Raw genomic sequence first — 144,179 nt, 5'->3', positions numbered from 1 at the left:
AGTTAGATAACTTGCCCCTCTATTTTAGGTTAGCATGAGGTCGTATGAACGTATGACTAATTATCTTATGTTTTTTCTTACTTGTAGTGAGCCTCCACGAGTGCGATGTCGGACCTCTGCCACCACATCTACATGTGCAGCGATGGCTTCTAGGGAGCACTCGGGCTCCCAGGTGTCTCTCACCCTACTAGAGAGCCCTAAAGCACATCAGCCCCACCGTTCAAGACCTACACCACTGAGTTAGGTGTCACTTGCGACATCAATGCTACGAATGTCTTTTCCATCAATGTATTGGATCGATGCTGGGGACCTACATGCATCGAGTGCATATTCTATGGGCATATGTACCTTTGACTTGCTTTAATGATTCAAAATATCTTGGTTTAATTATTATTTGTTGCAATACAGGGATCAGCTAGAGTTCAACAAAAAGTTTGTATTCAATCACCTAGAGCATGATTTTGGTACTAGATGGAGCCATAAGAGGGTGTTGTGTGACATGGCTGGACTGCTAAGACATTGGCGAGACAATGCACAGTTAGTACCTCTAACTATATATATATATATATATGAAATGAAATGTTATGAGAAAATATGTTTGGAAAGAGAGAGAGGCTAGATGTCCTGCCTCAGTGCTAGGGTACTGATGCATCTTCAAAACATGTTCAAACACACAAGATCGAGTCTGTGTGGAATCGAACCCCAACTCTACCCATAGATGGTATCATCCACAAGACTCCCCAACCTACCCATTGTTAGTAAGATTCAAAGCGAACAATGAAAGAATGAATATGTTCATGGGGTCCGTTGATACCAATTTGATTTTCCTACAATCATTAAGAAAGTGGTCGAAATGATCAAGAGAAAAAACATGATATAATACCTTGGCTTTTACGATTCAAGAGTGGTTTGGAAAGACATCAATGATCAAGTCAATCTCTTCATTGTCTTGCATTTTCTCTTGAAGCTCCTCATTCATGAGTTGTACGTTAAGAGGGAGAGTGGACAACAAAGCTATCGATGGTTTAGGGTCTACAGGAGGCTCAAAGTCCAACTCCAAGGCAGGATCCTCCATCTCATCATTTGTTGCATCACTTCACTCACTTCCTCTTCCTGGTGCTCTTCTTGTGCTAATATTGTGAGTGAATGGAGCTCTATACTAGAAGTTGATTCATCCTCTTGTAGACTCTCTTGGTCCGCCTCCCTATAGGAGGTGTCAAACACCCATTTTCCTAGAAGTGCGATACACACAACTTGCCTCCATGGACTATGAGAATGTGGGGGAGCATAGAAGAAAGCTTCCTCACAGTGTGCTAGTAATATGTATGGTTCCTGTGTTGTCCCTAATGCCTTTGAAAAGTCAACTCACCCAAACCCATAGGGCTGTTGTCTCATTGTGGCTCCAACCCCTTTATACTCAACACATGGAACCAGTCAACCTTCAACACAACATGTTAATATACAATATTTGCAACATTTTAGAAGGAAGTCTAAAGTAAAAATTGTCAACGTATTATTGTTGTCAAAAATTATCCTCTTGTAAATATAGTAGCGGAGCACATAAATACCAACTATGGCTCCCACATAGCCAACCTCCTGTTCAATAGGATTCGTGTCTCGTGCGTGTGCATGTGATTGTTGGCTCAAAGAAGAGATAATGCAAGAATCTTGGGTCTAACATAGTTGATCAATTCTGTTGACTTGCAAATGTTGACCATATGCTCACATATTGTACCCTTGTACCTAAAGTGTAAGAATGAAATATGTAAACTTTAAGTTACATCATTAAGATTCCATACAACTCAATACAAGTACATGAAATAAAGAGATGTTACCTCTCTATCACAACCAAATCCAATCTCTCTTTGCTCATCATTGATGTCTTCCCATTCCATGATTCCATCTCTAATATGGTGGGATAACCATGAAAGAGTTGAGGGAGGTTCTATCTTACTAGATTTGCGACCTTCTTGTCTTCTTTTTGCATTGCAAATTACTTCAGGATACTCTTCAACAAATTTTTCGATACACTATGAGTTGCGAATAACAAATGTGGGCAAGTTTGTACATTCCACATTTGAGCCCTTGAAAGGAAGACCCTTACCACATGATACCTCATCTAATAGTGTACTAGGCTCATCCACTATCCATTTGCAAAAGGGAGCATCCTCATCAACATGCTCAAAGTACTCAACAAGTTAGTACGTGCACTCTCTGAGCAACCATCCCTCCGACATTGAGCCCCTGCATGACTTCCATGAACCTCTTTACCTGAAACATCCAACGAGTGCTAACAACACCTGCAATCTCTATCTCATCCACCAAATGGATTAGTAGGTGGACTTGAATGTCAAAAAAATAAGTTGGTAGGTTCTTCTCCATCGAGCAAAGAAGCTCAATGTATTCCCTTTTCATTTGCATTATTGAGAACACATGTATCTCCTTAGATGTGATCCATCTGGAAAAATAGATGAACATTAAGAGAAATCCCATTCCAAGCACAGATATAGGCATGTGCAAAGTGTAGATGTACCTTGAGAGCTTCCCTAAGTGGTAGATAACGTTGTGAACACCACTTGTCAGAAAACCATCGATGACAAGAGGGAGGACATTTTGCATACGTTTATTTTACAATACAGTCAGACAACTTGTCACAACAACAACGAGCTGTGGACCAAAAAAAGTCAGAGTTACCTTGATCAAATTATGCCAATAATGTGTTTTGAAGTTAGAAAGACTCACCTCATCCACAATAAATATGTTTTGCAATGATGCACCATATCCTGTGGGTGTTTGAATAGACTGTATTGACTGATTGATCGTTGTAATCTCCACCATCAAATGAAGTTGCATATTCCTTCATGTGTAATGTGATGATTACTAATATGTACCTTTAACAAAAATGAAACCAATGTAAAGAAGATGTAAAGAACATTAACCATAGGCTGATGTCATTGTGCTGGCGCTAGTGCATGAACAAAAACACCATATTTTGACTCATGGGAACGACACTAATGTCGGAACCTCTGATACGAGCCTCAACATCTATCACACCAACATAAAATTCACTCCTCCTCATAATAAGATGAATATTGTGATTCATGTGAAGGAGCACTCTCTAGAATTACAAATGCCACATGACCACCACCACTATAATGCAGAGGTGATGGTGTGTACAAGAGGAATCTAAATTTGCATAAATAGATATAAAATAGATTAAATTGGGTGTTTATCTATTTTATTCATTGACTCAAAAATAGATCGTGCGTGCTAGTGTGAGAAATATAAAATCAAAATAGTATATTGACACTCTTTTTTAAAATACAACCAAGGGGTATGCACATGATCCCAGCAATAAGAGGCCTGCTATATTTCTCGAGGAGTTGTGGATGTACTTCCATCGAGGAGTACCATTCACAAGTGACATTTCCACAACAGAGAGTATGCTTTTTTATCGCTTTATTGAAGTATTTTGACTTCAAAATTCCTATAGAGTTAAAATTGTATAATATAATTTGTCCTTTGATTTCAATAAACTGATATAGAAGGCAGCAGTGGCCAGAGTCTTGACCAGACATACATCTCACCTGGGTCGCATGGGGAGAGATTGTTTTGTTGCTACTTTTATAAGTATATGCCATATGTTTTTATTTTTTAAGTAATTAGAAGCATAGAAGAAATGAAAATAACCAAAATAATCTAACGTTGGGTTTGTTTTTAAATAGATCAAAGATTTTGGTTGTACCCTGATGGCAATGAAGATTCATACATCGACTTTTGAGGGGTACATAGCCATTCAGAGGAGGCTTCCTTTGGAACGCCCTTTTGTAAGTATCCATTCTATTACTTTTAGCTATTTTTTCAAGTATTTTTTTAATAGTTCCATTTTTTAATTGTGTCAACACTTGATCTTTAGTGATGGAGGAGATTCATGGTGAGACAAATATGGATGTTGTCGCTCGAGAGGAGGCCAAGGCAGGAGGATAGATGAGGAGCGGACCCAATGAGCTACTGCAGCGTGAGTACCTCTGGAGCCAACAAAGCCCCATGAAGATGCAGAGAGCACATCGGATAGCGCATTGAATCACTAGCTCCCCTCTCCCACTCTTTCCCAAATACTTGATTGGAATCCTATAACACATTCCATGACATACCCATGACATTGTATATCTATTGATTTATATATATCCGATTAGTTTTGGTCTTGTGAATCATTTCATGTTTAATAAAGTGTTTTTTTAAGCTTTGTGAATTGTCTCATGTTTGATAAAATATTTTTTAAAAAATCCTTGATTAGTAGAGAAAAAAGAAAGTACATACCGTGATCCATATTGTGTCTTGCGTAAATGATTGATGTATGTGTCATTCTATATGAGAGCAGGTCTGTTTTATACTCAACATTGTGTATATAAGAGAAAGAGAGACCAAATATGTGTGTGCGAGTGAGAGAGAGAAAGTAGGTTTGTGTATGAGTGAGAGGAAGTGAGAAGTGTCGTGCAAATTTTAAAAAGCGTTCGAGCATCACTTTAACAATGCCTTTTTTTTAGTCCCTTAAGCGACCCTTGCTATTGCATATGTGATGCATAAGATGTCATATAAGTGATGAAAAAATATCACTTATTGTGTCCTCAAGTGCATCGCAATACAATTCATAGAGAGACATTTGGCCATTGCGTATGCAATGCCCATCAACGTTGCTAAACCTGCCCTCCCCCCCTTATAGTACATCAAGCCATACTTTTCTTGCTCTTCCTCCTTGAATGGGAGCTTGCCACCTTTATCTTGCCCTACCATTTTAGGTTGTTGTTATATATCATAGCTCACCATTAATTTTCTTGAGTAAACTTCTAGAAGGAGGTAGATAAACATACATGAGAGCTCTTAAGAATGTGAAATACTTAAGTATAGAGTAAAATTTCCACTTCAAGAAATCCACATGATTCAAAAATATCCATGATAATTTTTTTCACATTTTGAGTCTTGACATTTAAACATTGATTGACGTTTAAGGCATATTTGTTTTATTATTTTCTAGATTTCTTTTTATGCTTGTTTCCTTTCCAACTTACCCCCTCCCTCCCTAGAGAATGATTTGAATCCTTCCTAGGATTGGAGAGTGAAGGGTTAAGGGCATTAAGTACACATGGGCGGGACATTACCTTGCAAAAGCTAGGCATAGAATTGTGGGTTATGTTCCAATTGAGCATGGTCGTCCATATCATGAGGTCTAATGCCAATGCATGTGATATAGGTGAGGACATCAGTGAAAAGATAACTAGAGTTGATACTACTAGCAATGTGTAGCTCTTCTTCAGTAAGGACTTGATCTAGGTAAGGGTGGTTCATGACACGATCTTCCAATGATTGATTGCAAGTGATGGCCAATACCCTAAAAGAGGTTGGAGGTACGTAAGTGGGATCATACTTAGATGTCTTAATGGTGCATCGCTGCTCAGCATTGGTCATGATTTGGCAGCCTTCTTATTTCTAGGAGAGTCAGAGAGCATACCACTAGTGTAGAAAGGATGAGTCATTATTAGCTAGGTTGCAAAGTGGAACTCTTGGCTCATGGCAGTGTCTTTGCTCTTGCTATAGGAGGTGATCACTCATTGTTTAAGGGCTTGGTCTTGAGATATCTCGGCATAGGCAATCAATTCCTCCACAACCATGTGGGTTTTTACCATCACAAATTCATATTTCTCCTAAGTGCATGGCAAGGGAATGAACATCTAACTCTAAGGATACATCAAGTAGACCTAGGTCTAAGAGCTCATAACTCTTAGCCAGTAGGGTGAAAGTGGCATCTAAGTGCTTGATACTATAGGTGACTAGGTCATCTCGTGTGTTTTTAGCCAGGTCTTTAGCTCACGTGTGGATTGATCATTGTCATTTGTAGGATGGATTGACCTATTGGTGCGTAGGGCCCATTTGAGCTAGATAAGGGAGCTTCTAGTGGTGAATCCTCAGGTGGGTCCTTAGGAGTAATGGGCGTCCTTAGGGACCATGGGTTGGGCTTGCATCTTAGAGGATGTGCTACACTCAACTTGTGAAGTAGCTAGTGGGTCACTAGGCTCCTTGGGGGTTTTTGAGCCAATGGGAGTCAGTTGCATTTTTTTTCAATGGACTTATTGTAGTGCCAGTGGCTTAGTGATGTTGGGCTCTATGGGTTTAGTAGCTATGGCTTTGTAGGTTTGAGTATGAGGGTCTCTTTGGGCCCTACTTCCTTAACTACTCTTCAATCTTGCGTAGATGGGTTTGAGGGTGGCACTTGAGTAGTGCCCTTGTAATAGTTTTTTCTTTAGGCATCCATATCCAAGCATTGCACCTGTAATAGCCTTATGCTTGTAACAGGAATTTTGGGAACCTATCACAGCTTGATCGTCTTCACATGTATCACCTATTCTATGGCCTCCTAGCTCTTAGGTGTGATTTGTTAGCGTTATGAGGTCGTGTGTGCCTACTTCTACAAGGTGGGCCTTTGTGCTTAGGCACCATTTCAGCTATGGTACATGGGCCTTAGCTTTGATTTGAGTGGTTTGTTGGCTTTGCAGTTGGGTAGGTTGTGACTAGTCACGACCCCCTCCTTAGGCTTTGTGGTGTGTTTCTCTACTGGTGGATTTCTAGGCTTTGATGGAGCAGCACAACCCCTGCTAAAAGCCATGATTATACATATGTTGCTGATGGCTAGATCAATGCACTGTCAACATTACAAAGTGTTTACTTTTTAAACATTCATCCTAACAATGATTTTGTACGCGCATCCTTCATATTTGGCAACACATAAAAGATCATGGGTAGGCTTTCAGAATCGATAGAGACAACAACCTTGCACTTTCCCAAAAGTGCATATGATCGACCCCCAAATGGGCTAAGTTTGGCATTCATGGGTAGGAGTAACTTTGGTTTTCCGATTTGAATCTAATGATCATGAGTCAAGATATTAAAATCACCACCCTAATTGATCAATGCATCAAATGTATATGTTTTCTTGGTAGTGATACACATGCGCAGGTGAGCCGAAGCCAAAGTTTCCTCATCTTCATCTTCGATTTCCATGGTACTAGCCACTCATACACTGACAAGGTTAGGTTGTCTATGCAAGCTCCTAGCCATCATGTAGAATGGTACTTAGGGCGTGTCACTAGGTTTACAACTACCTTAGTAGCTTGCTCATACTCCTCATTATCTGAGAACAATTGGTCAATTGTGGCTAGCACATGCATCCAATCTCACTCATCCTCAAGACAAGGTATATACTTGTTGAGCAGCCCATACGATTTTCTAACTTGTGCGTCACCTTTCAACATGGTTGAGATGGCATCTAATTCGACCAACATAATCCTCCAAGTATCCATCTCTACCCTTAGTACTTCCATTTGATTGCCTAGGAAGATCAGACCGTTGGCCTAGTCCTCTATGACTTGCGTATTTCTCATCGAGGTTTTGGCCTGGTAGGATGTTGTAGTTCACTCCCTTCATGGCAATGAACTTCATAGAAAACTAGACACATATGATCTTCAATGGACAGTTCTTAAACACTCTGGATAGCCTAACCCTCATTCCATTGTGCAATATAACATTAAACCTAGCATTCTTGATAGGTGGGTTATCTTAGGCGTGGAGTACCACATGGCTAAGCACATATACTCCTACCCTCGTATACATGATTCATTTTTGTGTGGCATCTCCTAATGCTAGGACTAGTAGGAGTGCATGCATCTTTATGCCTTCCCAAAAAGCATTCACTTGTAATGACTTGAGCACTGAGTGCAGCGTTAGACTAGGTATCTCAGTTACTATGTCATGTTCATGTATGTTATCTAGCCCTTGCTCAATTGGTCCTTCAACCCACTACTTCACCTGCTTGCCAAAATGTTTGGTGTTGCCTAAGCAGATCCCCCAAAGCCAAAGTCACAGGGGTTGTCACTAGCATAGTGAGGAGGTTATCAGCTACATGTGTCTCTCCTAATTTAGCACTCATTGGTCATTGGTGATAGCTAGTTTGTTGGCCTGTAGCATCTAAGCTTCCTCTTTGCAGTATCGCCTGTGGTGCCAATATGTCTCTTGATTTTGGTTGTGGAGGCAAAGTTTGTTTTCTTACGCTTGAGAGATCATCAATCTCATCCTCCAATATAGGCTCATTATCCTTAAGTTGCTCCTGGGCTTCCTTCATTGCCTATGGGATTTATCTCCATCCTAGGAATGGTTGGTTTCATGTCATTAGGTGCCAAGAGAGTCAATAGGGCTCCCCTCCCAAAGAAATTTGGCAGCCTCTTCCCTAGGTAAGGTTGGTTGTAAGATTGCAAGTATGGGAGTCATCTCGGTAGTCTGTAATGCATGGCATCATGAGCGAACCTACTATAATATTTTCAAGGTCGGGACCTAGGGTCCTGACACTCAAGTGGCAGGTGGTCTTTGCCACAATACACACACTAGATGTGTGGGGGTATCGGTCTTGTCACCATTTCTTTGTAGCCTTTCTATATCCATCTTAACAACATTTTGTCCCTCTCAAGGTTGCAATGCGAAATCATTGAGTAATAAGCCTATTGCTTTGTGCTTCCTCTTTTTGTGTAGTGGCCTATTGAATGAGGATGACAAGCTACATTTGGAAATCTGAGACATCTCTGATAGTAAGTCCCTTCTTTCAGAGACAAGCTAGCTTTGTGCAATGTCTTCTTTTGCTTGGTTTTGTTTGTCTTGGTTCTCAAGAATAGTTTTTCAAGCTTAGCTTTGCATCCTTGGATATTGACATGATCGTTGGTCGGTATGGTGATAAGCTCATGATCACCCAAATTTTCAACAAAGAGAAATCCTTGTGCCCACAAATATTGGAAAATATGTCAAATAATTCTCAAAAGCCTAGTTTGTATGCACATCTAGGTAATAGCCTTTTCTTATACCTCTTATATTGGCTTCGATGTAAGCAATGGTAGCTCACCAATGGTCAAGCAAGTAGAAAGAATGTAGTGGATAATCCTAGCTCTCTATTTAGCTGGTGCTCATCCATGAAAATTTTACTAGAGTTTCACTTAGCGATTTGGCTGTATAAAAGGAATGTGTAACAGGGGGTAGAGAAAATGGAAATGAGGTAGAGGAGGGGTATTTTCCTCCTTCAAGGCTCAAGCTACAATGGAGAAGAGAAGTACAGAAGTTTTTCCATCATGAGGAGGTCTTCCTTATTGCTTTCTTTGTGAATGAGAGGGCGTGTATTTATAGCCATGAGGGGGAGCATACAGTTGACTCATTCCTTTGGCTACTTGTCAAGAGATAAGTAAGCTTTATAAAAAATGCATTTTGATTGCCTATCTATTGGATGGTGGCATGGGGATGATTTTAAAATATTTGCTCTTCCTCTAGGCATTAAGAATGTCATGATTTTTTGCCTATTTTTTCAGAAACTTCTTTTTTCTTCAAAACAACTTCATCTGGTGGTTTTTGGCCAAGTTACCTCATAACTTATCTAGTTTATAAATTCATGCCACACTCTTTGATACTTAACTTACTCAATATCATATTCGGTCTTACGCGTTCTTTGTCTACCGATAAAGGCTTTTATGATTTGTCTTGCGGTTATGAAATCAATACAATCTTTGATGCATTAAATGGAATCACGATTGTTAAATCAAATATAATGCGAAAAATTTTATGATCAAACCATCGTAATATTATTTACAAGGTGTCTTTGCTTTTTTTTGGCTGGGAACATTGAGGGCGCGTCTTCTCGTGTTGGATTGTAGAATTGATTTAATGCGAGACTCAATATCAAGAAAATTACATGCGGTCACTTATGTGATAGTTCGACGAGTGAATTTTTAAAACCTCTCAAGCCCAAATTTAAATTTTTAATATGAAGTGCTATGGCGGGAATATTACATCCTCTCCTCCTTAGAGGAATCAAGATATCCTCATCTCGAAAAGAATTTGGAAAATTTGTCTCTTCTATTGATGTAGCATCCTCCTCAGGACAGTCTTTGCACTGGATAAGATACTCTCTACTGGTTCTATTTCTTAGAGGTTTCTCATTTACTTCTAGAATCTTATTAGGTTGGAGTTTAAGGGTTCCTTGACTATGCATTACAATTTGCTAATCATCAAAAATATGATCTTGATTTGCCACATAAGCTTTCAGAAGACTAATGTGAAATACATTGTGGACTTTCATGTGATTAGGAAGTTGCGGTTTGTAGGCATTAGCTCCTAGGAATTTGAGAACCTTGTATAGTCCACAATACCTTCGACTCAACTTTTTGAACTTTCCCAATGACAGAGAACTCTTCTTTGGGTGTACACCGATGAAAACCATGTCTCCCTCTTGGAAGATACATTCTTGCCGCCCTGGATCAGCATAAGCTTTCTGGCGGTCTTTGGTAGCTTGGATGTCTTGTGTGATAGTTTTAACCTAATCATCCATGTCTTCTAGCATTTTCTTAGAAGCCTCAACCTTTAGGGTTGGATCAATGAAATTCAGTGGTGTCAAACAATCGTGCCCATACAATGCTTGAAATGGAGTCATTTGAACACTTTGGTGATATGATGCATTGTAGGGAAATTCTACTAAGGGGAAATACAGTATCCACATTGTTGGTTCTCTAGAATAGTAAGCTCTTAGTATATCTTCAATGATATGATTAACCCACTCTATTTGACCATTAGTTTGGGGATGGTAAGTTGTGCTAAAGCAAAGTTTGATTCAAATTTCTTCAAAATAGGCTTCTCTAGAAATTTTACATAAAGAGAGTCACGATCACTAATGATCCGTTTAGAAACTCCATGAAGCCTAAAGACTTATTTCACAAATAATCGTGCAATATCTGAAGCTTTGTAGTTGGTATTGATTGGGATAAGATGAGTGACCTTAGTCAGCATATCCACAATCACCATGATTGGATTATACCCTCCTTGAACAAAAGGTAAGCCAACTATAAAACCCATACTGATGAACTCCCATTTCATCTATGGAATGTCAAGTGGCTGAAGCTTGCATGGCATTTTGACACGCTCACCTTTCAACCACTGGCAACTTAGGCATTCAGTAACATATCTGAGTACATCATGCTTCAATCTTTCCCCAATATGAACTTTTCTTGACTACATTAAGATTTTTTGCATAGTCAAGGTGTCTTGAGAATGGGGAGTCATGGGCTTCCCATAATATCTTCTTTTTCAACACTTGATTGAGGGGAATGCAGAGCATTGTCCTAAAATAGACAAGTCCATCATCCACAGTGAAATTTTGGTGTTTGACTGTGAGCTTCAAATCAATGTCATTAACTAGGATTTCTCTAAGCATTAGCTGATACTTAGGATGCTTGTCTACCTCTTCCTTTTCAAGCTCAATGATTGGATTGCTAGGCATCGATATCATGGTAGCTAAAGTCTCTCCTTTAGATGGCTCTTCCATGATAAGTGCATTCAGAAAAAGCTTTACGACTTAATGCATCAGCAATCACATTCTCTTTTCCAAGTCTGAACTTATTTCAAAATCAAATTCTTGCAAGACCAATCCACTGGCGCTGCCTCATATTAAGGTTTGGTTGAGTAAAGATCCATTTGAAAATTTTGTGGTCAGTGTGACCAAAGTAAACTTGCTTCCAAGCAAATAGTGTCATCACAATTTGAGAGCATGGATAATAGCTAACAACCCAAGCTCATCGGTGGCATAATTCCTCTCATGGATTTTCAGTTTCCTTGATAGATATGCTATTGGATGACCTTGCTGCATAAGCACACAACCTAGTGTTAGAGAACTTGCATCTATTACTACCTCAAACTCTTGACTTAGGTTAGGTAGCTTAAAAATGGGTGTTTTTTCCAAATTTTCCTTTAGCTTGCTCAATGGACATCCACACAATAGCAGTTTGCTTTTTCAGCAAATCAGTGAGAGGTGTAGCTATTAGGGCATAATTTTTTATGAAAATTCTATACCATCCAATTATCCCTAAGAAATTTCTCACTTCCTTAACAATCATCATTGGAGGTTGCCACTCTTGAATATCTCTAACTTTGGATGGATCTATAGATATTCCTTTTGCAAATACTATGAATCTAAGATATTCCATTTGCCTTTTGAAAAAGACATACTTCTTTTTCTTTTCATAGAGCTTGTGTATCCTCATTGTATCCAACACAATGCGCAATTGCAACTCATGGTCTTTGTCTCTCTTGGAGTATATTAGGATGTCATCAAAGAAGACTAGGAAAAACTCATCAAGACAAGGTCAATAAATGTCCTACATTAGTCTATTAAATGTAGTAGGGGCATTAGTTAGACCCAAAGATATTACAAGAAATCCAAAATGGCCATATCTAGTATTAAAGGCACTTTTGGGGATATCTTCTTCCTTGATTTATATTTGGTAATAACCAGATGAAAGATCAATCTTGGAAAAGTTTCTTGCCCCTTGCAATCTTTCAAGTAGCTCATCTATTCTTGGGATTTGATAATTATTCTTGATTGTTACCTGGTCTAGACCTTGGTAATCAATGCAAAGACAGAGAGTTTTGTCCTTTTTCTTTTGAAACAGTACTGAAGCTCCCCACGGAGAATTATTGGGTCTGATGTATCCTTGATCCAGTAACTGCTTAAGTTGCTCTTTTAGTTCAATTACTTCAGGCATAGACATTTTATATGGACTCTTAGTGATTGGAGCTACTCTGCTCTTGGTTCAAGTCTGATCTTGTAGTCGACTTCTCATCGAGGTGGTAATTAAGTGAGATCTTTCGGGAAGATTTCATCATATTCCTTCAGCCAATATGGCTCTCCCTCTTCTTGTTTATTTTGCTCAACCTTGTTTAATTTTATGAGATGCATAAGTAATCATTTTCTTAACACTTTTATTGTGCAAGATGATTTGGCTAGTTGAACCTTGGGTTTTCCTACCTCACCTTGGGTCATCACTTTTCCCCCTTGAGGTTTTGAAAAGTCACCTGGCCTTTTCTGCATTGAATATATGCATCATTGGGGATTAGCCAATCCATACCTAATAGACATTCATAGGCCCCTAAATTCATGATTCTAAATCCCATTTCAGAGAGATTGCTTCCCAAGCTAAATGTCACTTTGCAAGTTTGCAGAGTAGACATGATTTGTTTTCCAGTGGCAAGTTCCTCAAGCAACCTAGATGTAGGTATTGTATCTATACCTAATTTCTTGGCACACTTTGGTGATATGAATGAGAGTGTGCTTCCACAGTCAATTAGAATTTTACTGGTATGAATGCGAGGACTTTGGTGATATGAATGCGAGGACTTACCTTGATATTTTACTGGTGTTTGAATCACCGAAAACTGGCAATTTGGGCCTTTCTTATGGAGGGTGGCATGAACTAATGCCCTTTCCATATCGACTTCCATAGTTGGGTTTCCCTCTTCTTCAATCTCTTTAAGAATTACAATAGATGCTTTTCCTTTTGCAATTGAGGCTTTGTTCTGACCTCTGCACTGTCCTTGGCAAGGAATTCGGTCAAGCTTTGGGCACTGGCTTTTAAAGTGGCCTGGCTCATTACAGTGAAAACACCTAGGTACTCCTGAATTACTTCCCGTAGGTATGAAGTTCCTGAGTGTTTTTTTTTTGCCCTCTTTCCTTGACTAAGCAGACGCTGACCTTGGGCTTGCTTAATATAGCCCCATGGAGTCCCATTGTTTTGATTCTAGATCCTATTATTCCTTGGCTTTGACTAGTCTCCTGAACAAGAGGTGTTGCGCAAATCAAAGCATCTTGCAGATTAGTTGGGCACATAGATTCAAGGCGTGTGTTTAGAGGAGCATTCAATCCATGACAAAAATTAGACACCTATTGAGCAATAGTCATGGAAGGTGCATATTTAAGCAGTGAGATAAATTTTCAGTAATATGGCTCTAGGCTCATTCCTAGCTATCTTAAGTTAAATAACTCATTCATTTTTAGTGTGCGATAAGTTGGTGGCAAATATCAACCACGCACACCTTCTTTTAACTTTTCCCAGGTAATAGATGTCTTAGTGAGTCCCTGATCTTTACACCATTGTTTCCACCACAGCCATGCCTCACCCATCAATTTCAAATTGGCGATCATAGCCTGATTAGCATGGGTAGTTTCCACGCAAGTAAAGTAGTCCTCCATGGTCGCACTCCTAATCTTTGCCTCAGCTTCAACGTCTTTGCCCTTGCCATAAAATTCCAGTGGCTTAACCTGCTTAAGGAGATACTTCTTCTCTTGAATTTTAGTCAAACTAGTGATAATTGTATTACCCAAATTTATCATAAGTCTCACGAGTTAGTTTAGTTCTTAAACTTTTTAGCTTCGTTTGCACATTAACATATCTTACTAGTTTTGTAAAACAATGATGGGTCAAAGAGAACAATGTTTTTACCAAATCTAATCAGTGTTATCTTTTATTATCAATAGCCATAAGCTATGATTTTTACAAGTAAGGGATATTTACAAATGGCATATGTTTACAAGTAGAGATACATTAGTATCGATAGGATAGGCTAGATGTTATGTACAATTTTCAAAACAGGATATCATTATATCTTTCTTTTTTCCGGATGGATATAAGTTACATTCATGTAGAAAAAAGTAGGCCAATTGTTGTCTATATCCTGAAACCTATACTATGGAAATGGAAGATCTAAAAAACCATGGATACAGTAAACTTGATACTTGCGACGTCCTTGGATTATAATCCTATCGGCTAGGATTACCTTCAATATCTTGTCATAGACATAACATTCTAGACGTATGTGCCGTCCACTGGTAATCATAAGTGGATTCCTTCTGGATGAACCAAAGATAAAGGCCTCAACTAATTTTAAATTTTCCATCCATTCGAGGTGTTTTAGATTAGTCTACATGTTGAAGAATCGATTGGCCTTGATGTAATAATAACGCTCAATAACCATCTTCTTTCGTGATTCACAAGGGATGGATATATATATGATCAAGTATCCTCATCATTTCTCTTTTCCACTCTTCATCCGTGGAGTTCAACGCAGATGTGTACATTTCTCAAAAAGCAAGGAGCTGGTTCCAGGCTTCATTATTCAGCCAAAGTTTATCCCTTAACAACTAGCAGCACGATTATTACTTAGAACAGCTGGTTTTAAAAACCATAGATATTTTTAATTTCAATTATGCTCTGATACCACCTATCATGTGCCTAGCTAACAATTCCTTGGCAGCACGTTTTAGTGGTCTATCGAGGAACTATCCTTGACAACTTTGCTTGGCACTTGCGGGAATGCATGGGGTCTATTTTGTAGGTTTCCTAGAATCCACCTCGTAACGGAAGGTACTCGCCATCCCCACAAGGATCAACTTGCAAGCTTGGACTCCTAATTTGACAATTGAGATTTCGATGCATCAACTAGCTCCATCAGAGGTGTCGCACAAGGGTTTCTTGTTCGACCAGAGCAATCGTAGTTACCCTTGGTTCATGGAGTGCAACACTTTTTTCCATGTGGTTAGGATTTAGGGAACCATAACGAATTTCTGGCATAGCCGCTGCACCTTTTCCCTAGGATAATTACTGATCAAGATTTTAAGACATGACCCTAAGTAAGTCAACTCTTAGCTCTACCCATCTATTCAATCTCTTGAGAGAAGCTCCCAGCTTACTAGGGACCACCCATTCGTAGGACGGATCCATCAGGGATCTCGCCCACCCCCTTCCCACAAATTATTTTCTTTAGTTTTCGAGTTACATATCACATTAAGTTATGATATATAAAAGCAACTTTGTTAATTAACCTATTATTACAGGTTCCTTTGTATAATTTTATGGCACAACACAAAGACAGAGAAAACTGTCTTTTGGTAAACCATATTTCGTGAAGCTATTTATAATGCTTTTCCCCTTCTGCCTATGTAGAAGATAAAGCTTCGTTCACCAAAAAATCCCTTCTATTTGTGCAGAACAAAACAAACCCTTCAATATTTCCATCCCTTCACTGGTACTGGGGACTCCATGATCCCATCCTCATTCGCGTGAGGATCAAGCAATTCCTAGGAGCAATTGAGAGATTGATGGTCATAGCCCCCCTCGCACTCCCACCTCCTCCTACCTAATAAATTCCTCACCGATTGACCTCTCACCATTAAGGCCAGTCCAAAGCTTCTCACGGTGGTACAAAACAATCCCTCTTGGATCGCGGGGGGTCCACTAGGGTTTACCATATGGTACCACGTGAGTATAAGGGAGGGGGGTTATATAAGGGAAGAAATGTACATTTTATAAGGTAAGGTCTCTTAAATAGGGGGTAGATAAGGGGAATTTTCAAATATTTCTTACACACAGGTGACATCTCCTTATTACTACTAGTGAATCTCTAGTGCCTTGGAGCAAGGTTCTGCGTGTGGCTATGGGGGAGGCATAGCGCGATCTTTTTTCTTATTATCCTAATTATATATTTACAATAAGATCTAACTCCTGCAAGCATAATCAATACTTCCTATGCAACCATCAATGCATGCATAAATAAAAAAGAAACAGCAAAAAATGTTTCTAGTATAGGAAGAAGCCCCACCCAAATCTATCAGGGTTTCACTTTTAAGGTCCCACCTTATTCTTAGGGTTTTACTTTCCACTTGCAACTCTTTCTTCGGGATCCACAATTTATTTTGCGAATTTGAAGTCTATTTTATCTATATGGAAAATTTCATATTTTTTCCCTAAAAGATAATATGGGAATTTATACGTATGGCATGCAATTCATGCACTGTCCTCTACCCTAATTCGCACTTAGTAGGATTTCAAATGCTTCTCCAAGTCAGTTTAGACTTTAGAATTTGTATTAACAAATTCTTATCAATGTCCAACAAGTCCTACAAACTTCCCATATTTATTTAATTTCCTGATACTAATAGTTTCAAGATTGTGCAGTATTTCATAGATATTTTTGCTTCAACATTCTTGATATTTTAGGTAGGGTTTTATCGTTGACTCATACATGGGTCAACTCATAATATTGACGCTCTTACTAATATAATAATTATTATTAACATTGAATGTGTTTTTAATAAGAAAAAAAATTATTTTATTCTACTCATAGTCTATGGTTTAATCAATGATGTTCAACCATCTGTCAAACTTTACACGTCATCTAGAAAGATCAATTTTCATTTAGTTATGTCCTAAATGCAATACTAATTTTTTTCTAAAAACTTTTTTCAAGGCAATGCAAAAGTCATAAGTGTTATTTTTCTTTCATCTTTCATACATGGAATCATATTTTCACTCACCTAATTTATAGGCCTCTAATATATATTTTTGTATGCAATTTTTCTATTGATTTAATGCATTGATTATTTCATGATATTATCTAATTTTTTTTCTATAAATTATTATAAAACTCATATACATACATTTATCATTAGAAAAATAAAATATAGATAGTCACTTTCATGAAAAAATTTATAAAATATTCCCTTCACTAATAGCGTCTACCTTTTTTAAAATATTATGATGATATGCATCATTAATGAATTAACAATAAATATCACAAAATAAACCATAATTAAGATATTTTCTTAATGATAGGCATATAATCCTTTTCCAAGTGAAAGATTCTTTTCATTGAATAGCTAATTGTTATATTGCTTTGGCTATTTTCCTAAGCGACAATTCATTTGTATTTTCTTTAAAATGCGTTTATAATCATTTAAGGCCAAATATAGCGATAAGCTTATAAAACATGATTTTTTTCCAAACTCACAAGATGTTACATCTCTGACATTTGTTGTAACAGGGGTTTCGAGAATTCCTACCGTACCATTTTCTCCATCGGCCGTGTTTCTTGCTTCCCTTGCTTTAAATGGGTTTTTAGATTTCTAGGATCTGGTGGAGCCATGGATGTTAGGCAAAATTGACGTGGTAGTTCAGGGAGAGTTAGTGGTTGTCTAGAAAAATTTCACCAGAGTTTTGCTTAGCGATCTAGCTGTATAAAAGGAATGTGTAACAAGGGGTAGGGAAAATGGAAATGATGTAGAACAGGGGTATTTTCCTCCTTCAAGGCTCAAGCTACAATGAAAAAGAGAAGTAGAGAAATTTTCCCATCATGAGGAGGTCTTGCTTCTTGCTTTCTTTGTGAATGTGAGGGTGTGTATTTATAGCCATGAGGGGGAGCAATGTTGTAATGTGTCCACCTGTTCCCTTCCAGACACGTCTTAGTAGTCCATCGGAAAAGAGGTCTAAAAAGCTCCACCTGGCACTCCCATGGAATGTCACGGGGTTTGCGATCTAGGACTTTCCGCATCTGCCACATAGCGGAAGTATTCTGGCCTTTCCCACTTAGGACTAACCTGAATCAGGGTTTTCTCTAATGGTCATTTCCTAAATGGCAACTAGCGTCGAACCCCGAGCGAACTACTTTACGTAGAGACGCTAGGGCCGAAACGGATTCACGCTGCACTTCGTTCAAGGAGAATGGGAAACGAGAGGGATGCAAAGCTCGACCTCTCTGCCATAAGGCATAGCCCCATTCCGTTCCCCTAAAAAAACGTAAACTGGGATTATTATAACCTAGAGTCTAGGTCAGCGCCCTTGCTATTCATTTGCTTTGAAACGATCTTCTTGCTATCCATCATGATTGAGAAAAGTTCCCGGCCAATCAGGACCACCCATCCGTAGGATGGACCCATGGCCACATCCAGCCCACTTTCCTCACGTTGTTTTAGTTGTTTAATTACCTACCACATTTTTAATTTGACATGCATCAAACAGCTTCCTTAATTAGCCCGTTAGGAACCGGTTCCTTCACATAATCATAGCACTTGACATAGAAAAACAATGTCAAACAAGTTCCTTTTCAATAGCTTATCATATTTATCTTTGGAATACATTTATAAAGTCCAGCCCGTAGGCTTATCCATAATCCGCCCGAAGGCTATCCAACAATCCACAACGATTACTAATCCAAGATTCCGCCCGTAGACTAGTATGCGGGCCTCGAGATCCAATCCTGAGTCACATTGGCCTCTTATGCAGGGCCCGAAAGGCAAGGGATTTGTAGCGAGAGCCCTCCCAGGCACCCAAGCATCCTCCTGCTCCAAGTAGCGCTCAGCGGAGAGACCTGATGTGGTGGGTTCGGTCCACCTTCCCTGCACGGTTAACAACTCCCTTGGTTAGGGTCAGGCAGACAGTCGGGGGTAACTGAGGATGCCTCTCCCTTTAGGCCTTCAACCTAAAGCATTAGATATCTTTTCATCCTTTAATTTCTTGAGAAAACAAAGCAAACCGTGCTCTTTAAACTGTTACAAGCACAATCATTTCCATTGGTCGTTATTTGGCCAACTACTAAGGAGTGAATCCTTCTCTCCGAATGCATCCAGCATTTGATCCGAGATCAATTGCGATTTAGCAAGATCCCTAAGGGTTTGTTTGTTAACCCTTATGTCCTTGGGTTAGGGCCGTATCCTATTAACCCAACTTAACCAATACCTTAAGTTCTATTAACATTAAATATATTACTCCAAACTATTGATTGGTCCTTTACTTCCAAGCAAATATCTAATCCCCTTATCTTGGTCACTTTTCCCAAGAAAGGTGCTATAACAAGATGACTACTTATCTTCTTGCAAGATAAACTTGCGCAAGAATCTGCCAATCTCATTTCGAGGAATTGGCCATTCTCTTGTGATCAAACCACAAGATCAAATGACATTGCAACTTGTTGCACAGGTGTCGCATCTAATCCATGGGACTATTTCACCCATCAAACAGTGTCTTCTAATCACGGAATCATGATTGGATAAGAACAGGGTTTAGGGTGTCTTCATATCCAATTCATTTCTGATTGCACTAGGCCAAATTTTTTGGTCCTAGAGTTCCAACTCAATCCAAGTTTCATCTTTTTAATTGAACGATCCTTATGGTAGAACCTAGATCGTTTCTGGCAAGTATGTCCTATTGTCCCTACATTCCGTGAATGTGGACAGGTTTTTAGGGTATGAGAGTTGTTAGAAACTGCGAGGAAGAGGAGAGACGAAAGAAAGAGAGGAGAGGAGAGAGATATGAGACACCGGAAGTGGAACCCCAGAAGTGTGTCGACTGAGCACACATGATAGGAATATATAGAGGGGACCTGGGGCGCTATATATAGGCAGACTATATATAGCTAACACCCCCGCTCAAATAAAGGTCCCTTAGATGAAAAAACCCTTGGGGGCTCAAGGGAAAAACCCACAGCTCTATATCGGCCTACTGTTATATTAATATTCAAATTATAAAATTACAAAGTTGTACTTACAAGAGCCTATTCATAGGCATCAAAGGAGCTACATCACTCGTGAATTACAACATCAACGGAGAAGGAGCTACATCACTCCTGAATTACAACAGCCTATTCAGAGGCATCAAAAGAGCTTTATAACTCCTAAATAAGCGACATCACTGCAAAATATAAAATCTCCAAGAAATTCCTTCAACTGAACTTGGGATGTAAGTAGTATATCTGTCACATCAAAACTTAAAGAAAAATGTTACAGTGACATTAGAACAACACAAGGTCTATAGAGACGGTTCGCGACGCCACTCTATAGACAACATAACACATGTGGGGCCCCATGAACAGAATATAAATAAAAGAATTTGTCATTAGCTGGAATATAGACTCTCATTAGCTGGAAAGAATATAAATGAAACAATGTATCATCATCTAGAATATAGACGCTCATAAATGGAATAATGAGTGAGGATGATCATCATGAAGCATGGCAATATCAACATCCAAAAGTAATGTTGATGTTGAAATGTAGAGAGACAGAGAGAGAAAGAGAGAGAGAGAGAGAGAGAGAGAGAGAGAGAGAGAGAGGAAGCTTATCTGCTAAGTGGCTCTTGTAAGCTACCACGTTTCTAAACAACCTCTCTTTATTATCTCCCACTGTTATTTTGGGCAAATACAGAATGGCCTTCTTAGCATCAAAACTGACTGAGTTCATGTAACCTAGTGCTATAGGTTGGAGGACATCTGATAAAATTGGAATTTGATACCACAATTGTGAAGATCAACTGTAGATGGGAAGTGGGTTGGCTTCTTCACAAGCTTTTGAGTTTGGGAGTCTTGAGTGGCAATGCCATACAGGCAATCCAGCAAGTCGGAAGTTGACGACAACGTGGAAGCTTTCCTCAGAGCTGAAATAAAATGGAAGAACCTCACAGGCTACTTTGGTGACCAGTGATGGAGGGAGTGCTACAATTGTCCAGTCGTGCTAGTAATAAAAACTCATCGGTTACTACATAAACCACATGTCAGAGACTACGCTCAGTACCAACAATAGCAAGGCATGATGCACCATTCCTGACCTTGAGCCAATAATTGACAACTCCACTCCCACGGTCATGGGAGATAAACTGCTCCTCCCAATCCACAAATCTCCTAGAGGGCGAAGCTATTGCTTCCTAGAAACTATGCATGTGCATTAGATCCACAATAGAGCAGACACTCTGAGAAGGAGAAATATAGACAAGCAGTCAAAAAATCTCTCTCTGGTCTGCCACAAGGCTTGTGATCTGAAAAGCAAACTGGTGGGTAGAGATCTATAGTCACCCTGCTGCAGATGTGCACTGCACATAGAGCTACCGCTACACAGAGAACTTTTGCCACAAACACAAGATTATCACTCCAAAATCCATCCAAACTTGTCCTTATGACCAATCATAGACAAAATTGTGCTTTGTCTGGTATTGCTTTATCATATTTATACACCCCTCCACAAGATTCCCTGAATCCCGTGAGGAGAGTTACTTGACATCAACGCATCCCTTGCCACTCTAGTCTCGGGCAGATTCTGAGTCACAAAAATCTGGAAATCTACAAGATTTGGCACGTCCTTGAGAATGTTGAGCTTATAAGAGTCCCTGTCCAAGGGAGCATGGAGGAAAACATCCACCTTGTAGTGATGAGTGGCGTGCAGCAAAACGTATTTTCTCAGTGAAGGCTCTGTCAATTCGAAAGCATGAGCACCACGAATGAGGCAGATAGCCACTCGAGGCTTCGCAGATTCTATTGTGGTGTGATTCGATGCATTGGCAGGGACCGGAGGGGCTGGATTTGTTTGTGACAGCAGTGGCGGAGGTAGCAATGCTGAAGGACGTGGTGGCGTTGATGCTGAATGAGGTAATGGAGGTGGCTGCCATGTTGAGCGAGGCATCAGAGGCGGCGATGGAAAGGTACCGAAGTGCCACAGGTAGCGCGAGACCTGCGATTGCCAATACCTCACATGCGGCGGCAGGAATTGAGGCACGAGAACCAATTGGAAGAGTAACAAGAACAAGAGCAAGAAGCAGAAGAGGAGGTACGGGGAGAGGCGGGTGCAAAACAAGAAAGCGACGAGGAGAAGAAGACGAACAGCAATGAGGTGAGGAGGAATCCGCCATAGCCAAGATTCAATTGATACGATGAAACATGACTGGCGATGGCCTTTTGGTTTGTCGTTCTCTGCTTGAATCACGGCCCACACAAGCAGGCATCGAGCATGCCCTTGATGGAGAGCACCCATTCCTTCTCCTCCATCTCAGGCATATTTATGCGCTCTGATACCATGTTAGAAACTACGAGGAAGACGAGAGATGAAAGGAAGAGAGGAGAGATATGAGATATGAGACACCGGAGGTGGAACCCCAGAAGTGTGTCAACTGAGCACACATGATAGGAATATATAGAGGGGACCTGGGGCGCTATATATAGACAAACTATATATAGCTAACAGGGGCGCTATATATAGATAGACTATATATAGCTAACAAGAGTTTCATCTTGGCAGTAAGTGCGACTAGGTCACGTCCGCAACGTGCTAAATCCTAGTTAGAACTTGGGATATGTTGCATCGATTTAACCATTCCTAAGTGAGTCCTTTATAGTTCAGGTGTTTAGGGTAAAACTAAATACTTGTCTATTTATAAAGATATCGTCTTGATCAACGAGAATAAAAACTAGTTTCATTACGATACCATACACAATTCATTGCCTACATATGATTAGATTTACAAACCCTAACTTTTCTAGTTAAGATCAAAGCATATGCTAAGTTACGACATAATTTCTATTGATCCTTCTAGAACATGCATTCAAGATTCAAGCTACTAAGCTTTAGGGTTTTATGTTTGAACCATGTAGCATTTTCTAACAACTATGCAGTTGAACAATGCCAATTGCCTAGAGCTTAATCTACTTCATACAGCCCTAGAATCATTTCCATGTCTTGCAAATTTCTACGGTTGTTAGCAATCTTCTTTAATGAATCCTTGCGAGGAAAGAGATGTCTAATAATGCAACATGCCATTTTATCTTTCCATGCATAATCGAAGTGTACAACAATAAATTTGACTTTTTAAAGATGATCATTAGTTGATCTAAATTCGTTACTTTGCAATGCATAAAAACCACTTGCTAAGAATTCATAGAGATCTTATGCTCTTTTTTTGTTCGTTTCATTGAAAAATACAAGTGACCGAATTCTTCAATCGTGAGCTATTTCTTTAAATTAGCCAATGTATTTCAAGTGCAAAAGTGCCTCTTATCAAACTAGGTGGATTTGACAAGCATAAATGCAACCTAATTCCATGAATTAACCATGCATGTTTGTAATACTTCGACATGAATCAAGAAATAGGAAGCTGGACTTCTGGATTCGATGAAATGTCCACATGAATGTTAGGAGATGATCCTCTTGCGGTTGCGCCTTGTGCCTTTTTAGGGGCCATCATAAATTCAACCTCCTTGCCTTGGCCGCAGACTTATAATCTTGGCCCGTCTCCCTCGCACACGCAATTCCCTTTGAGAATCAGCTTCCTTGACCGATGCTCCGTCTTGTGGAATTGAGCTTTGGAAGACCTTATAGGCTTCCTCCTCGAAGCTTGGAGGAAAGAGAAGTTATCTTTGGGAGTGTTCAATGGGAAAGCCCTTAAACCTGGCAAGGAGATTTGGCCTTGTGACGAACGTAGTGAAGAAGGCTTTTAAACTCTGGATTACAATGGACTTACTAGGGACTTCACGGTAAGGACTTTATAACGGGCAAATTGACTTTTGGGGAATGTAAGGGAAAGGGGACTTGGAAAATCCGGATATATAGGGCCTTCACGAAAAGGGATACAATGGATTTAAAAGACTTGTGTGGAAAGGTTGTTTTTTTTTTAAAGGAAACCATGGGTAAATGGATCCTTGGGGGATGCAAAGGGAAGTGCTCAATTCACGAGGATGCAAGGGGAAAGGCCTTAATTCCGGGGGTTGTAAAGACCGTAAAAGAAGGCCGAATGGAAAAGTGTTTTTAATAAACCCGGGAGTAATAGGAACTTGAGTGGGGATTTCCACGGGAAGGGTCTTTAAAACCCAGCCTAAGGTGTGTTTTGGGGAGGGGGGCAAGGGGGAAAAGGGGGCTTAAATTCTAGGGGAAAGGGGGTGTAAAGATTGCTTGGGAAGGGGTTTTATGAAAGCCCCCTTAGAAGCTTCCTAGAGGAGCTTCTAAGAAGCTTCAACACTTGGCGTGGATTTGAAGACGGTGGCCAAATGAAGCAGGCCGTGGCTTTCTAGCAGCCACTGGTGCAGCGGAGCACAGCCTCGACCACTCTCTTCTTACGTTGCAGCGAGTCGGCAGTTTCTTCCTCCTCCATGCCTGGATTCCACAGTCATCCTTCCTCCCTCTTCTCACGACTATAAGCCTCACGACTATCAGCCTTTCCACACTCCTCTCAGCTTCCCCTCTCACCCCATAGAGGAGGGTATTTATAGGAAGGGGGGTAAGGCCTCCCTCCCACACATGGTGCCTCGCATGCAGTCTCCTCTTCCACCTCACGACTTCCCATTATAGCCCCATCCTCTTCCATCAGCCATGATTCGGTTGGGTGGAAGAGGATTTAAAAAAATTTGCAATAAATATACATTATCCTCTTGATCTCCTCCCAAAAGGAGGTTTACATGAAGATATGCAGGTTTCATAGTCCTTAGTCTTGATTGGCCAGTGGAGAGTGTACCATTTAAAGACCGCACTGTCCATATCTTCAATGCCGGCATTGTCATTGCATGAGACTCATGCATGCTTGTAATATTTTTCAGCAGAAATATTACATTAGCCCCATCCTCTTGACCTCCTCCCAAGATGAGGTTTACGTGAAGATATGCGGGTTTCATAGTCCTTAGTCTCAATTGGCCAGTGGAGAGTGTACCATTTAAAGACCACACCGTCCATATCTTTAATGCCGGCATTGTCATTGCATGAGATTCACGCGTGCTCGTAATATTTTTCAGCAGAAATATTACATTCTCTCCCCCTTGGAGGAATCAAGATGTCCTCATCTCGAGATAAACTAGGGATATTGATGGTTGAGAGTGCTTTCATCTATCCAAGTGGCATCCTCCTCAGGATAATCTCTCCATTGGACAAGGCATTCTCTCAAGGTTCTAGATCTCAGTTGTCTCTCCCTAACATCTAAGATCTTGTCAGGCCGCCGTTGCTCAAGGACTCCTTGGCTAGGCATTACAACTTGTTGGTCATCAAGTACATGGCTAGGATTAGGTACATACTTCTTCAATAGGCTGATATGGAATACATTATGAACCTTTAGGTTCTCAGGGAATTGCAATCTATAAGCATTAGGTCCTAGGCACTTAAGGATTTTGTATGGTCCACAATACCTTGGACTTAGCTTCTTGCAATCTCCTAAGGATAGGGAACTCTTCTTTGGGCATACGTGAATGAAGACCATGTCTCCTTCCTCGAAGATTCTATCTTGACGCTTCAAATCTGCGTATGCCTTCTGTCTATCCTTGGCGGCTTGGATGTCCTGTCTTATTAACTTTAATTGGTCATCCATCTCTTCCAACATCTGCCTTGAAGCTTCAATCCTCAAGGTTGGATCTAAAAAGTTTAGGGGACTTCGACAGTCATGACCATACAATGCTTGAAAAGGGGTCAACTGAATGCTTTGTTGGTAAGAAGCATTGTAGGCAAATTCAACCAAAGGCAAATATTGAATCCACCTTTTTGGTTCACGACAGCAGTGTGCCTTAGCATATCCTCAATGACTTGGTTGAGTCGCTCCGTTTGGCTATCGGTTTGGGGATGGTAAGCTGTACTAAAACAGAGTTGAGTCCCAATGGCTTTGAAGATAGCTCTCTAGAAGTGTGATGTGAAGAGAGAATCACGATCACTAATGATTCTTCTAGGTAGCCCATGTAGCTTGAATATCACCTTGATAAATAACCTTGCAATGTATGAGGCTTTATAGTTTGTCTTAACTGGAATAAGGTGTGCAACCTTAGTAAGCATGTCAACCACAACCATGATGGAGTTGTATCCTTCCTAAACTTGGGGTAGGCCAACAACAAAGTCCATACTGATGAATTCCCATTTCATTTGGGGAATGTTAAGTGGTTGCAACTTTTGTGGCATTTTGACATGTTCGTCTTTGATACGTTGACAAGACAAACACTCAGTGACATATTTGAGAAAGTCACCTTTAAGCCTCTCCCAATGGTAGCTCTTCCTAACTGCATTGAGAGTCTTGGCATAGCCAGGATGTCCTGAGAAAGGGGAATCATGAGCTTCCCACAATATCTTTTGCTTAAGTGATTGGCTTGCTAGTATACATAATCTCGTTCTATAGTAGATAAGTCCACTATTGATAGAGAATTCATGATACTTAGCTTGTAGCTTTTGGTACTGGTCCTTGTTAGGGATCTCCCTTAGCATCTTTTGATAGGCTGGATCATAGCATGCTTCCTCTCTAGCTAGCTCAAGTATTGGGTTATTTGGCATGGACACCTTTGAGGCTAGAGATCTAGCTGTTGATGGGTTTTGCAAGATTAGAGAATTAAGGAATGCCTTGCGACTGAGTGCATTGGCAACTACATTCTCCTTTCTCGGTCGGTATTTGATTTCAAAATCATACTCCTCCAGCACTTCAATCCACCAAGGTTGCCTCATGTTAATCTCGTTCTGGGTAAAGATCCACTTGAGACTTCTATGATCAGTTACTAGCAAAAACTTGTTACCCAACAGGTAGTGTTTCCAAAGCTTTAGAGCATGGATAACAACTAATAGTTCTAGATCATGGGTAGCATAATTCTTCTCATGGCTCTTCACTTTCTTTGAAGAGTATGCTACAGGATGACCTTCCTGCATGAGCACACATCCTAAGGCAAGCGTGCTAGCATCAATTACTACCTCGAACTCCTTACTGAGGTCTGGAAGTTTTAGGATAGGTGTTGATACCAAACTTTGCTTCAAATTTATCAAAGCTGGTTTGTTCGGCAGTTGACCATGCAATGGATGTTGTCTTCTTCAGTAAGTCCATCAGAGGTGCTGCAATCAAAGCATAGTTTTTGATGAAGACCCTGTACCATCCTGTCAATCCACGAAAACTGTGTATTTATTTGATAGTTGTTGGTACTAGCCATTCTAGAACATCCCTGACTTTGGCTGGGTCCACTGAGATTCCTTCTGCTAATACGATGAATCCCATATATTCAATCTGACATTTGAAGAATGCACATTTCTTCATCTTAGCATATAGCTTATGTGCTCTCATTGTCTCAAGGACAATCCGAAGTTGGGGTTCATGATCTTGTTCTTGTTTGGAATAGACTAAGGTGTCGTCGAAGAAGACGAGTACGAAGTCATCAAGATATGGCCTAAAGATATCCTGCATTAACCTATTGAAGGTGTCAGGCGCATTCGTAAGCCCAAATGACACAACTAGAAACTCAAAGTGCCCATATCTTGTGTTGAAGGCCATCTTTGGGATATCTTATTCCGTGATCCTTATTTGATAGTAGCCAGACCTGAGATCAATCTTGGAGAAGATCTTCGCACCCTGAAGACGATCAAGAAGCTAATCTATTCTAGGAATAGGGTACTTGTTCTTGACAATTGATTGATTCAACCCTCTGTAATCAATACACAATCGAAGCATGGTGAACTGTTAGGACGGATGTAGCCCTGATCTAGTAGTTGCTTGAGTTGTTCCTTCAGCTCAATTGCTTCCGGGATGGACATTCTATAAGGTCTCTTTGCAATTGGCATAGCTCCTAGCACTAGCTTGATCTCATGATCCACTTCTCTTTGAGGCGCTTAACTCTTTAGGAAATACGTCCGCGTATTCCTTTAGTCATGATGGTTCTTCACTAGACTCCTGCTTCTGATCTAACTTATTGAGCTTAATTAAGTAGACAAGTAGTCCCTTTCTGACCCTTTATAATCCGAGATGCTTTGGCCAATTGATCTTTTGGATTTCTTGCCTCACCTTGAGTTGTGACCAATTCCCCTTTAGAGTTCCGAAAGGAAATTTGGCCCTTTCCACAATGAATGTGGGCATCATTAGGTTTCAGCCAATCAATTCCGAGTAAACACTCATGGATACCTAGGTTCATGACTCTGAATTTGACCAAAGTCATCTTTTCTCCCAAAAAGAATTCCTTTTTTAGCAGTTTGCATGGTACAAGTGACCTCATGACCATTTGCTAATTCCACAAGCAAGGTAGGTGCTTCTATTGTGGCTATTCCTAATCTTCTTGCACAAGCTAGTGTGATAAAGGAATGTGTACTACCACAATCAATCCAGGTCTTGAAACCTTTACCTTGATAGTCGGACGGTGTCTGAATCACCGAGAACTGGTGATTTAGGCCTTCCTTGTGTAGAGCGGCATGGACTGTCACCCTTTCAAACTCTGCTTCCATGGTCGGATCTTCTTCTTTGCACATTTCCCTATTGGCAATGCAGACGGTTCTTCCTCTGCCTTGGGTAGCAGCTCCCTGGCCACAGCCAGTTCCTTGGAAAGGTGCATGGCGATGTCCTCCTCCAACCTTGGGACATTGCCTCTTGAAATGACCGGGCTCGTTGCAATGGAAACATCGAAGGTTTCGGCCATTGCTTTGAGTAGGGACAAAGTTGTTGACATTATTAGTCCTTGCTTTCTTTCTTTGTCCCCGATTCTGACCTTGAACTCTCTTCATTTGAGGCCTATATGCTCCTCTATTTGGGTCAATATAAGACCAAGTTTTGTTAGCTCTTGGCCTATCCTGCACCTCCTGAATTATAGGTGCAGCTGGAATGAGTGCGTCCTGTAGATCTGATAGGCGCATAGATTTGAGACATGTATTCATTGGTGGGATTAAACCAACACAAAATTTTGGCACATGCTGTGTCATGTCCATCTGTGGCATATACTTAAGAAGTGAGACGAATTTAGAGTAGTATGCGTCAAGAGTGAGTCCCGACTATTTCAGCTCATAGAACTCATTCATTTTCTGCGTGCGATACGCAGGTGATAAGTATCTTCCTTGCACGGCTTTCTTCAGTTTATCCCATGGAACGGATCCTTCCGCGATCCCTTGATCTCTGCACCATTGCTTCCACCAAAGTCTGGCTTCACCGGTGAGCTTCAGCTTGGTGAGCATAGCCTTGTTGGCGGGTGCAATACCGGCTGCTTCAAAGTAATCCTCCATAGACTCTATCCAAATTTCAGCATCCGCTTGGAAAGTTCTACCTTTCCCGTCAAATTCAAGTGGCTTAATCTGCTTGAGAAGAAACTTCTTCTCCTGGATTACGGCAGTACTTGATGTAGGAGGTGAACTGGGAATCTGTTCCTAGGGATGTGCCTCGTAAAGGATTCTTAACGTTATAACTCACCAATTGTTATGATTTATATGTCATACCCAATTCAGCTATCAACCAAGAATCCTAACCACTTAACTTTTTATCAATTCTCATGGAAAAAATAGACATTGATAAAAAGAAGTCTTATTGCATTTATATGGGTCTAGCCCTTTCCGAGTATAATATTTCTGTCTTAGACTATCTGATGACCGACAAATCAGTGCAAATATAGGCACAAAAATGTGCTCACATGGAAACAACTCTTTGTAAAATGACTCATTGCAATTGAACCCCTTTGTCAAAAATCAAATATGAAGCAATGTAAAATGTGTAGTCCAAAAGAGACACACTATAAAATGTTGAAAGGAAAAGGAAAGGTCAAACCCTTTTGTCTCATTCCAAAAATTGAAGGGTCTTTAGACCTTAGCCAATGTATGCAAATTTGAATTTCATAATTCATGAAAGGAAAAGGAGGTGGTTACAGCCGTGGGATTTGGGGAGGTGGGAGGTTGAGGTGGTTACACCCTCTCTTCCTTTATCTTCTTCTCTCACGGTTCATTTCTCTCTCTCTCATTTGGCACAACACTTACTTTCTTGTTCTTGCTTCCCTCTCTTGTGCTTCATGCTCATTTCTAATGGAGAGTGAGGAAGAGGAAGAGGGTGAGGATGGAAGAATTGTTCAATTTCTTGTGTGCCTTCCTCTTGTGTGTTTGGAGAGCATGGTTCTTGGTGAGAAGAAGGAGAGTTTTCTTGCAGGTTTTGTGGCCAGCAAATGTATTTGCAGCCTCTCTTGGCCGGTTCGTGGTTCTCATGGTGCCGTGGCAGGGTGCTCTTCATTTGGTGCACTGGCCGGGAACTAAGAGGTGGTTATGAAGCTTGCAAGAGAAAGAGTTTGTAGCTACAGTTTGGCCATGGGAAGCTATCTTTCTTGGCTACATTTTGAGGAAAGAAGTTCCATTGTGGAAGGTTTCATGTTGGATTTTCAAGATTGGAGAAGATGGGAACCAAGGTTTGATTCCATTGTAAGCATATGGAGAACAAGAAGAGGGTGAAGTTCTTGGAATGTTGAGCCTCTGTCAGATCTGACGTAAATACCTTATTCTTTTTCATTACATAGCCCTCACGCCCACTATTCTCCCCTTCTAGTACCTTCTTTCTCTATCTTGGCCATTCCCTTACCTTCAGCTCTGCCTTTGAGACATTGGGCCGACCAAGATGAAGAACATTAATCATAAATTGCTTGCGGGAGAGAAGGCGATTCATCATGAACTTGCACGTGCACACGGTGCAGGACTTGAGGTCTGCCATTACGCGATGACGCCTGGTGGGGGAGACACGGCAGCTCGCACCAGGCAGAAGGGAAGAAGCCTCATTGTCCTCAAGGGCTAGTGCTATACGAAAATCTCCTCTACTACTCCCTTCTATGCCTCCATGTGCCTACTAGTTGACCCATGCCCCAGATGTGCCGCTGTGCTGCTTTCTTGGCGGACTGAGCTTCATGCCTCCTTCATCAACTCGTCAACAGCCCCGAGCAGCCGCTGTCGCAACTTCAATGATTTCTGCTATGGTCAAAATGGCTCTAGACTGCCGCTAATTCTACAAGCTCTCCTCCAATTGATTCACACGGTACTACCTGCAATAGTGCCATCATATTGATCAGGACCAATGCTCCTACACCTCGTGTTCAAGCGACAGTCCATGGCCAATCGTTGGCTATCTAATCTTGGCACCTTCGGCTATTCTTCTGCGCTTCCAATTATTTGTGTCGTCTCGTCACCACAAGCAACTTTCTTATCTTCATGTAACTAAGAAACATTTTAAAAAATCAACAAAAGAAACCTTAATTATTAACCTTTATAACAATTTTCTCATGGGTGGTTTATATGTAATGCAACCTTTTATTTTCACCAAGACCATTCTCCAATGCTCACAAGCCTTAATTTAGGTTTTCCTTCTTGTTGTTTTCTTTTTCAATTTTAATACAACTTATCTCTCCTTTCCTTTTCAAAAACAACTGGGTGGAATACATCATGGTCATATCTTTTGTGAGGGTATGCAGTACAATTATATATTTTTCGGGTTTTCCTTATGAGATTTTGATGTGGTTGTTTTTTCTTTCTATGTTAAGTGTGAAGTTGTTCTTGTATGCAAAATTGTTGAAGAGCCCTATCTTTTTGGGTTTTGCTTGTGGTTTTATTTTATGTGCTTGTGACCTAGGCTTTAACGTCCTAGTTGTGATTCTATTTTGTGTGTTATTTCCCTCCCTATCCAATGACAATTCAAAGATGATGAAGAAAAAAATGAAGACCGAAGATTGAAGATGAAGTTTTCCAAAGATCTGATCGTGGTTCTTCTTCAAGTTTGTTCGCGGGGACGCTTCACACTTAAGCATGGGAGAAATGATGACCGACAAATCAGTGCAAATATAGGCACAAAAATGTGCTCACATGGAAACAACTCTTTGTAAAATGACTCATTGCAATTGAACCCCTTTGTCAAAAATCAAATATTAAGCAATGTAAAATGTGTAGTCCAAAAGAGACACACTATAAAATGTTGAAAGGAAAAGGAAAGGTCAAACCCTTTTGTCTCATTCCAAAAATTGAAGGGTCTTTAGACCTTAGCCAATGTATGCAAATTTGAATTTCATAATTCAAGAAAGGAAAAGGAGGTGGTTACAGCCGTGGGATTTGGGGAGGTGGGAGGTTGAGGTGGTTACACCCTCTCTTCCTTTATCTTCTTCTCTCACGGTTCATTTCTCTCTCTCTCATTTGGCACAACACTTACTTTCTTGTTCTTGCGTCCCTCTCTTGTGCTTCATGCTCATTTCTAATGGAGAGTGAGGAAGAGGAAGAGGGTGAGGATGGAAGAATTGTTCAATTTCTTGTGTGCCTTCCTCTTGTGTGTTTGGAGAGCATGGTTCTTGGTGAGAAGAAGGAGAGTTTTCTTGCAGGTTTTGTGGCCAGCAAATGTATTTGCAGCCTCTCTTGGCCGGTTCGTGGTTCTCATGGTGCCGTGGCAGGGTGCTCTTCACTATCATTAGTCATCCTAAGAAGTGTGGAGCCATCTTTTTGGATCTCTAGACCTAACCTCTCCATCAAATCTGAACTCATGATATTGACAAAGGATCTAGTGTCAACGATAGCATGCTCGACTAATATTCCATCCACATATGCTGGAATCTAGGGCAATGCTTTTCAGTATGATCAAACCAATATTCTCCCACTCTAGCTATGCTCAAAGGTTCTACAATATACCTTATAAGCAAGATTTTCTTGAATTCCTTGCGTACTCCTAGAGAAAGTTTAATCAATTGTAGGAGATTTATGTTTGGTTTAACTTCGCAAAGAGAAATTGCTAGGTCAAAGTTGTGGTAGTTAGCCAAAACTCTCTTCTCGCGCCAAACCATTCTCTCCTTTGGTCTTTCAATTGACTTTGGTGCCTCTTTTTTAGCCTTTACCTTCTTTCTTGGTAGTCCTTTATCCTTCTCAGGATCAACTTCACTACCAATAGGTCTTAAAGGTCCAGCTTCCATATCAAGATTTAGGACTTGCTTTTCCCTAGCATCTTGCTTAGGGCTTCCCTCGACAGGTTTTACAATTCCTTTGTCACCCTCTTTGATCTTTTGACCTCTTATTATGGCTCGTAGATTGGAATTTTCAGCATCATTAACATGTACAGCCTCAATAAGGGTGACTCCACTGCCATGAGTTAACTCCTCTATAGTAGCCTTTCCTCGTTATAGTATTTGTATTGGTCTCTCATCTTGCTAGAGATTATTCCCTTGTGCACGATGGTTAACTGGACCTCGTTTTGTACTGCCTTGTTGGAGAGAATTAATCTTACTCCAACAGGTAGCAGCTAAGTGGCCAGACTCTCCACAAATGTCACATTTAACATTCGAGCAATTCCTAGGGAAATGTTGGCCACCACACCACTTACAATTGAATCTTCAGGGGACACCCTCTTCAAGGTGTTGACTCCCTATCAAATTCTGTTACTTCTTAAGAAAATTAATGTCCACAGCTATTTGTATGTATTGTTTAGAAATCATATGAGAATGGTGCTTCATCATGTCCTTAACTTTGCCAAGGACATTAGAGGCACTCGATTCATAGCCGCGATCATCTATCTGTCGTCCCATCAGCATAACTACTTGATTAGGAATTGTTCGCTGACCTAATGGGACAACATTAGGATTCATTGTTTGGCTTCCACCACTTAGTGGGGCTGCCTGATTAGCCATGGGCATTGTCATACTAGGAGGACCTGGTAATATAGGAAAATTTGGCATGATACTCCCTCTCCTGTTCACATTTGACATGGGGTCCCCTTGACTCCCATTGGTCAATGCCAAATTATTACCATTCCAATTTATCCTTGCTACATAAGCCACTTGCAAGCGCGACTCCAATCCTTCCACTTGGGCAATAGCAGTGTCAATGTCGGCCAAAGCGACACTACTAAGCTGCACTTGGTTTACTGAAATACAATCCATGTAGGAAACATTGCAACTGTGCAGCCGCTTGAATGGGGATATAAGTATTAAGTTTTTGAAAAACTTGCTTTAGTTTCTTGGCATGGGCCTAGACATTCTAATTTGGCTCTTGGCGTGTTACATTCAAGACATGCAACCAATACTGTCCACCCTTCTCAGGAGCAAACTCTTTACAAAAGGCCGTACATTCTAGACCGTGATACCACACTACCGCTCTTCCTTTTAACGTCATGTTGAAGAACATCATTAGGTGTCATTTGTCTTGGATTCGATAGTTGAACATGAGCGTTTGAAACTCCTTAATATGGAGCTCTCCATCTTCTTCTGCTAACCCATGGAAATGGGAAACCGTGCTCCTAATGTCGACAAATCTAGTGTACCTACTAGAATTGCGATGGGTTGTGCCATGGCTACAACGAGAGTTTGTGTAGGTGCAACTAAACCCCCACTTGTTGTGGGTTGATTAACTGGAAGAAGGGAAGTACCAACACTTCCACTTGTACTCAAAGAGCTACTCATAACACTTAGGTTACTAGAACCACTATTGCTCATGCGTAATAGAGTACTTCTTTGACGAGAATAGTGTCTTGCAATCTCCAACTACTGTCTAGCCCTCTCAGCACGTTCTGATTTTTGTATTTTGACTAACGGTCCTTGTTAGAGGACATAAACTAAATATTTGGTCCCTAAAAACCCTTAATTCTAGAACCACCACTTGTTGGTGGCTCCCGGCAAACGCACCACTGATGGGACCTAAAATGGGCTGGCCGTCAGGAGTGTCTACAGGACACGTTGCCCTACCATCGTACATACATTTTGCGTTTGTATTGTGTTTATAGTCCAACCCTTAACCTTCTCAGACTCCTCAGAGGGAGACCCTACACATTTTGGTGTAATTCACCACGTAAAACAACATAGGAGGCACCCCTTTGCTGATTGTCGCGGCCCCACTCCGACCCTCCTACTGTTGAGATATCGAGCTCCACTCGTGATACGCCAGGGTGACCGTTGTGTATTTATGTCACCGACTTGTCAGTTGCAGATGCGGTTGGTACACCGCCCATGAATAATAGCTAGATGATAGCTATCCTTATCTACTCTAGTTCGTGGCTCAGTTAGTATGTCACCTTAGTTAGTTGAGTTTGGTTTGAGACCCATATATAGGGTTCTTCTATTTCTATGTATGAGAGTTCTTTTTGGCTTACACAACTAAGAAGAGGAAAACTCTTTTCAGCCTCCATCTCTGTGTGTATTCCCCCCATTGTGCAAGCAAGAAAGTTTCAAGTGAGACTCCTTCCTTCTCTCCCACAATCGTGACATGGTATCAGAGCCTTGTTCGTGGTAAGGAGCTCAAGAAAGCAAGCCAAGCTCACGGTGTTCTGGTAAGAGGAGCAGTGTTGCTTTCATTTTCTGTTTTGGGAGCAGATCTCTGCAGGCAGCACAGCCGGAAATTGCAAGAGTGCATTGTCTCAGGTTGAGACGCCCTTGGTGGTGAAGCAAGAGGGCAGTATGTGCTGCGGGAAAGGGCTTTAGCCCTTGGCGACCCTGTTTTTTTTATTTGAGGCCATTTCGGGGCCTGTTTTGGAGGCGGAAGTTTTCTGCACGCACTCAAGAAAAAGCCATATTTTATGCTGTGCGACCACTGTTCTATAGGTCGGTGAAAAGTTACCACAGATATTGCATCGTATGCTTGTGTGCAGAGACATTGGGAGTTACAGAATCATCCTTGGTTCCTGTATATGCAAAATTGTCACTAGGAAGTGACTGTGTGGTCAAATACCACTTTCGCCAGTTTTGCAGATTTGCCCTTGTGAGGCTGAAGCTGTGTTCTTTGCAGTGACAGAATTTTTTGTAGTGTTCTGTAATGGCGTCTGATTCTGTTTCACAGATTGTCACTGAAAAGCTTGACAAGAACAACTTCCAAGCATGGAAGTTTAGAATGACAAATTTCCTTATGGAAAAAGGATATTGGGAATTTGTTGTAGAAAATGAAGAAGAACCAGTTCTTCTTGATGTTCCCAATCAACAGCAAATGCAACCATTTAAAGCATGGCATGAGAGAGCCAGGAAAGTTATGTACTGACTGTCTATCAGCATTTCAGACTCTATGATTGTGCATATTCAAGATGCAAGTACGCCAAAGGAGGCATGGGATACTTTGTCAAAAATGTATAGCATAAATACGCAAGCCAGGAAAATGCAGCTCAAGCAAGAGTTGCACAATGTGCAAAGAGAAAATATGAGCATCAACGACTACCACATGAAGGTGAAGAAGATTGTAGATAAACTTGCTTCCATTGGGTCGCCAGTGGAAGATGATGATTTAGTTTTTGTGACCTTGAATGGTCTAGGAAAGGATTATGCACAGTTCTGAACATCCATTTCTCTCCGTGAAAGATTTCCTGATTTTGAGGAGTTGATTGCTCTTCTAATTTCTGAGGAGCAGAGAAATGGTGGTGCATCTTCTTCAGGAGGAACTTCAAAAGAAGCTGTCTTCTACTCAAATGCTGGAAGAGGTAGAGGCAGAGGTAGAGGAGGCCGATTTGGAGGCCGTGGTAGAAATCAGAATATGCAGCAAACTCAAGAAAACCAGTCCTATGGAGGAGGACGTGGTAACTCTAGAGGCAGGGGGAGCCAAAGAGGTCGTGGTGGATGGCAAAGAGGCCAAAACGCAAACAACAATGTTGAATGCTACTACTGTGGTAAAATGGGTCATATGGCTAAAGATTGCTATAAAAAGCAGAATGACATCATGAATGGGAAATTGCAACAAGGGAATTATGCATCTTCTAGTAGACAGGGTGATGACAGAAATGAGCATTTGTTTATGGTGCAGTACATGAACAATTATGTGACAAGTGCAGAAGAAAGCAACGATGTATGGTATGTTGACTCAGGTGCATCAAACCACATGACATATCATGCAGAATGGATGGAGGATGCAAGGAAAATGGAAAAACCAGGATTTGTGGAGACTGGTGATGATACTGCACATCCTATTGTGCAGATTGGAAAAATTCCTTTGTCTATGCAAGATGGGAAAAAGAAATACCTGTCCGATGTATTTCGTGTCCCGAATATCACCAAGAATCTGGTTTCTGTTGGTCAAATGGTTGAGCAGGGCTTGCAGGTCAGATTTAATCCTCATGGATGCTTTGTTGAGGATATGAAAAATAAAGGTCACTTGATAGCAAAAGGAAAGAAGAAGGGCAGAATGTTTACGTTGGATGCAGACATGCCTGAATTGAGTGCAACAATGTTTGCACTTGGGACCAGTGTAGTTGCAGATATTGATATCTGGTATAAACGCATTGGTCATGTTAATGTACAGTGACTTAAATCAATGCAAGCCCAAAATATTGTTGCAGGATTACCTAAATTCAAGGTTGCAGAAATGCACAAGGTATGTGAAGCCTGTGAATTTGGAATACAGGCAAGGAAACCATTTCCTAGACATGTTCAAGAGAGTGAGAAGCCATTGGAATTAATCCACTCTGATGTGTGGACTACTAAAGCTGCATCTCTTGGAGGCTGTCATTATTTTCTCACTTTTATTGATGACTATAGCATAAAAGTTTGGGTGTATTTTATGAAAAAGAAAAGTAAAGTTTTTGGGCATTTCAAAACTCTTAAAGCTATGGCTGAAAAAGAAACAGGTCTGCAAATAAAATGCCTAAGGTCAGATGGAGGGGGAGAGTATCTCTTAAATGAGTTTGCAAGGTTCCTACAGGAGCATGGCATAAAGCAGCAATATTCATGCAGTCATAACCCACAACAAAATGGAATTGCAGAAAGGAAAAACAGGCATATTGGAGAGGTATCTCATGCCATGCTCAATGAAAAAGACCTGCCAGATTTTTATTGGGTTGAAGCAGTTGCTACAACAGTCTACATAATAAACAGGACTCCCACTGTAGCAATACATGGGATGACTCCACAGGAGAGGTATATTGGTAGGAAACCAGATATTTCTCATTTGAAAATTTTTTGTTGCATTGCCTATGTACATGTGCCAGATGAGTTGAGACCCAAGTTGGATCCAAAAGCTGAGAAGTGCATCTTTATTGGTTACTCTCTGCAGCAAAAAGGGTATAGATGCTATAACCCTTCTACTCGTAAGTTTACAGTGAGCAGAGATGTTGTTTTTGATGAGATGAGTAGCTGGTATAAACCAATAAATGTGATTGATGATGTAGATACACAAAATGGTAATGCTGCACAGAATTCACAGCAGCAGTCACAAAATATTAGTGGACCTGGAGCGTCCTCTAGTAGTGGTTCACATTCTTCACCATGGAAAAGCAGATTGAGATCAGGAGAATCTTCCCAAAGCAATGCAGATAGTGGTATGCAGGTATCACGAAAAGGAAAAGAGAAGGTTGATCAGCCCATGTTTGATGTGAATGCAGGTCACTCTTATGTGGATGGTGAATCCAGTGGCTCAGAACAGAGCATCGATGATGAGTTGGGTATTCCTTCTATTGTTACACCTAGAGTAAGGAAGACCAAGATGTTTTGAGAGCACCTGGGAGTGAACCTATTTTGCACAGGTCTGCGAGAGCTAGGTATCCAGTGGATAGGCTGAAATATGATGGATTTACAGCCATTCACTATGCATATATGGTCAAAGTGATACATGAACCAGAACCCACTTCTTTTGAGCAAGCCATGGGAAAAGAAAAATGGGAGAAAGCCATGGATGAAGAAATGAATGCCTTGGAAGCAAATGCTACATGGGAATTGATACCTTTGCCTAAAGATAAGAATGCAATTGGTTGTAAGTGGGTTTATAAGGTGAAGCACAATGCTGATGGTTCCATCTGTATCCTCATCATCCAATAAAATACCTATCTCCTTGAAAACGTTTCTCCTCTTTTGCTTGCACTATCTAGGAGTCTTCAACATGATTGAAACCCTCTCATAAGAGTGCAAAATCTTTGCATACAACTCAATAAAACTAGAAGCAATTTTACCACTATTAGGAGGCAAGAACTAAGCCCACCTTGTATCCCTATCATCCCTTGAGACAAGGGGACCTAAAGAAAATCCATGTCTCGCACTAGTAATGGAGCATCTTGCAAAGAGTTCCTATTCCTTGGATGGTTGACACAGTATCATAAATTTAATTGCTCTCATCCCAACTCTGCTAGAAACTCGCACATGGGTAGAGCGATCATCCACCACCTTCATCTCCATGCAGGTCACTATATTGAATGGCTATTCGAATATGACTTCATACAAACAAGTGTCCTCTACAAAAAAAATGAAACTCCTCCTACACATTACCTATGGATACTCAAATATTTGGGCATCTTGCATACAAATTTCCTATTGTGTTGCTGCATGCACTCGTGCAACAATAATGATCCATATCCACTAGCCATCTCTCCCTCATAAACCTTGCATACAATCACATTAATCTCAGATCCATGGTGATCTAGCAAAGCAATACATGGTATAGCCCTTTCATCAATTGACCATAGTCTCTATAGTAGCTTGTCCTACCACATAGGAATTTGTGATGAATCGTGGTTTTTTGGATCTTCTATACTTGCAAGGAGAGACTTATGTACAGTCACTTCTTAGGTAGAGTATTGGTCTTATATTTTTGTGCATATGAATTATATGGTTGTTTTGGGAGGTGGGTAGAACTCCATGCTTGACTAGAGTATTCTTCCACACTTGATCCAAACTATGAATATATTATAGCACAAATATTATGTTAGAGCATATGCATACATCTTTAAGGGTCAGACCAAAAGGTATAGCTGGTTGTCTCGCCATAGCTAAGGGTTCCTTGGCTACAATTTCAGCCTCCTGGTGAGCACTAGTAGGTGTGGTGCCTGTACCGCATCTTATTTTCATCCGCTCTCTCGTTACCAACATATGCACTGCTTTAGTTACATTAGCCCAATCTGATTTCAGTCCTATTTCAGAAGAGACATCTTCTAAATGATCAATCAGCTTCTCCAGCAAGACAAGATCTACAGCCTTTAGAAACAAATCAATTTTCTAGCTCTCCAATGATTGCTTCTCATCGACATCCAACTGCATATACTGACTTTCAAATTCATGGAGCAAAGCTGTTGCACCCAACCCTTTATTGGGATTTTCAATCCAATTTGTAAATGTCTTTTTAGTTACCAATCGTGTATCTTCCACGAAAAACTCTTCTCTCAAAGCTTTTTTAAAAACTTTCCAATCAGCATCTCTTCTATGTAACTCATCAATCCGATCATATAATGCATGCATGGACAAACGAGAGAAATACTGACACCATGCATACTGCGGTACCCCAAAAAACAACATCTTTTCTTCATACAACCAGATGAAGACCAAAACATTTTGACCTTTAAATTGCTTCAATTCTTGTCTCACTACCTGCAATGCATTCACAACTAAGGAATCAATTCTTTTTGCTTCCTGTCGAGTTTGCATCTGTTGTTGTAACAACATTTGTTGCTGTTGTTGTTGCTACAACAAAGCAATCATCTGTTGTAAAGCATCACCACCACTTGATCCAACATACTCCCCCATCTTTACACACCTCTCCTACCGACTTTCACGTCGAGATCACCATTGTCAGAGCGTTTGGGGTCAAAAGTCTACTGCAGGGGAAGGAGAAAATACGGTGAAGGGAGATTCAAGGAGAGGAGTAAACGAAAGAGAAGGGGTTGAAGGAAATAGAAGATGTAGATAAGAATACTCATAGAGTTGAAGCCTGTTAGTTTACTTCTGCATTATGAGAAGACAAATCTCTTGTAGACAAAAACGTACATAAAACAATACCTTCCTCTAGGCTGCTCAGATCACCAATCTGATGCTTCTATTGGCTCCAAAAGGGGGTAAAATACTAAGACACCTGACTAGAATTCTAACACATCACTCGATCTCACACTTTGGAGTGATGTTCATTGCTTGAAAACAACGATTACGCATTGCACGATTTTACCAATCCTTCTTTTTACATAAAATCCTCTCCAAATGGCTGAAAGCTACATGCTTTCTTTTATATTTCATCCTGTTCTAGAAGTTATCTATAGTTCTTGGATTTTTTAAAAAGAGATAATATCTAAAATATCAAAAATTGACTAAACTTGTCCAAAAATCTAATATTTTTGAACCATCCACACTATGGCAACTAATGTTAATGTCTAAAATGGCATTGGATCTCTAGATCAATAAGAAAGCTGCATTCTAGAGTTTTTCACATGGTGTGTGTGTAGCAGCACAACATCGGATTCGACAATTTCAAGTGGTCATGAAAAATGGAAATTCAAATAACTGCAAAAGTCAGACTTCGTAGTGGTTGCAAATTTTTCATAATTATTCTAGGTGTTGGATCGAGGTGGAACAAGTTCCAAGCTGTTCGAAACTTCAAGAAGGACATGCAAAAAATTTTCGAATGGGAATTGGACATCGGACATGAAAGAAGCCAAAGATTTGGCACCCACAATCTTAACAAACTTGGAAGATAAGTGGTCCAAAACTTGACTAATTGGGGGGGGGGGGGGGTATATTTTACACAGGTGATGTAGAATGGAGGCACCATCTTTCATGTTGCGATGTTTTGGAGCTAATCAATCTGATCATACAAGCCTACTCCAAAAATCTTTTTCTCTACATTTCCTAGTTAGTGAACATCTTTGCCTTTGTCTATTTTTCTCTCTCTCTCTCATCTTGTGGCATATGCATCACACACAACTTTGTAACATATTCTCATTGTGGTCAACTAAGCTACCTCAACCTCCAACTACATAAATATAAATATTTCATACTACATCTCCAAAGAATGCAATAAGACATTAATAGAACAATCTAGCTCTCTAGTTTTTAGCATGGTCGCAATTTCCACAATTGTATGTACACAAGACAAGACATCAAACAGGCCATTTGTATCCTCATCACCCTATAAAATACCTATCTCCCTCAATATGTTTCTCCTCTTTCGTATGTACTACCTAGGAGTCTTCAACATGATTGAAACCCTCTAATAAGAGTGTGAACTATTTGCATAATGCCCAATGAAACTAGAAGAAATTTTTCCACTACTAGGAGGCGAGAACAAAGCTCACCTTATATCCCTATTGTCCCCCATGGCAAGGGTACCTAAAGAAGATCCATGTTTGGCACTAGTAAAGGAACATCCTGCAAAGAGTTCCTATTCCTTGGATGATTGACACATACTATCCAATGAGAGTGTGAACTATTTGCATAATGCCCAATGAAACTAGAAGAAAATTTACCACTACTAAGAGGCGAGAATGAAGCTCACCTTATATCCCTATTGTCCCCCATGGCAAGGGTACCTAAAGAAGATCCATTTTTGGCACTAGTAAAGGAACATCCTGCAAAGAGTTCCTATTCCTTGGATGATTGACACATACTATCCAATGAGAGTGTGAACTATTTGCATAATGCCCAATGAAACTAGAAGAAAATTTACCACTACTAGGAGGCGAGAACGAAGCTCACCTTATATCCCTATTGTCCCCCATGGCAAGGGTACCTAAAGAAGATCCATGTTTGGCACTAGTAAAGGAACATCCTGCAAAGAGTTCCTATTCCTTGGATGATTGACACATACTATCCAAAATTGAACTGCTCTCATCCCACCTATGCTACAAACTCACACAGAGATAGAGCCATCATCCATCACCTTCGTCTTCATGTAGGTCTCTATACTAAATCACAATTCGATTATGACTTCATATGAATAAGTGTCCTCTACAAGAGAATGAAACTCCTACACATTACATATGAGTACTTAAATATTTGGAAATTTTGCATAAAAATGTGCTAATGTGTTTTTGGTTGCTCTCATGTGCCAAAAATGATCCACATCCACTAGCCATCTCTCACTCTCATTAACCTTGCATACAATCACATTAATCTCAGATCCATGGCTCAAGAAAAGCAATACATGGGATAGCCCTTTCACAAATTTTGACCATAGCCTCTGTAGTAGCTTGTCCTACCACATAGGAATTGGTGACAATTCATGGTTCTTTTGGATCTTCTAAACTTGCAAGGAGAACCTTATGTACATTCACTTGTTAAGTGGAGTACCAATCTTATATTTTGGTGCATATGAATTATATTGTTAGTTTTGGAGGTGGATAGAACTCCAAACAAGACTAGAGTATTCTTCCACACTTGATCCAAACTGTGTATACATTATAGCACAAGTATTATGCTAGAACATATGCATACCTAGGAACTATTTAGCTAGAAGACTACTACATTGATTCTTCTTGCTCATAAAGATAATGAAGAAAGGAAACTTGGTGGATAAATATGGAAATAATTATCAAGGGTCCTAAAGAAGTTTATAGGGAGACAATAATAATATATTGGACAAAGATTGTTAGGATAAGCCAATTAATTTATGAAGAATAGGGTCTCCAATGGCTCAACTGCACATCATAGTGGAATTACAAAGTTATCTTTGTAAGTGTCTATCTCAGGGGGGTCACTCATTAATATATGTATATATAACGTGAGTTAAAAATAAGGGGTTTTTAAAATACCATTTTTATACATTTTTTACATACAGAAGGATGTCATATAAAGGGGTTACTTACAGATTGAATAGAAAAGGGTTGTGTTTTATTCAAGAAAAATTCACAGTTTAGGATATTTATAAATAAGCCATGAACGCACGTTATATAGAGAATATATATATAGTGAAACCCCGGAGGTGTCTATTCCATCTTGCTTTCATAGTTACTAAATGGTACTTGAGTGAACAAGAAGTAGAGAGGAAACAACAATTGACCCATGTAGACATCTCTAGTTGAGAGCATAATTTAAAACACAGGAGAAATGTGAAAGAAGTTCCAAATGATGAGATGTTAAGGTGGAAATCGAAGCTTGAAACAAGCAGACGACATGGATCCCGACCATTTTAAGTGGCCGTCAAAGACAAGAATTCAAATTACTTCAAAATTTGGGCATCCTAGAGTTTGCAGGATTTTCACAGATTTTCTAAGCATGGGATGGAGGTGGAACAAGTTCCAGGAAATTCGACACTTCAAGGAGGATATGCAAAAGTTTTCAAAACTGGAATTAGGCATCAGACATGGAAGAAGCTAAAGATTGGGCACCCATAGTATAAAGGGACTTGGAAGATTTGAAAGGACATGGCTCTTGGGACCCTTAGTGGCCCAAAATTAGACAAATGCATGATGCAAAACGGAGGCACCATCTTCTTTGGCCATGTTTTGGAGATGAGGAGGGTTGTGGAGCTTAAAGCATCCAATCAATCATATCATAGGCAATCGTATGCTCATTCTGGTCGACTAAGATACCTCTTCCTCCAACGACATAAATATACATATTTCGCACTACCTCTAGATCAACACACCTAGTCTCCTCAAGAGAGAAATCAAGCACCCTACCATGCCTTTCAAACATATCCACAAAGCACTACCTCTCTATAAGAACCAAAACCCTAGCATTTCCAAGTTTCAATTCTACTAAAGTCTATACTAAGCATATGTGCCTAATCTGCCTAAGATCTTGCAAACTAGGTTGCCCTACACTCCTCCTCATCTAATCCTCACTATCTAAGGGTCGAGAACCTACCATTGGCTTAACTTTCTTGTCCACAATCTTCTACTTAGTGAATACCTTGGCCTATGTCTATTTTCTACTCTCTCATCATGTGGCATATGCATCCCACACAACTTTGTGGACTAAACATAGGTATCCATATACTCATTGTGGTCGACTGAGCTACCTTAGCCTCCAACTACATAAATATAGAAATTTCACACTACATCTCCAAAGAATGCATTAAGACATCAATAGAGCAATCCACATCTCTAGTTTTGAGCATGGTCTCAAGTTCCAGAACTGTATTTACACATGATAAGACAATAAACAAGCCATCTCTATCCTCATCATCCTATCAAAGACATATCTCCCTAAATACTTTTCTCCTCTTTTGCATGTACTACTGGGAGTCTTCAACATGATTGAAACCCTTGAAACCCTCTAATAAGAGTGTGAACTATTTTCATAAAACTCAATAAAATTAGAAGCAAATTTACCACTACGGTAAGTCAAGAACTAAGCCCATCTTGTATCCCTATCGTCCCATGAGACAAGGGGACCTAAAGAAAATCCATGTCTGGCACTAGGAAAAGGGAATCCTAAAAAGAGTTCCTATTCCTTGGATGATTGAGACATAGTATCATAAATTTAACTACTCTCATCCCAACTCTACTAAAAACTGGCACATAGGTAGAGCCATCATCCATCAGTTTTGTCTCCATGTAGGTCTCTATATTGAATGGCTATTTGAATATGGCTTCATACAAACAAGTGTTATCTAAAAAAGAAATGAAACTCCTCCTACACATTACCTATGGATACTCAAATATTTGGACATGCTGCATACAAATGTCCGATTGTGTTGTTGCATGCTCTCATGCAACAACAATGATCCACATCCACTAGCCATCTCTCACTCTCATACACCTTGCATACAATCACATTAATATAAGATCCATGGTGGTCCAACAGCAAAGCAATACATGGGATAGACCTTTCACCAATTTTGACCATAGTCTTTGTAGTAGCCTGTCCTACCACATAGGAATTGGTGACGATTCATGGTTTTTTGGATCTTCTATACTTGCAAAGAGAACCTTATGTGCATTCACTTCTTAGGCAGAGTATTGGTCTTATATCTTGGTTCATCTGAATTATATTGTTAGTTCGAGAGGTAGGTAGAACTCAAAGTGAGACTAGAGTATTCTCCGACACTTGATCCAAAATATTTATATATTATATCATAAAATTTATGTCAGAACATATGCATACCTAGGCATTACTTAGCTATAATACTATTGCATTTCTTCTTCCTGGTGATAAAGTTAATGAAGAAAGGAAACTTGGTGGGTGAATATGGAAAGAATTATCAATGCTAAGAAAATGGATGCCTAAAGAAGTTTATAGGGAGACACTAATAATATATTGGACAAAGGCTATTAGGATAAGCCAAGTAATCTATGAAGGACAGGGTCTCCAATGGATCAATTGCACATGACAATGGAATTAATAAGATCCTTCTCTAAGTTTCTATTCCACCTTGCCTTCATAGTTACTAAGTGGGACTCAAGTGAATAAGAAGTAGAGAGGAAAAAACAATTGACCCACAGAAACATCTCTAACTAAGAGGGGAATTTAAAACACAAGGATAATGCTAGAGAAGTGCAAAATGAGGGGAATCTAAGGTAGAATTCAAAGCTTGAAAGAAGCGGAGGACATGGATCCAACAATTTGAAGTGGTCATGAAAGATGGGTATTCAATAAACTGCAAAAGTCAACCTTCGCAGAGGCTGCAAATTTTTCAAAATTTCTCCACGTGCCGAATCAAGGTTGAGAAAGTTCCAAGTAGTTCTAGACTTTAAGAAGGACACACAAAAAATTTCTCAATGGGAATTTGGCACTAGACATGAAAGAAGCCAAAGATTTGGCACGCTCAATGTAAAGGGAGTTTGAAGATTCGAAAGGGCATGTCCCTTGGGGCCCTTAGTGGCCCAAAACATGATGAATTGGGGGGGGGGGGATTTTTTTCCCCAGGTGATGCAAAATGGAGGCACAATCTTCCATGACGTTGTTTTGGAGATGAGGGGGGTTGTGGAGCTAAAAGCACCCAATCATTGTGATCATACAAGCTTGCTCCACAAATCTTTTGCTCTACATTGCCTACTTAGTGAACACCTTGGCCTTTGTCTATTTTTTTTCTCTCTCATCCTATTGCATATGCATTAAACACAACGTCGTGGATTGAACATATGCAGTCGTATGCTCATTGTGGTCGATTAAGCTACCTTAGCCTACAACTACATAAGTATAAAAATTTCACACTACATCTCCAAAGAATTCAATAAGACATCAATAGAATAGTCTAGGTCTCTAGTTGTGAGCATGGTCTCAAGTTCCATAATTGTATCTACACAAGATAAGACATCAAAAAAGCCATCTATATCCTCACCATCCTATAAGATACCTATCTCCCTGAATACTTTTCTCCTCTTTCACATGTACTACTTGGGAATCTTCACCATGATTGAAACCCTCTGATAAGAGTGTGAGCTATTTGGTGCATATGAATTATATTGTTAGTTTGGGAGGTGGATAGAGCTCCAAGCGAGACTAGAGTATTCTTCCACACTTGATCCAAAATATGTATATATGATAGCACAAGTATTATGTTAGAACATATGCATACCTAGGAATTACTTAGCATAAGTATTATGCTAGAACATATGCATAGAGACCTAGCAAGAGCCTTAGAGCCAGTGTTTGGACCCAGTTTTGTGGTCGTGATAGTAACTAAGGTGTATTGACGTCCCTAGATATGACTTGCCCTATATATGACTTGAGTGAATATAGGGAAATTTAAAGAAGGGCCTCAGGGTTAGAGGTAGAGCCAACCAACCAAGGCAACCTAACATACCCAACTTGAAGACCCCTATGTGTTGTGTATTTTTTTGGGTGCATATTTTTTTTCCTCTCTTTGCCTTCTTTTTCTCCTGAATAATATACATGCACCGTAAAATGAGGCTTCTATTTTTATATAAGGAAATCAAAATATTAGAGATTCAAATCTTGATTGGTAATGAGTAATCTTTGACCTAAAAAATGGATCTATGCCATGAACATAGGGCTATAATTATGAAGATTAATCCTTGAGGTTGAAGCAAATATTGTTGATGAAGCATTGTGATTTTCATTAAATATTTGTGTTACTAGTGGAGTGACTTGCATACATAAAGTGTGTACATTGTGTGCAGGCCACCTTTCTTTGGAATATTTGAGACTACCATGGATATGCAATAATTGGAGATGTTTTTGCCTCAAGATAACATATAGCAAAGCCACTCAAAAGCTCCATGGTCAAAACTTTTCCTACCCACAATACAACATAGGTATTAGCTACCCAAAGGCAACCCCCACTTGGACAAGCACTAGCACGTGTAGCTCCCCTATACCCTTTAGTAAGCAGTGATCAATCCTTCAAGGATACCTAGATCCCTAATCATCACACATCTAGCTAGTGATACTCCAATCCACTTCAAAGAGAAACCCATAAAAGAAGAAGAATACACAAATATCCTTGTCTATTATGATGAAGAAAGGCATTCAAACCCTCATGGATTACTGACTAGTTTCCATCATGATGTTAGGATGATGCCATAGGGGAGGGATACCCTCCACCAAAGTTCTTACTGCATGCTAAACTTGTGAAAAACCGAGGCATATGTCATCACGATGTCCACAAAGACAAAGGCAAGGGGACCAGCACTGCCTAGAATGTGAAATCACACATATGTATTTTAATTTTCCACAACATTGTCAACTATTTTTTTTTTAAACTGAAAACCCCTAGTTAAATTGTAGTTAGGTTTGATATTTGCTAGCTTAGTTGTTTGCGTGAGTGTTTGTTTTGTTGTTTTGTAATTGGATTTGTCTGGCTTAGGATTTGTTTCTATCATTTTGCTTGATTTGTTGAGTGTGAAACTTGATAGGCTTGGTCGAACTTGGTATTTTTTTGGACAAGATGAAGCTTGTGTTTGCTAATAGCTATCGAACATTGTGGAGCAAGGTATGTTTTCTTGTCGAGACTCTTGCACATCAGAGGGATTATGGGTTTAGGAGCACTTCACATTGCACTTCTTGATGCACTACACTCGGGGGTCGTCTCCTGATTTTCTCAAATATTTCCATGCCATGGGATGGGATTAAACACGTTTTGCACCATCGCACTAGCACGGCGTGAGGTCCGCTGTAGCTATATGTAGTAAATCTTAGATGCATGCACACATGAGAGAGCACCTCTCATTGAGCAAGCACATTTTTGCATGCACGATATTTGGGATGCTCATCACAAAGTTAGGAACCTTTGGTTGAGAGTGTAAGGTGGTTGGGTGAGTTCGAGGGTAGTGAAGGACATTGCCAATTGTGACATGGGTTGTTCATATCTAGTCAACATCTTGAGGACCATCCTTTCTTGAGTGATTGTGAGATTATGGGTAGGAGGAGCAGAGTATGTTATATCTTTTGAAGAGCGTTGAGAGGTGAGGATAAGGATCTAAATAATCAAGGAACTATGTTTGCATTATGCATGATGCATTGGCACATTTAGATAGGTTAGGCACAAATTTTTCAAGTGCATCCATTATTATCTTGTGAGCATTGTTTGAATGGTAGCATGTCATGGATTCGATCAATTGCATGTTTTCTCAAATCATGTATGGTTGAGCATGAAGTACTATTTCATAGCATATTCCTGCTAGGGCACACTGCATTTAAAAAAATAGGTACATATCTAGAGAATATTTATTTTGAAGACTCTAGGATCAAAGGAAAAGGTTGTATGTTTTACATTGTCAGCAAGTATTTCTTGAAGAAAAAGAGGACATGTGTGCTGAAAGTATGTACAATTACAAGAACATTAGACCAAGGAAATGAATAAGTCGTCCAAGATAAAAGATGGAGAAAAATGATGCGATTTATGAGAATTAATATTTTGTCCCATTTTTCATGGATTTTTTTAATTCTGCCCGTCGACCATATGTGTTCTGATTGTTTTAAGTACCCAAACAACTATATTCAAAGTTCAAATGACAAAGTTATGATCCAAACAAGTTGCAAATAGGCATATGGCAGAAACAACGAAAATAGTGAAAAGTAGTAGAAAAGCAAAAGCCAAAAACTAAAAGCAAAAAGCCTAATGTACATGAGTGTGGATAGAAAACCATATAAGGAGAGGAGATTGAAGAGTTAGGGGCTTCCCCCTTGCTTACAATTGTAGTATGTGAGAGAGGAGAGTGGAGAGTCACATGCTAGAGTAAGCTGTTGTCATGTCAACTTGGAAGTTGAAGAATTTGGATTTGTGGCATCGAGTGTCGGCTCAAGGTTGTTAAGGTACGAGAATATATTTCACTTTGTTTTTTTTCAAATTGTTGGTTTTTTTGTTGTGTTGTGGTTGTGTGATGCTCTACTCGAATTTGGGTTTGAATTATCTTGAGCTACAAGAGGCGTTGTTTATCGTTTTGTTTTTCGTGTGTGGTTCATGTGGTGTCTGCCAAAATATTTAAATTTTTGTGTTGTGTTGTGCATCCGACAAAGTCAATTACCCCAACTGGCACTCCTTATCATCTCGTTATCGGGTTGTGAGTGAGGCTTGCTCTCGATCACCGCTCACGTAACAACATAAGGAGAACTAAGGCCATTGTTCCCTCTAAGCGTATTCACTGTAGAGATGATCACATACAATGGAACTATTCCCATTATTGTGCATGCCATTACTCGTGCTCAAAGCAAATCTGAAGGAATTATTCTTCAGGGGTAGTAAATGGATTGGTCATTGGTAGGAAAAAAGCCTAGAAAAAAAGAAGGAGGGTTGAACTCAAATTGAAAAGCAAAGGCCTCTCCTCAATACCACCTACTATCAATGTCTCTAGTGCTAAAAGTGCCACTACTACTCTACCTACATAAAAAGAGGCACTAGTGAAAGACCATGCTTATCCAGACCCAATCTAGCAGTTAGCTGCTTTTGAGAAAGTTAAGAAATGGATAAAACATATCCAAGATTAACTAAAGGAAGCACAAGATGATGAGATGATTAATCTCACTAGCTTGTCTCATATATCAAATACATCCATCCAAGCGTAGATATAGCATCTTAAGGAGCTCACAGTAGCACCATTTAGAGAGCTACCACCTTTGGAACAACAGGTCTCTCTTTCCCCTAATGCAAGTCAATCAAAAAATCTCTATGAGCACATTGAGCCTATGATAATTGTTGTAGTTGCATCAACACACCTTAAGATTCCACTTGAAACTCTATAAAAAGTTAGTCCAATGAACTAGCAAGGATTGAAGGTTTGGGTAATAGGTCTTTATCCTAGTGGATGTCACCATACTCTGAATACCAACCATAACACATACCCAACCTTGAGTGTTTTAGGGGTCATCACATTCTAGGAGAGTGCTAAACAACATGCAGTACTTCCTCTAGAAACCCATGAAAACACCATACATCATAGAATAGTAGATATCGGGGCTAGTGTAAGCGTACTTAACCATAGTGTTCTCCAAGCTTGGGGTAATGCACCCATTGAGATAGTACATTTCAATCTTGCTCTTGTAGATGGATTGAAAGTTTGCCCCTTGGTAGTCCTAGGAGACTGACAACTAAAAATTTCTAGACTCCTCTTTATCATGTGCAAGGAGTAGACTATGACTTATTGCTCAGTCGCCTATGGATATGTAATGCATGACTCATTGAAGATTGGGGCAATGATGTGGTTTTCCTAGAAATTTGAAAAGAGACAATCCATACTGAGATAGAGTCTTGGAATAAAACTAGGTTGACCTTGATATTGTGTTGACATTGTTGAAAGGAGATTGCACAAACCCCCAATCGATATATCTTTGTCTAGATACCATTTTTCCCTTTAGGATGAGAAGATTCGATGCACATCTCACCACATTAGAATCATCAATCATAGAGGAAGTGTAATATCGTTCAACCTACAAGCACATGAGTCAAAAAGATGCACTTGAAGCTACAATTCTTACCCTCGAACCATCCTTAGAACCCCCTTTAGTGCCTCTTTTTATGAGGGTGTCAAAGTGCTTTTGGTTCAAGCCACAAATTCTTGGAGGATCAAGAGCATAGTAAGATTTAAAAGCTCACTATAACAGAATCCAAATCAAACCTCTGAATTAATATTTGAAGTAAAAGTCCTTTGATTCTAGTATAGAGAGATAATAGTTTTATCACATCATTATGGAAAGGAAGATCTTGGACTTGTTGGTGTTGATGATGCTCAAGAGTAAGCTTATAAAAGAATCAATTAAGGGAGTATGGGAAACAATGCTTCAATTAGGAAATTAGAGTTGGTGGATGAAGGGCACTCTTGAATGGAGCCACTTGAAGGCTTAAGAGGGAGGTATGGAGGCTCAAGAAGTCTATTTTTACTATCACATGTGATGCTAACTTCACACCTCATTAAACTTGTACTCCCACACTTTTGTAGTAGCTATCACTACATCATCAACATAATTTGTTTTGAAGATACATCATCTTCATGAGTAGTTGCAATCAATATTATGCATTGTTGCATAATCTTTACATTGCGGCTCCTAGTGTGTCAGCACTAGTAAAGAAGATGTGATCATTAGCCTATTCAGTTTCCTTCTTCCCTTTTTTCTATTTGATTAGCCATAGGGTGACACAATTTTTCTTTCAATTTCAATGTTCTTAATGGTGTTGGAGACATTGCACAAAGTTGTTGATCAAGACAAGCATAGAACTCAAGCTATAAGCCAATCATTTAAGACTGTGTTGCTCTAAAGATGGTGACATCTTAGTAGCTAAGAAGTCCCATTGGTTGATGAACCTACTTTTGCTAATCTTTAAAACTTGGCATGATTGAGACTTCAAGAAACTAAACAACCTCTAGCTATGGCATATCAAATCCTTGGACTATGTTGTTGACGATAATGGTGAGCATCAATCTGCCTCTAGTTACCTTCTCTTCTCGCACAACCAATTCCCCTTCACAATGTTGTTGATGATGATGATATTCTTCAATCTAGAGGTTGAATAAAGTTTGTTTTGTTCCATGACCTCCCTATTGTGCAATCCCTATATGAAGTCCTCACCTCCTTTATCTTCCAATCAGTCATCTTCTTCCACTCTTTGCCCTATAGAGTCCTCTAGTTCTTGGGCATGGACTACCAGCCAAAATCATGCATCCACCCATACTAACCATATCTCACTCTTATAAACCTTGCATGCAATCACATTAAACTCAGATCCATGGTGGTCTAACAAAAGAATACATGGGATACCCCTTTCATAAATTTTGACCATAGTCTGTGTATAGTAGCCTCTCCTACCACATAGGAATTGGTGATGATTCATGGTTCTTTGCATCTTCTATACGTGCAAGGACAACCTTATGTACAATCACTTCTTACGCTGAGTATCAGTCTTATATTTTTGTGCATATGAATTATATGGTTAGTTTGGAGGTGGGTAGAACTCCAAGTGAGACTAGAGTATTCTTCCACACTTGATCCAAACTATGAATATATTATAGCACAACTATTATGTTAGAACATATGCATATCTAGCCATTACTTAGCTACAAGACTATTGCATTGATTCTTCTTGCTATTAAAGTTAATGAAGAAAGGAAACTTGGGGGATGAATATGGAAAGAACTGTCAATGCCAAGAAAAAGGGTGCCTAAAGAAGTTTATAAGGAGACACTAATAATAGATTGGACAAAGATTGCTAGGATAAGCCAAGTAATTTATGAAGGAAAGTGTCTCCAATGGATCAATTGCACATTAGAGTGGAATTAATAAGTTACTTCTTAAGTTTCTATTCCACCTTACCTTCATAGTTACTAAATGGGGCTCGAGTGAACAAGAAGTAGAGAGGAAATAGCAACTAACCCACATAGACACCTCTAAGTGAGAGGAGAATTTAAAACACAAGGGAAATGCTAGATAAGTGAAAATGTCAGCAATTTAAGGAAAAATTCAAAGCTTGAAAGAAGTGGAAGATGCGAATCTGACAATTTCAAGTGGTCAGGAAAGACGGGAATTCAAATAACTACAAAAGTAGGACTTCAGAAAGGTTGCACATTTCTCATAATTTTTCTAGGTGCCGGATGGAGTTGGAACAAGTTCCAAGAAATTTGAGACTTCTAGAAGGACATGCAAAAAAATTTGGAATGGGAATTGGGAACCAAACACGAAAGAAGCCAAAGATTTGGCACCGATGGTGTAAAGGGAGTTGGAAGATTTGAAAGTGGCCCAAAACTTGACAAATTGGGGGAAGGGGGAAGTTTCTTGCCCAGGTGATGCACAATGGAGGCACCATCTTCCATGGCAATGTTTTGGAGATGAGGGGGGTTGTGGAGTTAAAAGCACCCAATCAATGTAATCATACAAGCTTGCTCCACAAATATTTTGTTCTACATTCCCTACCTACTAAACACCTTGTCCTTTGTCTATTTTTTGCTCTCTCATTCCGTGGCATATGCATCCCACACAATTTTGTGGATTGAACATAGGAGTCATATGCTCATTGCCGTGGACTTAGCTACCTCAGCCTCCAACTACATAAATATAAAAAAAACTCACTACATCTCCAAAGAATGCAATAAGACATCAATAGAACAATCTAGGTCTCTAGTTTTGAGCATGGTCTGAAGTTCCACAACTCTATGTACACAAGACAAGACATCAAACAAGCCATTTGTATCCTCATCATCCTATAAAATACCTATCTCTGTGCATGCTCTTCTTGTCATTCGCATGTACTATTTGGGAGTCTTCTACATGATTCAAACCTTCTAATAAGAGTGTGAACTATTTGCATAAAACCCAATAAAAGTAGAAAAAATTTTACCACTATTGTATGTCAAGAACTATACCCACCATGTATCCCTATCATTCCCCAAGACAACGTTACCTAAAGAAAATCCATGTCTGGCACCAGTAAAGGAGCATCATGTAAAGATTTCCTATTCCTTGGATAATTGACACATACTATCATAAATTGAACTGCTCTCATCCCAACTCTACTAGAAACTTGCACATTGATGCCAGGAGGCATATTTCACGGTGGATTCTGTGCCACGGTGGATTCCGTGAGGTTTTACGGTGGATTCCGTAAACTTTGATGACCGGGGCTCATACACAAAGTGGATTCTTTGTGCGAGAAGTTGATGGGGATGCATGTCCTTTTCGGGCGTTTCATTAATTTAGTGTGTACGTGGGTGATTCCATAGCAAGTGATTCCGCAAAATGCATATTAAATTAATAAAAGTTTATGAGTTTAGAGTGCGCACTCGTAATAAATTAAGGTTAGGATTTATTTCTAACTAGTTGATTTATTTATGTAGCTGAAGACTGCTAGGTATTCACTTTTGTGGGTTTAATTGTATTATTTTACTAACGATTGTGAATGCTTCAGTTGATGTGTAGAGATAGCAGCAGTAGCGGAGGAAAGCATTGGAGTCTAGCGAGTATTCGATCTATGGATTATATTTTGATAGGCGCCACGCCTATATTTTGTCATGTCTATTGAGGCATCGATTATTTATTATTATTTTGTATGCACCTATGCGCACGGATATGTTATTTCTATTTGGACATTGTATTGGGCGTGCTAGACTCTTTGGGCACCGTCCATTAGCTTTATTCCTGTTTTTGTAAAAGCAAACTCAAAAGCTAAAAGCTTGAGATATTTTTGTAAATTGGGCTATTATTGAGCATGAAGAAGAAATATACATAAAATACATGCTTTGTGAAGCGCTCACACAAGGCATGGGGGGAGATTGAACCCAATTGGTCTCTTGCTCTTGTCGTTCATGCTTTTTACCTTGTAACTTGTGCAAAAAGTAGAGTTCATTGTTCTTGGGGACCTTCCGGGATTCACTACGTGAGCATACAATGACCGATCTACGCACCAGTGGTATCAGAGCAGAGCTGAGATTAAGAGCTTCCAATCGCTACCCATCTCGTGCGAAGGCAGAGCTCCTGGAACGATCGGGCTCTACGGTCAATCTCGTCGCGAACCGTCGATACAGGCAGACTTCTAGCGATCAAGAACCCCTGTTTCTGTCATCAGATCACGAAGGACCGGGCTGTACAGGCAGAGGACCACTCCTTCATCTCCATCAACAAGTCGTGGTTAATCAGAGAGATAAGTCTCAACTCCATATCTTTCAAGACTTAAGCAAGCTTCAAAGCTTAGAGTATAGAAGCTTAAAGCTTCAAATTTTTTAATCGAGGTCTTAGAGGGGCCTTCGATTTTTTTGCGCGGCGAAAAAAACGGCCCCCCCCCACGAATCTGCGCCATTTTTTGCCATAAGCCCCCTCCTACTAAGCTTAAGCAATTAAGCTTAATCAAACTAAGCTTACTCCTGCAAGTCATCTCTGGTCAACAACTCCAGGTCCCACACCAAAGAAATCAAGTTGTGCAAGTAGTCTGTGATCAAGTTCTGCAAGTTCATTAAGTCGGCTAAGTTCTACAAGTCTGCAAGTCTGCAAGTCACATAAGTCTGCAACTCTGCAAGTCAGACTAGTCAACTGGAGTCAGAACTGACTTGTGCTCAAAACTCCTAGAAGGGCTGTTCCTGTGCAGAAACTCCAAACTGCAAAGTTGTTCGTTGGAAGGTATTGTACCCATAAGCAGGTTTGCTGAAGCATTTTCAGCATACGAAGAAGGAAAAATCGCAGATTTTCTGAAAATTGAGAAAGAAATACCCAAAAACACATAAGCCTTGTATCCCCGAACTTGAGCTACGCTCATCCCGCTAACTTGATTTTGAGTGAGAAAGGTTTTTTGAGTTTTACAGGATGACGGAACCACATATGGATGATCTTATGGCTGAAGACGACCTACCTGAGCCTACGATGGAGCAAAAGCTGGACTTAATCATGATGCAATTGGAAGAAGAACGAAGGGCTAGGCAAGCATTGCAAGCACAACTGGCAAAATTACAAAGAGCGTCTACCGACAAAGAAGAACCTCAAGCTGAAGATCTGATTCGACGTACCATCGACGCCACTCTTGAAGCTCAAACCATTCGCAAGGAATCAAAGATAAGTAAACAAAGTTTCAAATTTCGTACTTTCAATGGCATAGGAGAATGAAAGACTGTTCTGGCATTTTTAGTCAATTTGATGACTATTTCCATGAGGAAACCTATGCAGAAAAAGATAAAATCAAGTGTGTTACTAATCATTTGGTAGACAGAGCATCACTTTGGTGGACTGTAGTACGCAAGAGCATAGAATGCCCTGCTACTTGGGAAGATTTCAAGAAGTTCATGCAGAATTCCCTTCGACCGCAATTTCATGAGAAGGCTATTAAGCAATGGGATCTACTCCAGCAACGGGATCGTGAGCCTATTCCTTAGTATACAGAGCGTTTTTGGAATGCACTCCTCTAGCTACACATGCTTGAAGACGTACAGAGGCGACACATAAGCGAAAGTATATGTCTGGACTTCTTGGGCATTACTACGCTGAAGTTAACATGTTCAAGCCTGCTACCCTTGAAGACGCCATTTCACTAGCTCATGACACTGAAGATAAGCTACGCGGTAGAGACAGACGACCACAGCAATTCCAAGCCAATGGTAATTATGGATCTAAACAATTCAATTCCAATTTTAGAAGATTTAATCCAGGTCATTTCTCTTCATCATCTTTCCACAAGAATTGGGTTAAACCACCTGCATTACCATCCAATGTCAATCCAAATCCTAAGCCTATTCCACAGCCAAATCCAAATGTACCTAGACTTCTCGCCATTGCAAATAATGTAACCAAAGCCAAGTCAATAGTATGCTATAAATGCTACCAGCCTGGACACCTAGCAGCAAATTGTCATTCAAAGAAGCCACCAGCTCATATCAACTATCTTGGAGCCATGGACGAAGACGAACATGAGGATATGCCTGATTTCACTGAAGATGAGGACGACACTACTACTACTTTCGATACTTTACAAGGTATGCCTACTCCACATTCTTTATTGACTATGAAATGTTTGGTGCATGGAAAGGAAAAGACTATTTTGCATGATGAGGGTAGTACTCGTGATTTTATTTCAGCAAAATTGGTAAAAGAATTGAAATTACAGACTGTACCTACGCATTATCGCATAAAAGCTACATTTTTAGGCACTAGGTATAATGGTACACAGGAAGTGCAAGACTTAGAGATTCAAATTGGCCAATACAATGAAAGAAGAAATTTCTTAATTGTTCCATTACAGTCGAGTGACATTATTTTAGGTATGCCTTGGCGACACCAACATAACCCAGATATAGATTATTCCACACACACAATGAATATTAATTTTCAAGGAAAATCTATTACATTATATGATATGCATGCATCTAATGTCTTTCCACTGCTTTCGCATACTCAAGCTAAACATGCATTACGCAAGAGTAGTAAATCCTATCTCATTTGGGTGAATGAATTACAAGTAAAGGAAAATCATATGCACCCTAGGAATAAAGAATTTCTTGCATATTTTAAGGATTGTTTTGCAGAAGACCTACCACCAGGTTTACCTCCTTCACGTCCAGAAGACCATAAGATAGATTTGATCGCTAGCACACAACCACCTTGCAAAGCACCATATAGGCATAACCAGATAGAGCAAAAAGAAATTCAGAGTCAACTTGAAGAATTACTAAATAGAGGTTTGATTCGACCTAGCAGTTCTCCATTCGGTGCACCTGTATTGTTAGTCAAGAAAAAGAATAATACCTATCGTACTAGGAGGCATATTTCACGGTGGATTCCATGCCACGGTGGATTCCGTGAGGTTTTACGGTGGATTCCGTAAACTTTGATGACCGGGGCTCATACACAAAGTGGATTCTTTGTGCGATAAGTTGATGGGGACGCCTGTCCTTTTCGGGCGTTTCATTAATTTAGTGTGTACATGGGTGATTCCATAACGGGTGATTCCGCAAAATGCATATTAAATTAATAAACGTTAATGAGTTTAGAGTGCGCAATCGTAATAAATTAAGGTTAGGATTTATTTCTAACCAGTTTATTTATTTATGTAGCTGAAGACTGCTAGGTATTCAATTTTGTCGGTTTAATTGTATTATTTTACTAACGATTGTGAATGCTTCAGTTGATGTGTAGAGATAGCAGCAGTGGCGGAGGAAAGCATTGGAGTCCAGTGAGTATTCGATCTATGGATTATATTTTGATAGGCGCCACACCTATATTTTGTCATGTCTATTGAGGCATCGATTATTTATTATTATTTTGTATGCGCCTATGCGCACGGATATGTTATTTCTATTTGGACATTGTATTGGGCGTGCCAGACTCTTTAGGCACCGTCCATTAGCTTTATTCCTATTTTTGTAAAAGCAAACTCAAAAGCTAAAAGCTTGATATATTTTTGTAAATTGGGCTATTATTGAGCATGAAGAAGAAATATACATAAAATATATGCTTTGTGAAGAGCTCACACAAGGCATGGGGGGAGATTGAACCCAATTGATCTCTTGCTCTTGTCGTTCATGCTTTTTACCTTGTAACTTGTGCAAAAAGTAGAGTTCATTGTTCTTGGGAACCTTCCGGGATTCACTACGTGAGCATACAGCGACCGATCTGCGCACCACACATAGATAGAGCCATCATCCATCGCCTTCGTCTCCATGCAGGTCTCATATTGAATAGCTATTTGAATATGAATTCATACAAACAAGTGTCCTCTACAAAAGAAAACAAACTCCTCCTACACTTTACCGATGAATACTTAAATATTTTGACATGTTGCATACAAAGGTGCTATTGTGTCATTGGCTACTCTCATGCCCCAACAATGATCCACATCCACTAGCCATCTCTCACTCTCATTAACCTTGCATACAATCACATTAGTCTTAAATCCATGGTGCTCAAGAAAAGCAATACATGGGATAGACCTTTCACCAATTTTAACCATAGTGTCTATAGTAGCCTATCCTACCACATAGGAATTGGTGAAAATTCATGGTTCTTTGCATCTTCTATACTTGCACAGAGAACCTTACATACATTCACTTGTTATGTGGAGTACCAATCTTATATTTTGGTGCATATGAATTATATTATTAGTTTGGGAGGTGGATAGAACTCCAATCAAGACTACAATACTCTTCCACACTTGATCCAAATTGCGTATATATTATAGCACAAGTATTAGTTAGACCATATGCATACCTAGGCATTACTTAGCTAGAAGAGTGCTACATTGATTCTTCTTGATCATAAAGTTAACGAAGAAAGGAAATTTAGTGGATGAATATGGAAATAATTATCACGGTGCCTAGAGAAGTTTATAGGGAGACAATAATAATAGATTGGGAAAAGATTATTAGGATAAGCCAAGTAATTTATGAAGGATAGGCTCTCCAATGGCTCAATTGCACATGGTAGTGGAATTAAAAAGTAACCTTTCTAAGTGTCTATTCCACCAGGCCTTCATAGTTACTAAATGGGATTCCAGTGAACAAGGAGTAGTGAGGAAACAACAACTAACCCACATAGACATCTTGAATTGAGAGCATAATTTAAAACACAAATAGGGGAAACACCAAAGAAGTGCGAAATGACAAGATTTGAAGGCATAATTTGAAGCTTGAAAGAAGTAGAGGACGCGGACCATTTTAAGTAACCATCAAAGACAGGAATTCGAATTACTCCAAAATTTGGACTTCGCAAAGGTTGTAGATTTTTCATAATTTTTCTAGGTGTGCGATGAAGGTAGAACAAAATTCAAGAAATTTAAGACTTCAAGAAGGACATGCATAAGTTTTCACAATTGTAATTGCGCATTGAACATGGAAGAAGCTGAAGATTGGCCACCCATAGTGTAAAGGGACTTGGAAGATTTGAAAGGGCATGGTCCTTGGGACCCTTAGTGGCCCAAAACTTGAAAATGTTGAGGGGGGGTTCATGCGTGATGAAAAATGGAGGCAACATCTTCCATGGCTATGTTTTGGAGATGAGGAGGATTGTGGAGCTTAAAGCACCCAATCAATCAAATCATAGGCAACACTATGCTCATTCTGGTCGACTGAGCTATCTCAGCCTCCAATGACATAAAAATAAAATTTTCACTACCTCTAGATCAACACATCTAGTCTCCTCAAGAGAGAAATCAAATGCCCTACAATGCCTTTCCATCATATCCACAAAGCACTAACTCTCTACAAGAATCAAAACCCTAGCATTTTGAATTTCCAACTCTACTAAAGTCTCTACTAAGCACATGTGACTAATCTCTCTAAGATCTTGCAAACTTGGTTGCCCTACACTCCTCCTCATCTTATCCTCACTATCGTCTTTCTCTCTCCTCCCTCTCTCTCCTCTCTATGGGATGTTCATGTGCACTATCTTGAAGGAGGAATCGGAAGGGAGATTGAACGAAATGGTGATGGAGATTGATAGAGATGCTGAAGATTTATGTGCAACATTGGATTGAGAGAAATGGAGGCTCCATCCGCTGGTCATGCAGTCATTTAATGCGTCTCGGGTTTCGTAAAAACACAGTATGACCATTTTTATGAAGGAAAATAAAGGGTTTTTGGTATTTTATTATGGTAATGATGTCTTATTGGATGAAAATTTATTTGAGTGCTGGTTGCATCATGATTAATTGCTGTTTATCAGAAAATTTTGATTTTTCAATGATTTACATGCGCTATTAAATTCTCGTAAACCCGAAATGCGGTTTTTAACCGGTAAAATGGTAGTTTTGTCGTTTCGGGTGGGTGAAATGTGTTCCTCTGGGGGGAATGTTGAGAAACATGGATCTAGAGCTAGTTAGCTATGGTGGACACAAATCAAACACATGATACGTTATCAAAATGAGAGATTGTAACTCAAGTGAATTAGGTTCCAAGATAGATTAGCTTGGACTCATAAACACAATCTTGAGTGAATCAATTTGATAGTGCCACTACATTGAAATGAGTGTCAAGTACATGCCTTTATAGCTTTTTGGATAGTACCATTGTACCTCACTGTGCATATGGGATTTTGGACATCTCTTCTTAGAGCTTCTAGAGCATACATCTTTATCATATCTCTCATACAAAGCCACTTATGGGCAAGCCTCTTTTGGGCACACATTCAGCCTCTATGGGCATACATCATTTGCTATTCTCAACACCCCCTCAAATGATAAGTCTCTACCCTTGCTGGCTTTTGCCCCCCGTACATGTAGACATGGACCAGGAGACTAGCTCTTTGGCATCCTAGTCAAGTTAAGGCTTGAAACATTACGTTCTTGGTAAGGGTTTTAAATCCACTCTGGAAAATAAATCCACTATGGGAATTCGAGATCCTCTATGGGAATTTTTTGCAAAAACATTTTGTTGGTTTATAGCAGCGAAAAATATTTTCTTCATCCTTTTTGTTTTGTTGCTTCATTGGCAACCTTTGATCTTCTTCGTCTTTTTGGACTTCTTTTTTCTTCATGCTCCTTGGATTTTGTTGTGCTTCTTATCCCTTTTTCCGATGTGTGGTACTTCTCTTTTTGCTTCAATCTTCTTGACACAGTCATTTTGCGTCATGCTTTTACACATGAGTATACTGATGGATACATGAGCTTTGTTTGACAAACTCTCACACATGAGATGAATTTTGGAATACATGGTTTTTGGGTTTTCATTTGGCATTGACTTTCCTTTTGAGCACTTCTGCAAGCAAATCATTTCATGTGGGAAGGTCTTACCAATTGGCAATCTTGCTCAATGGTAGTGTCTAATCCGGATTACAATTTCAAAAATTGATATTGAATTTCAGTGAAGGTTTGAATGCAACCAAAGGTGTGTGTGAACGAGGTTCTCAAGAAAGGTCTAGTATGAATTTAAAGAAAAAATGGATAAACCAAGGTTTGAATAGGGCTTTAATAGGGGAGACTTCGAAACCTTTAATGATAAGGTTTAATATATTAAAATTGTGTTATCTTCTACATTCTGTGGTCAACGTCAATTCAGCCAACTGCCGATGATTAAATGCAAAGGCCTTCAATCTCCCTGTTGCTTTGATGATAAACCAGCAAGGTGATAGCTCGCTATTAAAGACATGGTAATTTGATCCAAGTGATGGAGAGCCTTCATCGAGTGTGATACCCGAATTGAGATTAGAGACGACCGACAACTGAATAAGGCTACCCATGCCATCTTTCCCATTGATCTCCTTATCTGGCTAGAAGGTAGTGCTTGACACAGGTGGTAATCCAAAAGACAATCGTGAATGATCTTCCTATACTTCTAGCCCTTCTTCCTCTTCTTCCTCTTCCCCATCATCTAATCAAGCAGCATCTTTGGCCCATTCTACCATCTCATCCACTTCCCTGTCTGAGATTTCATCTTTAGAACAGGGCTCGCTCGTAGTCTTAGCCGGCTTTGTCCCATGGGAACCCTTTCCATGGAACCTGATCTGGTCGCGCTGACGGAAGCAAGAAGATTCTGCACCTCAGTGTCATATGTCGCCTCTGCATTACTCCTTGACGACATTTGATCAGGACTGTGCGTCAAAACACACGGACTGTGCTATCCTAATGGATTAGCAGTGGTCGTACCATCTTTTTGGCGTCAAGTGGCCCCCATTTCTTTTCCTGAATCAAGCTTCTCTATGACAACACCCACGGTTGGATTGTTAGACAAATCACCATTGGTTGTACCATCTTTCAGGCCTGTTGCGGCCTCTTGCCCAGATTCTAGTTCTTGATCTCACCTTGCACCTCGTTGTTGCTTCAATGTAGACTCCAAATCCAAATCAAGCTTCTTGAATAACACCTTGCACCTCCTTCCTTGAGCTTCTTCACCCCGAATGCACAATGGCTGTTGGATACCTTGAGATATTGGAATAAAAATAGGTTTGTAAAAGGGAGAGAATGAGAGAGTAAGGATTGTAAAGCATGAGAAGAAGGAGAAACTCCACCTACTAGCTACCTAGCTCAACCATAGCTCTGATACCATGTTGAGAAACATGGATCTAGAGCTAGTTAGCTATGGTGGACGCAAATCAAACACACGATACATTATCAAAATGAGAGATTGTAACTCAAGTGAATTAGGTTCCAAGATAGATTAGCTTGGACTCATAAACACAATCTTGAGTGAATCAAATTGATAGTGCCACTACATTGAAATGAGTGTCAAGTACATGCCTTTATAGCTTTTTGGATAGTACCATTGTACCTCATTGTGCATATGGGATTTTGAACATCTCTTCTTAGAGCTTCTAGAGCATACATCTTTGTCATATCTCTCATACAAAGCCACTTATGGGCAAGCCTCTTTTGGGCACACATTCAGCCTCTATGGGCATACATCATTTGCTATTCTCAACAGGGAAAATAGAAAATAAATTAAATGTTAGTATGGTGAAGTGATTGGAACAAGAAAAATCAGAAAATAGCATATTTTATTGACAAATAAATCAAGAAAATGGAAAAAATAAGGGAAAAAATAGAAATACGCTTCACAAAAATAAGGAAAAATATAATGATTGTTTGTGGATGTATGGTAGTGGCAAAGCATGAGGTTTAGCCTCAGTTTACCCTATCTCCTTGTCAATTTTGTGATTTATCACTTTTCATACATCAAAACATGACAAAATGAACCTCTACACCTATGCAACGAAAGCAATACCTCAACGTAGGGGGTTGGGATGTTTGAATGGTGCGATTTGCGTGCTGATTGTTGTTGATTTTCTGATGCACATCATGATATAGAGTTCATTGTATTTTAATTAAGAGGATAGTAGCATGAGTGTTGTCTGGGTGCTATTCTTACATCGCCGCAACGGGTTAGTGAATGAGCATTGGAAAGTCTGGTTGTGCACAACATATTTCTGATTGAAAATTATGTTTGAGTACTTTAGGATCATCCACTTTTGCATGTGCATGTCAACCATGGTATCAAAATAAAAAGGACTGGATGTATAGCACCTATTTTCGATGACGATGACCCACGCTTAGGTGTGGAAAAGCAACCTAAGCGGTAGGATAGACGTTCGTTTCTTGGGGAATTATTTGGTAAGGACACATGGTATCTCCTAGAATACTTTCAAAATGAAAGAGTGGAGTTTGTTTGTTTGTTCTATATGTTAAGCAGTGCATCAAGGGGCTAATCCTTGCAATGTAGGAGAGCTGCAGTGGGGCCGCGGTGATTCCACCGAGAGGTTGCCTCCCATGTATGTGATTATCGTGGCATTTATTGCCAGTGTGTATGGGTTCTCCCTCTGTGGAGTTTATAGAAAGGGAAACGTTGGACTACAAAACTATAAACGCATAGATTAGGCTTTAGGACAATTCGTCCTTTAGCAGTAGATAGACGCTCCTGGCCCGTGAGGTGTTTGTCTGTTATGAGGATGAGGTCCGGCTAGTGCCATAGCCAGTGCCGGCCCATTTGAGGTCCTATCAACACTTAAAGGAAAGTAAGTCATTAATTTATTAACATAAATTTACTAAATAGAAAATATGTAATAAGCAATCAATTTAGTGACATTCATTTGGCTTCTAAACAGTTGACCTCAACTGTAGAGGGGATGCATAGTCCTTAAGAAGATATGGAAAGTCTTGTACTTCTCTCTCAGTCATAAATTGAGCATCCAATGGGGGATAATTCTTAAACTTAACTAGATACTTCTGTAATACCTTACCTGACCGTAGATTATTGTCCTGATGGTGGAAAATTCTTTCGGGTATAAGGAACTCTTATGTTTCTTCTATGTCAGGTAAATCTTCCTTGATTGGTTCCATTGGACTTTCTCCAATATAGGGACATAGCAAACTTATATGGAAAGCATTATGAATGTTCCAATGACTTGGTAGATCCAAACAAAAAGTCACATCATTTATCTTATCTGTGATCTTGAAAGGGCCATAATAGCGATTAGAAAGCTTAACCACTTTACCCTTTTGACCTTTCTGCTTCTTCAGGCGAGCCTTCTGAAACTTAAGAAGAACATACTGTCCCAACTTGAGATCTAACTTAGGACGATGCTTATCAGCTTCATGTTTATGCTTCTCTTGTGTCCTTTGGATAACAATTTTTACTTGAGCGAAAGCTGTATCAATGTCTCTAACAAACTCATCTAGTGCAAATTTCTTATCTTTTGTAAGAAGAATGGGTGGTAAATGAGGCTTGCCATAGATGATCTCAAAGGGTGCCTTACCAATACTAGAGTGTAGCATGTTATTGTATGCAAGCTCTACTAAATGAAAATATTTTTCCCATTCTCTTTGATTATTAGAGACATAGGATTTCAAAAGGTCCAGAACAATAGAATTAACACTTTCACTCTACCCATCCATTTAAGGATAATAAGAGGATGAAAACTTTAATCGAGTCGCGAGGTTCTCAAAGAAGAGAGCTTGGCAAAAGAGGCTAGAAGCAATTGAGCTCAAGGAGCAACTCAAGCAACTACTAGATCAGGGCTACATCCGACCTAGCAATTCACCATGGGGAGCTCTAGTGTTGTTCCAGAAAAAGAAAGATGGAATGCTTTGACTGTGTATTGATTACAGAGGGTTGAATCAATCAACTGCTAAGAACAAGTACCCTATTCCTAGAATAGATGAGCTTCTTGATCGTCTTCACGGTGCGAGGATCTTCTCCAAGATTGATCTCAGGTCTGGTTACTATCAGATAAGGATCAAGGAAGAAGATATCCCAAAGACGGTCTTCAACACAAGATATGGACACTTTGAGTTCCTAGTTATGTGATTTGGGCTCACGAATGCACCTGCCACCTTCAACAGGTTAATGCAAGATATCTTTAGGCCATATCTTGATGACTTTGTACTCGTCTTCTTCGACGATACCCTAGTCTATTCCAAACAAGAAGAAGATCATGAACCCCAGCTTCGCATTGTCCTTGAGACAATGAGGGCACACAAGCTCTACACTAAGATGAAGAAGTGTGCATTCTTCAAAAGTCTGATTGAATATCTGGGATTCATCGTATCAGTGGAAGGAATCTCAATGGATCTGGCCAAAGTCAGAGATGTTCTAGAATGGCCAATACCAATAACTGTCAAAGAAATACGCAGTTTTCTTGGATTGACAGGATGGTATAAGGTCTTCATAAAAAACTGTGCCTTGATTGCAGCACCTCTGACGGATCTACTGAAGAAGCAAACATCCATTGCATGGTCAACTATCGAACAAACTAGCTTTGATAGATTAAAGAAAAGTTTGGTATCAGCACCTATATTGAAACTTCCGGACCTCAGTAAAGGAGTTCGAAGTAGTAACTGATGCTAGCACACTTCCCTTAGGATATGTGCTCATGCAAGAAGGCCATCCTATTGCATAGTCTTCAAGAAAATTGAAGAGCCATGAGAAGAATTATGCTACCCATGATCTAGAACTTTTAGTTGTCATCCATGATCTAAAGCTTTAGAGACACTACCTGTTGGGCAACAAGTTTACTCTAGTGACGGATCTTTACCCAAAACGAGCTCAACATGAGGCAACGTCGGTGGATTGAAGTGATGTAGGAGTATGATTTTGAAATCAAATACCAACCGGGAAAGGAGAATGTAGTTGCCGACGCACTCAGTCGCAAGGAATTCCTTAATTCTCTAATCTTGCAAAATCCATCAATAGCTAGATCTCTAGCCACAAAGGTATCCATGCCAAACAACCCAATACTTGAACTAACTAGAGAAGAAGCATGCCATGATCTAGCCTATCAAAAGATGCTAAGGAAGATCCCTATCAAGGTCCAGGACCAAAAGCTATAGGCTAAGTATCATGAATTCTCTATCAGTAGTGGACTTGTCTACTATCGAACAAGATTATGCATACCAGCAAGCCAATCACTTAAGCAGAAGATACTGTGGGAAGCTCACGATTCCCCTTTCTCAGGACATCTTGGCTATGCCAAGACTCTCAATGCAGTTAGGAAGAGCTACTATTGGGAGAGGCTTAAATATGACATTCTCAAATATGTCACTGAGTGTTTTTCTTGTCAACGTATTAAGGCCGAACATGTCAAAATGCCAGGAAAGTTGCAACCACTTGACATTTTCCAAATGAAATGAGAATTCATCAGTATGGACTTTGTTGTTGGCCTACCCCAAGTTCAGGGAGGATATAACTCCATCATGGTTGTGGTTGACATGCTTACTAAGGTTGCACACCTTATTCCAGTTAAGACAAACTATAAAGCCTCAGACATTGCAAGGTTGTTTATCAAGGAGATATTCAAGCTACATGGTTTACCTAGAAGAATCATTAGTGATCGTGATTCTCTCTTCACATCACACTTCTGGAGAGCTATCTTTGAAGCCATTGGGACTTAACTCTGTTTTAGTACAGCTTACCATCCCCAAAGTGATGGCCAAATGGAGCAAGTCAATCAAGTCATCAAGAATATGCTAAGGGCACATTGCTGCCGTGAACCAAAAAGGTGGATTCAATACTTGTCCTTGGTTGAATTTGCCTACAATGCTTCTTACCAACAAAGCATTTAGATGACCCCTTTTCAAGCATTGTACGGGCATGACTGTCGAAGTCCCCTAAACTTCTCAGAACCAACCTTGAGGGTTGAAGCTTCAAGGCAGATGCTGGAAGAGATGGATGAGCAAATAAAGTCTATAAGATAGGACATCTAACCTGCCAAGGATAGACAGAAGGCATACACGGATTTGAAGCATCAAGATAGAACCTTCAAAGAAGGAGACATGGTCTTCATTCGCGTACGCCCAAAGAAGATTTTCCTATCCTTAGGGGATTGCAAGAAGCTAAGTCCAAGGTATTGTGGACCATACAAGATCCTCAAATTCCTAGGACCCAATGCTTATAGACTGCAACTCCTTGAGAACCTAAAGGTTCATAATGTATTCCATATCAGCCTATTGAAGAAGTATGTACCTAATCCTGGCCATGTACTTGATGACCATCAAGTTGTAATGCCTAGCCTAGGAGTCCTTGAGCTACGGCCTGAAAGGATCTTAGATGTTAGGGAGAGACAAGTGAGATCCACAACCTTGAGAGAATGCCTCTTCCAGTGGAAAGATTATCCCGAGGAGGATGCCACTTGGATGGATGAAAGCACTCTTAACCAACAATATCACCAGTTCACCTCGAGATGAGGACATATCGATTCCTCCAAGGGGGAGAGAATGTAATATTCAGGTTTGAAAAAATATTACTAATCTGACCTCCCACTCTCACCGTAAACTCGCGCAAAGATTATCACCAATGCCAGCAGTTAATCTATAACCGCACACGAGAAATGGAGAACTCCGCATTGGTAAACCGGGACCGAGGTTCAAAACCGCATCATCTGCAGGAAAACTCCCTCTTGGGAGGAGGTTAAGTGGATAAAGGTAGACTTATTGCAATTTTTTTTCTTATTTTCCCTCAGCTGGTGCGTGGCTGAGGGAAGGGGATGGCTAAGTGGGGGATGTGGTGACAAGGGGGAGTCATGGGTTGCATGCACATCCCACATGGGGGAGGTCCCCTCTCCCCCCTTGGACTATAAGAACCCCCCATAGTGAAGGGGGGGCTGGTAGAAAGGGAGAGGGAGGCTACTTGCTGTCGTCGCCATAGAAGAGGGAAGGAGGCTGCATAAGGCGCTGGAGACCGTCGTGAGAGATGAGGCAGTGCTGAGAATCTGCATAGGAGGAGAGAGAAGCTATGTGGCTGTCGCCACGCTGCGAAAGAGCTGCCGCTAGTCGTGAAGTGCCGCAAGGCTGGTTGAGAGCCGCTATCATCTCCTGACAATCAGACGTCAGTACCACCCCTCCCTTTTCCATGTCAGTATCATCTCCCCCCTTCCACGCACCCCAGAAGCTTCTTAGAAGATTCATTAAAAAGCTTCTAAGGGGCTCTCTAAGCCCCCCTTCCCATTAGATCCTCCATAAGTCCATTTTTCCCCCTCGGGATTTGAATAGAAGAAGGGGAAGCCTATAAGGGCCCTCCCACCAATCATCCTTAGCCCGGGATTTAAAGACCCCTTCCCACTAGATTTCCCCATAAGCCCATCCCTATTCCCCCCCTTCGGGTCTTTGTAGAGAAGAAGAGGGTTTCCTTAAACCCCCTTTCCACAATATCTTTTATCCCCGGGAATTTTATGAGAGAAAGAAGAAGTTCATAAGCCTCCTTTTTCCCACCAATCACCACAAGCCATTCCTAGCCCGGCATTTTAAGTCCCCATTTCCCACAAGGCCCCCATAAAACCATTCCTACCCCTCTTTCCCTCGGTATTTTGAAGAGAATAAGTGAAACCATATAAAGCCCTTCCCACCAATCACCCACAAGCCCCTAGGCTCAGGATTTAAAGTCTCCACTCCCACAAGGGCCATTCACAAGAACCCTTTTCAACGAATCCCCTCTTTTTCCGAAAGAAAGAAGGCCCAAGCTCTGAACCCTAAGGCCTTCCATAAGTCAAATTCCACAGGTTGGTACTTCTATCAAGGATCCGTACTTCAAAGGGAATCTACGCGTAAGAGGGAGACGGGCAAAGATCACAAGGCTGTGAACCAAGGCAAGTAGTTCGAATCCACGAAGGCAAACCAAAAGCTGAAATCATAATGGCCCCTAAAAAGTCACAAGGCACACCTGCGGGAGGATCATCTCCTAATATTCATGTGGATATTTCACTGAACCCACAAGTCCAGGTTTTCTTCCTATTTTTGATTTATGTAGATGTATTGCAGTTATGCATGGTTATTTCATGGAATTAGGATGCACTTATGCTTGTCAAATCCACCTAGCTAAATGCGATTGAAATAAATTGGATTGTTGAAATTTACTTAAATTATTTCACGATATGAAGTTGGTCATTTGTATTTTCAATGGAATGGACGAAAAAGAACATAAGGTGTCTATGCATTTTAGTACCTTATTAGCAAGTTGCCATTTGGTGCATTGTAAAGTGATGAGTCTAGAACAACTAATGACTATCATTACAAAGTCAAAATTATTGTAGTACACCTTTGATTATGCATGGAAATATTAAATCGCATGTTGCATTTTTAGAGAAATATTCTTTGTAATGATTCATTAAAAAAGTCGTTATCAACCATAGGAAATTGCAAGGCATGGAAATGATTCTAAGGGTTGCATGAAGTAGGTTAACTCTAGCTTTAATTGGCATAAATCTCATTTAACTACGTAGTAGTTAGGAAAGGTTGCATAATGCACATTCATCATACGAATAATTTTCATTCAGAGATGTAGTTAGGGAAAGGTTGCATGGTTCATTTTAACATAAAATGTTAAAAGCTTAGTGGCATGAATCCTGAATGCATGTCCTAGTAGGATCAATGGAAGTTATGCCAAATTTTAACATGTGCTTTGGTCTTAACAAGAAAAGTTAGGGATTGCGAATCTAGTCGTACGTAGAGGCAATGAATCGCATGCTTACGTGAATTGTGACGTAATGCAACTAGTTTTTCCCCTTTTTGATCAAGACAACATCTTTAGGAATGGTCCATCCTTGTTGTAAGACAAGTAAACTGGATTTTACCCAAAATACCTAAACCGCAAAGGATTCGCATAGGATGGTTAAATCGATACAATATACTCCAAGTGCTAACTAGGGTTTAGCACGTTAAGGACTTGACCTAGTTTCACACTTGCTGCCAAGTCAAAACCCTCATACCCAAAGGTCCTACCCACATTCACAGAATGTAGGGACCATTGGACGCACTTGCAAGAAACGATCTAGGGTTTCTACCCTAAGGATCACTCGTTCAAAAAGATGAAACTCGGACAGAGTTGGAATCCCTAGGACCGAACGTTGTCGGCCTAGTACAATTGGGAATGGGTTGGATAAGAAGACACACTAAACCCTTCCAACTACTAGAATCCGACAACCCTATCTGATCGGATTCCTAGAATCAAACCACTCAAAATCGGACACCTTTCAAAATCGGACGTCTGATTCTAGAAATCGGACGTGACCAAAATCAGACCATTGGGCCAATCGAACCAACCAAAGTTGGATGTCCGACTCTGATAATCGTACTCTTGAAAATCGGATATCTGAAGATCAGACAGAAAACTGTCAAAATCAGACAGGTATCTAGAACACAAATTTGGACGCATCTAAACCCCGAAATTGACCCCAAAGGCTACGTAGAGCTAAAGGCATGTCATAGGTCCATCACTGGGCTAAAACTTAGAGCAAGTAGTTCAAAATTTGGCTATAAACGGTCCTCCAAATTGTGCATGGAGTTTAGGGCCGGGGGGGACTGCCCCCCCAGACCCCCGCAGAGGGGGCTCTGCCCCCTCCGCACCTCCCCCAAGTAGGTTGGAGAGAAAATGCGTGCCGTGACAGGTCCTCTAAATTGGACCCTAGTGTAGTAATGGCTCTACACGAGCATGGATTCTCACTTGCAAAAGAGCAACCAAAAGCCCATACCCAAATAGAGAGAAACAAAGACCCTAGAACATCAATGGGCCAATCTAGCCATCAAGGGCAAAAAGGCCACACCACAAGAACACAAAGACATTGTGTTCAGACCATGTCTAGTCAAAGCGAAATGCAACATCAGCAAGCTATAAATGCCAAGATGATTAGACATGACACTCTTGACGAGAGATGTACCTTGAGCAACATTGCATAGACGACCCAAGACATTGGTGGAGAATCCACGCCTGGTCATGCAATTGGGGACTCAAGGGCATCTGTCAGAAGGCTTAAATTTACAAGCCAAGACCCGGAAGATGAAGACATAGTACCATCTGCTTATCTTAGGATCAAACTCAATGCGAAAAAAGAGCATACTATCGATGCTCTTATTGATGAAGGAGCAAATTTTAAAATCTTCACCTATGAATCATGGACCCTACTAGGCCAACCAGAGCTCACACCGACTAGTGCAACTCTTAGCCCTTATGGGGAATACACATAAGCACTCACAGGGAGGTGCAAAATCCTTGGGACAATTGAAACAGAAAGCTTTCCTATCCTATTTCATGTTCCTCCAAGTAGTGCTAGCTGCGGGAAAGAAACCCTCCTAGGAAGACCCTTCAAAAGGGCGACCAAATGTGAGGCTGACTATGTAGCACAGAGGATACACCTAATGCTACCGAGTGTGAGGATAGTCATAACCTTTAGCAAGGGTGACCTCATCGAACCTCGAGGGAAAGGCAAGGAAGGTGCTGACATAACAGTCAAGCCTACTAACGAGAGCAAGGACTTGTTGGAAAAATTGACAAACACAATTCGAACAACAAGAACCAGTGAGTGAGGCCATGCTTGAAAAAAGGTCAACAGTCAAGCCTACTAATGAGAGCAAGGACTTGTTGAAAAAACTGATACAAGCACAAGTCGAACAACGAGAACCAGTGAGTGAGGCCATGCTTGAAACAAGGTCAAGAGATAATGCCAAGGACAGGCTTTGGACTTACAAATATCATTGAAGACCCCAAAAGAAGCCCAAGCCTTATAGAAAAAGGCATCGATGGAGGGTCAACACAACGCCGCGATGGATATCCAAAGCGTTGCTACGTTCTCAATGGTATTACGCAGGTAACCGATGGATTTGGATACCAAAACCCCCTGCTAAACCACCTCTATCAGCTAAAGGCCGGATTGCACCAAAAGCAACGAGGCATAGGAGGAAACCTAAGAGAAACCCCAGGTCTCGAGGCAAGAAACAAAACATGAGTGTTCGAAAGAAAGAGCCAAGGCCTAGCATGCTTAATAAGCATAGGTCATATGTAACCATTGAGCGTGCACAAAGACCATTAGTGCTCAAGGAGCTTTTGACTTCCCAAGAGGATAATGAGCACCAGAGGCACAAGGCTGCTCGTGAGAAGGCTGATTGCTCAACAAAGCAAACACAATCATCTAATAGCCTCGAGAAAATCATTCAGCTAGTGCCAACTCCACCTAAGAGTCCTAAATCTCCTACACCCTCTTTTTCCAAACGGATACAGGAAGCACTACAGCAGTCGTCAAAGGCGACTGCTCAATCCTAATCTCTATCTCCATCTAAGCTTCCAAATATCCAAGAGGTGTGACATGACACCATCCGTAGCTCTTGGCCCAAGGATATGCTTGAGCAACCTAATGTGACTAGATTAACTCATGCTCGATCTACACAGATGAATGCTCAAAGGGCAACAAGAGACACGACCACTTCCGATTGCCCTAGGAACGTGACACTAAAATCCACCAAGGGTAGCCAGCCCACAGGACTAGCCGCTACTACTTCCAATCAGGGATCACGGCAATCACAACCCTTGGTCGTGACAATGCCCCTTGTGGAATGTGTCCTTAGTAGTTTACACGTGGAGGAGGTGTCATAGCCAACTTCCTTGACAACTCCAGCAAAGTGCCTAGAGCCTAGGCTGGAGGAGTTAAACACAAGGGAATTGGCTGAAGAGCTAGAATCTCCGAAAAGGGAGGCAGTTCTACCCTCACAACCTGGCGAGGCTATTCAGTAGGCCACGGTTATGTCCCATAAAGACACGCTAGAGAAAGAGAATGCTGAGATCCCAAGCACATCAACAGTTGACTTGGTCGAGGGTCTTGAGTCATTGAGAGATACACTTACACTGACTAGGAAAAAGAGGAGAAAACAATGAAAACAACAGCAGTTGCAGGTGGTTGTGGACCCCAAGAACATTGACACGAAGAGTGCTGGAGAGCTAAGGAATAAAGCATCGAGTCCATCCACCACTGCACCAATTGATGCCTCTCCTAATAGCGATGAAACCTCAGATACATCCATGTGCTCTAAAAAATCAAAGCCGTCGTTACCATCAATGGCTGCTTGCAACACTCTATCCACTGACAATAGAACTCGCATTGACCAATTAAGAGTGGATACAACGCTGTCGCAACAGGGTGACAAATTTATACCAGTCACATCCAAGGAGAACCATGACGCAATGACAAATCCTTAAGAGAAATGTGAAAACCCCAAGAGCATAAGAAATTCTAGCGTTGGCCAAACTTGCTCATCTAGGCCTGAGCCCCTAGCTATGCTAAAGCCCAGGCAAACTCCTAGAACCTTGCATGAGATAGCAACTGAGCAAGCCCTCGTTGAACATAGAAGTTTCACAGAGTGCTTAACTGAGTTGGATGCTAAGCTCAAAGTGTTCGCACATGTCTATGTCCTGGCAAACATGGGCACATTCCCTAAAGAGTAGCTCGAAGAATACTTGCCATTTCCCTTATCGTGGGAAGAGCAAGAACATCTTGATGAGCACTATAACAAGCTCCTGTATGAATGCATGTGACTCATCTCTAACGAGGAAGCTGATGAACCGTGCTTAATTGTCACATTCAATGATGTGCTCTACTACCAACCAAATCTCTTAGAGATAGAGAAACTAAAGTGACTTTCAGAGGGTCGAAGTCAATTTGAGCAACGTTGGTGTGAAAACCCCATTGCAATGGCCGAATTAGGAGCCCAGATCATGACAGTCTCAGAGGAGCGATTGGCCAAATGGCGGTCTCAATGAGACCCAACCTATGTAGCACCAACTTCCCTTCGAGTGGTGACTGCCATTCGGGGTAGGGACTTAGTTGAAACTAGCCAAGTCAACTCTTTGTCTGATAAGGTTGTCACTGAGAAGGAGTTACATGTTCCCAGTAGACTCGGACAAGGTTCCATGCGACTCGATGTTGCAAAATATCTATCGGTATTGAGTAAGCTACCACAAGTACTAGATGCGTGTGCCATGCTCCAGTACAATCCGAAGTTCTACAATTGGCTTTTATCCTTGTGAAGGGACATGGATTCATGGATATGTATATAAATAAACAATGACTTTTGTGACCCTGTACAGACACTATCAACACACAAGAAATAATAGTCAAGTGCAGGGAGAAGAGTTAGGGTCAATAGGTTAAGCTCCTCAGGTCCTCCTCTCACCACACATTTAGAAGTTGTGTAACCATTTCCACCTCCAGGCGGAGGGTATGCAACCCTCATTATCACCATAGGAAGCCTTGACCAACATCTCTGATGGTGTAGACAGGGTACCGTCCCTTTCTATACACCTTTCCCCCTTTCCGGTCTATCCTTCTGAGGATGAGCCCTGCCCCACTCCATGATCACCAGTCCACGTAACTTAGCATGAGCCAAGATCTGCTAATAGCTGGAGGCTAAATGAACATCATCATGGGGGCCGTCCCTCTACAACAAACATTGCATGCCTCACCCCTCCCCTACTTGTCATATGAGCTTTATAACCCACACTATAATCCCTTCTATATGAATGGTTTTATCCTATATCAAGGCCTAATCCTTGGTTCGCATTTTGCAGGTCCCCCTATGAGGAAGACATGGAGCACCTAGGGCAATTGGCTTGCAAAGACGCTCTCCTCTGTCGAAGGGAACATGCAGCATAAGCTCCTTCGCCGGTGCGCTACGTTAATACCCTCAAAAGGTATGCAAAGAAACGAGGTCCCAAGCAACATTGTCCCGGACGTAGGCCGAAGAATCCCCAGGCCAGGAAAGTAGAAGCTCAAAGAAGCATACAAGGTGTGGCAATACCGGTTGTGCAAACCCCCAACAGACACTCGGGCACCAGGTGCTCAAAGGCAGAAAGGGCAGCTCGAGACAAGGAAGAATTCGATGCATTGTTTAAAAGAAATTTGGAAACGGTTGCGGCCAGAGACTACACCATTTAGGTTTTGGCCGACATCTTTCCTGCCCAACCTCACAGGAGCCCCTGACGAGCAAAGCCTCAGTCACCTGACAACCTGGACTCACCCTGCCTTGTGCAAATCGAGTAGCCCCTATGATATACAAGCAACTTAACAAGCCATCCTACCATAACTTTTTGTCTTTTGATGGTTAAAGGGGCAGGCTCCCCACTTGTACACGCTTCCCTTACCTATCGCTAATATATGCCACGTCTTTAACAAGCACTGAAATAGGCATCGCAATCAGCATCATAGGATTTTGAAAAAGTTATATCTTGACATGATTGCATTTTTTCATTGTACTTGACGCATGCGACTTGCATATGCTCTCATGAAGTGACAAGTGGATGCAGGATGATACAGGTCTTCATGCAAATGTGTTCAATTCCCAAGTCACCGCAAGACCACCAATCTCACAAAGAATTGCAACAAAGCCACACTGTCGAACGTGAAAAATCACCCTTGCGAGTGCCCACATTGCACAAACCAAAGCATAGTCATAAGCTGCACTCTTTTCCTAGGTCAAACTCTACAGTGGGCCCATGACAGTTGTTACCTCAATTGCACCAACATCCTGTGTCGCAAAGAGGTTTATAGTATCTCAAGTGCATCTCCCTATCTCAACAACTGCTTCTCTAATAACGAGGCTAGGGTACCATCATCACTGTAATATCCATTTCCTGAGTCTTCGAAGCTTGACATTTCCCAACCCATTGAAAGGCTAATAGCCTCAACATATTGCAATGGTTGTACTCAAGCAAGTCAAAAAAAAAGAGAGAGAAAAAAAAGAAAGAAACAAACAAAAAGGCATAAGAAAAAGAAACAAAAAAGAAAACAGAAAAAGAAAAAAAAAAGAAAAGAAAAGAATGAAACGATAAGAAGCACCCATGATCACAGCACAGTACCTAGGGGTCCTCAAATTAGGTGCGTCCAGTGACCTTGGTCGGCTGGCTCCGTCCCTAGTTCCCTAGCCCCCTAGTATCACCCACAATAGTTCAGGGCACATCAAGGGTAGGACATACCTAGGGAGCTTGTCTCGCCTATGGTTAGACCTGTCACCCTAACCCATTCATATGATTCCCTCTTGCACTCTACCTTAATACCATTGCAATCAATTGTGGTAAGCACTACACGAATGGCCATGAAAAGTACACTATCCTCATCACACCAGTCCAATAGCGACTAGCTACCAATAGTGCAGTGTCCCTGTGTTCAATTATGCTATGTCATGCAGTCACAATGCAAAGGATGTCGCATACACCTTCACGTGTACTTCTTCTCACCATGGACAACTTTGCTTCATCCACACATTGTTATGAGAACTCAGTCCGCGGTCTTCTAACTACGTAATATCTAAGTATGCATGAGCACTCACATAATATCTGCACCACAATATATATACAGTTTGGGTCCTCAAGTGCACGACAATACTCTCAGCTTGCTTAGAGTTCGACATGTCTCCCAAACTAATTAAGTTATGTCTTGTGTACGATACAGAAGACTAGCACTACCCCTAGGAAGAGACCACTTAGGAGAGGTTTTCAATTGCAGGTATTGACGACTCCAACGAAAGTGTCGTTTGCTCTTCATCGACACTCAACTCTGAATTCCTATCCTTTATCATCCTGCAAGCCCGCCAAGAATCGTCATGTGCAGAATCCCCAACAAACTGCCACTTGTACTCTATCAGTGCAATCCCCACAAAGAATAGCCCTACCCCCAACTCCAATCGCCCTACCACATGCCACCTAGGCCCCCAACGACCTTCCTCCCCACCACTACCAACACTTCTCCATGGCAACCACAAATGTCCTTGCCACCCACGTCTTCGTTGCACGCTAAAGCCTGCTACCTACGATGGTGAGTGCCATGGGACTGGCACTCATCTAGGAGGGGGGTAATGTTAACCCTTAGACAAACAAGGTAGAAAATCTGGAAAAGCTGAAGTAGAAGACAAAAATGTTAACCCTCAGATGAACAAGGTGGAAAATCTGGAAAAGCTAAAGCAGAAGACAAAGGCCAAGGCAAAGTGAAACGGAAGACAAAGACGCACAAGGAGAAGAGTCCTAAATAAGGGAGAAAAGCCCACAAGGAAAAGCACAAGTCACTACTTTTGTAAAAGAGCGCAAGCACATCATGATTTAATCTAAGGAGCACCGGGCTCTCACCCATGGAATTTGTAAATGTAGATGGCAGTAGAAAGGAAGCTAGGAAGATAAAAGGACAATGGGAAAAAGGGCCTAGGCCACGGACGACCATGTAAAAAAGGGGATAAAGGGATGACCACCCAAAAGGGATTTAGAGTTTTGTATATAAAGTTGAAAAGTGAATGAGAAGCTCATTCTTGTGTGTTGCCAAAAGTGGCTCTCCTCTTCTTCTTCTTCTTCTTCTTCTTGCTTGCTTGAGCTTATGCTTGAGAGAGGGAGTGTGAGAGTGTGAGGGAGTGAGTGTGTGAGGGTGAGGGACCAGGGAGGAGAAGCTCTCCATCGTCTCCTCTCTTCTTCTCTTCTCTTCTCTTATCTTCCCTTGCTCGCGGCAATGGAGCTTGGAGCATGGAGCTTGAGGATGGAGCTTTCTTGAAGCTTGCACTTGGATCGTGGAGGTACTGGAGTGTGCGGGAGAGGAGGTAACTTGATCGGCATGGAGGTAAGCTCACTACACCCGTAGATATGGATGGTGCAGTGAGAGGTAGCCATTAGTGCTCGACTTGGAACACTTGAAGCAATAAGTGGTCCGAGGGTCTTGGCGGGTGAGCGAAAGCTCCCACAACAGCTACAAATTATGAGTGAGTTTCATGAGAGTTTATAAACTAAATATAAAGGTATCGAGGTAAATAATAAGAGACCCCCATGATTTCTAGTTTATAGATAGGTGGGCGCATTTTTGCTTGATCAAAGGTGAAGAGTTTAGAAAATTGGGAGAATGTTATGAGAAAACTTGCTTTCTTGGATATATGAGCTATTTTTTGAGTTTTTATGACCAAAAATTGAGCCCAATGACTAAGAAAACCTTCAAAAAATAGCATTTAAGCTAAATTTTACACCTAATTTTTACCTTGAGAGATGTGTGAGCTATGTATGAGAAGATCAAGGAACAGTATTGGTGAAAAGAGATGTACAATTATGTATATCATTTTCTAGAGGTATATAGGGAGTGCCACTTATATTCTTCAGTATAGCATAGGGATGAGCTTCATCCAACATATTCACTTTTCATGCACTATAGGTGCATTATTGATTTTATTACTATGTCGATTGGGATTTGGTGGATGAGATATATAGTCTTGCAAGGAAAGATCGCCAATCATGTTGAGGAAAGAGCATTAAGAATGAAGGCTACTAATTTCATATGCAAGTTTATACATGGGAAGATCTTTTGTAGATATGGATGTGTGGAAAAGATCACTATATATTGAGGAGAGTTGGTTGTAGATGAGGCTAGAGAATTTTTCTCTAGACATGGCATTAAACTGGCTTTGACTTTAGTACACAATCCAAAATACAATGGAAAGAGTGAGAGGTTATTCATGTATAGTGAAGGCTTAAGCCAAAGCTTGTGGTGAGAAAACTAGTGATTGGTTGACAATGTTGCCCTACACTTGCCACTGGATATATGCTTGCATAGTTTATGTATGGGCAAAAGCCAGTTATATTGACAGAGACTTGTTGTGCACTTTCTTAGAGTGCTTTACCTTGGTAAGAATATATATATAGGAAGATATTCTTAGCTCTTCACATTCACTAGCTTGAGCAAAGGTTAAAGGATGTACAATGTGCAATGCAAAAACTTAAGGAAACTAGGCTAAAAAATAAGGGTAAGTTCGATAGGAGGGATAGGCTATGACATACAGTAGTGGAAGAGGGAGATTGGGTATTGGTTTACGATAGAAGCCTAGACAATTATAAAAGCATTCTTTGAAATATGGTTGAAAGGTGGTTTGGGCCTTATACAGTGAAACATGCATATGACAATGCTACTTATGAACTAACTAAGCTTGATGGGACACTCTTGAGGGTATTGTGGGTAAGAAGATTAAAATTTTCAAGAGGAGAGATGATGACATACATGTAGTGGAAAGTCTAAGGGAGGATGATCATATGGCTAGAGGAATTGAAGAAGACGCATTGGATGATAAAGATGAGGATGCTCATACTTTGGATAATCTAAAGGATAAAGACCTCCAACAATGTATAGCTCATAGGAGATGATGATGGGTAGATGTGGCCCATCCAAAGAATGACTAGGTTTAGAGAGAGTCAATGCCATGACGTTACACATTCACTCTCGAAAAATGTAGGAAGAAGGATATTTGTTGGTTGAGTGGTTGAAATAATGAGAGTGTCACTTTCGTATGTTTTGGGTCGACTAGTAAAGCAAGTTGTACAAATAATATTGCTTGATTTTCCTTCCTCTAGCAAGTGAATAAGATGATGAATATAGTGGACTCAAGCACCGTGAATTGGGAGAGCTATCTTATCGATGGAGCAAAGAGGGTACATGATGTTCTTTAACCCCTAATGAAGGTGGGCATAATCTACATTCCTTTAGTGTGTGGAATAGGAGCTTATTGTATGCTTAAAAAGCTTAGAGACCTTGGAAAAGATACATATGGTGGCTAGAAGGTTTAGTTGCACTTTTGCATTGGATGTCACAATTCATGTTAAAGGATGGAAAGGAGGATTTTCCTATGTAGGCATAGTGACACTTAATCATTGCATGTGGTCCCACCAATACACAACTACCTCATTTATTGTGAATATGGTAAGACAAGCATATGTTAATGGAGTAAAGGGGTAGGAATATCATGATTTTATAAGCATGAGAAAATGTGTTTATGGCCAGCTTTTACCATGCATGGGAGAGAAAAGAAGGAAGACAAGCAAGGACTAAGGGAATGGGAGAAAAGCACCACGCAGAAAAACAAATGGCAAGGGTGAAGAAGAGGGTGATTATGATCAGGAAAAAAAGGGAAAAAATGGAAAAGTAGCCATAGCCAATGAGTGTAACAGTGTTGGAGGAGGATTAAGCCGCTACTATTTTGTGGAGAGAGGGGAGGTCGCGATTAACTACTCTCAAGCTGAGTAAAATTAGGAAGAAGACGGCCAGTTGGAATGCAGGGTGGAAGTCTCTGAAAGGCAACCTAAACTAGGAACTACTATGTGCTGAGAGCAAGGGAATTACTGTCCTCACCAGTAGCTCAAATAGGCGATCATTACCTCGAAACCGAGCTATGAAAGATGGACAGAAAGTAGCTCAATCTGTCTGACTGAAGAAGAGCGTGGTGATAGACTATATTTCCCGTGATTAGCACCGTAATGGTTTTGGGATATGATCGTGATTGAAGAGGAATCATACTTGATGAGCAATACAAGCAGGTTGCAGGAGGAGGTAGCGATCACAAAGGAGTAGGTGTTTAAGCAACAGCATAGTAAGCACCATGAAGGTGAACAATCTCAAGCTGCCAGTATTCTGGAAAGGATCCATCGAGGTCGCAGATAATGTGCATGAAGCGATGGATTGGGAAAATAATCATTTGAAAGGCTACAACTAATCGATTTCTGAGAGTTAAGCCACTCTCTAAATGGGTCCCAGATGAATTAGGAGACGGTGGAGTACCTATTGAATCACGACATGGCCTGATGGGACAGTAATACCATTGTCATTATGCGCTCAAAATTACTTTGGTGGAGGTTCACTGAATCAAGGTCACGTCGCCATCTGATCACCGATTGCTTTCTGCTACCTACCATGCATGGATAAAAGTTGTACTAGCCTAATCTATACATCAGGCTCACCAACTCCGAGAGTGCCCTCTTTTTCCTTCCCTCGGGCCTTCAGATATGAACTAATTCATGCTACTAAGTTATCGGGGATGGAACCTGCCAATTTTATGCTCTTCCAACATAAGCAAGATGGAGGCCTGCAATTCCTCACTTGCTAATAGAGGAATATTGAATGTGGAGGATTGAGCATCTAGAAGATTGCAAAGGTGGTGAAGCCCGATGAAAGTTGATGGAAAATTGAAGCTGAAGACAAGAAGACAAAGTTACCTCTTTATATTCCTTTTTTATCAAATGTCTCAATGTGAATCCCTATGTCCATGCTAAATTCATGACTAGTACATTATTATTTACTCAATTTCTCCTTTTGTCAAACCTTGTTGTCCAAATCTTTCTTGAATTCAATACTATCTTCCATTCAACAAACATGTGTCATCACCATAACCATTGAGAAAGAGGATGTACCATGTCAAGAGAGTTAATTCAACATGACTAAAGAAAGGACAAGGGTACATGCTATTGGCCTTTTGGTGCTTTGAGTTTCACTTAAAGTCTTGCACTTTGTGTACGAATCCTAGAGTTAGGCTTCTAACTTTCATAAAGATTCTCTCTTGATGCCAATTTTGGAACTTTCTCTTGACTTGTTCACTTCATATCCTTTGTGGATTTGTGGCTCGATGCAATTGCCCTTCAACATCGTGACCTCACCTCTCTTTGAAGATATGAGAATGTACTATGCCCCTTTACACTCAGAAGCAATCAAAATTGTTACAATATGATAAGCAACCCCTCTCTCTAAGCTGATGGATTCCTACATGACACTCATACTCTCCCAACCACCTTACCCTCTCCAGTGAGGGTTCCTATTGAGTGCATGAATTTTCATTTATGCAATGCCAAAAGATGTGTGCACAATGATGATGCTGTCAAATGTGCTTATGCTTTTAACTTTTCTTGGTAGAATCTTAGCACTCCTCATGCCATACTAGTGTATAAAATGGCACATCTCAATGCATCTTCTCTACATGGCATGGATGTAGTTTGCAAAGAAGGGAGTTAAAGCCTTATACACATCCCAAACCCACTTTTGCTAGCTTTTCCATCAAAGTTTTCTAACACTATTTAAAATCCTTATACACAACCTTACGGCATGCCCCTATAAGAAATCATCTATATAGCATGTGTTCAAAGGGTATTAAGGAATTATCATTTCTTTACACAGTATGAGGTCATAAAATGTCCCCTTCTATTTTAGTAAACTTATAGGTTTTTTCAAAATTGTAATTAATAAACCCCTTTTGTAACTATAATCCTATAGATTACTCACATATCTTACATGTTCTATAAGGTGAACCCTCGAGTACATGTGTGAAGCCCGCTTAACTATCTTCAAGATTTCTCTTCTAAAATGTAATTTTGTAAGTCAATAAAGCTTCAAAAGTTAACTATCGCATCCTTGAAACATAAAGACCTAACACATATAGTATTAACATATCTACAACCAAAGATTTTGATAACCAAGTCCTCTCTTGATTCCATCTAGTCTCTTTTCATTTTTCAATGCTATTTGAATTATTGTATCACTTAAAAACTTTCTTATGTTCTTTTGGCCTACAAAAATATCTTTATGATACTCTTCTCCATGTGAATATTCATAGGGTATATTTATCATCATCATGATTAGTCTCATTTCCTTTCATCCCTAGTTATTTAATTGCACTCTTGTCCATTAACACAATGTTGGAGTCCTCGTCTCCATTAAATTCCATTTTTTGCTCACCACATTTCCATACATTGTGTATCAAGAAGTCCAAATTTCTACGTAAAGTTTCCTTTTGACTGGTTAATGTCATATAAGAAATTCTTTCCTTAGCTCCTTTTACCATATTCTCTACCTTGTGTTTTGTTTCAACTATTGGGCCATCGCAACTCCAATCTTTATCTTGCTCAATTTTCTCATTCTCACCTAAGACATAAGATGCATCATAGGAAACTTTTAAGGGATCAAGGTCTACTTTAAATTCAAGACAATTTAGATAAGGGACGCTCTCATGAAATGCATGTCCATGAAACCACACCCTATCAAACACATCAAAACCATCGCTAGTCTCCCCATGGCAACTCATATCTGGCAAAGTAGACTCTAGAGGCACTTCAACAATGTCATCATCATCAAATATTGGTGCGCCATCTACATGATGCATTGCTAGCTCCCTTCTTGTCTCAATCTAAGAAAATGCTTCACCATCCTAAGCACACATTTGTAAGTCTAACTCCCTATACACATTTTCTATAACTAATAAATGATCCTTTACTATGAAAACATTAACATCATTGCGTCCCATAACCCCAAAAAATATTTATTTAATCTCTTCATCCATGGCAAGTAGCCATCTATCTTCATCATTGATGCAACTATCGAGCCAAGCTAAAAGACCCTCACTATGATCTATATAAGACTCAGCACTATAGAGACCACAATTTAATCCTAAAGGTTGCAATCTAAAAGCATACCTATTACTTTGTTTAAAGGTTCCAACCAAATATCCTCATTTAACCATCATCTTTGCAAGGTAATTTTGAGGCAACTACATATTTCACATACCCCTAGGACTTTATTTAGAGAGATTTTCAATTATCTTCAAGGCTCTCAAAATTACATGTGGTGTCTCTAAAGTCATATATTTCAATGGGATTTCAAGCTATATTTCCATGTTCTATCACAACATTCTCAAAAGAACTCACAAACTTAGGCTCAATGTTGGTTTGGCCTTTGAATGATCTTAGAGCACTATCCCATCTTCAACTGTGCTAGGGATTGTTTCATGGAACAACACCTCCTACAAAGAAAACTCTCATTTTGAGATATCACTCTATGATCTTAGTTTACTAACAGGAAATGCATTGCAGGTCCATGCTAGGAATGATGTGAGACCTGCGGAAAAGAGTTTAAAAGACGGTTGATGGGTCGGTTAATCCCTTATTTGGAGCACCCATATCTGGAGCAAAGATACCATCAGGGGAAACTCATTTGGTGGAGCAAAGGATATAAGGTGATTGAGCAAGAGGACGGAACTTTTGTGTGGGAGATTAAAGTCTTCTGCCATCACTGTCTATGATTGTTGACGAGTATCCCTGTTGACTTCAATGAAGAAGGTGGGATGGAGTCGTCAGTTCATCCTCTCAACATGCTAAACTTTGATTATCATAACTAAGAATAGAGGAGTTTGTGATGGCCGGCTGTGTAAACCCATTGTGGATGTATACACTATATTTTGACGGAGCGTCCAGGGGCCCTAATAGAAAAGGAAGTGTGGGAGTAGTAATCCGAGATTCCCGACGAAGAGTTACGATGAAGTTAGCTGCTTATCTCGGGGTAGGATTCGCTAACAATATGGTGGAGTATAAAGTCTTGATTATGGGACTGTATATTGCCAAGCAAGGTGGTATTCGTCGATTGTTAGTAAAAGGGGATTCCCATTTGATCCTGAATCAGCTAGATGGGATGTACACAGTGCGGATTCCCATCCTTTGTATGTATCATCGGACTACTATGACCCTACTTGAGGAGTTTGAGAGAGTGTCTTTTCAGCTAATTCCATGTTACTAGAATCAATTTGCGGATTCACTAGCAAATCTTGCTTATGAAGAAGACCTCTTCTTTAATTGTGGTCCTAGTTTGGATATTGTGATCAATGATGAAACAGGACCCGGTCGCTTGTGGGGGATGTTATCAAAACATGCAATATATGGCAGACGATGGTTGATATGGGTGATGCAAAGAGTAGCCGAGACCAATTTACCGTTATTATCTGGGACCCATAGGTTGATTAGACATCATATTATGCTTACGCCTCTTGCTATCTATGCAGGAGGGATGGGTCATAACCTCATGCATTTAGTTTAGGGCTACGAGCTTATTTTTCCTCCTTGGAAAGGAGCTTATGATTGTATATCTGTGCTATTCCAAGGAAGGATGTGTAGGTGTTACTATGTTTAATTTCATTAGGCCAAGAGGGCCGATTCAGTTTTGTAGTGAAGTGTTTTATTTCATTAGGCCAAGAGGGCCAGTTGTCTGTTTAGTGCGGGTGCAGTTAATGGTATCTTGTTTGAGTTTTGTGCTAGACAGGTTTGAAAGACAAGCTTGGACGAAGGCTTTTTGTTGCGTGGAAGCTTCTGGTGGCCCTATCCAGGTGATATCCTTCCTTTATGAGTACTATGGTTTTTATGCTATATGTGTTTGTGTGCTCGTTAAGGGGGGTTTTTTTCGTTTCTTGTTGGGGACCGGCGTCCAAGGCATGAAGTCCCGAGGTTTCGCTTTAGTATGTTTGAGGGAGGTCGGAGTAGTCATTGCCTCCTGTAAAGACATTGTCAGGCATCAAAAGACCTGTTTTAGAAGGGGGTCCTAGTGACCCTGTTCTGCCAGCCTTCTAGGCAGCCGTTCCAGGAGTTCCTGTTAGTTGTGAGGCAGTTAGAGAAGCCTGCCAGAAGATTATTTTGGTTGTTTATGTGCAGATATGTTCGTGGATTCGACGGGCTGAGTCGATATCCTTCCTTTATGAGTAGTGTGGTTTTTATGCTATATGTGTTTGTGTGCTCGTTAAGGGGGGTTTTTTTCGTTTCTTGTTGGGGACCGGTGTCCAAGGCATGAAGTCCCGAGGTTTCGGTTTAGTATGTTTGAGGGAGGTCGGAGAAGTCATTGCCTCTTGTAAAGACATTGTCAGGCATCGAAAGACCTGTTTTAGAAGGGGGTCCTAGTGACCCTGTTCTGCTAGCCTTCTAGGCAGCCGTTCCAGGAGTTCCTGTTAGTTGTGAGGCAGTCAGAGAAGCCTGCCAGAAGATTATTTTGGTTGTTTATGTGCAGATATGTTCGTGGATTCGACGGGCTGAGTCGCCCTATCCCGTGGTCGCCAATGAGAGTGGAATTTTGGTGCCGAGAAGTGCTTAAAAATAGCTAAAAATTATGAATATCAAGGGAAAAATATTCAATGTCAAAGGCGGCGGCTTGATCTAGGACGATTTTAAGCGCCAAAGTGCTTTAAAGGCGCTCGAGCGGCACTTGTTGATTTTTCATAATTTTTCAAACAGTCGTGCGGGTTGGCAAGAGTTACCGGCCAATGCGAGATACGAAGCCGGACGCCCAGGATTTTTCAGAGCTCAATTCCAAGTCCGGACAGGGAAATGGCCAAGAAACCGGTCAAGATGCGAAGAGGTGGACAAAAGTTTGGCCAAATGAGTGGTGACCTTTGGGCATTGGACAACTTATGCCACATGAAATGTGGCATGCAAATCGTGGAGAGAGAGAAGTGAAGAAATCGTGATCAACATGGCACCGAAAAATGTGCCCCATTGTTGATCAATGGAGCATGGCTGTTGCAAACAACCCCCATCACTGATCATTGGCCTTGCTTCCCTCTTGCATGCTGACTCTATCACCGCCTCTCACCCGTCAAATGGTGGTCTCTATGAAGATCTCTAATTTCAGTCTTTCTCTCTCCTCCCTCTCTCTCCCCTAAAGGCAGATTCATGTGGTGAAGAGGAAGAAGAATGGGTGATGGATGCTTGCCCAATGAAGACCGGGTGGTTCCATGGTGTAAGAGGATTAAAGATTGCTGAATGTGGACTGTCATGAGCAATAATGGTGGCTGGAAATCAGTCCCGAAATATGGCAAATAAAAATCCGCAACCCGCAAAAGAACGGCAATCTCATTTTTATGAAGGAAAATGGTGTTTTTATGCAATTTGCTTGATGCATTCTTGTTCCCATGAGATAATAATGTATTATGATGTTGTCTTCAATGTCTTTCAACTGTCTATGATTAGAAAACCAGAGAATCATAAGTGTTGTGGATGAAATTAGTAGTGAAAAACCCGTAAATATGCAAAATAGGGGGAAATTGGGTGTTTTTGAGATATCAATGAAAAATATTATAAGACACACCAACTAAACTTGTCTTTTTGCTGCAAATGAACCTAAGGGCCATAGCCCATAACCCATTTTGAATTTTCAGTCGTTAAATATTGGAAAAAATACAAGAAAAATAAGAAAAATAAGGGAAAAATAGGGGGAAAATAGATTTTGAGTGCCAAAAATTAAGGAAAAATAAAAACCATATTTTTGGATATATGGGGGGTCTAAAGTATGAGGTTTAGCCTCAGTTCAGCCCTACCTCTATGTTCTAGTGAGTTTTTATGGCTTTTATGCAATAAAAATGTGAAAAATGAACCCTAAACCTATGCAATATGCACAACCTAAACGGGTGAGGGGGTTGGAGTGTATGAAAAGTGTGTAAATGTTGAATGAAATGATAGAAAGCTTGCTGGTTTTTTATGCGTACCATATAGATTGGACGATATTTAAAGATTACGAACCTAGTAGCACGAGGGTTTCTCGGTGCTAGGTTCATGCAATGCTGCATACGAGTGACAGAGAAATCTATTGAAGGAATGTTTTTGCACTAAGCACCAAAGCTGATTTTCTTAACTGTTTGAGCACGTGTACATTCACAATTTGCATGAAGCATGAAATTTAAAAGGTGTCAGACAATACCTCCTAGATGCATAGCAATTGCTTTTTAGAGGAATATGACCAACGTTGAGTGAGTAAGGTTGTCCAAGCTGTAGGCTAGGCGTTGGGTCTAAGGGAAAGTAAAGTGAGGAAGCATGGTATATCCCCTGGAAATACGCGAATCATAAAAGAGAGAAGTTTGTGTTCGTATGTTATATATGTTTAGCGACGCATCGAGGGGCCAATCCCCAAGGTGTAGGAGAGTCGTAGTGAGGTAGCGGCATTCAGCTGTAGGAGGGCCTCCTATGTTTGTGCTTCGTGGTATTTGGCAATGTAGTGGGACTCCCTCTGAGGAGTGTTGATTGGGTTAGAGTTGGACTACAAGACGTCATACAAACGCAAGATGCTTAGGAAGATGATGTATGTGTCATCCACGCTCCTGGCCGTGAGGCCGTGGGGTTGTTGAGTGTATGATAGAGGTCTGGCTAGTGCATGAGCCAGTGACGGCCCGCTTTAGGTCCCATCATCAAATATATATAATGATTCTTAGAATCTTTTTGCAACTATGCTGGTTGGAATATTAATAAAATAATTATAACATGATATCAAAAATCAAGTTGAAGTAATCATATGCCCTTTAGAGACTATTTTAAACAAAAGAAATATTACTATACAAAAATTTGGCTTAGTAAAACAATTTGCCTCATTTGCAAGGTATCTGTAACAATGGAAAATTTCACCACCAATTTTTTTGTGATGGATGGAAAATGTAAAACATGTGACAAAAACTTTATCTAACTAGCATGCAAGGACAAATGAACTTTTCCAATATATAAACTAAGATGACACAAATGATCACCTATATCTACATAACCTAGACTTTGTAAATCATGTATCTCTTTAAAGGATTCAGCATGGATGGTAATATGATTAGATGAACCTTAGTGAACATACCATACATCATCACATGCCCCCTTTCTTGCAGCAACATTCAATATATGTTGCATGATAATTAAACACTTATTTTTTCATCATTATATCTTGAAGATCATGCATAATTTTCTTGTTGTAATTTTCCACATGAGTGGCATCCTTTTTATCAAAATAGTGAGCTACAATATGACATATTATTCCACAATAATGGCAAATAATACCAACCTAGCTAGAACCTCTATTCTACCATCCACCTCTTCATCTAGAGCTCCCCCTACTTCTAGAATTACCACAACCTCCCAAATTTTCTATGTCACTAAATTGTTAATTCAACCTTGTAATGAGTGGGGATCACATGAGCATGGCATGGGAACATACCAGTCATACTGACGGTATATAAGGCGAAGAGAGTATTTTGAGGCATCACAGAATTATCAATAATCTCTCTTTTCACCTTCACAAGCTTTCATGGCTTCTTCTTCGTCTTCTTCTTCTTCTTCTTCTTCCTCCCTTTCCTCTCTTTCTCTCTCTTCTCCCTGTCTTTCTCTCTCCTCTTCCTCTTCTCCTACAATCCTTCTCTCTCTTCTCTCCCTTACTTAGGACGGTTAGGTCTCTTTCATTACAAGTGGTATCAAAGCTTTGTCCTTGATCCTTTTCTTTTCCCATAGATTTAGGGTTCTCATAGTTTTCCCACAGTTAGAAAACCCCAGTTACGTCTCTCTCATAGGTACACAGGAGTACTCAGGCAGGCTGTCAACCCTCTTGAAGACTATAGTAGCCTTTGTTGGAGCTTTCCCAAGAACCATGGACACATCTGGAGGCGGGCAGACAAATTTGAAAAGTCTCACTAATTTTCATGTAAGTTTCTTGAGGGTTTTGGGCAAAAGGAATGTAGCAGAGTTAGAGATAACCAAAAGCTTAGTTACTTTTTCAAGAGGACCTTCTCTCTCCTCCTTCCTTCAAGCTGCCATGGAACCTTCAGCCCCAAGAACCTCAGAGATCTTACTCCCTCCTCTTCCTCAATAGGAATGACTTGTCCCGGAGCTTCCCCCTCACCTTACTCAGTATCTAGAGCAGCCTTGAGCCCTGCTTGTCTTGTCTGGAGCCTCTAGGGAGAAGCCCGAAAAACACGTTGCATTTTGCATTGAGCTTTTTGGCTCACTCCTCCTACTCCAGCTCAGTCCCAACCCTCCTTGCTTCATCCCTTAGCCTTGGCACACCCCTAGGCAAGCTTGAGCATAAGTACTGACCCTCCTCTCATCAGTTCTTGACAATACCTCAAACCCTATTGTGGGCAGCAGCCATGGCAGCCATGAAATCTTCAGCCCAGCTCATGGCACACTAAATGCCCTTCAAATTTCTCACCTCAGGAACCTTGGAAGCAGCCACAAGCTTCAACAAGTGAAGATATACGACATTGAAGGCCCCCATACAAGCACGAGCAGCAAGAAGATGGGCAACCACAAATTTCTTGAAGGCATCCAATAACTCTTCCCTAGTCTTGAACAAGGTATGTCATTCAATTCTTCCTCTCTCTTTTACATCCACTTGTTGAGCTCAGCCACTTGATGAGAGAGATGGAAGAAATTCTTGGATTGAGAGTGCTAATGAGATTCCCATCCTCAGCCCACACCCTGGGAATGCATGCATAGCTGGATAATCTTTCAATTTCTTTCTCATTGCTCAAGATTTTACTCTAATTCTTAACCGTACTCTTGTTTGATTCTGATTGATTAAAAAATTTTGTAAGAAGGGTAAGTCATGCAATCAGTGAGTCATTGAATTGTAGAGGTAACCCCTTTCCCCATCCCATTTCCTTATTGATCATGCATATCATGAAAGGCCCAATCCTCAATTTGTAAATGCATATCATACTAGTTGCTTAATAATAAATGTCTGCCATGTATATTCTAGGTGAGGAAAAGCCCGATGCTAGGCGAGATGGCAAGACAAAAGAGGGGTGACCCTCCCTTGCCATCAAAGACCCTAAAGGGGTGCACAACCCGGCTCGGGGGAAACTTTGCCCACCTCCCGGTGATCCAGAGCCTAAAGATTCTTCAGGTGCAGGTACACTTGATGGAATAGCCAGAGTCTTGATCATTTGAGTCTACAGCCCTCTACATGCATTGGTAATGTCATGTATCACTTGGAAATGTATGGTGGATGCATGCAAGAAGGGCAGGGTATGTAGTCATGGAAATGGTCTCAGCAATAGAACTATGGATGCAAATGATGTATGGCTCTATGTGGCATTGAGAACCACTCTTGAGGCCCTGGATGTCTTGGAATAAGCACCTCACCATTGGGATAAGATATCCTCCTTGAGGGAGTCCTTGCAGGGTATTGCAGACAGCCAGTCCCACACAATCAGCCCACAAAAGTTGATTATAGAAAAGCCTTCTTGTGTGACTGAGCATGGGTCCTACAGCTTGATTTGAAGAGGGAATTCCCCCCTTTTATTAGAACCAAAAATCTCCTCATTCCGCCCTATGGTTTGGGAGATACACTCAATTTTGTATTTAGAGGTACTGTGGGACAGGCAGCAGTCCTACATAGTTAGCCCACAAAACTCAATTACAACAAAGCCTTCTTGTGTGATTGAGTATGTGCCCCATATCTAAATTCAAAGAGGGAATCCCCCCCTTTGATCTAAACCAAAAATCTCCCCATTTTGCCCTACGGTTTGGGAGGTAAGCTCAATTTTGTGCTCAGAGGTACTGTGGGACAAGCTACAGTCCTACATAGTCAGCCCATAAAAAGTGATTACAACAAAGCACTAATCATTTACTGCCAAAGATATTTTTACATAGCCTTGTAGAGGGGATCGAGAGCTTTAATTTGAATAAAAAAATTTGGCGATCGGAGCTTCCTAACCCAAGTTATTGCCATTTCTGTAACAAGGGGTCTGGTGGACTGCACTTGGGATGGCAGGCCACAAGGGTAAAGCAAAGGCCCAGGAGGACTTCCAGCGTAAAATAAGGGACTCCCGTGCCTCAATGAATGATCCTAGCTCAGCCGAAGAGGATCGTGAATACATTTTTGAAGAGGTTGCCCCCAAGATGGACCGCTTCTCTATGCTCAACCAAACTCTATGCCAACATGAGACCTGTCATGCTGAACGACATGGAGAGATGGAACAACGCCATAGGGAGGTGGAAACACGCCAAGATCACCGTCATTCCGAGATGGCCAAGATGTACTTACTCATAGAGCACATGGGCGCCCTCATCCCTGCCATTGCACCCCCCTCGGATCAACCCAAGGAGTATGTCCCTCCCCGTGAGGCTAACCACCCTCCCCCCTTGGAGACTGGGCATAGCCCACAAGGTTTTGGTGGTGCCCATGGCATTCCCCATAGCACTTATGAGATGGATGAGCCCTCCAATCGACATGATGAACCCCTCCTTCTCTCCCCCATTACGAATCCTTCAAGCCCATCCATGGGACCACAACTCCCCCGTAACGGAAGCTATATGCACACTCATGGGAATGGCCAGCAAGGGCCTAATGCAAACCTTGGGCAGCATGGAATGCAAGGGGTACATGGGCAGCATGCATATGGCAATGGGCAACATGCATTTGGCAATGGACAGCATGCACATGGCAATGGGCAGTATGCACATAGCAATGGCCAGCATGCACATGGCACTTTTGGGCAGCATGGCCATTTTGGACAGCAAGGTCCTAATGTGCAATTTGGTCCTCATGCAATGCATGGATAGCATGGTCCCCATGGAAATTTTGGACAACCAGGGTTTGGACAGTAAGGCAGTAGTATAACATGGCATTCATGGACAACAAGGCCCAAATGAGCTGTGTGACAAGATTGTGTTTACTAAGTTTAATGGGCAGTCCTCATCCCCAACTGAATTAGAGGATTGGACCTCTAAATTGGAAGACTATTTTCTCACTTACCCCCATACCGATGACGTAAATATTATTTTTTCCTCCCTTCATTTGGAAGGTTTTCCCCACACATGGTGGAGATTTATTCAAAGAGAAAATCAGCAGTTTCATGATTGGCAAGATTTCAAGATGCATATGATCCAAGTTTTGTCTCCCCGATAGAAAAAGAACGCTTGGCTAGGAAATGGTGTCAGTTTGATCAATGAAATCTCACCGTGAGGGAGTATACCAACTAGTTTATGAACCTATCCATGTATGTTGAGGCAGTCAGTGATGAGGCCAAATTGCATAATAGATGCGCATCTTTCAGCTGATGTAATGGCTCAAAGACCAGTCGCCTTGTTTGCAGCCATAGATTTGGCTGAACGATATGGTCGAAAATACCATCGCAATGAGGGCATGCAGCCCATTGCAGGACAGCGAAGATACCCTATCAGACAACCCCCATATGTCGGTAATTATCACAACAATAATGCAGGGAATGGCAGCCCCAAAGTTCCCACTTACCCCACTTTTAATGCTAAAACGAAATATGGAAGTTTTGGGACAACACCCCCCTCCAAAGTGACCCAAAGTATGCTGAAAATAAGACACGGAATGGCTTCAGTCCTAACGGTCAAAAATTCATTCCTCCTAAAGTTTTCAAGGATCGCAAGGCTAAAGGCTTGTGCTTTAAATGTGGGGATAAGTACATGATTGATCATGCATCCAAATGCCCCTTTAAGAATGCCATTGTCAAGTTGAATAGCATGTATGTGCTAGAAGATAGTGACAAGTTGGAAGAGGACTTGCATGACAACTCTCCATGATGACAGTTGCTGAAAATGCTAAATATGAAAAGGATCTTGACACCAATCAGTTTTATGACTCACTGGATGGGCTCCCTTTTGACCTCGGTGGCTACCCCATGGGTGACATGCTTGGGAATGACCCTTTGCACCCCACATTTACCACTATATCAGCTTGCACGATCTCCATGGATGCATGGACTGCTCTAAGAGCCTGAACACCCTACAGGTACATGGTAGCATTGATGGCAAGAATATATACATTCTCATAGATAGAGGCAGCACACACAGTTTTGTGAATAAATCGACTCTTGGCCGTTTGACATGTGTTCCCACTGAATTACAGCAACCTCTTAGGGTTTAAGTGGCCAATGGAAATGAGAAAATAAGCTCCCATGTATGCACACAAGTGTCTCTTATGCTGGCCAAAAATTATACAACAAAGGTGGACTTAATTACCCTTAATATGGGCCCTGTGGATGTTTTTTTAGGCTGTGATTGGCTTCAACACTTGGGAAAAATCTCTATGGAATTCTCTCAGTTGTATATGGATTTTGTAATGCATGGGCAGCTTGTACATTTGGAGGGCATAAAAGAAATTGCAGATTTTCAACTTATAACAGCAAGACAACTCGAAAAGAAATTCAAGAAATGCTCCCAGTTCTTTGTTTTGCATTTGCATAAGGATAATGATGGCCAGCACACCTTGGGGAAGAAAAATGCAGCACTAAAAGAACTTTTGGCTGAATATGAGGACCTATTTCAGCCCCATACCACTCTCCCTCCTCAGAGATCGGTGGATCACCCGATTCACTTGGAGCCCCATGCCAAGCCCATCAATAAACCCCCATATCGGCTCTCTAAATGTGAGAGAGAGGAAGTAGCTAAGTAAGTCAAGCAGCTCACTGAAATGGGATTCATAGAGCCTAGCTCTTCCCCTTATGCCTCCCCAGTTCTATTGGTTAAGAAAAAGGACGGATCCTTCCAGTTGTGCATTGACTACTATGATCTCAATAAGATTGTCGTCAAAAATAATACCCCATCCCTCAAATTGATGACTTGCTTGATGAGCTCAAGGGAGCATGCTACTTCACCAAGATTGATTTGTAATCCAGCTACCACCAAATCAGAATGAGAGTGGGTGATAAAGTTAAAATATCTTTCGGACTGCTAACCGTGGCTTGTACTAGTTCCTTGTCATGCCATTTGGGCTCACTAATGCACCCGCCACGTTTCAGAGCTTAATGAACAAAATATTGCAGCCATGGCTTTTCTAGTTTGTGTTGGTATTCTTTGATGATATTTACAGCAAGTCACTACATGAGCATTTAAAGCATGTTAGATAATTTTTTGATATACTAAAAGAGCACCAGTTATTTGCCAAGGAAAGCAAGTGTGTCTTCATGCAAACAGAGGTTGAGTACTTGGGACACATTGTTAGTGAAAAAGGCATCCAAGCTTATCCTAAGAAAGTGCAATGTGTCCGGGATTGGCCCACCCCCAATACCACTACCTCCTTGCGTGGTTTTCTTGGCCTCCTCTTTTTATCGGAGATTTATTCACCATTATGCCACAGTTGCAGCACCATTAACCGACATGCTGAAAAAAGAGGCTTTCCTATGGGATGATTTGACTGATCGCAGTTTTCACTAGCTGAAAGACTTGCTCACTTCAGCCCCCATCCTCATATGCCCCAACTTTTCAAAGGATTTTACCATCTAGTGTGATACTAGTGGACGGGATATTGGTGCAGTCTTGCTGTAAGAACACGGGATAATATCATTTGAGAGCCGGAAATTGGATGATAAAGAGAGAGAGTTGCATGTCTATGATCAGGAGATGTTGGCAGTCATTCATGCTATTAAAAAGTGGCACCATTACTTGTATGGTAGTAAATTTAAGGTGAAAAGTGACCACCGTGTGCTCAAATGCTTCTTGACTCAGTCCAACCTCACTTCCAAACCACGTAAATGGGTGGCTACCCTACAAAACTATCACTTTGAGATTATTCATACCCGTGGCAAGGACAATGTAGTAGCTAATGCATTCTCTCGCATGTGGGCATGCAAGGTTTCACATCCATCACTGAACTCCAGCATGATTGGATTGAAGAGCTCCAACAGGCCTACTTGCTTGATGCTGAATTCAACCCTCTTTTTCACAAATTACAGCAAGGTGTCATGGATGACAACTCTCAATATTAGCTCCACAACGACCTCATTTGGATCCATGGCCGTATTGTGATTCCCCATGCCTCTCCTTTCACCCAAAGGATCCTTGAAGAGATGCATCCTTCACCCATTGCTGGCCACTTAGGGGTCTTCAAAACATATGACCACATTTCAAAAAGCTTCCTTTGGAAAGGCCTATGGCAGGATGTTAAAGACTTTGTGTCTAGATGTGCGCCTTGTCAACAAAATAAAGATAGCACTCTTAAACTGGGTGGATTGTTGCAGTCATTACCTATCCCCGAAGGAAAATGGATCCGCATTACCATGGATTTCATCACTGGTTTACCTACAACCAAGAAGGGTTGGGATAACATCTATGTGGTAGTTGACCGACTCACTAAAGCAACCCATTTCATCCCTACAAAATCTCAGTTTACAACATCTCAAGTTGCCACTCAGTTTATGGAGCATGTTTTTAAGTTGCGTGGCTTACCCCATGTCATAGTACATGATCCGAACACCAAATTTATGAGTCAGTTTTGGAAAATAATTTTCAGCTCCATGGGGACCAAATTGGCTTCGTCTACTGCCTACCATCCCCAAACGGATGGGTAGACTGAGCGAGTCAACAAGTGGCTTGAAACTTATTTGCGATATTTTTGTCATGATGTGCAGAATTCTTGGGATGTATGGCTGCACTTGGTTGAATTTTATTACAAAAACTCCACTCATTCGAGCATTGGAGTCTCTCCCTTCAAAGCATTGTATGGTTATCGGGTGCCCCTTCCTACCGTGATCTTCAATGAAAAGCTCAACTCCCTTGGAAAAGAAGAGTTGGACCGCATGCAAGCTTTACTTTAACAATGCAAGGCAAACCTCAAAAGGGCTCAAGATCACATGAAGCTACATGCTGATGTAAAAAGAAGACCCCTTGACTTTCAAGAGGGTGAATTGGTACTCCTCAGGGTCCCCAAGTCCCGTTATGCTACACTAAAGGACTGTTCTTGCAACAAATTGGCACACCGTTACTATGGGCCCTACACAATCATTAAGAAGGTCAGGGAATTGGCTTACCATCTCCAACTCCCTCCCACTACTGAGATCCATAATGTCTTCCATGTGAGCCAATTTAAACCTTTCATTGGCACTCCCAATGATCATGTAGAGGAGCTACGCCCCATAGATGAGGAGGGCCTTATCCGCTAAATTCTTGAAGCGGTCTCATCGGGCAGTGTGAAAGGCAACTCTGCACCCGTTCCATCCATGAATACGTGATCAAATGGCAAGGCCTACCAATAGAAGAAGCTTCTTGGTACCTAACTGATGGGACCTAAAATGGGCCGTCACTGGTTATGGCCGGACCTCATGCTCATGACACACAAACACTCTCACGGCCTCGCGGACCAGGAGCGTCAATCTAATGCTAAAGGACAAACTACCCTAAAGCTTAATTCTTGCGTTTATAGTTTATAGTCCAACGTTCCCTTAAACTCCTCATAGGGAGAACCCAAAGTACATAGGCATAATGCCTCGTCACACACACATAGGAGGCACTCCACCGACTAATAGTCGGAGCCCCACTGCAGCTCTCCTACATCGCAGGGATTCGCCCTTTGATGCGCTGCTAAACATATAACACATACAAGCACAAACTCCTCTCAAGGTACCAATATTTTACGTTCTAGGATATACCATTCCTCACAACAATTTCCCTTTAGGACCCAATGACTAACCTACATCATAGGACATCCTGTCACGCTCATCGTTGGTCACAACCTAAGGAAGACAGGTGCCATGCATCCAGGAGGTTTCTCCGATACCTTTTAATTATTATGCTTAATGCAAATTGTGTATGGCTATGTGCTCAGACAAAAGAAAAATCAGGATCGTGCATGGTGCATAAAGCATTCTTTCCATGAATTTCACTAACGCGTGCTGCGTTGAAAGGAGGCACCAAGCCATGTGCTCATGCTACCATCCTCTTTATTTAAACCGTTTCCTATATTCCAAGTGTAATGCATAAATCAAATATTTTCTTTATTCTTTCCATGTTTCAGTCCCTTTTCATCTAACTCTTAGCATTTTGCATCATTAATTAGTTAGATAGGATTTCTATGCATTTTTTCCTTTTAAAAGAATGATAAATACGCACAAAACATAGAAACGGGACAAACCGAGGCCAACCTCATGCTTTGCCATCTTTATACATTGCACAAAAATAGATATAATTTTCCCTAATTTTTCTCAGTCTGTTTCCTATTTTTTCCTAATTTTAAATCCATTTTCCCTATTTTTGGTCATTTTTCTCTATTTTCTTTAATAAATAATGACTGAAAATGAAAATTGATTGTGGTCTATGGCCCTTGGGTTCATTGACAGCAAAAACTCAGATTTAGTTGGTGTGACATATCATATTTCTCATTTATGTAGTAATAATCCCAATTTTACCCTTAAAACGCGTGTTTTTCATGTATTTTAACACTAATTCCGGCCATGTAGCCTTATATTTTCTGATTTTCAAGTTGCAAATATTTGAAGCTCATGGAAAACAATATTGTAATGAACTTTCATCCCATATGAATATGATTTCATAAAGCAAATACCATAAAAAGATCATTTTTCTTTGTAAAAATAGCATTACCGCTTATTTTCAGGTCTCGGTTTCTTGGTCTTGACTACGGGACTGATTTTCAGCATGCATTTAATGCTCAGCATCTTCAAGAATAGCACTCTTCATGTCTTCATCCATCCGAAAGCAATCCGGTCTCATCCGAACAAGCTTTTCTCCATCATTCTTCATTGTCTTCTTCCACACAAGAATAGCCCCTTAAGGGAGAGAGAGGGAGGAGAGAGAAATACTAGAATTGGCTCTCTTCATTCAGTCCACCATTCTACGGGCGAAGGGGGGCGATAAGATCGGCCAAGAAGGAGAAGATGAGCCCCAATGTCTGTTCCATGGGGTACTCATAGCCCACAATCATGATGAGAGAGGAGAGAGAGTGAAAATGCGCCATTTCTTGATCACGCCATGCCTTCCTTCTCTCTCTACGTTTTTTGATCAAGAGATGCATAAAATTTTGGGGGGAGGGTCCAAACTCAAAAGGCATGCCCAATTTTGACCTCCCAAGTGTCCACCTTTTCATATCTTGACCATTTTGTGGCCATTTTCCCATCCGGTGTCCAAATCGAGTGCTGTAAATTTTTGCGCGTCCAGCTTGATGTACTCGCAAGCTAATTGAAAACCATACACAATAAGATTGGGTCTTGTTGGCAAATTTTATATCCAAGGGGTGATGTCTCGACCTAAGGGGGAGTGCACCCTTTGCGGCCAATTAGAAGAGTTCGTGGACGTGCGATGGATGGATTGCAGGAGCCAATCCACCACTCGCAAGGCCCATCTATACCGTCAATGCCAGAGGAGATAGACAACCTTCCCGACCTACCTACAATCTTGGAGCCTGAGATAGAGGCAATGATTGATGCATTGATTCCTATGGATGATGAGACATCTCATTCGCTTAGAGAGGAAGCATCCATACCATTATATGATGGGTGCCGAGTATCTCGATTGAAGACATTGCTTGCATTCTTAAGTATGCAAGCAAAATACGGGTGGAGTGATACGAGTGTGACCGAGTTATTCAGGTACCTTGCACATAGGCTTCATTGATTATTTTTCTTGACACTATTATTACAAACATTTGTGCTTTTTCAAGGTGTTTTATGATTTTTTTCAGGTTATTGAAATATCATATATTACCACCTACAAATACCATGCCTGAGTCTCGTGATGATGCACGACATGTTTTACGGAAGCTTGGCATAGACTACAATAACATCCATGCATGTATCAACAACTGCATACTGTTTCGAGATGAATGCGAGACTATGGAGACATGTCCAAAGTGTGGTGCTCACAGGTATCGACAGGACTTGCAAGGGCAAACCATCCCTCAAAAAGTTCTCAGACACTTTCCGCTCATCCCCTACATAAACCACATGTTTTGCACGTCCGACATGGCAAGCTTGACAACGTGGCATGTGCAGAATAGGTCCACGGATGGAGTTCAACGAATATAAGCGGATTCGCGCGCATGGAGCCACATTGACTCTACCTTCCAGGCTTTGCATGAGAGCCAAGGAATCTTCGGCTCGGTTTCACAATGGATGGTGTGAACCCATTCGGTCTCGCTCAACTTCTTACAGTGTGTGGCCTATAGTGCTTGTCAACTACAACATCCCTCCATGGCTTTCTACGAAGAAAGGACATCTCATCCTTAGCTTGCTCGTCCCAGGCCGCTACAAAGTAAAAAATATGGACGTGTATCTTCGTCCATTAGTCGATGAGCTTAAGATTTTGTGGGAGGAGGGGGTCACTATGCAAGATATGAGCAGGCGCGATGGTCGGCGGTCAGCCAACATTCGAGCCATTCTCATGTGGACGATGCATGACTTTCCGGGATTGGGAGAGTGCTCAGGTGAGCAGACCTCCATTCTCGCTAGTAATATCTATATTTTATCTCATTCAATCAAGTATTCACTAGGTTGTGGCTCGCCTTACAGGTCTGGTTACCTCAGGTTATCATGCATGTCCATTCTGTGGGCCACAGTTAGACTCCCGAAGGTCACGAACCATGAAGAAGATGGTATATCAAGGACACGCCGCTTTCTTGCCGGAGGATCATGAACTCAGGGAAGGTTTTCTTAGACGACCTCCAACACGTATGAACGCCGCAAGCTGGTATGAGCTGAAAATGGTAAACCCGGAATCACATCCAAATGGAATGCGACGGTTCTCATTTTTCTACGAGTTGCCATATTGGACCTACTTACAGGTCAACCACTTGTTGGATCCCATGCATATTTTCAAGAATGTGGGCAGCTTGCTATGGGACCACATCACAGGAAAGAGAGACACTATAGGGGCACGAATGAATTTGAAGGAGGTAGGTAAGATGGAGGCGCTTTGGCCGCAGTCGAGTGCTGATGGCGGAGTGCAGCTTCCTCGCGCTCCTTGGGTTTTGTCCACTAAAGAAGAGCGCATTGTGAAGTAAGTAATCAAGTCTATCCGCACTCCGACAGGTATGATGCGTTCTCTCAGGTCTGCATTTTCTAAAGATGACCAATTGTCGGGGCTAAAATCCCATGATTGGCATAAGGTATGTCAGGTTTGTGAACAGAATGGATTGTAATTAGCGTGGTCATTTTGCAATTTGAAAAGTGGCCATTATTCATAATGCTTTCTCATTTGTGGCAGTTTGTCCTACCGATCGCGATCGCAGGATGCCTCACCCACTTCAAACTTCACTTCAAACTTCATGTCAAGTCTTCTTTGACTACTTCTTCAATCTTTTTCTATATTTTATTCTTCTTCTTCTAAGATTTAAAAAAAGTATTGCTACTAAAAATACATCCATTAGAACATATACAAAAGCAAACACATGCTCATAAAATAGATATAGAAGCTTTATAGAACACTATTAGAAGGTCTACAAAAGGCATAAAAACTATACAACTCAAACCAAAACCACTTCAATTCATCCAAAACCTTCCAATACACTCTCAATTATTCCTCACACTACTCATTCACTATCTCAACCTTACAAATAGAAAGAAAACTAATCAAAACAAAGGGATTCATCTACAAATATTTAGGGAACCAAATAAATATCTATAGAAAGGGATTCATCTAGAAATATTGGATATGTTATGAAATAGGTTATGAAATACATAGAAAGGGATTTAGAACCAAATAGACACATTATAGAATTTATTAAAACATCATATCTCAACCAAAAATCATCATGAGCTTCTCAAAACTTCTCAATCTATCCCAACACATTATAAAACACTTTCAACACATCCAATATCAATCAATTCATTATAAAATCAACCATTCACCTCACAAAAAGGGCAAAAAATGATCCCAAAAATAAGTTAATTTAGCCCTCAACATATCCCCACACTTAACTAAGGAGCATCCTCATGGCCTTGAAACAAGGAAGAATACTAAGTCAAAAACTATCTCAATGATTTTGACTCGAATTTTGATTAATCAATATACATGAACCAACCTCGACTCCATTAATCTCCAAATTAACTTGGATCTATCAAATAGATTAACGAAAGGAAAACACCTTAAAGCATAAACAAATTCTTAGTTTTCAAATTATACTTAAGAAAATTAGTAAATGATATAAGAGGTTTTTTTATTCCATCTCAAGTCTTCAAAAATTTAGCCAAATCCATATATCAACATGTTCAAATCTTTTTATCTTTCTTAAACCATATCACCAGATAAACAAAAATCAAACATACCCACATACTAATACATAACATAGAGAAATTTGAATGGCATCCCAATAATGGAGAATGAAAAGAGGTTCCATTGAAGCTCAATCCACAAATTACATAAATAAAGAAACCATCACAATGAAGATGTTTTCTTTTAAAGACATGATGATTTCATAGCCTATCTATAGTAGGCAAAATTCTAAAAAGAAGAAAGGGTTAAAGATGGAGATTCAAGTAATTTAACTAAATCAAATAAGAAAGGAGTTAGGAAATACATTGGAAAAGTGGAATGGAGTGTAATAGATGGTGAAGGACAAGGAGGAATAGGATAGAAAACATGATCTACAATAAATGGGCAATAAGTAAATATAAGAATTTTTTAAACACCTTGTGGTTGGAAATGAAGAAGAAAAATAACAGGGAGAGTCGTTTGAAGTATGGATAGATAAAAATCCAATATGTGGGTCATCTATTGATAATAAGCAAGGAAAGGCAGTAATGAACCCAAAATAGAGTAGTGATTATAAGCTTTAAAGAAAGAGATATCAAAAGAGAATTGATTAGAAATATGAGCTAAAAGATCCTCCCTTAGTTGGTTAGCATTTTGTAATCATGCAAGAGCTTTCAATTGTCTTTGATTCACTTGCATAGACTCTATCATAGAATGCCAAGAAACCTTAAGACATTCATCCACTTTGGAAGAATAGGCTTGAAAAATCCCATCCATCTATAACTTCAAGTGTTTGACATAAAGAACAACTTGCAGGATGATATCCCCCATAGACCAAGACCTATTCTCATCATCGAGAATTAGAAGATCACCTCTAAGATACCTATAAGACATCGACATGGTGTCTAGTATAACTGAATCCACAAAAACCATTTGGGCAACTTTTGCTAGAAGGTCCAAGGACAAAGCACCACTCCATCTATCCTTAGGAGGATGCAAATCCATTGTGGACAAGTTCATGTAAAAGGCTAGCTTTTGTTGTTTATAGTGCACAAAGAAATGATGATATGGTGGGATTTATTCCATAAACTACTTAAAACAAGACCAAAAAAGGTCCATTCTAGATTGAAGCCTTTCCACCTTAGCTTGGAGCAAAAGATGCAAGGTCTCATTACATTGGAGAGTAGCCAAGTCCAAAGCTAATAAAGATGGTACTGATGGAACATTAGGACTTGGAAAAATGGAGCATAGTTGAGCTAAATGTTTGTTTAACTTCTCAATCTCGGTATTCTGATGCCTAACTATAAAATTTCTTGATTCTGAATCCACTATTTGAGTAGCAGTTACTTATGGGTCTCCTAAAAAAGATGATCCTTATCCTCATTGAAAATAGCTACCTGATCCTTTAGTTTAGTGAAATTGAGCCTGCAAAGAGAAAATTTCCACTTTCTAGGCTCTAAAAATGTAGTTTATGACTCCATTTGTTTGAAAAGATTGAAAAGAGTTTCCTTAGCTGAGGCATGCTTAGTATTAGCCTTATGTAACAGCTTCTCCTTGGAGTGTAGCATCTCCTCATGGAAAGAAGAGTACCTTCTCTATAGGCCTTGAATAAATTTAAAGATGTGAGGCATGTACGAAGGGTACTACTTGATGTAGCACGGATCGACACTAGAGGAACAGAAGCAAGAATGGTTTCTGGCATATGCTTTAAGTGCTTCCTTTGAAAGACTAAAGGAGGAGGGGATCAGGGATAGGTTCAAATCCTTCAATAGAAGGAGGAGGAACCATAGGAGAATTTTTAGGAGGTCATGGAATTTTCTTTGCAAGAGTAGAGTATGTCAACAAAACATACAAATAAGAACCATATGTGACATTAATCACATTACTCCCTAGTCACCACCATGATAAAGTGTTGATCCATTTTGGCAAGGAGATAGGAACTCCAATCAATGGTTATGCCCTTGAGCACCAATCTGGAAGCAGTAAATAATATCTTGGACATAAAATTAGATGGAGTCTTGGTACGTATAAACATGTCTTGAAGGAACTGATATAGCTATTTCCAAAAAGGATCAGAGATCATGGAGACAAAAATTTTGGATATAGTGATGACCCGTTTAGTATCCAATAAGTCCTTGCTCTATCTTTATACGAGCTTCAAAATATTATCATTGGAAAAGAGCTGGTGATTGCTAGAAATAATTTCCCATGATAGGGGAGAGACAAAGCCTTCCCCAATCCTCGAGGTGTCATCAGAATAATGATACCATGAACAGAGCCAAACTACTCACTATAAGAGGTTAACAATTCATAACATAGGGTAGGATCATTAGGGAATAAGTGGCAATGAGAGAGCCAGAAAATGGGATAGACTGGCCTTAGCAATAAGGTCTGATTCTAACAAACTAAAAATAATCCTGACAACTAACCAATGAAACATATTGGACTGGATGAGGAGTTTGAGGTACCATTTAAATTTTAAAAACAAATTACACATCACACAAACAAACACAAAGAAGGCATGTAAAATAGTAAAACAAATAACAAATAAGATATCATTGAAGTATCAATTCATCCACTACACAAAAGACCAAGCAAACTACATCCTAGAAAACATCCAGCATGACATACCTACATATGCGACCGATAGCTTTGTGAAATGCAAGTAAACAAGCACCATGATCCTTGTATCAAGAAAATAAAAAATATATATACACACTATATCTTAGACTATATCAGTTGGCCATCAAAACAAAAGAAATACCACAAATTACACCACTCTTGACACAATTGAACCAAGACTAGACTGAACCTTATCAATATAGACTCAAGAATAGACTATGTCACCCTCATTTCCACGTATCATGTTCATTGATTAGATGAGAGATGTGAAAAATGAAGTTGGATTTAGATATAATAGGAAATGTGCATTGAACGAAATGCACGTGCAAAGGATAATCAATCAATTCTTTTTAATAATTAAATGTGGTTTGTGATGTACCAAAAGGATAATAAAATTTTAATACTTATAGGGTATGTGAATCTTGGGTAAGTTACTCATGAATATATGTGTGCATCACGAGGTTCAAAATAAGGTACTTTTAAATTATCATTTGGATACATTTCTTACATACATAAGGGTGTAACGTAATGGGTTTATTTACAGATTCCATAGAAAAGGGTTATTTTTTAATCACGAAAAATTCACAGATAAGGATATTTATAAGTAGGCCTTAAATGCTTGTGATGTAGAGGATATACATATAGTAACTTCTTTGAGATGTGAATGCATCCTAGTTTGAATCAGTATAGGAAAATAGAGGTGATGGAGAGAAAACCACAACCTCAAATCAATCAAAAAGACAATCTCACCAAGTTGAAAATTGAATAAATGAGAAAAAAAATATTTTTAAATAAAAAATTTAGGATTTTATTTAAATTTTTATGATTAATTTGAATGTTTTAGTGCTTTTTGTACTTTTAGCAATTTAAAATTACAAAAAATGCCTGTATCAGGATTTGGTATGTGATTGAGTGGCTGTGGTGGGGTGGTTGGGGGGGTAGGTGGGAGAGATTGGGCCGGTTGGGTAGGTGGGTAGGGGGGGAGGGATTGGGTGAGTGCAAAGTAGGGTGGGGTTGGTGGAAGGGGCTGGAGACTAGAAGAAGGTGAAGGGGCAATGAAGGCTTGGGTGGTGGTGGTGCGCATGGGCAAAAGGTCGGACGGCATACATGCAACGACAGGCATGGGCACTAGCATGATGGGCACAATCCTTGGCTTGGCGGTGAGGAGCAGTGATAAGGGGGAAAGAAGAAAGGGAGGAGGGATGAAGGGAGAGATGCACAAGGGTGGGTTGGGGATGGGGAGAGAGAAATAAGAAAGAGAGGAGAGAGAGAGAGAGAGAGAGAAAGAAAGAAGAAGAAAACAGAGAGAAGCGGGGGGAGCGGCCAGAACCAAACGGGTGGGAGAGAGTTTTTTGAAATTAAATCAAGAAAATTTTGAAAAAATAAAAATGTTAAACATCACCTCCCCCAATCCCATGCACAAATTGCAAGGTGAGGTCAAAAAACTTCCAACATCAAGAATGAACACAAAAGGAGAGGGGTGGGTGGGTCCATTACAAGACGTTGGACCGGATTGTACACAATTCAAGGTGAAAAAGAGTTGTTTGCTCAAACACACATAGGTAATAAGATGAAAAAATCACTGAAATTATTTTTAAAAAAGATCTAGGCCTCAGATTGAAATGCGATAAAAAGATAAATGGGCAAGACAATAAGAGGACCGGGATGGACAACATGAAGAGATGTCCAGCATGAAAAACAAGTGTTAACACGAAAAAATAATATAAAAGACACTTAAAAATGGAATAAAAATTTAATAACAAAAAATTTGGTGGCCAAAATGGGGTGTAGGAAAAAGTAAAAATATCTAGTTGGATAAGATGAACACATCTAGCAAAGCAAAACATATCCGCAAAGAAATGCAAGTGTTCGTGTGGAAAATTAGTAAAAATACATACCAGAAGTGAAACAAAAACTAATTTGAGAAGATCCATCAGTCGAAACAGAGGGCAACAAAAAGGAAAAATATCAAGCGAGAGGTGTTCGATAGAGAAACTAGGTCAAAACACGATTCCAACGTGAGAAAGGCATATTTGCATGGAAAAGTGTTAAAAATACGTAGAAAAATACCATAAAAATTTAATAACAAGAAATCAATGTGCTAAAAAAAGGGAAGGAAAAAGAAAATAAGTCCAATGGGACAAGCAGCTCAAGGCTATCTAAGCGAGACACCATTTTGATGAGAAAAGAGTGTGTTTACATGAAAAATAGTAAAAAATCACGTGAGAAAACACTCCCAAATGCATTAAAAATAAAGAACAGCCAGTCCATGCATCAAAAAAACTAGTAAAAAGGAAAAAAAATTGAGAGAATGAAAATATCAACAATATCATGTTTTGTCAGACTACAGATTTGGAGTGAGAAAGGTGCATTCGCATGGAAACATGTTGAATTTGTAGAAATTTTTTCCAAAAATTAATGACTAAAAACATGTTGCTCAGAATAGAGTGCAATAAAAAGAAAAACTATCCAATTAAAAGGAAAAAACATGACTCTAAGATCATATTTCAATTTTGGTGAATGTAGGATGTGTTCACATGGAAGAATGGCAAAACAAGAAAAAAGGCCAAAGGAGCTAGGAAAGACCCCAAGGATGGGTTAAAATAAGATGGTTGGGTGGGGAAGGGACCTCAAATGGCATACATAAAACATGATATCATTTAAGGACCATATAGCAATGTGTTCATAAACATATGTAGCCAAGATGTGTAGGGACACGTTCCTACACTTAACCTTAATGGACCAATTTGTCTAGTCAGTAGAGGAGCCTAGCACTTGATTGTGACTTGAACTTGAAAAATCTATATAAATGCAAGAGGTAGGATTAAAAACACTTGGCCCATTCAATTGGTCGCGGTGGATCATTGTCAATGCACAAGGGGTCAACATCATCTCTGTAGGAAGTACACGAATAGTCAGAGCATGTGTCCAACATGGTAGGGACCATGCAACATCACCCAAGGAGGTAGCCTTACTAATCAAGACCCATTAAGCTATTGGTGACAAAAAATATAGCATTCACCTCAATAGGCACTCATGTGAGAATGATAGATCAATTTCTCCCCCCGAGGCTTACATCACTTAGATAGGAAGGAAGGAGACTCTATATCTCACATTGGATTGAGAATTTGAAAAGGGGAATGGCACAGGGGAAGTATACCAACGTGCACCATTGATGATGCACTAGTGCATCCCAACCCATCTAGCATAGGTGCGAGAAGGCATGTTAGGGAGCCTTGCAATGTAGTGCATATAACAAAGTGACATGTCGAGTGGTGATGGAAGAGGCCCATCCCATGTATGTATAGGAAAATGGAAACAAACCTAACACTAGTGTCATAACGTCCCTCAATCCTAACCTCTCAGATTTTTTTAAAAATAAGGTAGTGGAAGCAAGGGGCTAAAAGAATGATGCCACAGCGTCAGGATAAGAATGATAGCTATCAATAGAAGCATGAGTAGTAAGGAGCAATGCCCAAAAGAGAGAGTGGATGTTGACTATGATTGTCAAGATCCCTAGGGAGGATAATACATCTTCATGCAGTAACCATTAATCATGAAGGGATCATTAGAGTCATCAATGACTTGCACTTGGATAAATCTGTTAGGGTTGACAACGAGTATATTGTAGGGACCCATTCAGCGTTGTTGGAGATTTTGTGAAAACTTGCGAAAGTGGGAATCATAGGTGAGGACTAGGTCACCTTCCTTGAATTCTTTGTGATTGATGAAGTTGTCATGGTAAGCATTTTGTCAAGTGTGTGTGGCTTCCATGCACTACAAGGCCATCTCTCATATTTCATACAATCATTCCAAGTGTAGGAGGCAATGCTACAAGGACTCATTATCTCCTAAGTGCTCAATAATAGCCAATCGCAAAGAGGGTAGTTCTAACTTGATAGGAATGACAGCTTCTCTGTCATACACCTACTAGAAAGATGTCTATCCTATAGCAACCTTATGGGAGATTTTGTATGCCCAAAGGGCCTCTTTAAGTTGATTGTTGCAATCATGGTGATGTGCAACAATCATTCTCATTAGGATCGACCAAAGAATGTAATTAGTAACTTTAACTTGGCCCTTGGCTCTAGGGTAGTAAGATATGGACTTGTGGTAGTATACCTTATAAAGCTCTATCAGCTCTTTAATAGTCTTGTTTAGGAAGTGAGTGCCTCTATTATTTACTAATTAGCTCTAAGGGACTACCAAAGCAAGTGATAATATTCTCGTACAAAAATAGAGCTACTCTATTGTCATCATCTCGTTTGAGAGCTTTGGATTCACATCCCTTTGTCACATAGTTCATACATACCAAGATGTACAGATTCTACTTCCTTTTAGTTGGAGGGCTGGTTAGGGCCATGAAATCGATGCCCCACTTCTTGAATGGCTTTAGGGAAAGGATAGGCTATAGTGGCATATCATTGGATTTGGTAGGCTTTTCCATCTACTAATAAGCATAATAATGCTTGCAGTAGTCATAAGTATCCTTATGTAGTGTAGGCTACCAATATCCTTTCTCGCTATCACTTCTCCCTCAAAGTGTCCGCCATAGGGCTCGCCATGGCATTCTTTCAACGCTATCCCAATCTCATCTCCATAGCACCTCATCTTTGCCTCTCTTGTACAAAGTGCTGCCCAGTAGAGTGTAGGGGATGATTCCAACAAAAGTTTCTTCTTCTCTTTGCTAGAGATGCGAGGGGGTACTATTGTGTAGCCAAGAGGTTGGCAATGTCGCCATACCCATGGGGTTACTATTTTGACCAGAAAATAGGGAAGTATCAATGAGGTCCAAATTATTGTGCTCCTCTTCTTTAGTTTGAGAGATTCATATGAGATGATCAACTAAAACATAGCAGCGACCAAGCTTGGTAACCACTATTAGTGTGCATGGGATAAAAGTGAATCTTGGAAAAGTGCAATGTGTTAAGGATTTCTCAATATTGATTAATGCAGTCTCCTTGCAAGACTTTTTGGGCTTCTTTTCTTTCTACTTCTAGTTTATTTGTCATTTACATCCATAGAGTTGTTCCTCTAACTAACCACTTGAATAAGAAACAACTCTTCTCAGATACCTTTGCCACTACTAGCTTTAAAAAGCTAAAACACCTTCTCACATTAGTCACAATTTTTCTAAGGGATTTATAATTTGATTTGTGTCTATAGGGGGTTTATAGGAGAAAAATAGACTCTCTACTATATTTTTGCTTTTGCTTTTGTGTCTACTTCTATATCTACTTCTTTGGCTCTACTACTGGCTATGTAATAGGGGAAGTAGTACATACATGTCTATATCTCACTATTTGAGTTAATTTCAAAAGTCATTCTTGATTTAGGTAGAAACAGGTATTCACCCATTGACAAGGAATTTAATTCTTTTGGAAGTTGGATTACAATGCCCATTGTCAAGGACTATGCCTTCGTTTTCTTGGGAAATATATATATAACACCATGTTTATCTACTGATGTACTGCCTGTAACATTGTTGAAGGAGTTTGTTAAGACTTCAATAAAGGTGGATCCATTACATTTTTGTGAGCCATATAACTTTACTACCACCTTGTTGGATCCTCTACCTAGGGTTAGGGTCCCCTTGAGCCAATCTGTTTGTGATCTTACTTCAAAAAGCCATGGTCTTCCCAATAACAAAGGATATGATGTCCTATAGGAATTCGGTCTCACCACTAGATAGGTCATCCCATAGTCTCTTCCTACATACCAAGGTTTTCTTCACATATGGGAGAATGCCCAATGGCTTGATTCTGCTTTGGTCTGCTAGTCTAATAAGTTATTATGTAGGTTGCAAGCCTACATCCTTCATTGTCACATCCATCATTAGGCTCATTGATGAGCCATCATCAATAAATAAATCTACAATAAAACAACATTCAATCCAAATGCCAATCTCTAGGGTATTGAGATCCAAGAAGGCATTAAACACATCCACTTATTTCATAGGCTGCTCTGGGGTTTTATTGGATTTAGTGGTAAGCTGTGGGGGCAATCCTTAGGCCACTTCTTCTCATCATTATCCTTTTAAATTTCTTTTGATAGCAGCTAAAGAATAACATCAATAACTATCGAAATGTTAGGTTTTGTTTAAAGGTGTCTCGGTCTTTGACCAAGTCATACTCTTTGATAGGATCCATGGGCTCTTTGAGTTGGCTAGGGAATGAGGAAATATACACTTTCATCTTTACTCTTTCTTCTAGTAGTGGAAACATTTGAACATCTTCTATTACTAGAGGTACTTCCACATCCTCTATCTCTTGGATATCTAGTCTTACTTCTACAACTTCTGCAATTGTCTTTATATCCTTCTATGTGGTATTAGATTGCTATGTATTGCATTTTTGTGTTTTGTATTATTTTATTTCTCTTTTGGAAGATTGAACTTCATTGTTTTGGTAGAGGGAATATTCTTTTCTGGAATTGTGAGTTCGCATCTCTTGACATGCCTTATTTAGCAACTTCTAATTCCACCAAGTTGCAAGCGCATTCTTGGATCTTCTATTGATTATCAGTGGTGTTGACTTTCACAGGAGCTAGATTGGGATAGTCTTTTATAGTGTGGCATTGTTCTTTTCATCGACTACATGAGGACTTTTAGTCTATGGGACTTCTAGGGTCTAGACAATTTGGTGAAATATGTCCCTTTTGTCCATATCTGTAAAAATCCAATTCTGATCTCTGGACACTACTAGACTGTTGTTCTTTGTAACTTTGAGAGAGAAACCTCCTTGGGCCAAAACTAGGGCCAAACTCTCTAGGCTTTGGTATAGATATTGTGAGTTTTCATCTTGGAGTCCAACAAGTTGAATCTTTCTTTCCCATCTTTCTTTCTTCATTCATGCATCTCCTTTAGAGAGTAAATATCCTCTGTGTGGTTATTTCTTAGACAGTATGAACAAAAACCTCCAAGAATAGTTGGTTTTTGGGTATATTCACTGGGGATAAATGTCTTGCTTGATGTCACTTTCTGCACCATATATTAGATCATATCACATCTCTTCTGCCTCCTGCACTATTGGATATGCTAGTGATATTCACCTTTAGTGTGTGCAACAACTATTCGGTAATCACATCCATAAATTCTTTCATGATACTTGCAATTGAATTGGACAAATAGTCCTTAAAATTTTCTCCTCCTGGAGTACTTGTAGTAGGGTTTCGGGAAGTCTCTCTAATTACTATAAAGATCCACTTGGTAGGGTTCCACTATTGTTGTTGAGTTTCCATTAGGAGAATTGTTTGAGGCCACTATAATTGTGGTTGAACCATTATTTAAGTACTACTATCTGCAACCATTTTGGATTCAATGCAGTGTATTGCGGCACTGTTTGCATCTCAGGGTAGGGGTAGGGAACAGCCCTTGGGATTGTATTTGGTGCGTATACCATTCCTAATATGGGAGGAAGGAAGACTCCTTTGTTTGTTGAGATCATTGTGGGTGTCAAACAGTTTCTCTCTTCAACAACGCATTCTCATTTTTGGAAGAAAGAAAGAAAAGATAATATTGGAGAGCAAACATTTTCTCGCCTTCTTGGTTGCATCCTCAAGAATAATAGATGAGATTTTTGGAATCAAGAAGAAGAGAAGGGCTTTATGGAGAAGAAGATGGTTGTTATGTTCGTGTTTCTTGCTCCTCAAAAGCATAAAAAGAGAGAGAAAAAAACTCCTATATCCTCTCGACAAAATGGCACTGTCAAAGTCTGTCCCCTTTCTCCTTCCTCACTTCTGACAAGCCCACCATTAGATCTACCAATCTTTGCCTCCTCCCTGCTTCAACAATCTGCTTTTGTGCTTCTTATTCCCAATCTCCCCACGACTGCCACTTCACCTACCTTTCTCTTCCTGGTTACTGAGGCTCTCCTCCAAACCTTTGCCTCCTACATCCTCCAATGTTCTGACTTTCTATCCCTTGTCTTATCCCCATCTCCATATCCATTAGCAATAACCCTGATGGTCATCCTCCTTGTTAACAACCACTGCAATCTCAACATACATTTCTGCTTTCATCTCATTCCCTAATGACATCGTTAAAATCTACCTAGCATCTGTGTCAAATCCGACTAATCCTCTCTCACCCACCTTATCTCGTTCCATGGAATCAGGTTCTCCTTTCTTCCATGTGGCATCAAAACTTGAACAATCTTTTATACCTTATCTTCAACATTCAATTCAACAGAATGAATATTAACATAAATCATATAATCTTAATAAACCACTTATGTAATGTTTGTTCATACAGGTGGCTTCCCTCTTCTTTGTGTTTCTTTCTTCTCTATCAAGAATTTCCATCTTCATCACACCACTCAAGATATTTTTTCCTATTTTTAGTTTTGTTTTCAATAAAACCTACCTCTCTTTTTCCTTTCTAACAAGAATTGGATGGGGTATATTATTGTCATATCTTTCATGAGGGGTTGCTTTATTGTGATATCTATTTTGGGTTCTCTTTATGTGCTTCATGAGTGGCTTTATTTTAGCCTATGCTAAGTGTGATACCCATACTTGTGTGCACAATTATTGAAGAGCCCTATCTATCACGGCACAAAATGAACCATAAACCAGCTAGGTAGAGGTTGCAAATACATTGCTAGCCATAGAAACCTGCAAGAAAACCCTCTTTATCACCAAGAATCCATACCTCAAAACATACAAGGATATAGATGGCACACAAGGAATTTGTCACTAATGCCATCCTCACCCTCTGCCTCTTTCTCACTCTCCATGAGATCTTGCAAAGGAGAACAAGAGAGAAAGAAACAAGAATGAGAAAGATGAGAGTTATGACAAATGAGGAGAGAGGGAAATGAACCGACATGAGAAGATAAAGGAAGAGAGAGGGTGTAACCACCTCAACCTCCCACCTTCTCAAATCCCACGACTACAACCACCTCTTTTTCCTTTCTTGAATTATAAAATCAAGTTGCGACTAAGGTCTAGAAGACCCTTCATTTTGAGAATGGGACAAAGGTGTTTGACCTTTCCTTTTTCTAGCATAATATTTTATAGTGTGAGGTTTGGACCCACAACTTACATTGCTTCATATTTGATTTTATTCAAGAGATACAAAAGCAAAATGTCATTTTACAAAACATGTTTCCATGCTAAGCACATTTTGGTGCCTTTATTTGCACATACTTTTTGGTTATCACACATACCTTTGGATTCGTTCTAGTGCTTGTCTCTTGATCATGTCATTCATTAGGGAATGAGCTCCACCTAGTCTCAGCTCTACACTCAACAAAATGGAATCAGAAGGGCTTCAATCTCTAGAGTACTCGCTTACCAACATTTCATCTACTTCCTTCTTTTCAACATATTTGAATTCGTCTTTCATTTGATTGTAGACAGAAAGATATTGAGTTCTAAATGTATCCAAATTCATTCTTCTAAGGATTGCCATAGTATCATTTTCTTGGTAATATCAAAGTTGGAGAGGTTCAATAAGATAGATTGTGAAGAACACTCTATCTACTAGCTTCCAATGCATTACCAATTGGACAAACAAAAGATCATGAGTACAAAAGCATCCCATGTATCTTACTATTGAGCATCCATAAACAAATTCCAATTATTTTCCTTCTCATTCTTGTGAATCTCAACTAACCATGACTCCTAAAGCTTCTTTAGAATCTCCCACTTGATGATATCGAGAAATTCTTCAATGATGGCAAAATATCCCATGGATGGGCATTCTCTCTGTTTCTACTTCGCTCTCCAATGTTATGGAAAATAATTGGCTATACTAATACAACTTTATGTAGCTTCAAAAGATAGTGGAATCCCTATGTTACATAGAGCTCACATCAAGATAGTGACATACTTCTACCATTAAAGAATGCACTTCTTGTAGAATGTTGCTTTGGCAATGAAGATCTCCAATTCTTCAACAATAGTAAGAATTCTACAATCTTCCTTGATTTTTTCCCTCTTCAATAGTGCATTGTCTTCCATTTTCAACCTCCATTGGTGCTTATTGATGGAAAATTTCCCTAGTTGCGCACCAAAAACATTGAGTACCAAGAGGAACACCAAGAAAAATGTGAAAAATACTATGAGAAAATATATCTTGTCACACCAATAAGCAAGTTTTTCATATTTTAATCAACCATAAGAAGAAGAACAACACCAATCTTCACAAAAACACCATATTAGAGATTTTGGGATTTTTCCAAGTCCCACTTTTAATGAATGTCTTACTTTTGTGAATGAAAGAGAGCACTATGTTTATATTTTTCTTTAAACGGCACTTTATATATTGCAAATATGAGATCACACATCTTGAGAGCTTAAGTGATGAAGTGTGAGCTATGTGGCTATTAGCAAATTTGGATGTCACCTCTATCTTTTCTAGCATACTAACAAAATGCGATGTTGTATGGTGGTGGAAAAATCAAGGAGTCTTAGCTAGAATATACCTAAGAAATTTCCAAGTTTAATGTAAGAATACAAAGGTATATGAAGATATGTTATCATGGCCAAATTTTATAATGTTATGAATTTGAAGATATTATAATATGAGTTTCTTCTTTTAGATATAGCATAAGCTAAAGTGACATGTATAAGTTTTATGAACTAGGACCTTAAAAGAGTCACCACTAACTAGGTGTGGTTTAATAACTTGATCTAAAACCATATAGTAAGAAGTTTGGATAATCTAATATGTGATGGTTTTTTTTAAACGTAAACCAATAGTATGTTAAATAATTTCTCACACCATTTGCATTTTTTATATGCATATGCATGATATATAAATGTATTTTGTTCAAAAGTTCTATCTATCTTAACAATATATTTACAAGATGGATTTTGGCTTTATCCAGAATCAACTAGCTTAACACTTTGAATAGCTAAATGAAATTTCATATCATAAAATAAAGATTTATATCCCAAGCTAGAAGTTTATGATTTTTCTAAGACCAAATATTTAACCTTTGACTAATGGTATTTGTTTTCAAAAAAATAGACAAAATTTTTATTATGAATTAAGACTTATCTCTTATGTAAGATATAAAATAAAAAATTGAACTTAAACTACTTTATAAGATATTTCGACGCAATTAACTAATGTTATTGAAAGAATATAAAACAATAAGTATATTCTCTCATTGATATTGGTGGTGTTTAAAAACACCAAGGTAACTACATAAAACACTTTAAATTTCTAACAAGCATATATTTCATAGCCATACAAAATCTCTTAATATAAGGGATATATTTATTATGGAAGTCAAAATTAGTCCTTATAGAGTCACTCCCTTGTTACATCATGTATATTGGGAAAATTCAACTTTTGTAGATTTTGTATAAAATTTTTATTTGCACTACCATTTATGAAATGTTTGTGATATCCTAACTCATGAGCAAGTTGCATTGCTTCCATATATTTCAAAGTAGAGACTAAAGGAGTTTGCTTAAACTTGGATAATTGTGAGCTATTCATATAATAGATGGATGGCATGAGGTATTTGGTGAGGATGTTTGTATAATAGATGGTCTCTTGAAGCAATAAGTGATTGAAGATTGAATATATCTACCATCTTTAGCAAAACCTGCAACTATAAAAATGCAACAAATAAAACACTTAGGTCATAGAGTTGTGTGGAAAAGAGAGGGAGGGGAAGAGAAACTCATTTTGAAAAACATTATGATTAGTTGTAAAGACCAACCTCGTGAAAGGGATCATTTAATGTATTGTGCCATTTAAATTACCATAACTTATTATGAAAAACGAGTAGATTTCGATCTTATTTTTGTAATGATTTTTTAATTTCTTTAAAAAGTTCAAGTATTATAATTGTTTGTGCACAATAAGACATACACCATTGCATAAATCATATACATGGTATCTATTCCTGGCATGCATAGCAATTGGTTGAAGTATAAATGACCCATGCTGGAGAGAGTAAGGCACCCAAGATGTAGGTCTAGACAATGGGTCCAAGGGGACAAGTAAGTGAGGACTCGTACATTCCTAGAATGATATGATATTGGTATTAAGAGCAGAGTCTGTTTTATATGTGTTATATGTGTTAGCGATGCATCGAGGGGCCAATCCCTAAGGTGTAGGAGGGTCATAGTGGGGTTGCGGCAATCAACCAAGGGGTGCCTCCTATGTTATTTTACATGGTGAATTACACCAAAATGTGTAGGGTCACCCTTTGAGGAGTCTGATAAGGTTAAGGGTTGGACTATAAACACGATACAAACACAAAATGTACGTATGATGGCAAGGCAATGTGTCCTGTAGATGCTCCTGACCGCAAGGCCGTGGGGTTGTCTTGTGCATGTTAGAGGTCCGACTAGTGCTTTAGCTAGTGCCGTCCCATTTTAGGTCCCATCAATATTCATCCACCAAGTTTCCTTTCTTCATTAACTTTATTAGAAAGAAGAGTTCATGCGATAGGCTTGTAGCCAAGTAATGCCTAGGTATGCATCTATTCTAACATAATATTTGTGCTATAATATATACATAGTTTGGATCAAGTGTGGAAGAATACTCTAGTCTCAATTGGAGTTCTAGTCACCTCCCAAACTAACAATATAACTCATATGCACCAAAATATGAGAATGATACTTGGCCTTATAAGTGAATGTACATAAGGTTCTCCTTGCAATTATAGAATATGCAAAGAACCATGAATCGTCACTAATACCTATGTGGTAGGATAGGCTACTATATAGAGAATATGGTCGAAATTGGTGAAAGGGCTATCCCATCTATTGCTTTGATGGACCAACATGGATATGAGATTAATGTGATTTTATGTAAGGTTTATGAGAGTGAGAGATGGCTAGTACAGGAGGATGCATAGTTTTGGATGGTAGTCCATGTGCAAGAACTAGAGGACTCTATGGGGCAGAGAGTGAAAGAAGATGACGAATTGGAAGATAAAGGAGGTGAGGACTTCATGTAGGGATTGCACGAAAGGGAGGTCATGGAACAAAACAAACTTTATTTAGCCTCTACATTGAAGAACATCATCATCAACAACAACATTGTGTAGGGGAATCCATTGTGCGGGAAGAAAAGGTAACTACAGGCGGATTGATGCCTGCCATTATCTTCAACATAGTCCAAGGTTTTAAGATGTCATAGCTGGAAGTTATTTAGTTTCTTGATGTCTCAATAATGCCAAGTTTTAAAGATTAGCAAAAATTATCTTCATCACCCAATGTGACTTAGCTATTGAGATGTTCAAGTCACCTTCTTTAGAGCATTGCAATCTTAGATGATTGGCTTGAAGCTTGAGTTCTATGCTTGTCTTGATCAATAACTTTGGGAAACATATCCAACACCATTAAGAACATTGTAATTGAAAGAAAAAATTTGTCACCCTATGGCTAATCAAAGAGGTGATTACATCTTCTATACTAGTGGTGACACACTAGGAGCCACAATGTAAAGATTATGCAACAGTGCATAATATTGATCGCAACTACTCATGAGGATGGTGTATCTTCAACACAAATCATGTTGATGATGTAGTGATAGCTACTACAAAAGTGTGGGAGTACAAGTTGAATGAGGTGTGAAGTTAGCATCACATGCGATAGTAAAAACGAACGTGTCAAACCTCCATACCTCCATCTCAATCCTTCAAGTGGCTCCATTCAAGAGTTCCCTTCATCCACCAACTCCACTTTCCTAATTGAAGCATTGTTTCTCATAGTCCCTTTATTGATTCTTTTATAATCTTACTCTTGAGCATCATTAACACCAACATGTCCAAGCTCTTCCTTTCCATAATGATGTGATAAAACTATTATCTCTCTATACCAAAAGTAAAGGACTTGTACTTCAAATACTAATTCAGAGGTTTGATTTGGATACTGTTATAGTGAGCTTTTAAATCTTACTATGCTCTTGATCCTCCAAGAATTTGTGGCTTGAACCAAAAGCACTTTGACACCGTCATAAAAAGAGGCACTAAAGGGGGTTCTAAGGATGGTTCGAGGGTAAGAATTGTAGCTTCAAGTGCATATTTTTGACTCATGTGCTTGTAGGCTGAACGATATTACACTTCCTCTGTGATTGATGATTCTAATGTGGTGAGATGTGCATCGAATCTTCTCATCCTAAAGGGAAAAATGGTATCTAGACAAAGATATATCGATTGGGGGTTTGTGCAATCTCCTTTCAACAATGTCAACACAATATCAAGGTCAACCTAGTTTTCTTCCAAGACTCTATCTCAGTATGGATTGTCTCTTTTCAAATTTCTAGGAAAACCACATCATTGCCGCAATCTTCAATGAGTCATGCATTACATATCCATAGGCGACTGAGCAATAAGTCATAGTCCACTCCTTTCACATGATAAAGAGGAGTCTAGAAATTTGTAGTTGTCAGTCTCCTAGGACTACCAAGGGTCAAACTTTCAATCTATCTACAAGAGCAAGATTGAAATGTACTATCTCAATGGGTGCATTACCCCAAGCTTGGAGAACACTATGGTTAAGTACGCTTACACTAGCCCCGATATCTACTATTCTATGATGTATGGTGTTTTCATGGGTTTCTAGAGGAAGTACTGAAAGGTGAGAAGGATCGAAGCTTGCACGCGAGCTATGGCGGGAGAGCAAGAGCAAGAAAGAGAGAGACAAGAAATGGGAACTCCAACAGTCACAATGTTTGACCAGGCCTTCCTTTATTTACTAGTCACTAAAATGAATGTAAAGAATAAAGTGACGTGACGGGCGCCCGCCACCTGCAGTGTGCAGTGGCAGGTACTGTCAGTGTAGTAATACACGGGGCGGCACGGCGGAGGCGCCTTTACCCCCAACAACCTCCCACTTAAAGGAGAATCTGCCCTAGTGAGAGAGAAAAGAAAAAGAAAAGACAGTACAAATGTACATAGGTACAAGGGATGAGGAAAGGCGACATCTCATCCAACGCCCATCAACCTCCTGAGGAAGGCAAAGCGCTCAGTAGTGAGGCTCTTCGTGAGTAGATCTACAGGATTCTCGTCAGTGGAGATCTTGACAAGGTCAACAGACCTGTCTTCCACGACACCACGTATGAAGTGATACCTCACCTCAATATGTTTTGTCTTCGCATGGAAGACCGGATTCTTAGCCAACTGAATGGCACTCATAGAATCCGAATGCAGTGTAGGTGTAGCATCAATCCCAAGGTCAGCAACTAGAAGGCCTAACCATATGGCCTCCTTGCAAGCCTCAGTGGCTGCAACATACTCGGCCTCAGTGGTAGACAAAGCCGTACACTTCTGAACCCTGGACATCCAAGAGACAGCCCCTCCAGCATAGGTGAATACATAGCCAGAAGTGGACTTCCTACTATCTGCATGTCCTGCATAATCGGAGTCAGTGTACCCCACGACCCTTGTATCCTGGCTGCCATAGCAAATACACATATCTGCTGTGCCCTTCAGGTACCTCATGATACCCTTCACGGCATCCCAATGTCTGCTGCCAGGTGTAGCCATATAGCGTGCCACAACACCAACTGCATGTGCAATATCTGGACGAGTGGCTATCATGGCATACATCAAACTGCCCACGGCTGATGCATAAGGGATCTTGGCCATCTCGGCCCTCTGCTCATCTGTCTGCGGACAATCGACCTGTGATACCTTCACATAAAAAGGTAATGGACAGCCAATAGGCTTTACGTCCTGCATGCGGAAGCGCTCAAGGACTTTATGAATGTACTTCCGTTGTGAGAGATACAAAAGCCCCTGATGCCTATCGCGCTTAATGTGCATCCCAAGTATATGTGAGGCCTGTCCCAAATCCTTCATCTCAAAGCTCTTCTTCAGCTGAGATTTAAGAGCATCTAGCTCATCATGAGCTTTCCCTAGTATCAGCATATCATCAACATAGAGTACCAAGATAAGCAAACTACCATCACGGGCTTTCTTCTTGTAAAGACACAGATCCATAGCACTCCTGTTGTAGCCTTGTGACTGCATAAAGGCATCAAACTTATGATACCATTCCCTAGGTTCCTGCTTCAAGCCATACAAGCTCTTCTTCAACTTGCACATTAGGTGCTCCCTGCCAGGTTCTGCAAAGCCCTTAGGCTGATCCATATAGATCTCATCATGCAAGTCCCCATGTAGAAAAGCCATCTTGACATCCATCTGATATAGATCTAAGTGAAGCTGTGCAACCAAAGCCAAGACTAAGCGCAGGGTGGTCATCTTAACCACAGGAGAGAAGACCTCATCAAAGTCCACACCATGTTCCTGCTTAAAACCCTTTGCTACCAATCTAGCCTTGTATGCCGGCTTGGGTGTCCAGGGGTACTTTTCAGCTTGTACACCCACTTGCATGGCAAAGCCTTCTTGCCCTTAGGCAAGGCAACCAAATCCCAAGTCTCATTCTTATGCAGGGAGTCTATCTCAGACTACATAGCCCTCTCCCAAGAGTGACTGTCACCCCTGCGCATAGCCTCATCATAAGTGAAAGGCTCTCCTACATCTGTAACCAAAACATAATGCATAGAGGGCTGAAATCTGTCAGGTGGACGTCTGTCTCTAGCAGACCGTCTCACCGCAGGCTCTGCTCCCTATCTAACTGCCTGTCCAACACCCTGGCCCTGTGGAGGAACTGCTGCAGGCTGTACTACTGGCTGTGTTGGAGCTCTAGGCTCCTCCTAAAAGATCACTCTGCGGATTTCAACCACCTTCTCAGGCTGCCTGTGCATCTTGTCTTCATGGAAGACGACATCATGGCTGCGTACTATTTTCCACGCCTGCGGATCCCATAGGCGATAGCCCATCTCTCCTGACTCACCATAGCCAAGGAATATGCATTTAATGCTCGTTGGATCCAATTTACTCCTCTTGTCCTTGGGCACATGGCAGAATGCCTCACATCCAAAGACACGGAGATGCGCATAAGAGGGTGGCTTACCAGCCCAAACTTCCTCTGCAACCTGGAAATCCAATCCACTGGAAGGCGATCGGTTTATGACATGCACTGCCGTACTAACTGCCTCAGCCCAAAAACTCTGGGGTAGGCCTGCATGGCTAAGCATAGAGCGCACACGCTCCTGAATAGTCATGTTCATGCGCTCAGCCAAACCATTCTAGGGTGACCCGTAAGGGGCGGTCAACTGACGCTTAATACCCCTGTCATCACAAAACTGCTCAAAAGCACGTGAGACATATTCTCCCCCATTGTCAGTCCTAAGGCATTTCAGCCTATACCCAGTCTGGTTCTCAACAAGAGTAAGCCAATGCTGAAAGACTGCCAAGACATCGGACTTTTGCTTTATGGGATAAGCCCACACTTTCCTAGAAAAATCATCAATGAAGGTAACAAAGTACTTCGCGCCACCCATAGACATGCAAAGCATAGGCCCACAAACATCGGAATGCACCAATGCCAAGGGCTCACTCATGCGTGGCCTACCTGATTTCTTATGCGTAGACCTATTCTACTTACCATAAAGACAATGATCACACGAGTCAAAACGTGCATAGTCCAAAGGCGGAAGATACTGCAAACCAGATAACATTTTCATTCCCTTCAAAGACATATGCCCCAAACGGGCATGCCAAAGTGATACATGTGGGATAGAGCTTACTGCCAAAACATGGTCTACAAAAGACCCAGATACAACAAGAGGATAGAGGCTGCCAGCCTTGGCGCCTCTAGCAAGCACAAGTCTGCCTTTGGTAATTTTCCAGGCAGAATCCCCAAAACAGACATGAAACCCTGCATCATCCAACTGTCCTACAGACATAAGACTGCGCGTAAGCGCAGGTACATGACATACATCCCTGAGCAAAAAGGAACTGCCAGTGGAAAACTGCAACTGAATATCTCCACAGCCCACAATATCAAGAGACCTGTCATCTCCAAGTCTGACTGATCCAGATACACTACGGTAAGAGTGAAACCACTCACGGTAAGGCGTCACATGGAAGGACGCACCTGAATCCAATAACCAGCATTGTGCATACATACTAGATGTCTCAGTCAAGTGTGAAGCATCAAAAGAACTAGCTGCAAGTATAAACTCATCACCACCATCGAATTCCTCAGTCTGTGTGACATTAATTTCCTCAATCTTGACGCTGGACTTCGCAGGTACTATACTGCGATCAGAGGACTTCTCCTGCACTTTATCTTTCCCCTTATCCTTGCACTTCTCACTGCGCAACTCATGACACTGTGGTCTAATATGGCCCTTTTTCCCACAATGATGACAAGTGACATTTGCATTGTGCCCACGCGACTTACTACGTGACTTGCCACGAGATTTAGACCGACCCTTCTGTGAGTCACGGCCTCGGCCATTACCACAGTCATACCTGTCATTCCTGCCTCTAACTGTCAAAGCATGACTACCACGAGAGGCATCCAAGTTTTTGCGATTCACCTCTTCTTGAAGAAGAGCACTCTCAATATCTGCCAATTTTAGAGTAGCACTAGAGGCACAAAGAGCAGTGCGGAATACATCCCATAACTCATTCAGAGTCCCAAGCAAGAAAAGAGGAGTTACTTCCTCTCCAAAGGTGATATCCTGCGAAGTCAGGTTCTTCAATATAGCATGGAACTGGCTCAAGTGAGCAGACATAGTCGCATTATCCTTCATGCGCAGATCCATAAGCTGCTTCAACCAGTACATCTGACTCGTCGGACTTTTCTTATCATAAAGATTCTTGATCTTATTCCATAGATCCCATGCACTCTGTGCTTCCTCAAATACATTATAATGTACCTATTCAGTGAGAGACAATACAATCGTGGACTTGCATAGCTCATCAAGTTCAAGCCAGTCGTCATTGTCCATAGTTTCAGGCTGCTCCCCACTCAACCGAAGTGGCTTAATCTGAGATTTTCGCACCAAAACCTGCCATATTTGACTCTTCCAGTAAGAGTAGTTGGTACCATCCAACTTTGTAATGTTAAAGATGGCACTATCATGCGAAGATGACGCCATTATGCAGGCTGAAAATGCCCAAACAGTCCAAAACTGCTTGCTGTTTTACTGTAGAAATTGCCCAAAAATGACCAAAACAGGGTGCAAAGGGCGAGAAAAGTGTGCCAAAAGTTGTTGCCCACTTAGTACTAGGTGCAATACACCAAATCAGGATATTTCAGCATGAAAAGTACACCTCACTCCACCAATAACTGCTTGCTGTAATAAATTGCAGGTATGCAGTCTAGAGAGCAAACTGTCCCAAAATAGGATCCAATGTCAAGCAAACAATGCTAGCTCCAAAGCCGACATGAAACGGACATAAGCAAGGCCAATGACAGTGAAAAGAACATGAGCTCAACACCGAAGCATGTCAAAATAACATCTGCCAGTGAAAGGCACACCCCCAAACACTCTAGGCAAAGTGTTCCTGTAACTGCCAAAACCTGACACAAATAGGTGTCTGTTCAAAGAGGAAGATCCAAATATGAGACTCAGCTCATAAGCATCCTGTGAACCAAGAGTACATCAATGCATATCCATAAAGATCGGAGTATGATCCCAAAGTCTCAACGCGTATGTAGCTGCTCAAGACATAAACTGCTCCAAATACATGTAAGTGCTCCAATAGCATGCAACTGTCAAAGGTCAAGCAAGCATGTAAAATGCTCCCACTGGCACAAAAGGCGTACAAAGCGAGCTTAGAAGCTCAAACAACCCAAGAGAAAGCACTAGTGATAAGTGACCCTGTCAATGCATCAAGCGCATCCAAGAGAGCATGACATACATGAAGCACCAGTCGTATTAACCATGAAGCAATACATAAGCCCAAATAAGCTCTCGGTCAACTCAATGACATCCAAATAGCAACCAAGATCAGTGATCAAGTAAGCCGGGAATGCTCAAATACATCCAAATCCAAGCTCCAAATGTCGGTATGGCATACACGAATCAAATAGCATATGTCACGAACCAAAGCATGTAATGCAAAAGCCTAACTATCAAGCAGAGACATGAGGCATAGGCGGTCCACGAGCATGCCAAGTCGGTCCAAATGCTAGTGAAGACGGAGCTAATGCGAAGCTCAAAATCATCCCATAATCTCATACATATGCTCCAAGTCGTCCCCAAATGTCAGAGACATCATGCCAAAGCTCAAAGCATACATCCGGTATCGGTAGGTAAGTGCCAAAGCATGTAAAGTACCTTCAGCCCACTGTTATTCCAGCATGTATTTACTATTTTAAACAGTAGATTTTAGCCCCGAATTCAAGCCGAAATCATGGTCAAACCAAATGCATACATCCCCAATACATCCGGGTAGGAAGTAGACCGCATACGGGCATCAAATAAGGTAACCGGAGTAGAGTATAAGCATCAAATGCCAATGCCAAGTGTGGCTGCCCTGTTTCCAGCACTGTATAACAGTAAATAACAGTCCCAAATCAGCCAATATTTCAAGCCAAAATCATGGCATAATCATGTGCATACATTCCCAAGGCACTAGGCATCATGTAGACCGCATACGGGCATCAAATAGCACAACCGGAATGGAGTATAAGCAACAAATGCTAATGCCAATGGTGCTGCCCTGTTTTCAGCCTGTTATGACAGTTTATGACAGTCCCAAATCTGAAGAGATCAGCCCCGAATGATCAAGACCAATGCCCAAAGCTTGAATGACATCAAACATGAAGTCTATAGCCCTCTTGATCAAGGTAGAGAGCAAGAAGCAATGGCCAAGTGTGGAGCTGAAGTAGATGAGTGCTCACAGCCTGGAAAAAAATGATGCAATCTGCCCTGTGGGTGCTGAACTTGCTGCTGCTCCACATGGGCTGAAAAGGGGGTAATGGGGGGCTCAAGAAGGGCCTATCAAAGGCCTATGACAAGCCTCTTTGAGCCTTGATAGGTGTAAGGCACAATATGAGGGGAATAAGCTTCAAGAGTTTGAAGCCATGGCTGCCCTTGCTGTTTGCAACCTGTAGACTGAAATAAAACCCTGAAAGAATGATCAAATACCTCAGTATCAATGCCTTGAAGGTGCCTCAATAAGCTGGGAAGGTGCTCGGGAAGCTGGGGAGTGACGGGAGCTCGAGGAGATCGGATATGGCTGCTGGGATGGAGATCCAATGCGTGAAGCGAGTCGATGCGAAGGTCGGGAAGCACCGAGTCGAGCTACGAGCAAGAGAATGCCAAGCTCTGATACCAGTTGAAAGGTGAGAAGGATCGAAGCTTGCACGCGAGCTATGGCGGGAGAGCAAGAGCAAGAAAGAGAGAGACAAGAAATGGGAACTCCAACAGTCACAATGTGTGACCGGACCTTCCTTTATTTACTAGTCACTAAAATGAATGTAAAGAATAAAGTGACGTGATGGGCGCCCGCCACCTGCAGTGTGCAGTGGCGGGTACTGTCAGTGTAGTAATACACGGGGTGGCATGGCGGAGGTGCCTTTACCCCCAACAAGTACTGCATGTTGTTTAGCACTCTCCTAGAATGTGATAACCCCTAAAACACTCAAGGTTGGGTGTGTGTTATGGTTGGTATTCAGAGTATGGTAACATCCACTAGGATAAAGACCTTCTACCCAAACCTTTAATCCTTGCTAGTTCATTGGACTAACTTTTTATAGAGTTTCAAGTGGAATCTTAAGGTGTGTTGATGCAACTACAACAATTATCATAGGCTCAATGTGCTCATAGAGATTTTTTGATTGACTTGCATTAGGGGAAAGAGAGACCTGTTGTTCCAAAGGTGGTAGCTCTCTAAATGGTGCTACTGTGAGCTCCTTAAGATGCTATATCTACACTTGGATGGATGTATTTGATATATGAGACAAGCTAGTGAGATTAATCATCTCATCAGCTTGTGCTTCCTTTAGTTAATCTTGGATATGTTTTATCCATTTCTTAACTTTTTCAAAAGAAGCTAACTACTAGATTGGGTCTGGATAAGCATGGTCTTTCACTAGTGCCTCTTTTTATGTAGGCAATGCAGTAGGGGCACTTTTGGCACTAGAGACACTGATACTAGGTGGTATTGAGGAGAGGCCTTTGCTTTTCAATTTGAGTTCAACCCGCCTTATATTTTTATTGGCACTTTTCCTACTAATGACCAATCCATTTACAACTCTTGAAGACTAATTCCTTCAGCTTTGCTTTGGGCATGAGTAATGGCATGCACAATAATGGGAATAGTTCCATTGTCTTTGATCATCTCTATAGTGAATAGGCTCAGAGGGAACAATGACCTTACTTTGCATTAGATTGTGGAAAATTAAAATACATATGTGTAATTCCACATTCTAGGCAGTGCTGGTCTAGTGAATCATTCCCCTTGCCTTTTTCTTTGTTGACATCGTGATGGCATATGCTTTGGTTTTTCACAAGTTTAGCATGCGGTAAGAGCTTTGGTGGAGGGTACCCCTCCCCTATGGCATCATCCTAACATCATGATGGGAGCCAATCAATAATCCATGAGGGTTTGAGTGCCCTTCTTCATCATAATAGACAATTATATTTGTGTATTCTTCTTCTTTTATGGGTTCCTCTATGAAGTGGATTGGAGTATCACTGATTGGATGTGTGACGATCAAGGATCTAGGTATCCTTGAAGGATTGATGCAGGCATAGGATTATTGTGGTCATAGAGTTGCTTCACCCAGCGCGGCAATGGCTTTTTTGGTGGGGTGATGTCAGGTTGGTGAACTTTTTTCTCATCATTTGAAGATGATGCTTCCTTCTCCTTAAGGATAGGGACAGGTTCATAGTGGACTACTTCTTCGCTTGATGATAAAGTGGAAGAACTTGCCGTCTCCTCCTCCACTGTATGCGGCTCCTCCTTAAACACCACATCACAGCTCGTGATGATCTTCTTTGACTCTTGGTCATATAATTTGTAAGCCTTTTGCTCATCACTATAACCCAAGAAGATACATTTTCTGCTTTTTGGTTTTAACTTGTTTCTCTTCTCATCTGGAACATGTGCATAACATTCACATCCAAAAATTCTGAAATGTGAGACAGATGGTTTCTTACCAGTGTAAGCCTCATGAGGTGTTTTTCCCTTGAGAGCCTTTGTGTAGCTCCGATTTAGAATGTAGACTGCAGTATTAACAGCTTCAGCCCAAAAATGGATAGGCAATCCCTTGCCCTTTAGCATGCATCTTGGCATCTCCACAATGGTGCGATTCCTGCATTCCATAACACCGTTCTACTGAGGTGTATGAGTGTCTTCAATTGACGCTTGATCCCTTTGCTCTTGCAAAAGTCTTCAAACTCCTTTGAGTTGAACTCACCAGCACCATTTGTTCTAAATTTCTTCAAACTTTTCCATGTTTCATTCTCAACCAGTTTTAGCCATTCTTTAAACTTACCAAAAGCTTGAGCCTTATCACGAAGGAAGTATACCCACATCTTCCTACTGTAGTCATCGAAATCAACATAAAATAAGAAGATCCCCCCAAGGCGGCCTGTGTAGGCATCTTACCACACAAGTCAGCATGCACCAACTCTAGCGGATCCTGTACTCTATTCTTGCTTTCTTGTGGAAATGCCTTTCTCTATTGCTTGCCCATCATACAAGCTTCACATGGTTCCTTCAATTCAGTTATTGTAGGTAGGTGAGCAACCATACCTTGCTTTTACATCTCCTTCAACACTGCAAATCCGATGTGTCCAAACCTTTCATACCAAAGCTTACTTGTGCCCACTCCAGCGGTGGCTATAAGAGCACTTAGCTCATACAGGTTGTTCCTTCTTTCTCCTTTCCCAACAATTGCGCCAGCACTATCAAGAATTTCTGCACCTGTCTTCTTGAACCTCACTTCATGACCAAAATCAGTTATGGCAATAAACTGATAATAGATTTCTCCTGATTTTGGGAACATACAACACATTTGAAAGATTTTTGACTTCGCCATTTGTAGCAACGAAAGAAATAGTACATGTGCCCGCAGCAGGGCATTTAGCATCATTTCCAACCGCCACAGTGATGGATTCTTGTAGAGGCTGCATAGAACTGTATAAACATTTCTTGTTGGTCATGTGACGGGAGGCCCCACTATCCAACACCCATGAGTCAGTGGTAGATTCTTCTTGCGCCGAGGAGCACACTTCCTCAATGGTCGCCATGAATAATTCCAACTCTGCTTCAGCCGTATTAGATGTCTCTTTCCCTTTACTTTTAAGGGTACCATTCTTTTCATCGGCCTTCTTGACATGACAATCTACAATCACATGTCCTTTCTTCTTGCAGTAGAGGCACTCTCCTTGAAACTTCTTCTTGCGACCCTTCTTCTTTTTATCACCATCATTTTTGGTGGAAGAACCACCATTGTCTTTTGCATTGGCAGAGAATGCAGCATCTCCATTCTTACTTCCTTCTCGGGCTTTCAGCCTCAGCTCCTCCTCCATCAATAATGCACAAAACTCCTCAAAAGTCAAAGCTTGAGGTCTCACCTAAGTATTAAGGGCAGTTACTAGTCCATCAAACTTTTGTGGAAAAATCCAAAGACACCTCCGAGCTAGCTCTTCACTAGTCTTTTGTATCCCAGCACTAGCCATCTGGTCACACAAATTCTTAATCCGAGTGATGAATGCTTCAACCGTCTCTCCTTCAGCAAACTTCTCTGTTGCTAGTTGATTCTCCAAGTTTTGAATCCTTGTTTGGTTTCGTGTTTCATACTGACTTCTTATTACATTCCAAGTCTCTGACGCTTTGGTTGTATACTGAATCAAAGTCAGAACAGTTTGTAACTAAGGCAACAATGCATCTACATTCCTTCGTTTCCAAGCTCGTACAAGATCTGCATTCGGAGAAATCATCACACTAGAATTTGATGGGTCAAGGGTAGGCTGTGGTTCTGCGTCAGTCCCTAGCACAGTCTCCAGAAGCTCATAAGAATCAAGGATAGTTTTAATTTTGAACTTCCACAAGGTGTAGTTTGTACCATCTAACTTGCCTTCACTGAAGGTTGGTGGATGAATCCTCAGTGTTTGAATAGACGGTACAGCACCACCACCTCCTACACCGCTTCCTGATGCACCAAAACCGCTTCCGGAAGTCGACATAGTCTCTCTTTGCTGTTGAAGCCTTTGCCTCTTGCACACTCTCCGATCTCTAGATCCCCTTGGGCTCTGATACCATGTAAAAAATTACACGGCGTAGCGAATAGAATCTGAGAAAGAGATAGAGAGTACACAACAGATAAGAGGAGAATTAGTAAATTCTTTAGCTCCAAACAACTGATACAAAGATGGCTCTGTCCACCTGTGCACTTTCACTCTGTGAAGCTTAGATGGCAATCTAGACAGAAGATAGGTGAAGAGCTTAAGGCTAGCTGGAACAACAACTATGACTGGGTGAAAGATGAATCATGGATGGCTGTGAAGGGGTTTAGCTTTTATAGCCCAGGAAAGCCGTTAGATCAGCCTGACTGACCTACCATATGAGCCTCCACTAGTCGGCCAGGGAGTATTCCCTTTACCATCGGGCCGGAGGCACTGCCCTCGGACCCCCGCCAGGGGGCCGCTGGCCCCCTTGGGACCCCCCAGACAGGGGCCGCTTCCACGGCCCCCAGACCCCAAAATAGGGGCCCCTTTTAACTCCCTTACCCCGCAACTCGATGCAATGCGCCTCGAGTTGCTACCAGCTTAACCACTCCATCTAACCCAAAGATTAGACCTACAATGGTCACCTTATTGCCATCCGGTCACGAGACCTCATCTGATATACAAGTCAGGACTCAAATCAATGTCTGGGCTCACATTTGGCTTCTCCTCATAATGGGGGCCTTACAACTTTGAGCACCATGGATCATTGGTGGCACCTAATGAGGGGAAATTGATCATATCTAACACAAAGAACTCTTCACAATGGAAGTGCTTGAAACGTGTGGCAAATAAAACTCCCTCAGTTTTTCCTTCACTTATAATTCCTGTTACATCTGGCAATGACCTCCCTGCCTACCTCACATGTAACAATTTGTTCAAGGCACATAGAGAGGATTCCTTGGATATATCAGTCCCTTCACTGAAGAGTTTAGTATCAGGAGATGCTATTTCATTCCTCTGTAAAGACATCCAGAGTTTGACTAAACTTTCAGTGACAACATGTGCTCAACAACTATATGCTTCTTTCTATGAAGAACTCATGCAGTCCAAAGACCAGTTGCATAAGGCAACCTCAGAGTTAGCCTCTGCTAAAGATACACTTGCAGATCTGTTTAAGTAGATGGAGCAATAGACCCAAATGATTGAGACCCAGAGAAGAAATATCTTCTTTGAAGATTCAATTAATAGAAGCTCAATCAGAGGTCACTAAAGTCTCAGAGGAGAAAGAGAGGATGTCCAAAGAAGCTCAATATTTTCAAACTCTTTTAGATGCAAAATTTTCAGCCTTACAGACTGCTCATAATACAGTGGAATCACAAGTTTCACAGTTTAAGTAGTTGCAAGACCAACTGACATAGTCACGGTCCGTTCCTCCAAGCCCCAATGTTCCTATTATTCCTTCTATCTCTAAGCAAGACTTGGCAATTCTCCAGAGACAAGCCACATTGTGTCCATTGTTTCAAGATAAAGTGGAAAGATTGCAATCTAGGATGGATTTGTTATGGTCTACATTTGAGCACTTTCAGGAGTATGTTCCTCTAGACCATTCTTTCTTTGTCCACTATCAATTGCAGAAGTCGGCCTTCTATATGAAGCTTTCAACGATGGATCTCCCTCTTCCAGAGGATGGTTGGAGTGGGGCTTGATCTCCTGAGTTGCTGACAGAAGTGGTCCGTATGGTGTTTGAAGATTCTATGACGACGAATACCATGTTGCTGTCTTACATGTATCTACGAGGCGACTTGTTGATTTCAAATCACGTAGATTTGGCTTGGTATGTAGGGGATGTGGTTTTGCAAGATGTTTTGTATGTCAACTATTTGGAGTTACAGATAGATGACATGTTCCAGTGTTATTTTCCAAAAGTGGTTACTTGCCCTCATAATTCATGGCACTCAATGATTTATTCTGTGGTCCTAAATCAATGTCAAAATACGGCTTCTACTTATGTACAGAGCACTAAACAATTGAGACTGAATCTCTTAGCTTATCTTTCCAAAAACCATCCATTTGATTCCACCTTTTTTTATGCCTACCAGAGAATATCTGTTTTAGGTCCCTCTGTTCCTAGCCTATTGTACTATCAACAAATGGCTTATCGCTATGATATCTATATTTCCCTTTAGCAAACCAATTCAGCAGCAATCTTACCTCTTCTTTTCTAACCTCAAATTCCTATATTTACCTATTGTTCTTTTATCCAAGATAGAGTTTTTTCCCCTTCTCCACCATGCCTTTCAACCATATACCTTTTACTTTTCTTATTTATCAATTAACACATTTCTTAATTGATTCACTTAAATTTTCAGCCACTCCTTTATCTTATTCCTCTTTTTATGATTTTGCCTACCCATCTCTTCATGCTCTTTTACTTATTCCACTTCCATCTCCTATAACTTCTATTTCTCAACTCCCTTTGTTGGTTAGTGAGTATAAAGGGTTTGATCAACTGATTCTCAGAAGAAGAGGATGGAGCTCGATTGATTCTCTCACGAGACCTCAGATTAACTGGCCAATAATTCTAGGGGACTGGACTACTACTAGTCAAGCATACCATAATTACCTTCATTTTACTCACCAATATTTACAATCTCTAGATCCTTCAGTGAGACTAACAGCTCATTTTGCTTGGTATCTAGCATATATGCATAGCCATTCCCATAATGATCAAAAGGCAATCAAAAGGCCATTCCAAAGCTTTGTATGAATGTCAATGTGAACATCGATTCCCAACAGTTGTATGTCCTATATTTTGATGCCCTATGTTTACCTAGCAGATACCTTGTTTTGCTAGAAAGGATGTGCTCCCTACAGTTCTTTCAAAATCCTCCAAAGACATTTGTAGATGAGTCATTCTCCATGGATCATTTTCGAAACCACCAAGCCTTCAAAAGGGATCACCTTCATTGATACCTTTGAAATGTATTATGGATGATTCTTAATGATATATATCTCTCTTTTTGGAGGTATCATTCAGATGGTCTTGTTAGTGTTTTGTGTGTGTGGATTAATTGTATGTAATGAGATCGTGGTGATTGAGAAAAAAAAATTTCGAGAGCTCCTTTCAAACTATTGATGGTGGATGGAAAGCCTATGGTGGAAAGCTAAAGAAGAACATCTTATATCCTTTACAATTTTTTTATGGCTTTTAAATGTTTATCAAATGAGTTAATGAATAACGAAAGTTTTCCTTTAGTATTTCTTCTAGAAATACAGGTGATAAGTTGGAGTCATGGTTTGGCGAGATTATTAAAGATCCTACGGAAGTTAAAATTGAGCTCTTTAGTAAACTTATATTCTTATTTTTCTTAGGTCACCAAGGACACTTAATTTCTAAGTGTGGGGATATGTTGAGAGTGGAAAAAGACTAAAATTTTGACTGATTTTTGTTGATTTTTAGGATTGAATGATTCATTTTTTATGGATCTGATGTATGGTTGATAATGGAAATGTTTGAGAGTGTTTCGGATGATATTGATTATGTTTTGGAAGTTCATGATGATTTTCAGTCGAGATATGAAGCTCTATGATCTTTTGATAGGTTCTGTTGAGGTTCTGATTGGTTTTGTATAGCTTCTATATAGCTTCTGTTTTGTTCTGATTTTCTTTTGTATGAAGCATGGATTGATGATTGATGAAGATTGAGATCTTTTGGAAGCTCATTGAATAATTTTTGATAGTTAGGAATGGTTTTAGTATGATTTATGAGGTTTTGATGACCTTCTGTACAGCCTCTGTCTCTGCTCTGTAACTGTTATGTAGCTGCTCTGGTACCGTATTGTACTGTTCTGTAGATCTTCTGTAAGTGTTCTGTAGAATGTATGTGTGACTTTGAGAAAGTTTTCTAACTTTTGGAAAGGATGAATATAAGTTCAAAAGAGCTAAAACAAATGGAAGAAGCAGCTGCTGAAGACTGAAGAGAAGACTGAAGTGACTGTGACAGTAGTGAGCTGTGAAAAGACACTATAGTGGCTCTGGTACCCCTTTGTATCAGATATACCTCTTGGGAGGTGCATCCAGGACCTAAGACGGATTATTAAGAGTTATTATGATATTATTGTAGTGAGGAGATGATGTACTATGGAGCGGGAGAGAGAGAGAGAGATAGAGAGAGAGAGAGAGAGAGAGAGAGAGAGAGAGAGAGAGAGAGTCGGAGATAGTCAATTCTATAAAAACAGTGTAACTGTATATGAGAGATTGAGAGAGAGAACTATGAAGACATTGAAGAAGGATAATATGTGATTGATTTCCATTCAAAGATGGTGTATTCTTTTGTGTTCATTGTTCTATATTGATGGATTCTATGAAGATGTTGAAGATTATGGTTGATTCTATTAAATCCGTGGGAGATATCTACTATGATGCTGCCTGAAGAATTGTTGTTTTCTTTGTTTTGGTTATCAAAAGAATGAAATAAAAGCTTGTTGATGTTACAAGATGGATTTTCTTGCAATAGAATCCCACTTTCCTTGGTGTTCCTCTTAGGCAAACTAAACCAAACAATATACAAAATACAAACACACTTAAAATATAAATAATTAAAAAAAATAAACAAACAACCATTTAAAAAAAAACAAATAACAAATAATATCTAAAAAGAAAACAAAAACACTAACGTGCTTTATTTTTTTTAGTTTTTAGTGGTGTTTGTTTTTTTTATTGGATTCCTTGCATTTGGGAGACTACCTCATGCGCCTTCAGTCTATTGCATATACATCTCTACTAGGTTTTTTTTAAAGCTTTATTTATTTTTATTATCCCTTAACTCGCAATTAATTGCTAAATTGAACTATATTCATCCACTTTTTCACGCGCATTTGTGCTAAACACACAATTTTTAATAATTAAAATTCAACCAGCCATCATAAAAAAACACACGCTGGCAAAAAACTGCTCCACATTACTATTAATTTTTAATTAATGAATTTACATTTAGAGACCCCAGTCTGGGAATCGTAGTCCGGGTTTCGATAAAGCACCGCTTCACCCTAATAAATTATAATTAAAATTTTAAGAAGGAACCGCCGTTTTCTTATTAAGGTTCATAACCTAATAAAATGTCACCCATTGTTAATAATTTCTTAAAATGAACCCTTCATTAAAACCATTTCCCCTCACTGCACTTTTTTTCCGCTTTTTAATAAACTTGCTTCGTGGGATGGGCGCCTAAAGTCCTCTTTGCTGAAATTGTTGGTCAAGGTTATGGTTAAGTCCTGATTTATATTTTTATGGTATTATGGTTTGCTTATGTGCTACAATTACGGGTACGGTTTGTAGTTTTCTTTGTTTCTTGCTTGATACGGGGGTTTGGGTGCCTGTTTGTTGCATTGCATGAAGTTTTCCGTCGCATATGTGTAGAGCTCATGCAGAATTTTTTCTAGGATGTGGGTTGTTTGGGGTAGTAAATTGGTTAGTTACGTATGTATGTGTGTGTCATTCTTTTGATTGAATTCGTTTTGATAGCCCTTTGGTTGTTTTGTAGGCATTCTTTCTGATTGTCTGTGTTGTGGTGTGTGTGGTTTCCATCTGAATGGTGCCTCATGCTCCTCCTCCTATCCAGTATGTCCTGCTGATCAGTAGGGATTATTCTTCCCTACTGGCCTTTGAGCCTATAGAGAAAGCATGACTTGCGACTTTTGTGGCTATTTCATTCCCATTGATTCCAGATGATGCATCCCTGTGTGATGAGTTCCTTGCATCATACAGCAAGAAGTCGGGCCTGGTTCATGGTACTTCCATGGTATTAACACCCCGAGGGTTAGGGAAGGCTTTGTCTCTTCCCTACAAAGGAGAGCCCTTTGTTACAGCTAGACAATTATTCTCCAATGATGAGATTATCAAGCTATTACAGAAGCAGACCAAAGAGATTCTGGATGTCAAGAAAGTGATAAACACTTCAGGAGTCTCTTTTTCCATGATCACTGATCCTCTTTGGAAGTTAGTTTACCAGTTTCTCCAAGAGAGGTTTTGTGCCTACCAAGACATCATCCCATTACTTATCCAAAGAACTCTTCACAGCTTCCAGGATGGTGTTAAAAGGGGTGGTCATTGATTGGAATACTTACCTGCTTACAAAGATGGACCAACATTTTGTCAAAGTAACCAGAGGAAATGTTACAAATGTCACCTATGGTTCCTACTTGTATGCTTTCTTGACATACTTAAGCCTTAAGAAGGTTGTGCTACCACCTCCTTCATCTGATCCAGTACCTCCCCCACCACCTTCAGAAGAGTCAGAACCTATTGACATAGAGGATATTGATTCCCCTCCTCCACTGGTCATTCAGCAGAAGCGCATGAAACGTGTGGCAGATAAAACTCCCTCAGTTCTTCCTTCAGTCACAATTCCTGTTACATCTGGCAATGACCTCCTTGCCTACCTCACATGTAACAATTTGTTCAAGGCACATAGAGAGGATTCCTTGGATATATCAGTCCCTTCACTGAAGAGTTTAGTATCAGGAGATGCTATTTCATTCCTCTGTAAAGACATCCAGAGTTTGACTAAACTTTCAGTGACAACTTGTGCTCAACAGCTATATGCTTCTTTCTATGAAGAACTCATGCAGTCCAAAGACCAGTTGCATAAGGCAACCTCAGAGTTAGCCTCTGCTAAAGATACACTTGCAGATCTGTTTAAGTAGATGGAGCAATAGACCCAAATGATTGAGACATAGAGAAGAAATATCTTCTTTGAAGATTCAGTTAATAAAAGCTCAATCAGAGGTCACTAAAGTCTCAGAGGAGAAAGAGAGGATGTCCAAAGAAGCTCAATATTTTTAGACTCTTTTAGATGCAAAATTTTCATCCTTACAGACTGCTCATAATACAGTGGAATCACAAGTTTCACAGTTTAAGTAGTTGCAAGACCAACTGACACAGTCACGGTCCGTTCCTCCAAGCCCCAATGTTCCTATTATTTCTTCTATCTCTAAGCAAGACTTGGCAGTTCTCCAGAGACAGGCCACATTGTGTCCATTGTTTCAAGATAAAGTGGAAAGATTGCAATCTAGGATGGATTTGTTATGGTCTACATTTGAGCACTTTCAAGAGTATGTTCCTCTAGACCATTCTTTCTTTGTCCACTATCAATTGCAGAAGTGGACCTTCTATATGAAGCTTTCAATGATAGATCTCCCTCTTCCAGAGGATGGTTGGAGTGGGGCTTGGTCTCCTGATTTACTGACAGAAGTGGTTCGTATGGTGTTTGAAGATTCTGTGACGACGAATACTATGTTGCTGTCTTACATGTATCTATAAGGCGACTTGTTGATTTCAGATGATGTAGATTTGGCTTGGTATGTAGGGGATGTGGTTTTGCAAGATGTTTTGTATGTCAACTATTTGGAGTTACAGATAGATGACATGTTCCAGTGTTACTCCCCAAAAGTGGTTACTTGCCCTAATAATTCATGGCACTCAATGATTTATTATGTGGTCCTAAATCAATGTCAAAATATGGCTTCTACTTATGTACAGAGCACTAACCAATTGAGAGTGGGTCTCTTAGCTTATCTTTCCAAAAACCATCCATTTGATTCCACATTTTTTTATGCCTACCAGAGAAGATATGTTTTAGGTCCCTCTGTTCCTAGCCTATTGTACTATCAACTAATGGCTCATCGCTATGATACCTATCTTTCCCTTTATCAAACCAACTCAGCAGCAATCTTACCTCTTCTTTTCCAACCTCAATGTTTTTCTCAAATTTTTATATTTACCTATTTTTCTTTTATCAAAGATAGAGTTTTTTTCCCCTTGTCCACCATCCCCTTCACCATCTATCCATATCCCTTGTACTTTTCCTATTTATCAATTAACACCTTTCCTAATTGATTCACTTAAATTTTTAGTCACTCCTTCTTTATCTTATTCATCCTTTTATGTTTTTTCCTACCCATCTCTTCATCCTCTTTTACTTATTCCACTTCCATCTCCTACCACTTCTATTTCTCAACTCCCTTAGTTGGTTAGTGAGTATGAAGGGTTTGATCAGCAGGTTCCCAAAAGAAGAGGATGGAGCTCGACTGATTCTCTCACGGGACCTCAAATTAACTGGCAAATAATTCTAGGGGACTGGACTATTGCTAGTCAAGCATGCCAGAATTACCTTCATTTTGCTCACCAATATTTACAATCTCTAGATCCTTTAATGAGATTAACAGCTCATTTTTCTTGGTATCTAGCATATATGCATAGGCATTCCCATAATGATCAAAATGTCATTTCAAAGCTTTGTATGAATGTCAATGTGAACATTGATTCCCAACAGTTGGATGTCCTATATTTTGATGCCCTACGTCTACCTAGCAGATACTTTGTTTTGCTAGAAAGGATGTGCTGCCTGCAGTTCTTTCAAAATCCTCCAAAGACATTTGTAGATGAGTCATTCTCCATGGATCATTTTCGAAGCCACCAAGCTTTCAAAAGGGATCACCTTCAATGATACCTTTGCAATGTATTATGGATGATTCTTAATGATATATATCTCTCTTTTTGGAGCCATCATTCAGATGGTCTTATTAGTGTTTTGTGTGTGTGGATTAATTGTATGTGATGAGATCGTGCTGATTCAGAAAAAAAATTTCGAGAGCTCTTTTCAAACTATTGATGGTTGGTGGATGGAAAGCCTATGGTGGAAAGCTGAAGAAGAACGTCTTATATCCTTTACAAATTTGTTATGGCTTTTAAATGTTTATCAGATGAGTTAATGAATAACGAAAGTTTTCCTTTAGTATTTTTTCTAGAAATACAGGTGATAAGTTCGGGTCATGGTTTGGCGAGATTATTAAGGATCCTACGGAAGTTAAAATTGAGCTCTTTAGTGAACTTATATTCTTATTTTCCTTAGGTCACCGAGGACACTTAATTTCTAAGTGTGGGGATATGTTGAGAGTGGAAAAAGACTAAATTTTTGACTGGTTTTTGTTGATTTTTAGGATTGAATGATTCATTTTTTATGGATGTGATGTATGGTTGATAATGGAAATGTTTAAGAGTATTTCGGATGATATTGATTATATTTTGGAAGTTCATGATGATTTTAAATGGAGATATGAAGCTATGTGATGTTTTGATAGGTTTTGTTGAGGTTCTGATTGGTTTTGTATAGCTTCTATTTTGTTCTGATTTTCTTCTGTATGAAGCATGTATTGATGAGATTGATGAAGGTTGAGATCTTTTGGAAGCTTATTGAATAGTTTTTGATAGTTTGGAATGGTTTTAGTATGAGTTATGAGGTTTTGATGACCTTCTGTAGAGCCTCTGTCTCTGCTCTATAACTATTGTGTAGCTGCTCTGATACCGTACTGTACTATTCTTTAGATCTTCTATAAGTGTTCTGTAGAATGTATGTGTGACTTTGGGAAAGTTTTCTAACTTTTGGAAAGGATGAATCTAATTTTAAAAGAGCTAAAACAAATGGAAGAAGCAACTGCTGAAGACTGAAGAGAAGACTGAAGTGACCATGATAGTAGTGAGTTCTGAAAAGACACTGTAGTGGCTCTGATACCTCTTCATATTAGACATACCTCTTGGGAGGTGCCTCCATGACCTAAGAAGGATTATTGAGAGTTATTATGAGATTATTGTAGTGAGGAGATGATGTACTATTGATAGAGAGAGAGAGATAGCCAGAGATAGTCAATTCTATAAAAAAAAGTGTAACTGTATATGAGAGATTGCGAGAGAGAACTATGAAGACATTGAAGATGAATACTATGTGATTGATTTCCATTCAAAGATGGTGTATTCTTTTGTGTTCATTGTTCTATTGTTGGATTCTATGAAGATGTTGAAGATTATGGTTGATTCTATCAAATCCATGGGAGATATCTACTATGATGCTGCGTGAAGATTTGCTTTTTCTTTGTTTTGGTTATCAAAAGAATGAAATAAAAGCTTGTTGATGTTACAAGATAGATTTTCTTGCAGTAGAATCCCCTTTTCCTTGGTGTTCCTGTTGGGGCTCCACATCCATAAAACAAAGTCATTTTTCACAAAGCTTCACACCAAACGTTTTGATGACAATGGCAAGATTGCTAGAGTGTTGTAGCCCCTAATCTATACAGAATGCACAATAGGACTACAATACCTCATATGGAAATACATGTCACTATTGTAGGCATTGCAGAGAATACACTATCATGTATCAGACTCGAGGAAGTTACTCTATGTATATCCGCTACATTGTGTTCAAGGTCTATTTATAAATATCCTTATTTGTGATATTTTCTTGAATAAAACATAACCCTTTTCTATTCAATCTTAAATAACCCCTTTATATTACATCCTTCTGTATGTAAATTTTTTATAAAAATGGTATTTTAAAAATATATTATTTTGAACTCACGTGATGCACACATATATTCATGAGTAGCTGACTCGAGGTATCAGAAAACTAATAGGAAACACAAATATAATGTCATAGAAACATGAGAATACATACTATAGCACTAATACTAAAAAAAATCAGAAACATGGAACATAGAGAATATGTTGAAAACAGATAGAAACATAGTAAATCATGGGGCCAACTGTTAGATCTCATATATCATCATAGGAATCTATCATAAAATAGGTCATGAATATCAAGAATAATACCTCTTCAAACCATGTTGATAAGTTCATGAGGTATATAAGGACTTATCCACACATAGAACTACCATGACTAAAGTAGTAACTGTGCTAAGGGAAAACATAATGCATGATGTGTAAAGCCATGGCTAACAAAGAGACTCATCCATCTTATGGAATTCTTGATATTCCTTCTTGTTGTTAGTAAGTAGTTTAAGAGTCTCCTTGTTTTTGGTAGAGGAATGTCCTATGCAATTTTCTTATTTTGGGAATCTACATGACCCTTATCTTTGCTATGTTCCTTATGGAGGTCATCCATGTGGACTCCCTTGTCCAATACATCTTTTATGATAGAGTGGTTAGAATCAAAGTTTCTAGCCAAAGCCTCATATATCCTTTCATCATGGACACCCTTGATGAAGGCTTTCATGATTACCTTAGGTATAGGTCTCTTAACAATTGTTATGCGATTGAATGAGTGTTTGACTTTAGAGACATAGTCCATCATGTTCTCTCCTTCATATTGCGTAATGTTCATTAGGCAAATAATAAGATTGTCCCCATAGCCTACTTCAGCAAAGTACTTGATGAACAATTCCATTAATAGTATAAGGGAGGTCTTCTTTGGGCATCCAAGCTAGTGAACGAGGTGCATTCTTTCTCACATTTGCAAAGCTCAAAGGCTTTTTCCCACCTTGCATCACCTGTGACATTATTTGCCTCATAGACTTGCTTGAATTGCTCTAAAAAGTCATATGGATTGTCATGAATCCTATATTTATCTAGCTATTTAGCCATCGATTGAAATTTTTATTTGTCTCTCTAGACTAGAGCGTTCCCCATCCCTATCAAAATGGTTTGTCCAATGCACGTTCATACCTAAAGGATGCCACTTCTGTGGAACAATGGATGTTGCATAAGATCAAAGAGCAAGTCTCGAAAAGAGCTAGTTGCTCCAACATTGAGCATTATTTTGCAAATGTCATCTGTTTTAGCTTGCATGGTGGCAAGCTCCAACTTAGTGTCATTATTGAGGTCCACCAAGCGATTGACGACATTTTCTCCTTTCCCTCTCAAGGTAGCTAGTTTTCATTATAGAACCCTAGGAGTCATATTAGAGACATTAAGGCTTGCGGCCTAATGGAAGCTATCTACTTGGTTGGGAAGTCATCCAAACTTCCTCCTAAGTTTCCTGGCCTATATGTTATGTTAACCATTGTTTTTGGAGTCTCTTGGTTGACTAGATTAATGATTAGGTTTATAATATCATGCATAGTTTTAGTTTCAAGGTTAAGAGTATGATAAGAGCTTGGATCCCCACTAGTTGTAAATGGAGTGTGAATCTCTCAACCACTCCTTAGATGTGTATAGGTTAGGCCTAGGTCTATGGATTTGGAGCTAGTTCAAGGGTTGAGATGTTCTTGGTCTAAGATAGTTTGGTTAATTTGGATTTTTCTCCCTTCTTATTTGGTTTGTGAGTTTTTGACTCCTTGTGTCTCTTTATTATTTCTTGAAAGAATTAAGTCCACAAGTTCTTTAACACCACAATTTCCAATGTACAAAGTGCTTCATGTGCTTGATATGCATGCTTCTAATATGAATGCCTAGATGTAAATGTAGAATGCAAGATTTGTAAGGATGCAACTACCTAAATTAGAAGTTAATGCTTTGCTAACTAAATGTAGATGCCCTAGTGCTCTATCTCACATACTTCAGTTCATTTACATAATGTCAATGCGTGTTTCATGGTTTATGAAAGCCTACTTGCAAGGTGTAGAACCCTAGGTGTTATGCAACATATGGGTGTGCTTGACTCATAATGGAACTTCATAGTTTCTCAAAAGTTCCTATAAGTATGCCCCATTGCACATAAGTGCATGTGGCTACATACGTACGGTTGCTCATATTTCATTGTGGTTCACAATGTGTGGCTAGCTTCATGTGTGTATATGAGTGGTGGATTATTTGATGCACTTAATGAATGGCTATGAGGAAAATTATATGTACACTAAACTCCCATGGATAGAGTTGAAGAGATGTGAATAGAGTCGGCTACACTACACAATTCTTGTAAGTGTGGTGTTGTAAGAATGGATGTACTATGATGGAAGCACAATTAGAAAATGTACTTTGATGGATGCAAACTTAGAATGGATGCCTTGTAAGGTCTATGTGTGTAGAGGTGGAGAGGCTTCCAGAGGAGACTACAAGATATGAGCCATCTAGTGACATTTAAAGAAAATAAATTATTAATTAAAAAACTTACCCTTATGATCATTAAAAGCATCGATATATATGTTTCTACAAAAACATCGCAATATAGGTCAATATTTGCATTGCTATAGTGACACATGTAGTTTTATTTGTGATACTAATAACGATGCATGTAGGTTTTATTTGCAACACTAATAGTGATGATTACGAAAGTTTCTTTGGGGGGTGGTAGGACATAAAGCCCTATCACCCTTCCACCCACATGTGCTAAGAAAAGATCTACAAATAATTTATAGATTGAGAGTACAACTCTTGTTTAAACAAAATCATCATGAGATGGTAGAAAAGAAATGTTCTTTGATCCAATTAATTTTCAAATGAGTACAGCATTGGAAAATGATATCTCATAAACCTACATGGACTGATGGGGAGACGAATCCAAAAACAAACAAATATATCAATAAATATCGCAATATGCTGCAAAATCCATACAAAAGATGAGAAATATATAAAAGCAGGGCTGCATAGAAAGAGTGTGTATGGACTATAAGGCCACAAAAGAAAGGGATGCATACTCCACAAATCCAAGTAACTGCTACAAGTCCTCCCTATATCTAAGAACTCATCTTGATGCAATAGAGTGTCAAATGCACTTTATAATATAAAACAACCAAATATTAATCTATATAACATAATACATCACAAAATAACTAGAAACTAGAACTAGGAGAGAGACATGTCTTACTAGATCTCTGCATGCATACAATCTATTGATAAGAGAAGTGAGATTGTACTTCTTTACATACCGAGTCTCCAACCCTGTGGGATTACAACTTGTGATAGAGTATTGCAAGGAAAATAAAGTAGCATTGTAAGAAATAAGATTTTTAGTACAAGTACTATACCAAATAAGAAAGTGAATATAACTGAAAGAAAATGTTGAAACCTAAAATAGGCTCGACAATGGCTCTAAGGCAATATGCGGGCCTCTACTACTCACCTTAAACCACCCCAGACAGTCTCATGTCCAAGAGTATTTAAGAACTTTGCATTTGCATGATTTTGTAGTTCAACAAATTATTCTTTTCCCACTCTGCGGAGAGAGTCTCTAAACATGCTAGTGTCATACA

This window comes from Lygodium microphyllum, chromosome 25 (assembly GCF_053477565.2).
Source record: "Lygodium microphyllum isolate KBCC chromosome 25, Lygodium_microphyllum_v1.1.10, whole genome shotgun sequence".
Taxonomy (NCBI): Eukaryota; Viridiplantae; Streptophyta; class Polypodiopsida; order Schizaeales; family Lygodiaceae; genus Lygodium; species Lygodium microphyllum.
Note: the sequence above shows the minus strand (reverse complement) of the source record.